Genomic DNA, 144,179 nt, shown 5'->3' on the forward strand with positions numbered 1-144,179 from the left:
TATTGTTGCATAGACTCCCAATCTTCAAATTTCTAGGAGTCGATAAGCTGAATTGTTCATAATAGTCTGTCATTTAACGGACTGTCTTGACTTGAGTCATTAACTGAAGTATTTTTTGATTCCTCACAATCGATTACAAATAGTGAAATCATAATTTTTGGGACCTTATTGCCTTCTTCTTTTTATTTCTCATCTTGTACTTGTTCATCCTGTACATGTTTTCCTTTCAGAATCTTCTTATTCTCGTCTTCAAGATTTTCATTCATGGTTGATTCCATCTTTTACATGCAATTATGAGCTATGTCTCCATATTTATGACATTTGTAACATTCGATGTTATTCATAGAATATTTTGTTTAGTGTCTATCTCATGATCCTACAAATTTGCTTCTAGGGTTTTGCCAATAATAGTTGTACCTATCTATAACTTCACAATCCCTAGCCATATGTCCAAAATTGTTACATTTGTAAAGTTTGACATCATCTCTCAAATGATCAAATTTGTTGATATTATGTTGAGTTCTAGAATATCCATTTCTGAAGGATCTCCTGGAATTATATTCATTCCAAACATACATGCGACATTTTGCAGCTCTATGTCCAAACCCTCCATGTGAATAACAATGACCATAAAGATAGGTTGGTACCTGGGAGGAAATCTTCTTCAAAGAATTGTCTTCCAAGGTTCTTCTTGCGAATCTTGATCTCTTCATTTTGCTTAAACATCTATCTGCTTGGTACATTTTTCATATCCATCTTCTTTAATTGTCATAGAAGGACTCGACTTCTTTTCGAATTTTTATTTGTAGCAAAGACCAGTCTTGTCGTTGTATGATCGTTGGTTGTTGATGAATTCATCCAAAGTCTTTGAACTTTTGGCATAAATTTGAAAACTTTTTCCATTTTTTACTTCCTTTCGTATAGAAACTATTTCAGCTTCCAATGCTTCTCTTTCCTTGTTGTTTTCCTTTAATTCTTTCCTTTGAGATTCTTCAATTCGCTTGTATTCTTCAACCTTGATTTTAAGGTTGAGGACCTATTCTCTTTTTGTCATCAATTCGTCTTCAAGAGTGTTGACATGCTTCTTCTCGACTTTGAGCTCTTTGATAACCCTGATCACTTTGTTTTGAAATTCATCCTCAGTCATTTCTTCTTCTTCATCTCCTTCTTCGTCGAGTGCCTCTTTCTTATTTTGCTTGGCCATAAACAATACTCTTCTGTTGAATTCTTCTTCGCTATCATTGTCTGCTACGAATGAGGAACTATCTTCTTTGGTGAAGAAACTTTTCTTAAACCATTTCTTCTTTCCCTTCTTGTTGAACTTCCTAGGACCTTTCTTTTCATTTGCAATAGCCTCGATTTTGTGAGGAAATTTGGCTGCAAAATGCCCAACCTCACCACAGTCAAAAAAATATTAATTGAAGTTTACCTTTGAATTTTCTAATACATGTTCTCATTTTCCACGTGAAGTAGGCAAATTCTTTATCTGAGAATTATTCTTCATCTTCTTCCTTTTCCTCATCCTTACAATTGTAAGCTTTTGCTTTCAGAGTCTACTTGTCCTTACTATTCTTCTTGGATGCGGAAAATGATGTTTCTAAGTGAGATGTGTCGTCCTTTTCTTCAATCCTCATTTCATATGCCGTAAGAATTCCATGCAATTCATTTATGCTAAGATTAGTCAAATTTGATCTATCTTCCAAAAAAAATACCTTAGGGTTAAATCTTGTTGTCAAGGTTCTAAGGATCTTTCGAACAACAATTTTTGTTTCAATAGGTTCTCCCAAACCTTCCAATGTATTTGTTGTTTCATCAACACACTGAAAGTATGCAACAATATCTTCATCTTCCCTCATTTTGAGTTGCTTAAATTTTGCAATGAAAATTTGAAGCTTTGCTTCTTTCACCTTTGAGTCACCATACTTCTTTAGCAGTTTTGCAACTCAATACCTTAAGATAAACAGATTCGATAAGCCCACTGATAATAAGATCTTTATCCTTTGCATCATATACCATATTTTTCTTACCTTGTTCATCTTGGGTCGCTGTGAAGCCTTTGTCCACAATTTCCCATACTTCATATCCTTGCGCCAAGCAAATGAACCTGCATTCTTCCACTCCAAAGTGCATAGTTATTTCCATTGAACAAAGGAACTCCATTCTTAGTATACTCCATGATCTCCTTCTAGTTGTTAGACCTCTATTGAAGGAACCAGCCTCCGATATCAATTGTTTGAATTACTAAGAGGGGGGTGAATCAGTATTCCTTAGCAATTAGCACTTTTAAATATTTTCAGAGCATCAGTTAATCTTCAATTATTATTAATGTTTATGCAGTAATAAAAGTAAATAAAAGAACGCAATAGGCACAATAATTTTAGGTGGAAAACCCCCTCTAATAAACCACCGAACACTTTTCTAATAAATTCTTTAATCTCCAGCCCCAACTTAAATGAAATGAACAACTTCCTAGAATTCTAGAAAAGCATTCTTCTCTAGCTCCCACTGGAAGAACGCCCCAACGCCCTGGTTTCTTTAATAATCAATTGAATGGATACCCCAACACCCTAGTGAGCCACAACTTGCCCTAGCACCACCCTACCACCCTGAAGTGTTCACAGGCCCCAACCTGTAGGCAACTTCATACACCTGCCTAGCACCTCCCTACCACCCTATAATCACTGAAATAATACAAAACCGTGGATTACCAAACCAAGGACAACAATCCTCGATACAATAACATGTAAAATGATTTTTGTGTACTTGACCAAATACCCAATCACTCTATGACCTACAACCCAACCATGACATCATCCCAACAATGACTCTTATACCTCCCAAAACTGCCTCTTCGACTCTAGGCAGAATGACTCTTTCACAAATGACACCTTTACAATCTTTACAATGATGACTCTTTCACAAATGACTCTTTTACAACTTTATAATGATGACTCTTTTACAAATGACACTTTTACAATGATGACTCTTTCATAAATGACTCTTTTACAACTTTACAATGATGACTCTTAGCCTTAACAATACTTCACGGTATTTGGATGGTTGTCATGTTTTCATGTCTCGCTGCAATGCTTCCTTTGATTTGATACTTCTGCACTTGAATTTTGACTTGATGTTGTACTTGAATCTTCTTCTACCTGCATGCAAAATTTTTCCGACGAAACTAATCCCATAACAAAACAAAAATACCCTTCAACTTACCTATGCCTGCAAAACACATGTAAATGTATAATAATGAATAAATACAAATTAAAACTACAATGTGTACCTAAAGTGTGCTTGTTAATTTTCTTGTTGACTTGTTACAGCAGTAGAAAAGACTCCTACTCTTGATATAGGCCTAGAATCCATGCAAGTCTATATCCAAAACTGATGACAGACCCTAGACTTGTGATGGACCAAGTTTTAAGTACAACAACAGAGACCATTCTATCCACTATGACAAGAAAAGTAAGATGAAATTACAACATCATATAGATTTAGCTAACTTCGTATAGCATCAAGAATATGTAGCATCAAATGTGTAGTATCAAGAATAGGACATCCGGAATGTGGTATCAAAACTAACTGTGACATATAGAGACATAGAGATATAACCGAGACATTGTATATCCTTACATTGTCCTGCAAAAGCATATGTCAGAGATGATACTCAAAATTAAAATGTAAACACTACTCATACATACCTTGTTGTAGGATACTTACCTTTGACTGTTGACGTGTGGTCCTTACTGTAGTGATCCTTGAATGCATGATTTTTCTTGCCTTCTAGGAGCTCGATATTGAATCTGTTGTATCTATGTAATTTCTAATCTCCAGGATCTGAAATGTTGTCCTATGGTATCCCTCTAATTCCTCTTTCCAACCCCATAGGTCTGATCTAGATTGGATTCCTCAAGAAAGAGTTATGCCCAATCTCCCAGGATGGCCTAATTATAGACCGGTGTAGTAAAGCGAACTTGTACGAAGTACCACGTGTCACTATTGTGACCTTCGGCCCTGAAAATGATACCCGACAAATTACAGTCCATCCTCTTTCTATCACTATTTACGAAATTTGCATCCAATACCCAAAGTGAAATTTATGACGATTTTCCCAATGTCACCTGTTTGACATGGAATTCGGGAGCTTGCAAAAACCCTAACTTCCTTATATCATATCTCCAAACATATAGCAAACCAATATCTGAAATTCGGTCACGAGTTTCAGAAATATTTCGGCTCAAATGGCTTTTAATTTCAGCTTCGAAAGCTTCGTAGAAAAATAGTTATAGCGAAAATGTCAAGATGACTTGTTTGAAACCATAAAATCCCTACTAGGGGAGGATATGAGGGTCACTATTTATATGAATGTTTTGAGTGGAGAGGGTCATCAACAAGTGAACATTGGAGGGATTTTAGGAGTAAAAGACATTATTAATTATTGAATATTAAATGACCACAACCAATTATGAGTGCCATGCCACAACCCCGTAGGGTTTTAGCCCACTAAATGGGGTTACTAGCTTCAAACATGAATATCTCTCAAACCATGAAGAATTACGTGTCGTGCCACATATCAATGGAAACATATCGATGAGTAGAATCCATCTAGAAGATCCTTGACTCATAATAGAGTAAGTTTTCAAGTCAAAATTCCCATGCAAGATCGGTGTAGCCCCTGGTACTACTTGGGTTGACATCAATGACAACCATTGATCAACAATCTCCTACTTTGGAATTGATGGCAACACAAGTACTCCCCCTACGATCATAACACCTCTTCCTACTACCTTCTCTCCCCCTTTGTCATCAATGAAAAATGGTAACTCCACCTGACAAACTTTCATCCTGCGGACCTGTACACACCTCCACTCCCCCTTTCTACTTAGTTAGATAAAAGAAAGATTCTAAAGAAAACTTGGGAGAATCCCAAGCTTTTGGAAAAGATACATAAATGCTTCACGAGGTAATGGTTTGGTAAAGATGTCAGCAATTTGTTCCTTTGTGTCAACATATTCAAGATTTATATTCTTTTCGGCGACCTTCTCTCTAACGAAATAATATTCAATCGAAATGTGCTTTGTTTTGGAATGCATCACAAGATTTTTGGAGATACTGATGGCATTGGTGTTATCGTAGAAGATGGGAATATGCTCTCAAACTTAACTTGAAGATCTTGCAAGATTTGCTTCATCCAAAGAACTTTAGTACAATAAGTTTTTGCCGCGATGTATTCTGCTTCCACTGTGGATAACAAGATTGAAGACTGTTTTTTACTTAACCATGAGACAAGGAAACCACCTAGGTAGAACGTTGCTCCACTGGTACTCTTACAATCATCAATACTTCCTGCCTAATCTGCATTTCTATAAGCTTGGATGACCAGATCATTTCTTTTGGGATACCAAAGACCATATTCCGTTGTGCCCTTAAGATATTGAAGAATTCTTTCGACGATAATGATATGAGATTCTTTTTGTGCTGCTTGGGATTGTTCTACTTGTCCAACTGTCTGCGTCACATCTAGCAGTGAGACTATCACACATAGGATACTACCAATCATGGATCTATACAACCTTTGGTCCACATCGGTTGACGAATCTTCTTGTAACCTATTACCATGGGGGTAATGATAGGCTTGCAATCTTCCATCTTGAATTTCTTGAGCATTTCCTTGATGTACTTAATTTGATATATGAGTATTCCTTTATCCTGCTGAGATATCTCGATAATTGTTAGATTGTCTTGATCCACTTTCACATAGAGATTGTTTTAAACGCTTCCTTTCTTGAATCTGTAATACTTCAACTATTCTTCTCCCCCTGAACATGTAATTAAACTGCCATCTTGTTCAAACTACATGTCTGTCAATCGTAGACTTGTGTCATATATTATTGCATAGACTCCTCATCTTAAAATTTCTAGGAGTCGATAAGCTAAATTGTTCAGAATAGTGTGTCATTTAATGGATCATCTTGACTCGAGTCATTAACCGAAGTAGTTTTTTATTCCTCACAGTCTGTTACGAAGCCTAAAAGCATAACTGTTGGGACTGTTAGAGTCGGTCTAGTAGCCCTCCATCAGCGATCAAAGCTCTTTGCATTTGCATAAGTAGGTGTCTCATCAGTGTCATTCTTTGCATTCCGTTAGGCATGCCATAACCCTGATGGAGGAGTTGGTGTCTTTATTCCCCTCTTGGCACTGCTGGATCAAGTTGTTTCAATCATTAAACTTTTTCAAGGTTATTTGTCTTGTCTTGAGGTCAAAATTTCTAGGTCTAGGGTTTAGGTCAAATTTATCTTCAAGGTCATGTCTCTGAAGGTCAATAAGTGCCCAGCAAGCCAGAGGGATGATTTTCAAAGTGTTTCTCCGAAAGATTCTATCTTGTACAATTAATTTTCTCCTTGGATTTAAAAACCCTGTTTTTAAAGCCAAGGTTATTTCTCAAAATTTTGTAAAAACTTGTAAAAATTCAAAGGGCTTCAAAGGACAGCATGTAACCCTGGCTCCCTTGCCAAGATCCCTCAGATGCTATCCCTGCAAAAATTATCAAAGAAAAGCATCAAATCAATCAATTTCAAGACAAAAGGAAACCAAAAAAGTCAAGTTTATAAAGTGTCATGGAAAAACATTATAAAGTGGGTTATGATATGAAATTAATTCAAACAAGGCTATAAAAGCCCTAATCTCCCTCCATCAAGCCTCATTGTGCATTCAAGTGATAGAGCCATTGTTTCCAAGAGAGTTTGAGCGAATTGTGTGAGTTGGGAAGGCGCGGGACCCGTCGAACTAGGCGCGCGACCCGTCAGAGGCGCGTGACCCGTCAGGCACCCTCCGCCAGTGTTAATTTACAACGCGCGCGACCCATCAGCGCTCTCTCTGCAAAACAGCCAGCAAACTTGCCAAGGAACCACGAATTGCCAAATTTTGCAAGGAAGGCCCTCCATCATGAAAAATTATTGCTTGATACAGTTCAAGAAAGACATGATTGTATTTGTAAAAGTCTCCATTTGCAAGTGAAAAACTCCATTGTGCTTTGGTTTGAAGTTGTAAAAATTGCTAGGGTTTATGATGCTGTTTTGAGAAAAAGGAGAAAAAGGCCCGATCCCCTCCACATCTTGACCGAGGCTTCCTTAAATGAGCATGGAACTAAATAGCTCAGCCCCAACACAAATTCCAAGAAATTTTGAGCATTTTGGGTGATTTTTGGTTTTTAAGGCAAAAAACAGGTTTTTCCGCTTGACGGGTCTCACCCCCCGCGCGACCCTTTCACTTGGCAACTCTATTTTCAAAAAACTCAACATTTCTAGATTTGGCATGAAAATTTACACATGCTCACCCATTTCCAAGAGATTTTATGAAGTTTTGGGCCTCCTGAAAGTCAAAAAACAAGCAAAAAATGACTTTCTGCCACATTTTTGACACACAGAAAGCAGTCTTGGGAGATTGCAATTTTGGAGGGGAAAATGACAACCAAATTCAGAAATTCCAGTTGGGTTGGAAAGTAGACTCATAGACCTTTCCAACAAGCCTACTCTTGCCTCATTTGGACACCTGGAAGTGCCCCAAAAGTGCTCTCAAAAGTGCCCGACCTGTCAGGATTTGACGCGCGACCCGTCAGGCAAATTGCTCAGGATTTCAGCCTACAGCTCAGCAAAATGCAGTTTTGACTGTGTTTGACTTTTTGGAGTTGATTTTTATCCTTCTTGTTGTAAATAATGTAAATTTATGACACTTTTACACTTATGTATCTCTTCAAGAAGATTCATTCATGAGATAGGTGAAAATTAAATGAATGAATTGGTTTCCTAGTTTATAGAGGCAAGTTGTTTTGACTCCCTAGTTTTCAGTGCTTAGTTTAGAAGTGGTTGAAACAGCTCCTAGGATAGTGAGCTCGACCCCTAGAGGCAGGGAAAGATGTTAGATGATCTATATTATGCACTCTCTTGCTCATTTTCATGGTTGGACTCTTGAGGGAGAAGCTCTTATTGTATTACTCACTGTATCTCTGCAATTTTTGGCAAAGGAAGAAAGACCAGGGTTTTGCAGTCCTTTTTGGGATTCTTGTGGTCACATGTATTGATGGTGTGTTTCTCTTTGTACTTGTAAGTGTGTTATGTGAATCATTTCCTTACTTTTCCTTCTGCACATTAGGCAAATGAAGTGTTAAAGTAGAACTCATGATTGTCATGCTCTGCTTTTAAGTTTGCTTAATATCAATGTTTTCTACTGTTTAAAGGGAATTCAAGGTTATTGCTTGCTCTCCTTAGATCCTCACTTGTCATTCTCATCCATTCACCTCTATCAAAGGCATCAATATTGTCTCCTACCTCGCCCCAAAGAACCCCCTGCAGAAACTGTGTCCAATCCCCGCACCCAAAATTGCCATTTCCCCAATTTTCCACCAAAAACCCTAAAAATCCCAAATCAACCCTTTTGACCAGTTTACTAGCCTAAAATCAGTGTTACCCTATTGGTTATCTCGCCCATTGAATATTTTGACCGAGATAGACCGGAGAGAGCCCTCTCCTGCCCCGTAGGGCTAGCTACGAGGCTAAGTGGTTTGATGTTGCCTTGAGGTTTACCTTTCTCAGCCTGAGGTGAAATTTCAAGCGCTAACATATTGGCGACCATACTGGGGAGAACAATTTGTTTGCTCACTGATGTGTTTGTTTCATAAGTCTTAGACAGAGTCTGAAGATATGCCAGGTAGCCTTCGAAAACGCTCTTGCTTTGCATCAGCGCAAGTAGATAAACGCTACTTCAGTCGACCTCCGTGAGCTTGTGAATGTAACACTTCATTTGCATTTCACCCCAGTACATGTATCAAGTTCAGATCTGATTGTTGATGGTGGACCACGATCAGACACTTGAAAGGCTGAAATCATTCCCCTGGCGACTCCTTTCACTGAAGAATCCAGCAACCTGTGCTTCATGGTGACTTCACTGCAGAGAGATCAGTAGCTTTGAGATTTCTCAAGATGGATCGGATTGCAAGAAGATATGCTCCCTTGAGCCGAGATCACATTCCAGGTTTTCCGAATAAGATGCCCAAGGTAGATTGGTCAAGGAATCTGCCCACATTTAACGCTGATGGTAAGAAGGATGCTGCTTTACATCTGGTTAGATTTCATATGCATATTCGCAAGTTAAAGATCAATTTTCCTGAGGACTGTTTGATGAAAATGTTTATGGCTACTCTGGAAGATGAAGCTCGATCCTGGTATGAAAGTTTGCCATCTGCTTCAATTTATTGTTTAAGGGATTTTCATACCGTGTTCTTTGAAAAGTATAAAGAATCATATCCATCTTTGATTTTAGTTCAGAATTGTTGTAGCCATGTACATAATTTTATTGAAAGCCTTGAGAAGTATTATGAAGATGATAATTTTATGGATGTTGAGATTATGGAGGCTCTGTATGAGAATCCATTTCAGCAGCACACAGAAATCTTAGAGGATACTTGCCAAGATTAGCAGGCTGAAGATTTCAATATGGTTGAAAATGAGGAAAGAGCAAATGTTGTTTCAGATCTGCCCACAGAAGACAGCAGCATGCAAGTAAGTCCAGTGTTGATTGCAGAATGTGATAATGTTAGGACAACTACTTCAGAAAAACATTTAGATTATGATGACCAGGAATATCTTGTGCTGAAGCCCATCAAAGAGAGCTCTACTGTTGAGATCATAGACAAAGTTTTGGATCCAGATGTTCATGAACAGCAAGGTGAGATCTTTGTGCAAGTAAGAGAAAACTCTTCTTTCAATCATAATTTGGATAGTTTGATTGCCATGTCGTATGAAGATGATCAGCAATGTTTCCAAGTTTCAGAAGATCAGGACTGTCATTCAGATTTTTCATGTTTTGAAATGTTATTTCAAGAAGACAAGACTTGTTTGAGCAAAGGGAAACAGAAAGTCTTATCTCCTTTGTCTGAAGATGAGATAGATCAACTCTTGAAAGGTCATGCTACAACCCAAGCTAAAGCAAATCAGCAGTGTGCACATGGTCACGAAAGTGTTGGTGAAACTTCTTCCTCTTTTGAAAATGATGACAGTCTTGTAATTAGTTTTATAGATCAGCAAACAGATAATATTTTCTTTCATGAAGATGATGACGCTGTCATGTTTGATGATCTTGAGGCGCGCGACCCATCAGCGCTCTCTCTGCAAAACAGCCAGCAAACTTGCCAAGGAACCACGAATTGCCAAATTTTGCAAGGAAGGCCCTCCATCATGAAAAATTATTGCTTGCTACAATTCAAGAAATTCATGATTGTATTTGTAAAAGTCTCCATTTGCAAGTGAAAAACTCCATTGTGCTTTGGTTTGAAGTTGTAAAAATTGCTAGGGTTTATGATGTTGTTTTGAGAAAAAGGAGAAAAAGGCCCGATCCCCTCCACATCTTGACCGAGGCTTCCTTAAATGAGTATGGCACTAAATATCTCAGTCCCAACACAAATTCCAAGAAATTTTGAGCATTTTGGGTGATTTTTGGTTTTTAAGGCAAAAAACAGGTTTTTCCGCTTGACGGGTCTCACCCCCCGCGCGACCCTTTCACTTGGCAACTCTATTTTCAAAAACATCAGCATTTCTAGATTTGGCATGAAAATTTACACATGCTCACCCATTGCCAAGATATTTTATGAAGTTTTGGGCCTCTTGAAAGTCAAAAAACAAGCAAAAAATGACTTTCTGCCACATTTTTGACACACAGAAGGCAGTCTTGGGAGATTGCAATTTTGGAGGGTCAAATGACAACCAAATTCAGAAATTCCAGTTGGGTTGGAAAGTAGACTCACAGACTTTTCCAACAAGCCTACTCTTGCCTCATTTGGACACCTGGAAGTGCCCCAAAAGTGCTCCCAAAAGCGTGCGACCCGTCAGGCAAATTGCTCAGGATTTCAGCCTACAGCTCAGCAAAACGCAGTTTTGACTGTGTTTGACTTTTTGGAGTTGATTTTTATCCTTCTTGTTGTAAATAATGTAAATTTATGACACTTTTACACTTATGTATCTCTTCTAGAAGATTCATTCATGAGATAGGTGAAAATTAAATGAATGAATTGGTTTCCCAGTTTATAGAGGCAAGTTGTTTTGACTCCCTAGTTTTCAGTGCTTAGTTTAGAAGTGGTTGAAACAACTCCTAGGATAGTGAGCTCGACCCCTAGAGGCAGGGAAAGATGTTAGATGATATATATTATGCACTCTCTTGCTCATTTTCATGGTTGGACTCTTGAGGGAGAAGCTCTTATTGTATTACTCACTGTATCTCTGCAATTTTTGGCAAAGGAAGAAAGACCAGGGTTTTGCAGTCTTTTTTGGGATTCTTGTGGTCACATGTATTGATGGTGTGTTTCTCTTTGTACTTGTAAGTGTGTTATGTGAATCATTTCCTTACTTTTCCTTCTGCACATTAGGCAAATGAAGTGTTAAAGTAGAACTCATGACTGTCATGCTCTGCTTTTAAGTTTGCTTAATATCAATGTTTTCTATTGTTTAAGGGGAATTCAAGGTTATTGCTTGCTCTCCTTAGATCCTCACTTGTCATTCTCATCCATTCACCTCTATCGAAGGCATCAATATTGTCTCCTACCTCGCCCCAAAGAACCCCCTGCAGAAACTGTGTCCAATCCCCGCACCCAAAATTGCGATTTCCCCAATTTTCCACCAAAAACCCTAAAAATCCCAAATCAACCCTTTTGATCAGTTTACTAGCCTAAAATCAGTGTTACCCTATTGGTTATCTCGCCCATTGAATATTTTGACCGAGATAGACCGGAGAGAGCCCTCCCTTGCCCCGTAGGGCTAGCTACGAGGCTAAGTGGTTTGATGTTGCCTTGAGGTTTACCTTTCTCAGCCTGAGGTGAAATTTCAAGCGCTAACATATTGGCGACCATACTGGGGAGAACAATTTGTTTGCTCACTGATGTGTTTGTTTCATAAGTCTTAGACGGAGTCTAAAGATATGCCAGGTAGCCTTCGAAAACGATCTTGCTTTGCATCAGCGCAAGTAGATAAACGTTGCTTCAGTCGACCTCCGTGAGCTTGTGAATGTAACACTTCATTTGCATTTCACCCCAGTACATGTATCAAGTTCAGATATGATTGTTGATGGTGGACCACGATCAGACACTGGAAAGGCTGAAATCATTCACCTGGCGACTCCTTTCACTGAAGAATCCAGCAACCTGTGCTTCATGGTGACTTCACTGCAGAGAGATCAGTAGCTTTGAGATTTCTCAAGATGGATCGGATTGCAAGAAGATATGCTCCCTTGAGCCGAGATCACATTCCAGGTTTTCCGAATAAGATGCCCAAGGTAGATTGGTCAAGGAATCTACCCACATTTAACACTGATGGTAAGAAGGATGTTGCTTTACATCTGGTTAGATTTCATATGCATATTCGCAAGTTAAAGATCAATTTTCCTGAGGAATGTTTGATGAAAATGTTTATGGCTACTCTGGAAGATGAAGCCCGATCCTGGTATGAAAGTTTGCCATCTGCTTCAATTTATTGTTTAAGGGATTTTCATACCGCGTTCTTTGAAAAGTATAAAGAATCATATACATCTTTGATTTTAGTTCAGAACTGTTGTAGCCATGTACATAATTTTATTGAAAGCCTTGAGAAGTATTATGAAGATGATAATTTTATGGATGTTGAGATTATGGAGGCTCTGTATGAGAATCCATTTCAGCAGCACACAGAAATTTTAGAGGATACTTGCCAAGATCAACAGGCTGAAGATTTCAATATGGTTGAAAATGAGGAAAGAGCAAATGTTGTTTCAGATCTGCCCACAGAAGACAGCAGCATGCAAGTAAGTCCAGTGTTGATTGCAGAATGTGATAATGTTAGGACAACTACTTCAGAACAACATTTAGATTATGATGACCAGGAATATCTTGTGTTGAAGCCCATCAAAGAGAGCTCTACTGTTGAGATCATAGACAGAGCTTTGGATTCAGATGTTCATGAACAGCAAGGTGAGATCTTTGTGCAAGTAAGAGAAAACTCTTCTTTCAATCATAATTTGGATAGTTTGATTGCCATGTCGTATGAAGATGATCAACAATGTTTCCAAGTTTCAGAAGATCAGGACTGTCATTCAGATTTTTCATGTTTTGAAATGTTATTTCAAGAAGACAAGACTTGTTTGAGCAAAGGGAAACAGAAAGTCTTATCTCCTTTGTCTGAAGATGAGATAGATCAACTCTTGAAAGGTCATGCTACAACCCAAGCTAAAGCAAATCGGCAGTGTGCACATGGTCACGAAAGTGTTGGTGAAACTTCTTCCTCTTTTGAAAATGATGACAGACTTGTAATTAGTTTTATAGATCAGCAAACAGATAATAGTTTCTTTCATGAAGATGATGAGGCTGTCATGTTTGATGATCTTGAGGATTGTTTTCTGTTTAAGAATGACCTAGACCATGAAATTGAGGAATATAAGCTTGAGAGAGACAATATGTCAAAATTTCTCACGGTCAAGGAATTTACAGCCAACACTCATATGGCAGAAGCTTATACTTCTCTGTGCCTTCCTATCAATCAGCAACCCACTGTTCTTTCAGATCATAATAAAGCGAGTACTTATATTTTTGCAGCTGGATCTCCAAACAAGGTAGTGCTTCAGGATTATCAAGATCCCTTTGGCATTCTTCTGCAAGCATTAGAAAAGATAAATGTTGCCTGGTTCATTATCATAAGCTTTGGTTTCAGTGGTTATTTTGAGTTGCCTACAGGTTCATCGTTTCGCCTGCTCGAGATAAGCGAGAGCAGAAATTTGGTATGTAGCCATCTGCTGGATTGGTTACATTGGAAAGCTCATTATACATGATTGTACATATTTCATTAGTATGCAGGTGGTTTTCATCATGATTCCAAATCTTGATGGATTGATGCCGTTTTTGCAAAAGCTTTGTAAATTTTTGTTTTAAGTCGGTCATGAGTCATTTGTGTTTGGTCTGTTGAGTGAGTTTTTTTTAAGTTATTTTAGTTTGCCATTGAGTTAGTTTGTGTCAAAGTTAGTTCAATTTTCAATCAATTGTCAAAGTCCAGTCAATTGTCAAAGTTAATAAAGTTGTCCAAATTTGGGTCACATGTGTAAATAATGACTCCATTGCCCAATGATTATAAAGCACTGGTCTGCTCTCCCAGAGGTCTAAGGTTCTTGGTACCTCCAAGGAGCTACCATCCCCATTGGAGCCAATGTTAGAGTCGGTCTAGTAGCCCTCCATCAGCGATCAAAGCTCTTTGCATTTGCATAAGTAGGTGTCTCATCAGTGTCATTCTTTGCATTCCGTTAGGCATGCCATAACCCTGATGGAGGAGCTGGTGTCTTTATTACCCTCTTGGCACTGCTGGATCAAGTTGTTTCAGTCATTAAACTTTTTCAAGGTTATTTGTCTTGTCTTGAGGTCAAAATTTCTAGGTCTAGGGTTTAGGTCAAATTTATCTTCAAGGTCATGTGTCTGAAGGTCAATAAGTGCCCAGCAAGCCAGAGGGATGATTTTCAAAGTGTTTCTTCAAAAGATTCTATCTTGTACAGTTAATTTTCACCTTGGATTTAAAAACCCTATTTTTAAAGCCAAGGTTATTTCTCAAAATTTTGTAAAAACTTGTAAAAATTCAAAGGGCTTCAAAGGACAGCATGTAACCCTGGCTCCCTTGCCAAGATCCCTCAGATGCTATCCCTGCAAAAATTATCAAAGAAAAGCATCAAATCAATCAATTTCAAGACAAAAGGAAACCAAAAAAGTCAAGTTTATAAAGTGTCATGGAAAAACATTATAAAGTGGGTTATGATATGAAATTAATTCAAACAAGGCTATAAAAGCCCTAATCTCCCTCCATCAAGCCTCATTGTGCATTCAAGTGATAGAGCCATTGTTTCCAAGAGAGTTTGAGCGAATTGTGTGAGTTGGGAAGGTGCGCGACCCGTCGAACCAGGCGCGCAACCCGTCAGAGGCGCGCGACCCATCAGGCACCCTCCGCCAGTGTTAATTTACAACGTGCGCGACCCGTCAGAGGCGCGCGACCCATTAGTGCTCTCTCTGCAAAACAGCCAGCAAACTTGCCAAGGAACCACGAATTGCCAAATTTTGCAAGGAAGGCCCTCCATCATGAAAAATTATTGCTTGCTACAGTTCAAGAAATTCATGATTGTATTTGTAAAAATATCCATTTGCAAGTGAAAAACTCCATTGTGCTTTGGTTTGAAGTCTTAAAAATTGCTAGGGTTTATGATGCTGTTTTGAGAAAAAGGAGAAAAAGGCCCGATCCCCTCCACATCTTGACCGAGGCTTCCTTAAAGGAGCATGGCACTAAATAGCTCAGCCCCAACACAAATTCCAAAAAATTTTGAGCATTTTGGGTGATTTTTGGTTTTTAAGGCAAAAAACAGGTTTTTCCGCTTGACGGGTCTCACCCCCCGCGCGACCCTTTCACTTGGCAACTCTATTTTCAAAAAACTCAGCATTTCTGGATTTGGCATGAAAATTTACACATGCTCACCCATTTCCAAGAGATTTTATGAAGTTTTGGGCCTCCTGAAAGTCAAAAAAACAAGCAAAAAATGACTTTCTGCCACATTTTTGACACACAGAAAGCAGTCTTGGGAGATTGCAATTTTGGAGGGGAAAATGACAACCAAATTTAGAAATTCCAGTTGGTTTGGAAAGTAGACTCACGGACCTTTCCAACAAGCCTACTCTTGCCTCATTTGGACACCTGGAAGTGCCCCAAAAGTGCTCTCAAAGGCGCGCAACCCGTCAGGATTTGGCGCGCGACCCGTCAAGCAAATTGCTCAGGATTTCAGCCTACAGCTCAGCAAAATGCAGTTTTGACTGTGTTTGAATTTTTGGAGTTGATTTTTATCCTTCTTGTTGTAAATTATGTAAATTTATGACACTTTTACACTTATGTATCTCTTCTAGAAGATTCATTCATGAGATAGGTGAAAATTAAATGAATGAATTGGTTTCCTAGTTTATAGAGGCAAGTTGTTTTGACTGCCTAGTTTTCAGTGCTTAGTTTAGAAGTGGTTGAAACAGCTCCTAGGATAGTGAGCTCGACCCCTAGAGGCAGGGAAAGATGTTAGATGATCTATATTATGCACTCTCTTGCTCATTTTCATGGTTGGACTCTTGAGGGAGAAGCTCTTATTGTATTACTCACTGTATCTCTGCAATTTTTGGCAAAGGAAGAAAGACCAGGGTTTTGCAGTCCTTTTTGGGATTCTTGTGGTCACATGTATTGACGGTGTGTTTCTCTTTGTACTTGTAAGTGTGTTATGTGAATCATTTCCTTACTTTTCCTTCTGCACATTAGGCAAATGAAGTGTTAAAGTAGAACTCATGACTGTCATGCTCTGCTTTTAAGTTTGCTTAATATCAATGTTTTCTACTGTTTAAGGGGAATTCAAGGTTATTGCTTGCTCTCCTTAGCTCCTCACCTGTCATTCTCATCCATTCACCTCTATCAAAGGCATCAATACTGTCTCCTACCTCGCCCCAAAGAACCCCCTGCAGAAACTGTGTCCAATCCCCGCACCCAAAATTGCCATTTCCCCAATTTTCCACCAAAAACCCTAAAAATCCCAAATCAACCCTTTTGATCAGTTTACTAGCCTAAAATCAGTGTCACCCTATTGGTTATCTCGCCCATTGAAGATTTTGACCGAGATAGACCGGAGAGAGCCCTCTCCTGCCCCGTAGGGCTAGCTACGAGGCTAAGTGGTTTGATGTTGCCTTGAGGTTTACCTTTCTCAGCCTGAGGTGAAATTTCAAGCGCTAACAGGGACCTTATTGCCTTCTTGCTTTACTTGCTCATCTTGTACTTGTTCATCCTGTACATGTTTTCTTTTCTGAACCTTCTTATTCTCATCATCAAGACTTTTATTCATGGTTGATTCCATCTTGTACTTACAATTACAAGCCATGTGTCCATAGTTATGACATTTGTAACTTTTGATGTTATTGATAGAAGATTCTATTTGGTGTCTATCTCGTGATCCTGCAAATTTGCTTCTATGGTTTTGCCGATAATAGTTGTACATATCTGGAACTTTACAATCCATAGCCATATGTCCAAAATTGTTACATTTTCGACATCATCTCTCAAATGATAAAATTTGCTGATATTATGCTGAGTTCAGGGATATCCATTTCTAAAGGATACCCTGAAATTATATTCATTCCAAACATACATGCGACATTCTGCAGCTCTACTTCCAAACCTTCCACATGAATAAAAACGACCATAAAAGGTAGGTTGGTACCTGGGAGGAAATCCTCTTCGAGGAATTGTCTTCCAAGGTTCTTCCTATGAGTCTTGATCTCTTGATTTAGCTGAGAGATCTATTTTCTTGGTAAATTTTGCATATCCATCTTCTTTAATTGTCATAGAAGAACTAGACTTATTTTCAAATTTTTCTTTGTAACCAAGACCAATCATATCGATGTATGGTCGTTGGTTGTTGATGAGTTCTTCCAAAGTCTTTGAACTGTTGGTGTAGTTTTGAAAAGTTTTTCCATTTTTTACATCCTTTCATAGAGAAACTATTTCAGCTTCCAATGCTTCTCTTTCCTTGTTGTTTTCCTTTAATTCTTTCCTATGAGATTCTTCAATTCACTTGTATTCTTCAACCTTGATTTTAAGTTTGAGGACATGTTCTCTTTCTGTCTTCAATTCGTCTTCATGAGTGTTGACATGCTTCTTCTCGGCTTTCAGCTCTTTGATAACCTTGATCACTTCGTTTTGAAATTCAACCTCAGTAATTTCTTCTTCTTCTTCCCCTTTTTCCTCAAGTGCCTCTTGCTTATTGTGCTTGGCCATAAACAATACTCTTATGTTGAATTCTTCTTTGTTATCACTGTCTTCTCCGGATGAGGAACTATCTTTTGCGGTGAAGAAACTTTTCTTAAACCATTTCTGATTGCCTTGCTCATTTAACTTCCTAGGAACTTTCTTTTCATTCATAACAGCCGCATTTTTGTGAGGACATTTCACTGCAAAATACCCAACCTCACCACAGTCAAAACATATTAATGGAAGTTTACATTTGAATTTTCCTGCACCTGTTCTCATTTTCTGCATGAAGTGGGAAAACTCTTTATCTTGGAATTCTTCTTCATCTTCTTCCTTTTCCTCATCCTTACAATTGCAAGTTTTTGCTTTCGAAGTCTGATTTTCCTTACTATTCTTCTTGGATGCGGAAAATGGTGTTTCTAAGTGAGATGTGCCATCCTCTTCTTCCATCCTCATTTCATATGTTGTAAGAATTCCATGCAATTCATCTATGTTGAGATTGGTCAAATTCGATCTATCTTCCAAGACAGATACCTTAGGGTTAAATCTTGTTGGCATGGTTCTAAGGATCTTTCAGACAACAATTTTTGTTTCAACAAGTTCTCCCAAACCTTCCAACGTATTTGTTGTTTCATCAACATGCTGAAATATGCAGCAATATCTTCATCTTCCCTCATTTTGAGTTTCTCAAATTTTTCCCTGAAAATTTAAAGCTTTGCTTCTTTCACCTTGAGTCATTTGCACATATATTTTCAAGCTTGCCCCATACTTCTTTAGAAGTTTTGCAACTCAATACCTTAAGATAATAAAAAAAATTGATAAGTCCATTGATAATAAGATCTTTAGCCTTTGCATCATATACCATATTTTTCTTACCTTCTTCATCTTGTGTCGGTGTGAAGCCTTTGTCAACGATTTCCCATACTTCGTATCCTTGCTCCAGCAAATGAACTTGCATTCTTCCACTCCAAAGTGCATAGTTATTTCCATTGAAAAAAGGAACTCCATTCTTAGCAAACTCCATGATCTCCTTCCAGTTGTTAGACTGTTATTAAAGGAACCAAGCTCCGATACCAATTTTTGGAAATACTGATGGGGGGGTGAATCAGTATTCCTTAGCAATTAGCACTTTTAAATATTTTCAGAGCATTAGTTAATATTCAATTAATATTAATGTTTATGCAGTAATAATATTAAATGAAAGAAAATAGTAGGCACAAGAATTTTAGGTGGAAAATCCCCTCTAGGTCAAAAACCACTGAATGCTTTTCTAATAGATTCTTTAATCTTCAGCCCCAACTGAAATGAAAGCAACAACTTCCTGGAATTCTAGAAAAACATTCTTCTCTAGCTCTCACTGGAAGGACACCCCAACACCCTAGTTTCTTCAGTTATCAACTGAATGGATGCCCCAACACCCTAGCGAGCCACAACTCGGCCTAGCACCACCCTACCACCCTGAAGTGTTCACAGACCCCAACCTGTAGGGGACTTCATACACCTACTAGCACCTCCCTGCCACCCTATAATGATTGAAATAAGACAAGACTATGGATTCCCAAACCAGGGACAACAATCCACGATACAATAAGATGTACAATGATTTATGTGTACTTGACCAAATACCCAATCACTCTATGACCTGCAACCCAACCATGACATCATCCCAACAATGACTCTTATACCTCCCAACATTGCCTCTTTGACTCTTGGCAGAATGACTCTTTCACAAATGACTCTTTTATAATCTTTACAATGATGACTCTTTTACAACTTTACAATGATTACTCTTTTACAAATGACTCTTTTACAATGATAACTCTTTTATAAATGGCTCTTTTACAACTTTACAATGATGACTCTTGGCCTTAACAATACTTCACGATATTTGGATGGTTGTCATGTCTTCAAGGATGTCTCGTTGCAATACTTCCTTTGATTTGATACTTCTACTCTTGAATTCTTGCTTGATGTTGTAATTGAATCTTCTTCTACCTGCATGCAAAATTATCCTAGCAAAACCAATCCCAAAACAAAACAAAATACCCTTCAACTTACCTCTGCCTGCAAAACACATGTAAGTGCATAACAATGAATAAATACAAATTAAAATTACAATGCATACTTGAAGTGTGCTTTTTATTTTTGTCGTTGACTTGTTGCAGCAATAAACAAAGACTCTCACTCTTAATATAGGTGTGGACTCTATGCAAGACTATATCCAAAACTGACCTAAAGATATCTACACTAAAAATTGATGATAGACCCTAGACTTATGATGGACCAAGTTTTAAGTACAACAACAAATACCATTCTATCAACTATGACAAGTAACATGATCTTAGAACATTATATAGATTTAGCAGACTTTGTGTAGCATCAAGAATATGTAGCATCAAATTCGTAGTATCAAGAATAGGACATCCGAAAAATGGTATCAAAACTAACTGTGACATATAGAGACATAGAGATATAACCGAGACATTGTATTTACTAACGTTGTCCTGCAAAAACATATGTCGGAGATGATACTCAAAATGCAAATGTAAACACTAATCATACATACCTTGTTGTAGGAGACTTATCCTTGACTGTTGATGTGTGGTCCTTACTGCAGTGATCCTTGAATGCATGTTTTTTCTTGTCTTCTAGGAGCTCGATATTGAATATGTTGTATCTATGTAATTTTGGAACTCCAGTGTCTGAAACTTTGTCCTGTGGTAGCCCTCTAAGTCCTCTTTCCAACTCCATAGGGCTAATCAATATTGGGTTCTTCAAGAAATACTTATGCCCAATCTCCCATGATGACCTGATTATAGACTGGTTCAGTAGAGCGAACTTGTATGATGTTACACATGTCACTGTTGCAACCTTCGGACCTGAAAAGGATACCCAACAAACTACAGTCCATCCTCATTCTGTCACTATTTACGAAATTTGAATCCAATGTTCAGAAAGAAAGTATGACAATTTTCCCAACATCACCTGTTTGACATGGAATTCGGGAACCTGCAAAAACCCTAACATCCTCAGATCATATCTCCAAAATTATAGCGAACCAAGATTTGAAATTCGGTCATGAGGTTCATCAAGGTTTCTACTCAAATGGTTTTTAATTTCAACTTCTGAAGCGTCAAAAAAAAAAAAAAGTTATAGCTAAAATGCCACGATGACCCGTTTGCAACCACAAAATCCCTATTAGAGGAGGATATGAGGGTCACTATTTATATGAATGTGTTAAGTTGAGAGGGTCCTCAACAAGTGAATGTTAGATGGATTTTTAGGAGCAGAAAAAACATTATTAATTATTGACTATTCAATGACCACAACCAATTTGTTGAAATTTCTAAGTCTATCCGTTAGAAATTTAATATGTATTCTTCTAATTTATTTCTTCTACTTGTTAATCGCAAACAAGTTATTTAAAACATATGAATAATGAAAGAAACACAATACAATCTCAACCATCTACAGATCAACAGCTAAAAGAAAACAAACGCACGAGTGACACCGTCATTTTTGGACAACTCGTCCCCAGAAAAACCCAATGCAGGAAAACCGGTGCAGCAATTATGAGGGTTTATTATTATGCAGTATATCCTTGAATACAATTAGGTGTCAAACTGACTCACCCGATAGAGAAAAATAATCGCCAGTAATAACTCTCTATTCGGAAGCAAGTATTCAGAAAACCTGCCCCACAAAACCCTCTCTAGCAACATTGAAGCACTGTGTCAACCCTCTTGGCCACTACTTCAGCCCTCTCAGGCACTGTGCAGCCTCTGGGACCCTCTGTGTCACTCTTGCTGCCCTCTGCATGGATAACACAGGCCCTCTAGCCTCTGCGTTGTCTATGTTGGGCTCTGCATGACCTGCTCTAGATTCTGCGTCTACTTTCTGCTTCTTCCATGGTCTCTCGGCACTATCTATGCCTCTTTGTCCAGTACTCACTGCCCCTCGTTGTTTATCACTTATTCGACTTTACTTAGCAACCCCGCTCTAGTAAATCGAATGACTGATCTCTCTGGTGTGTTCTCCAACTGACCCTCAAGCCACCTCTTATATTTTTCTTGTTGGTCCTTCAACGGTCAAGATTACATCTCTAATCAATGGCTAAGATCAGATTTGGCTTGATCCATGACTTTTGGAACCTTCTAACCCAGTTTTATATTAATACCCATTAATATTTTATTTTTTCCAAGTTTAGACTTAGGAACTCCACTAAAAATATTAATTATTTTAATATCTCCCAAATCGGGTACAATCTGCCCAACCCATTTCTGGGTCTTAGATATCTCATGCGATTTATCCTCTCCACCAATTTTCATGGCTAGAGTACATCCGATTCTACCCCAAATCAACACTCCCTCTTAGCGAGCATTGTGCTCCAGTAATACTCCACACTGAACATCACTCTGATTATACGGCACCGGCACTTGTGTTGATGCTAGGCCTCCCCTCCCAACATCCTCTGCACTACTACATCTTGTATTGCTTCCCATGGCCCTGCCACTGCTGCATTCGTACGATAGCTCCCTCTACATCTATGTTGTTACTGGTCCTTTCTCCCACCATTGCATCTACACTGCAACCCCTTCTCATCATGCTGCCTTGTGATACTGCATTGCAACTCAGTTACTGAGAAGTAAGTAACTGATCCACCCAAATACTGACATTTGTGTCAGGCTAGAAACACTCCCGATGTTGAAGCTCCCTCTACCGCTATCAAGTGATCCCTCTACAACCTTTGCGTTGCTGCAACAACTCCCTGCATCTCGAACCACTGCAAACCTCTCTGTGCCATCCTGCACTGTTGCAACACACTCTGTGCCTCTTGCACTGCTGCAGCTTTCTAGCCTCGCGTTGCCCGGATATTTCTGCATTGTAGCTCTCTCTGCCACTTCATCCGCATTTGTTTCTACTGACATCTTCCAGTCCTGCTACTCTCTCTTTGGGGCTCCCGTAGCAAGGTATAATCCAAGAGGTTGGGTACCTCAAGAATCCTACCCCTCATCTCATGTAGTCCTCCTGACTATAGCTCGATGTCCCCACACCTCTTCTCTATAGGTACATGAGCACTCATGGCACAATCGTCATCCTCATCTACCTCCTTTTCTCCTTCGCTGGCGTTTCCTTAGAGTCAGATGCCTCTCCCTTGTTCTTCGTCCCTCGTACACTGGTTCGCATAATGACCCTGTTCCTCACAGTTGAAGCACTTGACCTTAGAGAGTTCCTTTTTCTTCCTCTTCTCCTGCTTTCCCGCAGATGCCAGAGTTGCATCATCTTCCTCTTCCTTCTTGATCCGGACTCCTTTGTTTCTACTTCCCATCTTGTTTAGTCGTCTAATCTCTTCTTGGCGAAGAGTCGCCCACAATTCTTCCCAATCTGGAAGATTCGCTTTGCCCAGTATACTCTGGACAAATGTCTCTCACTCCTCGAAAACTGCATTTAATGCGGTCCTCACCATCAACTCCAGATCTGGCGTGGCCGCTATGGAAGTCAGTTGGTCCTGAATCTCCTTCAACCGAGCGAGGAAGTGATCTATCTACTCCCCCTTCTACATCTGGTATGACCGCAGTTGATTCTCAAGTAACATCTCTACCTCTGCACAAAAGTATACTAGTACAATTTCTTCAAGGCGTCCCACATTTCCATTGTCGTTTCCTTCTCGGAAATATGTTGGACCACATGATCTTGACCCCATCAAGGATGATGCATTTCACCTTGGCCATTGCCTCCTCATACTTCTCATTATCAGTCAGGTCAACTGGGAACGCCATTGTTCTCAAGGCGAAGGCCTTGATCTGATGTTTATCTAGAATGGACAGGATCCTAGCCTTCCAGACCACAAAGTTGGACGCCTCGTCTAGCCTGTCCTGATCCCTCATCCCATTCATGGCCATCTTTCTGCTCTTCTTGTCGACTCCTCCCAGACTCTCTACTTCCCTCTGGAAGTTCTTTCTTCAACTCTTGCTGAGTCTTCTACTTTCCGCTTAGAATTTATCTGTTAGACTCCCTCTGAGTCACGATTTCCTTTCTAGAAATCCTCCTCCCAATCGTCAAGTCGTACCTCTCCAATCTTCTGTGCACCTGCAACATTGATCCAAATTTCTTCGCTAGAAATCTACCTCGGCAACGACTCCCTCTACCTTGGTTTTTCCCTATTAGGTATTGTTATGCCCACAGTACCCCACCAACTTCACTCCCGCAAACTGCCCACAGCTTCCTATGCCCCAGCACCTGAAGGATTGAGCCTCTAGGCTCTGTGCAATCCCAACACTGGAAAAAAGGCTCCCTCAGCCAACTGCGTCAACCCTTTTGGTCTCTGTGTGGCTCTACATGAGCCTTTTTCTGCCCTCCTCAACCTCTGTGCTGGCCTTTCTCTGGCCCAGATTGATGACGCAGTCCCTCTGCGTCAACCCTTCTTCTGTCACTTTCTACAAGGATCAGCTTTTGTCACTCAGGACAGTTGATTCTACTGCAAATGATCTGCTTCAGCTGATGCCTTTAGCTCTCCTGTGATCTGCAACCACGCTATGATACCATGTTGAAATTTCTAAGTATATCAGTTAGAAATTTAATCTGTATTCTTCTAATTTATTTCTTCTACTTTCTAATTACGAACAAGTTATTTAAAACATATAAATAATGAAATAAACAAAATATAGTCTCAACCATCTACAGATCAACAGTTGAAAGAAAACAAACACACAAGTGACAACGTTATTTTTGGACAACTCATCCCCGGAAAAACCCAATGCAGGAAAACCGTTGCACCAATTCTAAGGGTTTATTATTATGCAGTATATCCTTGAGTACAACTAGGTGCCAAATTGGCTCACCCGACAGAGAAAAATAACCGGCAATAATACCTCTCTATTCGGAAGCAGGTATTCAAAAAACCTGCACCACGAAACCCTCTCCAATAACATTGAAGCATTGCATCAGCCCTCTTGGCCTCTGCATTAGCCTCAGAACCCTCTGTGTCAGCCCTCTGAGGCACTGCGCAGCCTTTGGGACCCTCTACATCACTCTTGCTGCCCTCTGCGTGGATGACGCAGGCCCTCTGGCCTCTGCATTGTCTCTACTGGGCTTTGCGTGGCTGCTCTAGCTTCTACGTCTACCTCTCTACTTCTGTGTTGGTCTCTTGGCACCAGGGAAACTTTTAAGGATGAATGTTTATCTTAAAGTTTAGAAACCTTGGCGAATCTTACTAGGCCTTAATATGAAAATTGTAAACTTTTTGTAGAAATATTTATATTTCCAATGATTTTATATTAGTTGATATAATATTTTGGCGATTTTTAAGATAAAATAATGGTGTACTATCAAATTTGGGCAAATCATTTTAGAAAAAAATGTAAATTGGCGAATCTTTTTTTTGGAAAAATCATAGAAAATTAGTCCACCTACGAATATTAACCCCTAAAATTTTCCATGCTTGACACTTTCTCTGCCTCTCTGTCCAGTACTAACTGCCCCTCGCTGCTGATCACTAATTTGAATTTACTTAGCAACCCCGCTCTAGTAAATCGAATGACTGATCACTCTGGTGTGTTCTCCAACTGACCCTCAAGCCTCCTCTTATACTTTTCCTGTTGGTCCTTCGACGGTCAAGATTACATCTCTAATCAATAGCTAAGATTATATTTGGCTCAATCCATGATTTTTGGAACCGTCTAACCCAATTTTATATTAATACCCATTAATATTTTATTTTTCATAAGTTTAGACTTAAGAACTCCATTAAAAATATTAATTATTTTAATATCTCTCAAACCGGGTACAATCTACCCAAACCATTTTTGGGTCTTATATATCTCATGTGCTTTAGCCTTTCCACCAATTTTCATGTCTAGAGCACATCCTATGTGTTAGGGCCTAAATCTACCTCAGACTGAGAAAGGCAAAATCTAGGGTAACATCAAACCACGCTTAACCTGGTAGCTAGCCCTACTAGGTCGGGATAGGGCTCTCTTCTTGTCAATCTCAGGAAAATATGATCAATGAGGTTTGAGATGACTGATTTAAAGACTAATTTTAGGCTAGGTATATGCTCAGAGGAGTTTGATTGAATTTAATGTTGGTTTGCAGGCTCAAATGTGAAAGGCAAATTTGGGTCTGGGGAATGGACTCAATCTTGCAGAGGTTTGTGTGGGGCGAGGTAGGAAAATGGTTTAGTACTTTGAATTGACTGAGATGAAGAGTCTTATGACTAGTGAGGAGTTTAAGAGGGCGTGAAAGTCTCAGGGATCCTCTTCAAACAGTTGAAAACATAAATAACTAAGCAAACCCTAGGTAGCACACTGCAACATCAATGAATTCTACCTTTATCCTTGATTCATTTAGTTAAGATGAAAAGAGAGAGATGATGGCATACATAAACACATGTAAAATTGAATTACAAAAGGAAAAACAATACCAAATCAACTTGCCACAAGAATCCCACAAAATGTTGCAAACCATGGTCTATTTCCTTGCCAAACTGCAGAGATGATGTACAATAATGCTCAAAGCATTGACAAGAGTCCAACCTTTACAAATGACTGAAAAACTACTAGATATAGGCAACAAACAACTTATGTTAGGCTTTAGGGGTCGAATTCATGAGTTTAGAGCTGTTTCAATTACATCTAAACTAAGAACTGAAAAGTAGGCAGTGGAACAACTTGCCTCTAAAACCTAGGAAACTGATTCATTCAGTTCAAAACTACCTTTTCATGATGTATCTACCTCCATGAGTGAATTTTCTACATTTTTACATCAAAGTCCATAAAATTAGATCAAATTACATTAAGATTTTGACCATGAGAGAGAGAAAAGTCAAACTGAGAAAAAACTAGGCGAAAAACAGAGTTTTTTGGCAAAAATGACAATTTTCCATCCTGTGTGCTACGCCACTGTCCCTGTGCGTAGCGCCTTTTTGCAGCTGATATTTGGAGGTCTTCTCGTGCACAAAACTTGCTCCAAGTGGTCTTGTTGGAAAGGACTATTTGTCTACGTTCCAGAATAGGTGGAATTTCTGAATTTGGTGTCCATTTGCTCCTCCAAAAGTGAGTTCTCCCAACACTGCTTCCTGTGTGGCCAAAAAGAGGCAGAAAGGGAATTTTGGAGGTGTTTTTGACCCTTTTGGAAGCTCAAAACTTGGAAAAACTTTAAAGCCATTTCTAGGCATTCATAATTTTGCATTAGGAATCCAGAAATGTTGAGTTTTCCTCCAGAGGAGGTCCCTAGCAAAAGCGAGCGCCAGGTAGAAAATCTGTGTTTTGTTCCAAAATTTTGAAAATTGACAAAAAGTGTGCCAAATTTCTTGAAATTTGGGCCAAATGACCTGCATCAAGTGCTATGTTGGGCTAAGGAAGCCTCAGCCAAAATCTTGAGCATGTCTTGTTCTTTCCTCTTCCTCAAATCCTTCCTCAACTCGGCGTTCAAAGTCCTAATTCTTGCTTTGCAAACTTTGTTTCATGCCAAATATAGATAGGCCATGTGCCTCAACATGTTTTTCTCTTTGTTGGCCTTTTCCAGAAGCTTCTCCAAATGCATGTTTGTCCTTTCAAGCCAAGATTCATGATCAGCTTCAATCTCTTGCTCTAGTGGTGTCAACTTGATTTTCCTCCTCTTGGCTGCTTGCCGGTTTTCTCTTATGTTTTGCAGCTCCATAATATTTTGTTGGTCTTCCAATTGCTTATTCCTTTGCTCTAGATAGTTTATTATCCACTTGGCTCTTTCTAGGTTGAGAGACAAGTCATGAATGTCAACTTGTTTTTCTTGGATGATCTCCTTGAGCTTTGAGCTTTTGGAGCCCAAATCAATGTCATCATCCTGAATGAGAGTGAACTCCCTCTCTTGACCTTCTGAAGGCCCCTCATCATGCAATGGTTGTTTACCTTTGTCCTGTACCTGCTTTGTTGTTGAAGGAAATAAGACCCCTTCCACCTCGGGTAGAGATAGTACTCGTTTTGCTGCTGCAAACAACCTCCTTGTGCCCTTTTGGTAAGTGACAAACACTGGCACACTGGTGGTTTGAGTCTCATACACCTCTTGCTGATGTGAAGGCTCTCCTGCCTCATGAAAAACTGATGGAGGTACTTGAGGGCTTGTGAAGACCTCATGTGAAATGAAATCATCCCATGAAACATTGAGTAAACTCAGCTGATGCAAAACCACAATCTTGATCAATGCAAAGTGATAGATGTTGTTATACTATTGATGAGGAGGTTTCCTTTGTACCAATGTGGTCATTTTATCAATATTCCGGCATATGAAATAGGGGATGTTCATCATCCTCACTCTAGTAAAATGCATCAATAATCTGACATGATAGGTCTATAGACGAGAAAATCTGCCTTCACAGCTGAAATATTTGATTATGAGTTTCATAAGGAGAGCATATGTGTCCTGTAGGTATCTGAAAGGGAAGACCCTACTGATATGCCTCTGAAAGCCAACCTTGATATAAGGCTCATAATGATCTCTATCCACCAGTTGTCCCTTGTTCCATTGTTCACCCACATTCGGAATGCCTGTTGCTTCAGCTATAGTCTCCGATGTCAAAGTGAATGTCACACCTGCCAAATTGACCTAGCCATTGTGAAGATGGAGCACAAAAACTCTGGCAAGCTCATGGTGGTATTTGACTCTTTCCACCATTTCACAAAACTGGTAGCAAGATTGATGTTTGAAGCATGCTACAGCAAGAATACAAGCCAATAGCTCAGTAAGTGTAGTGGTTTCCTCCCAGATGTGTTTTCCTCCCTTGTGAGATTTCCTTGGTGCATGAATTTCTTTTGAGGAATCACTTACTGTTTCCTCATCTCTGTCATAAGATGAATCTGTCTCTATGTTTTCCATTGTTTGGGTTGAAGTGATGAGTATGAAGATATTTTATATGAACAATAGGTGTTTGCTGTTCAATGAAAGGGATTGATGAGTGGGGATTGTGAATGAGGGATTGTGATGCTAGTTGTAGGGTTTTTTGGGAGTGGCAGGGTTTGGGGGATAAGGATTAGGGTTTAGAGTTGCCAATTAGGGTTTGGGAGTAGTGGAATTAGGTATTAGGGTTTATATTTTTGGGGATAAGGGAATGAATGAGTGTGGATGGGGAAGGGGAGGGAAAATAAAATGAGGGGAGTGTAGTGAAGAGGGAAAATGAAAATGGTACAGGGGACAACAGCAAAAATTGCAACTTTGCAAACCCTAGGCAGCTTTTCAATATGACTGTGCAAGGAACTAAGGTTTTGTTTTTTACCTATTGAAACACCATGAAAACTGACTAAAACCCTTGCAATGGCAATATGAGATGCTTGACTTACTTGGAAGGAGGGAGTTTGCAAGTTTGGAGCTTGGAGGAGGAGATTTGAGTGAATTTCGAGCTTAGAAGACCGGTGCGCCGCGCCCTCTAACAAGTGCGTCGCGCCTCTCTGGTGCATCGCGCCCATTACAGTCTCAATGTATTTCTTGCACTGCGTGCGCCGCGCCGACCAGGGGTGCTGCGCCTCAACCCAGGTGCGTCACGCCAGGAACCTGCACAATTTTTGCTGCAGTTTCGCTCCTTCGGCTCAAAAACGTCTTGGCTCTTGTTCTTTTTCACTCTTTGGACACAAATGAGATTCTTCAACATGAAAAAGACTTTATAGATTTTAGTTTTTCACTTATAAAAACCCACTTTCTAATGTCTGTCTTTCACTTGTCTTTTAAAACTCTGTTTTGGCAGTTTGACTTGCTTTTTTGCCTTTGATGGACTAAATGCTTTGAAATTTTTGACTCTTTTGTAGGAGCTAGAGTGCAGGAACTTGGCAAGGTGACCAGGGCTGCATCTCGGAATTATTACAAATAGAAAAAATGAAATTACATGAAATTTTGTACATAAAACATAAAAAACTCTATTTTTCCTCAAAACAGGGTTTTGAGGAAAAATCAATCACTAAGCATGTGATTATTGAAATTTTTGTTGCTGAGACTTTATTTGACCTCCTCATGTGCCTACTAACCATTATTGAGATTTTACAATACTTTATTGACAAAACCCTAGACCTAATGAGACCTAAAACCCTAAAAATGACTTTTGCAGATGTAAAGACAAAAAATGACTGCAAATGACCTAAATGTATGAAAATGGGCCAGCAGGTAAAGACCATGAGGGAGAATTGAGAATATGCCACTACCATCAGATGATCCATGATCCTAATGGAATGCAACTGATCGGATGAGACACCTAAAATGCAATGCAACAAGAGAATTTGATCACTGATGGAGGAATGAAGATACCGACCCTAACATTGGCTCCAATGGGGATGGTAGCTCCTTGGAGGTGCCAAGAACTACAGACCTCTGGAAAGCAGACAGTGTCTTCTTCCATTGGGCTTTGGAATCAATAACTTCGACAAACCAAAACCAATATCTTGACTCAATTTCAACACTGAAATCTGACTCAAAACTGACTCAATTTCAAGACTGAAATCCACTGAAAAATGACTCAAAACAATCCAAACCAAAACTAACATCAAACCTTCAGTTTTATAACCTTCACTTCGGGCCCCAAACTGAATGAATGATGACAGTACACTCTTGCAATGAAGGAAATAAAATGGTATGTACAATGATACATATGACAGCAGAAAACATTTCAAAGATGATATCATTTCAGCACCTAACCATTGACCGGCCCACTTGGACAATATTCTCCATCCATTTCTTTCGGCAGGAAAGCATGTTGACCCTGATATGCAGCAATCTTGAATGGTCCTTTCCACAGATTCTCGAACTTTCCATGCTTGCCTTTGTCTTCGTTTCGAGCATCCCATTTCAGCACTATTTCTTCAATTTGAAACTTGTCCGCCTATCCTTTCCGATCATATATTTTCTTGATTCTCTCTCGTAGCCTAAAGGTATTCTGAAAAACCTCCTCTCTCATCTGTTGTAAATGGATCATTTGATTGATTCTTCGTTGTAAATGATCTTCCTCGCTACCAACTTCCTGCAGAAGTTTAACAACCAGCACTGCGAGAGATGTCGGGAACACCGTGTCAACACCATACACGATCTCGAACGGAGACATGCCTACTGATTTTTTCTGACTTACTCTATCTACCCATAGTGCATTGACCAATTTCTTATGCCAGCTCTTCTTGTTTGTTTCCAACAGCTTTTTGATAATGTTGACCAATGATTTATTTGAAGATTCTGCCAATCCATTACCTTGTGGATAGTATGCAGTTGAGTGCCCCAAGGTAATTTGATATTTATTACAAAAATCAATCATCTTTTTAGATTTAAAATCTACTGCATTATCTGTAATCAACGTGTTAGGATAGCCAAAACGTGACAAAATGTTGTTTTCAAGAAACTGAATTATTACCAAATCAGTGGCTTGCCGAGTGGGAATCACCTCAATCCATTTAGTGAAATAGTCTGTCGCTGTGAGGATCCACTTATGCTGTGCTGAAGAAGTAGGATGGATCTCGCCAATGAAATCTAAACCCCACTGCTGAAACGGAGCACTTACTTCCACCGGCTTGAGTGGCAAAGGCTGTAATTTTCTCCTACCTTGAAAAATCTGACATTCGTGGCAGCTTGTAACAGTTTTGTACACATCAGCAAAGAGGGTTGGCCAATAATATCCCGCTCTCAAAATTTTATTGGTTGTTGTCTTCCAAAATAGATGACCTCCACAATCTCCCTTGTGAAAATCATCCATGACCTGTTTTTCTTCTTCCTCAACCAAACAATTTAACAAGACACCACCGGGATCTTTCCAATAGAGTGCATTATTCATAATACAAAACTTGGCAGCCTTTAATTTCAAAGTCCTACTTTTGTTCCTAGCCATTCTAGGTGGCGGTGAAAGATGTTGGAGCACATAGACAATATTCGAATACCAAGGAGAAAGAAGAAACATTTCTGATCCCTGAACAAGCGAACTTTCTTCATCTTCTTCGGACATAGCAGCCATCAGATTTATGTCCAAGGCATGCAAATTATACTTCGCCATCAGTTTGGCCAGCCCCTAACCCTTGATGAGCTTTCTTGGTTTGATCTCCACATCATATTCTAACAAAGTTGCGATCCATTTGGCTCATCTCCCTTCCAGATCTGTTTGCACTAAGACATATTTAACAGCAGCGTTAGGGACATAAGCAAGGATGTGAAAATGTAGAATATAGACTCGAAAACCTTTCAACGCTTTTACCAAGGCAAGAGATTGCTTTTCAATAATGTACTTTAAGGCTGCATCCCTTATTGTTCTACTGAAAAAAGCAATTGGCTTCTCAAGCTGCTCTCTTTTCTGCATTAAAACCGCTGCCATAGTATGATCCGAAGCAAATGAAAACAAAATAAAATCTTGGGAATAATCTGGGTTGATCAAAATTGGAGCTGAAGAAAGGGCCAACTTTACCAAATTGAAAGACTTGATGGCTTCCTCGGTCCACTTCACTACACTATATTTCTTTAACATGTTTGTGATTTCCCTCAAATGTTCTGCTAGGTTTGGCACAAAACGACGTAAGAAATTCATCTTACCGTTAAATGCTTGGATCTCATTTTTACTTCGTGGAAAATCAATCTTCTGAATGGCTTCCAATCGAGCTGGATCGATGCGGATGCCCTCCTTGGATATGATATGACCGAGAAGCTTGCCTTCATCCATAGAAAACAAGCTTTTCTTTGGATTGAGAGATATACCATACTTTCTACACCGTTGAAATACAATCTTCAAATGATAAAGGTGCTCTTCATCTGAATTAGAAAAAACTGTCAAATCATCAAGATAAACAACTAAAAATACATCTTTCTTATTTGCAAATGCGATATCCATAGCCCACTGAAAGGTCGCACCAGCATTCTTCAATCCGAATGGCATCTTGGCATAATGGAAAGTTCCCCACGGAGTGGTGAATGCTGTTTTGTCTCTGTCATCTTCATGGACCAGAATTTGGTTATAACCGGAATACCCATCGAGCAGCGACATATGAGATGTTCCAACTACTCTTTGAAGTATGTGATCCATCTTTGGCAATGGATAGTTATCTTTCAAAGGCACCTTATTCAGATTTCTGAAATCAATACATAATCGAATCTCACCTGTTTTCTTGCGCACGGGCACCAAGTTGGAAATCCAATATGAAAACCTTATGGGAACGATTATACCAGCTTTGTACAATCAATTCACTTCCTTCTCTATTGAGGGCAGTAGCTTTGGATTTATCCTTCTTAGCTTCTGTCGAAATGGATTTTGATTTGGATTGATCGGAATGATGTACTGAATTATGCTCTTATCATATGCCTTCAAATCTGAATAGTCCCATGCAAATACATCAGTAAATGAAGACAATAAACTAATTTATTTTGCCTTTACCTGTGGAGGCAATGCTTTTGATAGCTTCTTCATTTTTGGATTTCCGCTGATCCAATGTTTACATCCTCAACTCCTTTCTCGGTTGGCATCAAGCTCGGTTTCCGGGCTACATCATCTTGATCAAACAACTCCTCTAAAGGTATTAGACCTTTAGGAATGACATTGTCCTTCAACTACAAAACTTCCACCTGATTTACTTCTATGTCCGCTTCACCATCATCATGCTCTCCATCGATAGAAGTGTCTTTGTATTTGCCTTCATTTTGCCGAAATTCTTCGATCGCTTTATCATCTTGAAACACCTGCCAATATCTTTGATTATCAGGGACATCAGGGCGATGTTTCACATGAATTTCACACTTATTGTTTGAATTCATCGGAATTTTCAAATTACTTGTAGTTGTTGCAAGAGAATCTGCAATAACATTCTGTACATAGGGGACACATGTCAAAGTGTAATCTGGAAACAATCTCAAAATATCTAATACAGCATTACGGTAAGCCCGCATCTGAGAATGTTTAGCTTGGTATTCACCTTTCACTTGCTTAATAACTAACTCGGAGTCGCCATATACTAAAATTCTTTTAGCATTTAACTTCTTAAGGATTTTCAAACCAGCAATTAAAGCCTCATATTCAGCTTTATTATTTGAACAATCAAAAGCCAATTTATACGAACAAACCCTTACATTCCTTGGAACTTTGTTTGGAAGAAATGCAGCGCTGCGTATCCAAATGCCAATTCTAGCACCTTCCCTACCTAATGCGCCATCAAAATCCATGCTCCACAAACCGGCTTCATCCTCCAAATGCTGAAATTCTGTTTGCTCTTCTACTTTTGCTTGTTGTCCATCAATTTTTTGTTGTTGTCGGAAGGCTGATTGCTCAACAGTACTATCAAGCTTTTGTCTTTCGTAATCTAGTACAACTCTGAAATTTTCAATGATCTCTGGAATATCTTCTACTTCAACTACTTGACTATTTACATCATTAAAACTATCAGAATATAAAACAAAATATTCTAAATCAGTATGTACATAATTGTTGAATTAAGGCTTCTGTGATCCATTTCAAATTTTGGAAGATTCTTCGGCAAAAATCACATAGAGAAACATTTGTCGACGCGTTTCGAACCAACCAGTGTGGTTCATCGTCAGGACAAGTTAAATGAGCAGATCTCGTTTTGCACATTATATAGACAGAGCAGAATATCCCATGACCCAATTTTCCAAACAAGATAACGGCTAAAATGACAACAGCTAGATTTGACCGGGAAACGGCTAGTTTGACTTTGATAAGGGGTAAAAACTCTATTTATTTAAAAAGTTAATACGGTTATAAATGTAAGTGGACCGTTATATATAAATTACCAAAAATTAAATTTATTATTATTATTATTATTTTATTCTACTTTTGTAATAGAGTGATCTATAAATAGTTAATTAAATTCTAATTAAAAGGATTTATAAAAAAAAAAACAAAAAATTGTATTAAATTAGAATTGTTAGATATCCAAGTTCTTATATACATATTAGTTAGTTATAAAAATTAGAATAAAATAAATAAATTTTATATTCATAGTCCAAATTTTTTTATTTTTTTTTTAGAAATTAATTAGTGATCTATTTAAATAGTATGTTATTTTTTTAAATAATTATAAAATAGATTAATTTAAATTAGATTCAAAAATTTATTATTATTATTATTTTATTTTTTTTCAAGAAATATTTTAATACTTTTTATCAATTAAAATATAATTAATTTTATATTCAAAGTCAAAGAAATATATATATTTATAGAAAATATCAAGTGTTAAAAATATTATAATATTAGAAATTAATCCATATTTAATTTGAATCATATATTAATTGATTATAGAATAGATTAATTTTAATTTAATTTTATTAATTAGTTGAGTTTAAATTAAATCATCAAGGAGATTTTAAATGAATAAAAAACTAGAGAATTCAAGCGTCAGAGAAAAATATTACCATAAAAGTTAATTAAAAGCTTATTGAAGGGAGGGGGGGAAAAGAAGAGAACTACTAGGAGGATAGGGCTGGTACCCAGCAACTACTGATCTTCCATCCATCTTCTCTATTGAGATTGTTTGGCCTTTTCTCAATCTCAAGGGCTTCTCTAATCTTCCGATGATGGAATTGCGACACTCTAGCAATCACACTAGCTTCCTCAATGCAGACATGATGATTGGTTTTCTCCACATGCTCTGCTAAAGCGGAAGACTTAGTTCTCATATGCTTAAGGTCAGCTACGTGCTCACTAATCCTTTGATTAATGGAACGACCAGTCTCACCAATATAGGGGGTCCCACATGAACAGGGAATAATATAAACCCCTTTCATGTCTTTGGGATCAATAGGATCCTTCACAGATCTGAGGGACGTACGAATGGTGTTAAGAGGTCTAAATGTTGTGGGCACATTATGCTTCTTAAGAATCTTCGCAATCCTGTCTGTGGTCCCTTGAACATAAGGAAGATGAACACCAGGAATCCGTTCTTTAGGTTCTCTTTTGGTTAACGAATTCCTAGCAGCTTTGAGGAAAGCCTTTTGTCCAAGGTGTCTGCTGTAACCGTTCTCCACAAAGACATTAAGGAGGTGGGATTTCTCCTCCTCGAAGCTCTTATCATCAGAGATCCTTAAGGCCCGAGTCGCAAGGGTGTTGAGAACCCCCAACTTCTGGGCTAGGGAAATGGTGAGAACTAGCATGAAGATACTGCTCCGTATGAGTTTTCTTACGAAACACTCGATGGGAGAGGGAACCATCCTTATTCTTAGAGATAAGAATATCGAGGAAAGGGAGACAACCATCGACTTCTTGTTCCTTAGTGAACTTGATGGCCGAGGATTGACTATTGAGATGGTCGAAGAAGAGATCCAACTCCTTTTGGCCGTGAGACCAGATGACATTAGTGTCATCTACATATCTTTTCCAAAGCTTGGGCAGAAGGCGGGCTGAGTTTAGAGCTTTAGATTCAAAATCTTCCATAAAAAGATTTGCAACAACAGGGGATAGGGGTGAGCCCATGGAAACCCCACAGGTTTGCTCAAAGAACTCACCTTCAAAACTGAAAAAGGTCGAAGTGAGGCAGATTTCAACTAATCGAGCGGTATCAGGATCAGTTAGACGCTTGATCACATTCATGGCCTCGTTAATAGGGATGCACGTATAGAGGGAAACAACATCAAAACTAACAAGAATGTCCCCAGAGTCCACCTTAATGTCCTTGAGCTCCTCAATAAAGGAAGCCAAGTCTTTAACAAAGGACCCTGTACGACCAACTAAGGGTTTAAGCTTCAAGGCAAGGAACTTTGCCATAAGATATGTAGGACCTCCAATGGTGTTAACGATGGGCCTAAGGGGAGCTCCTTCCTTGTGAATTTTAGGGAGCCCATAGATTCTAGGCGTGATAGGATTGCTCTCAATGAGTTTATGGTGCAGGGGACCCACTAAGTTACTAGATTTAATGGCAAGGGCCACAATCCTGGAGATCTTCTTTAACGGATTTTTGGGAAGCTTCTTATAACTACCACTATTATGAAGATGATCTAACATTTTATTGCGGTAGTCCTCCTTGTTAAGAATAACAGCAGCCCCACCCTTGTCAGCTTTCAGAACGACAATGTCTTTGTTCTGATTTAAGGATTTGAGGGCTTCAAATTCATCCCTACAATGGTTGCTCTTGGGAGGCTTAGCCTCCCTCAGAATCACAGCACAATCCTGCCTAATAGTGTTCTTAATATTATCAGGTAAACCCCGAATCCCACATTCTATGTCACAAATAATGTCATCAACCGAGATCTTTTTAGAGGCCAGGCAAAGTTTAGACCCTTGCTTAAAACATTAAAGACAGAAGGGGAAAAGGAGAAATTAGATAAATTGATAACCTTATTCTTAATAAGAGAGGAAGGGGAAGGAATAATATCATTTAAATGGCTCTTCCTAGATTTAGAGTTATTGTTAATTATCCTCTTATACCTAGAACGACCATTATTAATATTTTTAATAGTGCTCTCATTCTCGTGATTAACAAAGAAATTAATCTTACTACTATTATTATTATTATTATTATTATTATTAACCTCCTCACCATTATTATTATGGTTGCAAATATTATTAATATTATAATTTATAATACTATTATCCCCATTATTAATAGTATTATTATTATTATTATTACAATTAATATTATTATTAATTCAATTAATATTATTATTATTATAAACACTAAAGTCATTTTTAATATTACTACAAACCATATTATTAAAATTAGTATTATTAACATTATCGTCGTCAACCTTATAAATCAAATCCGCTTCACTTAAAATCAAACCATTATTAAAATTAGTATTATTAAAATTAACGTTGTCAACCGTATAATTCTTATCCACTTCATTTAATATCAAACCATTACGACCATTACTATGAGTAAAATCCCCGAACTTACTTGAGCGATCAATGGCAGCGTCCCGTATACCTGCGCAGAAGCTGTTCATATGATAGCTGCAAGAAATCAGATCGTTGTTCATTTTATGGCCGCAAGAAATCCGATCTGGATGGACCACGAGGGTGCTAGTTCTGGCGGAGGGGACCTGAGGAACAGCGCTAATAGATAAAACCGGGTTGCTCAGAAGAGATGGATCCCGAAAAACCTGTGAGCTCCACTGCGGAAGATTGGATTGCGTCTCAGCTGAAAGAAACTCGGTATTATCCACTCCGCGGGTATGCTGATCGGCCGAAAATGAAGAGGAAAGCGCAGAGCCGATGGCACAAGGAGCAACCCCACTGCAAGATAATGCTATCGGGATCGGATAGGCGCAGGATGCTTCATCTGACTTACAGGATTGCACTGGCGAGCTAGTTTGGCCAGAATTATGAACAACCCAGCTCCGAAGCGCAGATCTCTGATTATCGGAAAGCCGACCAAGGGAGACATAATCTCCTGAAGAGACCGGGTCACTGCAACAGGTAGATTTTTGGGCCAACTTCTGAAACTTAGAAGTCAGTCTTTGCCTCCATCGATCCTCCAAGCGCACGCATTTTAGAGCTAAACAAGCATCAACTCTTGCCCATAGGGAGGCTGTTGTTGGGAAAAGTATCCAATACGGAATGACCCTATCCCACTCTAAGGGTGATAGTTCCTTAGCAACAATCAAAGCAAAGCTATCTAAGATTACTTCTTTATGAGATGTAAAAGGGGGAAGAAAGAGATCCACTAACCGATGTCTTCCGCTAATGGTTGATCCAATCTTCTCTCCTTGCTGCTTGCTCCCAGCTCCTTGCTCTTTCACGGGCCCAGCTACACAGAGATCCTGCAAAATGACAAGAGAGGAAAACTACAAGAAGCATACATTCATAATTGATTCAAGGATTAGAATAAATCAAATACACAAGTACAACAATACATCATTGAAACACATGCATATAGAAGAACCTCAAATGCTTTATTAATGGAAGAAAGTAAGGTTCAGGAAGTGATACAACCATAAGAGGCCCAATCCAGCATCACCTTCCCGACGGAAAGAAATCCCCTCTTCACCTCCTTCAAAGCAATCACCCAATAGTTCTATACATAAACCAACAGCAATTCTTTGCACAAAATTCCAGCCTTCAGATCTCATGGGAAGAGATCCTTATATAGAGTTTTGGAGAGAGCATGAGTCAGCTTGATGTGTGACTAGTGTCCTCTTCAACTCCAGTTCTTCTTCAGTTCTTGAGTCTACTTGGAGATCCTTGCTTCCACTTGGAGTTTTAGAACCTCTTACTCATCACTAGGCGAATTCCTTGATCCAAGTGTCATTTTGGAAGCTTCCTGGGCACTGACACATTGAGGAATGAGACTTCCACTTGTCAAATCTCGCTCAGCGCAGGTGGCCTTTGCTGGAGTTGACATTCAGCGCAGGTAGACCATGGAGCAGTTGACATTCAGCGCAGATGCTCAGTGGAGCAGTTGACATGATCCAGAATTGACTTGTTTTTGAGTAATTTTCAGTGGAGAACTGATTTGAATTGTTGTGGTTTGCTGACCTTGTTCCTCTAGGGGTAGGAACAACATGTTTAGGGACTTTGGATCCCTTAGATTATGGACATTTCATGCTTCATGCTGTAAGGCACAAAAATGTCTATAACAGTTGCCCCCTAAAGTATGAGGTCGTTTATCGGGTGAAATGCTTTATCAGGAGGATCCGAAGTTCATTCAATCGTTGGGAGGTGACCTGTAATAAAATACAATACAATACATTATTTTTCATACTGTTTTCATGATCTAGCTGAGGCGGGCATTTCCCATGCTCAGCTTTATAAATACATTTTCTGTACATAGAACAGACAATCGTCTGAAGGTAGACTGATAATTCTCTGCTGAAATTATCATCCTTTGAGTAGGATGATCATCTGCTGCACATGTCAATGTCTTTATTTCCTGAATATATATCGCAGCCCAGATGGATGAAACTAGATCCGGGGTCTTCAAACTCGTCCGATCTTCACTCTAAGTACAAGTCGATCCATGTGAGAATTTCTTGGAGTCGAACATGGAAAGACAGCGCTTGATTACCAGTCAATGATGTAAACCGTTAACAAACGCGAGAGGAATCACCGATAATGATGATGACCCTCAAGGTACTGCAGTACAATTCACGTGGTGTGAATAGAGGACTTGGCGTCGAACACCACGCAAAATCTTTCGATCGAAGGCCATTGATGTATACCTGTCGCCGAAAGTGAGAAACTTGCCATTGAGGCATGCAAGCTTCAAAGTACTGAGGAGGGTGTTCCTAGATCAACTTCTTGGATAATGAGCTGATGTCGACAAGAAGCGATCTGTCAAAGGAGGGCCTTAATGAATCCCACATTAGTGACACGGAACGGAGCTAATGATTGTGATGAAGGTGAAAACGATCTGTGAAATATGATTCAGGGTGGCGGTCATGAAAGGATGAAAGATGATGTATGGCAGTGGATGGGACACGGTTGACTCTTTCTGAACGACATCTCTTGAACATACAACGACACTGATGTGATGGATCGGTAGCATTACCCCAAATGTGGATGGTATGGCGAGACCATGGTGATGAGACCGGTGAATGAAACAACCCAACCCGATGTGGTACGGAGGCAAAAGTGTCATGTTCAAGAGCGACTTGCTACCATTAAAGCTTTGAGATTCTCCCAATTTTTCCCCAGTCATTTCTGACCAGTACCTCTTTATTTTTGTCAAGCTTGAGGAGGATAACATATGCTTGTTCTATAACCTGCCCTTCGGGCAAGCCCATCGCTATGTTTTAACGAGCCTAGCGATAGGGAAACTCGTTCTCGTCTAAAGACAAGTTTGTCGCTATTTAATTCATTTAACGAGTCTAGCGACAAAGACAAGTCGGTCCTTTTCATTTTTAGAGAGTCTGAAAAGGTACGTAAAGTTAACTCCAAAGGTCCTTTTTCGTCATCTAATCCCTTAAGTCCGAAAAAGTATAAAACAATACAGAAGGGATGAATGTTCGATAGTTTTATCGAGCCGAACTAGACAAGCACTCGATCTTTTTGTGCAATAATCCCTCAGGTCCAAAAAGATTAAAATCTAGAGGAGGGATAGCTCTTCTGGTCGCTTTAACGAGCTGGAAGGCCAAAACTCGGCAAACTTTTCATATTTTACGAGTCAGACGAAAAGAGCTCAAAGAAGACTCGTATTTTGAGGAACGAGTGATAAACAGGGGTAGCAGCAGATTCCAGGTACAGGTTGGAATTTTCCAATCACGGCAGTGTCACAAGGATGGCTAGGTGAAATCACTCTTCGCAGTTGTTCCTCAAAATAGGTAAACAATCAAGTGGAGGTGAATGATCGGCCAAATGAAAAGTGGAGCTGACGGTGCAAACACGACCAAGGCTTTTATGGCTGATGAATTTACGATCTCAAGTGGTTATTTACCGGTTCATTTTTTCTGGATGAGCTTGAACTCTGGGGGAAAGCTTGCTCACAGGGGCATTTATTTTTTAACGAGCATGAATTCCGCGTTAAAACTGCTCGGTTTTGCGTTTATTTTTTAACAAGCATGAACTTTGCCAAAACTGCTCGTTCGATATGGTCAATTTTATGTTTTACCATGACTAGCTTTGCCCTTTTCAGAGATAGTACTGTATCATCAATTGCTGCAACAAACTAGTTAGAAATGAACAACATGAGGTTAAAACTCTAATATTTCACTTTGAACTACGTAAAAAGCAATTAAAAGGTGTTTTTACCTCTCATTTTACCATTTCATTTGCATTTGGTTTGTTGGAGCTCTGAAGGTGCCTCTTCCCTTTGATTTTTCACAAGCTGATTTCGGGAGATTCTGTGGACGATTCTCAGCGCCGTCTGGACCAGGTAGGAGCTAAACCCTAGCTCTTTCTTTTCATGGTTTCCTTCTTCCATTCTGTGCCTGTTTTCCTGTTCCCATGAGCCCCTGGGGTTTCATTAGGGCGTTCTGCCATCAGCGCAGGTGATCCATTCGAAACCTGCACTGAATGTCAATCTGCCTTAGGGCATTTTGACCTTCAGCGCAAGTAGAACACTGGGTAGCTGCGTTGGGCGTAGAAAAGGACTTCTGTTGCACAGTTTTTGATGAAAATTTCGCCAGTTTCTCATCAAATCCGGGATCTTACTCCTCCTCTTGTTTGTTTTGCAGATTTTATTGGAGCAAAATGACCCTTACATGGCGAGAACGAGAACATGAAGAAGAGGACATGATTTCCCTCCATGATCCTGTCACAGTGAACGCGCTGCGGAACTGTGGCCTGCTGAAATTCTTCTGTATCTCTAGTATGAGAGCATAGATATCCTTACTGCAGTACATGCTTGATGCTTGGGATCCTATCAACCAAGTATTCCAGATCAGGGGCAAGTCCATCCCCTTGACCATAGTAGACATTTACTTCTTGACTGGGTTGTAAAGGCGGGGTGCCCCCACTTCTTTGTCTGGTTCGGCCCGAGGGAGTGATTCCGTGAGAGATTATGTCCACCAGTATTGCAGGGAAGGGTCCCAGCCGAGCAGAGACGGTAAGGTTGTTATCCGTGAGATTACTGACAGGTCTCTCAGGTCCATACTGTATACGATTGGTAGGATGGCCGCAGTGCATCCCTTCATGTTGCCAACAGATCTTATGTGCAGCACGCCCTGGAGAGTCTTCAGCTGAAAGTATTCAACTGGTGTGATGCAGTACTTGTTCAGATGAAAAGCCAGTTGACCAAAGTAAAGGACGGGAAGCTGAAGAATTTTGGTTTTGGTTCAGTTTTGACCGCCTTCGCTTTGGAGAAGATACCACTGATACAGCCTCAATATATTGCACTCGACAGGCCTTTTCCTACCGAGCCACGCATGCAGAGATGGGTTGATCACATGTCTAGGCATGCAGGTCAATCTCAGGTTTCTTTTACTGATACCTTCTTCAGGTGGTTCGAGCGTCAGGAGATGGCCTTTTCCGAGTATCCATATGTTGGTATGGATTTCCGAGGCGATCCGGATTTGGCACTACCGGATGGCAAGCAGTGGGGCGCTATTGGTAAAATCTTTGACCATATCATTGTTTACTGTTTTTCATTTATAATGTCCTTGTGCTTTATTCTGTCAAGACTCTAATCAAACTCATGTGTGCGTGTAGATGTTGGTCCTGTCCGTCCAGCAGTTCGCCCGAGATCTCCAGTTGCTGCCCCAGCAGGGGAGACTCCTGGGAGAGTTATTCTTCGCGACCTTGACATGGCCGAGACTCTTGCAGCTGTGCAGGAGCAGGTCGAGGGCCTTACTCTTGGCATTCCGGATGTACGGATTGACGAGTTACCTTTACAGTTGCAGCGGCATACCACTGGTGTACCCAGACGATGGACTCGTCTCTTGCGCATGATTGCACAGGCCGTGACTTGCTATCATGAGCATCACTAGGCTAGGGTGCCCCCCAGCCATTTTGAGTTTTGGAGGTCATATGACCGATTTTGTCTTGGTTACAGAACATTATATGTAAACCGTAAACAGCTATGTATTTTTTATTTTCGGAGTTTATTTCAGTTTTTATGTGATCCATGTGCGAAACATTGATGATGCTTCTCTTTTTATCAATTTTGCAAATGTCTATATAACACATAGTTTGCTAATGAGTCGGTTAATGTGTTTAAGTTTCTGGAAATGTGTTGATATTGAATGAAATCAAACTGTCTTTCCAAGATTTTAACTCTTAGGAACTTGCGATAAATAGCTGGATTTCGGACAGAGTAGGTACCAGTGAGTTGTAGTACTACGAGCTGTGAGTCTAGCCTGACAATTAGTCGGCGTATGCCATGGGTGATGGAATCAGAGAGTAGTTCTATCAACGCGCTATACTCAGCGATGTTATTCGTTGATTGACCAATACATACCCCTCTGAAACTCACTAACTCGCTGCTTGGATCAAAAATGGCCCATGCTGCAGAGGATAGGTTCCTCGAACTACGACTCGCTCCGTCGGCATATCCAACCCACGGTTCCAATGGATTTGACATCTGCAATAAATGTAAAAAGTGGATTACTTAACCGAAATAAGCACTTTAGCGAAAACAAAAATGTAACAAAAGCATACCGGTTACTATTAAGCATAGTAACGCTTGAGGTACAACCCATTGCGGGGTTGCGCCAGTGGAATTCCATCATAATCCATCAACTTGTAGGCTCCTTTTGCTAATACTCTCTTAACAATATAGGGGCCCATCCATAAAGACTTAAATTTCCCAGCTCCCAGTTTATCGGATTCTTGGTCGTAAAGAAAGACCAAATCACCTTCTGAGAAGACACGGGGTTTGACATTTTTGTCGAACTGCGCCTTGACTCGTTTCTTATGGGCTTTGTTAGCCAATGCGGCATCACGACGGGTTTCATCCAATTGGATTAATTCCAAGAAACGAGCCTCTTCTTCTGAAGTTCCGGGGAGGAGATCAATTGCGAGTTTAAGAGACGAAATTTCACACTGGATTGGTAGGATTGCTTCCAGGCCATACACCAGTTGGAACGGTGTGAACCCAGTCGCATTTCTTATCGACGTTCGGTACGCCCACAAAGCCGAGTACAGGATTAAATTCCATCTTCTTTTGTGAACCCCAACCATCCTTTGCAGCATGCGCTTCAGGACTTTGTTGATTGCTTCAACTTGCCCGTTAGCTTGCGGATAGTATGGGGTAGAGCTGTCGTGAGACAACCCTAGTTTGGCAGCTAATTCAACCATCATGTGATTGCGAAAATGCGATCCATGATCTATGACTATGGCCTGTGGTACGCCGAACCTGGTGACTACATGATTGAAAAAGAATAGGGCAGCTGTTTCACCAGTATTATCCAATGTAAGCATCGCCTCGGCCCATTTGGTAAAATAGTCAACTGCGACTATAATATACCCATGCCCCCCGGTCGAGGTGGGGTTACATTGCATGAAATCGATGCCCCATTTGGCGAAAGGCCCCACAGCTACTATTGGCTGTAAAGGAGCAAGGGTTCTTCTGGTTTTGCTATCAAAAATCTGACAAGCATGGCAACTTCTGACTGCGGTTATGCAATCTTTGAACATGGTTGGCCAGAAGTATCCTGCTCGTAAGATTTTTTGTGCTGTAGCATATCCAGATTGATGCCCCCCACAGGCGCCTGAATGACACTCATTCAAGGCTTTTTCGACTTCCTCATGGGTGAGACACCTTCTCAGAACCGTATCGACACCACGACGGTAAAGCGTATCACCGACGATCATGTAGTCTTTTGCTTGGTATCGAATACGTTTTTGTTCCGAGTGGGAGGTGTTTGGCCGAAACCTTTGGGTTTGGAGATAAACTATTATATCTCCATACCACTCATCATTTGCCGATATCAGAAACAAACTTTCGTCTACGATTGATTCTTGGGATGTTTCATCGTTGGACGACGATGGGAGATCGCATAATAATTCTGCGAAAACTAAAGCTTTCTTCGATTTGGATTTCACAAATTCCAGATCAAACTCTTGAAGGATTGCTATCCATTTTGAATATTTGCCCCCAAGCAACTGTCGCGACAGTATATAATTCATGGGGTTGCAATCTGACAATACGGTAGTCTTCCGGAAGAGGACATAATGTCGAAATCTTTGTATCGCTTGAACAGCAGCAAGTGCTAGCTTTTCAACGTGAGAATATTTACTCTCTGTATCATTTAAGTTTTTACTTAAATAATATATAGGGTGTTCAATTCCATCGACTTCTTGAACTAAAACCATCGCAATGGTCGTATCTGTTGCAGCCAGATACAGGTTAAAGTCTCTTTGATAGTCTGGGGCATACATTAATGAAGCTTTTACTAGAGAATCTTTCAGAGCATCAAAGGAAGCTTGCGCAACCTGGTCCCAGACGAAAGGTACATCCTTTTTCAAGAGACGGGTATAACCTTTAGCAAGTTCTGCGTAATTTGGAATGAACCTCCTCAGAAAGTTTTCTTTCCCTTGGAGTTTCTGAATCTGAAGCAAATTCGAAGGTGGAGGCAAATTGATGATTGCCTGAACCTTGCAAGGGTCGAGACGAATCCCATACTTGGAGACTACAAAGCCAAGTAAACGACCAGAACCGACGCAAAACACACATTTGTGTGGATTGAGTCTTATCTTGTAGTGTCGGCAGCGTAGAAATATCGCTCTTAAATGCTGCGGATGATCAGTCCGCTTTCGCGAATGAGCCGGAAGATCGTCGAGATAAGGTTGAACGATGTTCTTGATGTCATGGAAAGCATAATTCATTGCTCTCTGAAACGTCGCCCCTGCGTTCTTTAAACCAAAGGGTAATTTTCGATAAGCGAATGTGCCCCACGGACAAATAAATGCAGTCTTTGACTAGTCCTGTGGGCGGATATTTATCTGATTATCCCCGGAAAATCCATCCATGAATGAAAAGATTTCACATCCGGCGCATTCATCAACTATCTGGTCGATGAAGGGTGTAGGGTAGTTGTCCTTCGGACAAGCTTGATTTACATCCCTATAATCAACGCACACTCTTATTGTTCCTTGTTTTTTCATAACAGGGACAATATTCGATACCCAATCGGTTAGAGGAACCGGGTAGATGAAACCAGCATGGAGAAGCTTCTCAACTTCTGCCTTAATGGCAACGGCTTTCTTGGGGTGCACCTGCCGAAGCCGTTGTCTTACTGGTTTGACATCAGGATACATCTTAATTTCATGTTCAACGATACTCGAGTCAATGCCTGGCATTTCATCATATGACCAAGCAAAGACATCTCTGAATTCGCGGAAAAGAGCGTTATATATTTCCAGTTCTGAAGGGGAACAACCTTTGCCGACATAAATATTCTCTACAACATCTGTTTTGGTCGAGATATTTATGGCTATAGTCTCTTCAATATTGGATAGGTTCCGCTCGGAATCCACCGTATTTACAGTATTTGTTAGGAATTCAAACACTGAAGGGTGATAAAGGTCATCCTGAGTATCTTCCGGAGGAAGGGAACGATGGTGGTTATCGTTCCATGGTGCCCCCTCAATCAACATTGATTGCAGGATTCCTTCGTCACTTCCATGCACTCGTGACCAGGGATCTAAAGGGGTGCCATATTCTCTAGACCTATCTACCCAAACGCTTGATGAGCGTTGGCTTGGGCTCGCCTCTCATGCCTGAAACATTGATTTCTACAATATTTCTATTGGGCTTGGGGGCAAAACCATTGCATGATCCATGTCGACTTTGTCTTTTGCGACCTTCGTGGAAGATATCATGTTGCAGGCTGCTACAAACGGTATATTTCCTATGTAGATAGGATTTGGTAGCGAAAAAGTTCCCATCATTGTGGGGTCCTTCAACAGGCCTACTCCGATATCTTGAATTGAATGGTCGCTCTCATGGATCATGGGAATGCTTCCTGTAACTTGTGAACCATTAGGGAGGAAGTTTTGTTGGTCGACGACCGTAATCCCCCCTTCAAAAGGGAATGCGATCTTCCTAAAATAAGTCGACACAACAGCTGCCATGGCATAAATCCACGGTCTTCCCAGTAGGATGTTGTAATCAAGATTCCCATCGATGACTTCAACATCTATTTCTACTGTTTTTCCACCTAGTTCAACCTTCAAGTTATTTAGGATACCGTAAGGGGTATATGTCCTACCGTCGAACGCTTTCAATGTTGTTGAAGATCTTGACAAGGTTGGCGACCCTAAAGTTTTCCAGCAACTCATCGACATAATACATGTAGATGCCCCCTCATCAATAATTGTTCGGTGAACAGTTTTGTTGAGGGCTTTCACCTGACTAAGGAAAGCTAGTTGAGCTGGTAACTGCGGGTCGTATCCTTTGTGATCAAAGGATACAAGATTGGAATCCTTAGGATCAACCCCACCAATTGCTGATAACAATGCCTGCCTTTGGGAAGGACAATTTTGTAGTACCTCAAGAGTCGACATAGCGGATGGCGATTGGGCCAAATCTTCTACTATGTTATAATGCTGCGTCGCTCTGGCGCGAGGATTAAACGTCGACTTGTGTACTACTCCCTTAGGTGGTTTAATTGTTAATTCAGGAATTATGGGTGGGACAACTTCTGTCGAAGTTGTTGTCGAACTACTTGGTTGATCTTTACCTTTGTCGTTCGACAGTTGCGGATTCCCGTAATCTTTGTTCCTTGTCGAAATCAAAGCATCATTCTGTTGCTTAGAGATTGACAACATTAGCACTTGCGACGGGGAAGCATTTCCACTATCAACCAGATTTTGACCTGGGTTAGGAAATGGGTCAGTTAGGACTGTTGAGGTTTTAGGACTCTTAAAGAATCTTTTAAGCTCAGCTTTGAACGGACATTCCGTTGTTCGATGATCTTCATCATCACATATCTAACATGGCCATTTCTGTTTCCCTTTTCCAGGAGGGTTCGAAGAAGTTTTCCCAGGCGATGAATCACCTTGTTTCTTCTTCTTTCCTTTGTTTTGCTTCTTCTTGCTTCCTGGTTGATTGGTTTCTTTGCCTTTATCTGCTGATATGGCATTTACTTCCGAAGCAAGAATCTCCTCATTTGCATTTTGATCGGAAGTCTTACGGGCTTTCTGAGATGAAGCCTTTTTCGATTTCGCGCTTGCAGTGTCAATCACGCCATCGCCGGCATGAGAGTCAATATTTGATTTAGGAGGGGGAGGAATTGAGAATTCTGGTCTAGGGGCGTCAGGTATCTTGTCGTAGAGCGTGCCAGACTGAGTATATACTAAGTCTAAATATTGAGCACGAGCAATGACTTGCTCCTCTGTTACGACTCCCCCCTTGGCCACATCTTCCGTTATAGCCGGAAGTAACGACTTTATAAACCATTCAGCTAATAGCTGATCGGGAACATACGTTTTCACCATCCTACAACGACGACGCCACTCATGTATATGATCAGATATGTGAGTAGCTGTTGTCTGTTTGAAGTTGGTTAATATTTCGGTTCCTGTTTCATACCTTATTGGTAATTGAAAATGGGTTAAGAAAGTCGTGGCTAAGGAGTTGAAATTGTCGAAAGAGGCTCTTGGCAATTCAATGTACCATTTAGCCACTGGACCTGTCAATGTCCTCTGAAAGAGGCGAAGTCTTATCGAATCGTCGTTTAGAGTGTTCGATGAACACCACAGATGAAAAGTCATCACGTGATTCGACGGGTCTTCACCTGGATTTCCATTGAATTTAGGAATGTCCGAAGGAAGTTTGTGAGGAATCGCTGGCCACCAAGGGGCATAAGCAATCGGATCGTTTGTCAACCGATGTAAATCGGGTAACTCTAGAGTTGCCACGAATGGTAACTGTTGACTCAGATTAGGCGAAGCATACCCAGGATACGATGGAATCGCCTGAGCAGTTGGTCTTTGCATACCAGCATAATGTAATTGATGTTGGTATGATTGATACGGTTGGTGGACTACCCCACTGTAAAGTGGTTGGTTTTGACCGTGTTGGATATACGGTTGTCCACTGTTCGCAAAAATCTGCTGCTCAGAACCTTGGTATACTTGCTGGAATTGCGGTTGTTGGTACTGCACCAGCCATGGTTGTGAAGCCATGTGCTGTTGTGCTATACTAACCGTTGGACCAAGATGTGGGGTAATGGTACCCGTTTGTACTTGTGCCGCCCCGCCAGTTGGCGATTGTGGTTGAGTCACAGGATCAAAGGGTTGTTGCATTACAACCTGAGAAATCTGAGGTTGACACACAACAGGCATCGTTTGAACTTGCGACACGGTTACAATCGCTGGTGTTGTCGGGATGTTCGTCACAGGTACACATTGTTGCATAGAATACACAACTCTCGGTTGCTGGGGTAGCATAGGTACCCAACCACTTGTAGTCATTCCAGTATAACCTGAATACTGTTGTGAACTCCCGTATGGGTAACCTCCCGGAGGGGGTAATGAAAGGGCATACTGCCCCCCATACGGTGGTGATCCGGAACTGAAAGGAATTATTAAACCTTGAGGACCGGATTGCCCAAACTGACCTCCAAAAGGATCAATTTGTTGAGTTCCAACATAAGAGTTACTGGGTATTACCCTGGAAGAACAAACAGGAACAGACAACATTGTTGTTATAGCCCCTGAAGGGGCTCCTTCCAGCTGTTGAGAGCTAGTTGGGACAGATGGTATGCTGGCAAACATTGTTGGAGTGACAGCAGGAGGTTCTGTTGTCGCTGTGTCATTTGACACAATCCTAGATGTCGACGGTTGTTCAGACATTTTGAGTCTATCCAATAGATTGCCTAGCGATTCTACAGGAACTTCCCCTGGTGATAGGCTAGCTTCTGATGTAGAGGGAAATAGAGTGACCCCTACTCCAAAATGGGTTGGAGTAGTTGCTTGCGGATCTTCTACAATTTCCTCTATCGCAATCAGACCAGGTGGAAGGGGAAGACCGTCAGGTCCGTAAAATATTTCTGGTGCCGAAGAAGGGGTTGTTTCGACAGCGACAGTTGTTTGAGGAGCAAGACTCTCTGAACCGGTTACAGATGGAACTGATTCAGTAACGCAAGTATTTGCTCTCAGACTAGGATCAGTGTTACTGTCCCTCTGGGGCTGTTGAACTTCTTCAATAGAGGCAGGGTTCCCAGAAATGTTTGGAGTAACCGGAACCTCAGATGTTGTTGGAACACTTGTTCTAACTTTGATAGGAGATTTTGAACCGGTTAAACGAGTTCGCTTTGTCCGTACTGTTTTCGATTCCGGAGACAAAGACGGTTGACTCGTAAGCCTCCGCGAACGACGGGGTTTCAATTGACTTTCTTCCACGATTGCGGATTACTCGATCAACCAAAATACAAAGGGGGAAATGTGTTTCCGAATTGAATTAATTTTAGACGCTTTTAGACACAACTTGCTTTTTCACTTTTTAAGAGTCGAGAAAAAGCTAAAGATGACTCTAGTGTCCTTCGATGTTTTAACGAGCCTGAAGTGACAAATGCTCGGATGGACTTTTTCAGTTATAGAGTTTGAAAAAGGCCAAAAGAAACTGCTCTGGAGTTCTAGGCAGAGGGTGTGCCAAACTTTTCGCAAAACCACAGAATACGTTTTATGGTACGGGTGGTCGATCTTCGTGAATGTTGTGTTCACTGCATTGCGATCAGTAGGGCGGCCGACACGGCTTCCTATGGATAAAGGCTTTATTCCTATAGGGGTCTCCCAATATATACGCGACGGTACGTGGGAGCACAAGTCCGTATTGATACTTATCGCTTCACCGTGGAGGAATCACCCAACCACTCGACGCTAAGATATCACGTTTAACGACGCCGGAACACGTCTCTAGCTTAGACCTCTATGTGTTTTCGTTATGTTTCAAAGCGTTGTTATGTAAATTCAATTCATTTTAGGTTGATCTTGTTTAGCACTTTGCCTTTATGGATCACCATGTGATGTATGGTACAACTCCTAAATGCAGTCTAAGAATGATAAGCAAGCTTTTTCAATCTTTCAACTTATGAAAATCTTAACTACTGAGGGAAAAGAAAGACATCATCTTTTCACACAGATCATAGAGCACACACTGATGCACTTTTTCCTAAATCAACATGCAAGCTGTCAAAATGCATATGCACAATGCAGGTATTTCTTTTCTCTTTCTTAATGTTGATGTATTACAAAAAGAAAGCTGTTGTATAATTTTGAATTCAATTTCAAGCGAAAGCAAACAAGCTTTTGTCCAAAATCAAAAGACACCTTAAGATTTACTTGTTTCAACACTGGAAATACTTAAATTCAAACCATATGACGAAAGCAAAAGCTCAATCAGCTATGAACAGCAAACAAACTAATTCTTAGGATCAAGACGACACTTTATCACAAGTCTAAATCTAAGAGGCCATAGCAAGACTAGTTCACTTTCGTTATGGGAAACTGTAAATGAAGTAAGAAATACAAAAAGAACAAATACAGTTTCTTTATACAACCGAGGCGGAATAGTGGCAAAGAAAGGTGGTTTCAGATAGGTACATTGGCTGATAACACGCTGCAAAAAACAAGACTGAAAACTGGGCAACAGAAAGCAGAGAACCCCAGTTGCACAAGGCCTAACTGGTTCAGCGCAACCTCAACACTGTCAGTTTGACATTCAGCGCAGGTAGCCTTCACGGGACCTGCGTTGAAATGCAGACTGCCTTCACTGCAGTTGCGCTGAAGAAGAAACTTTCGTTTCTCTCAGGTTCCGGGTCACAGATTGCTCAAAAATCAACAGTTTTAGGCCAAATCAAAGGCTATCAATCAAGTACACACTAGAGGATGATTCAAAGGAAGATGAAGACTATCACTAAGAACTATTCAGAGTCCTTGTGGATCAGCTCTTCAAATCATAAACATGCCCAGAAACTGAGCTAGAGTAGCTGCCCTCTACTTTGCATTTGAAAGATTCAAATGCAGTTCGATTCGGTACTCCCTGTGTTTAGGAAATGAATAGCAAGAAACACAAACATCCAACAAGATACGCTCCCCAGCGGAGTCGCCAGTTTGTTGTTGGGAAAAGTATCCAATACGGAATGACCCTATCCCACTCTAAGGGTGATAGTTCCTTAGCAACAATCAAAGCAAAGCTATCTAAGATTACTTCTTTATGAGATGTAAAAGGGGGAAGAAAGAGATCCACTAACCGATGTCTTCCGCTAATGATTGATCCAATCTTCTCTCCTTGCTGCTTGCTCCCAGCTCCTTGCTCTTTCACGGGCCCAGCTACACAAAGATCCTGCAAAATGACAAGAGAGGGAAACTACAAGAAGCATACATTCATAATTGATTCAAGGATTAGAATAAATCAAATACAAAAAACTCGTACAAAGTCCTTCATTGGTTGAAAATACAACTGGCCCGCTCAAGTGGTCAGCTGAAGCGTCAGTCATTGAAAATGAACCTACTGAATCCAGACCGGACGAAAGTCCAAAGGTCGAAACGGCAGTTGACCCGGTTCTCCCTTCAGAAGTTTCATCTTCAAATGACACAGTCACTGAAGATTCATCTTCAGCTAACACCCTCACTGAAGAGAATAAGGATGACTGTTAGGATATTCCGACACATAGGATATAGTTAAGTTCAACTTGGTCTAGTGTAGAGTTAGGTATAGAGTTAGGTAAAGTGTGTTTCTTTACCGTTGTACATTTTGTAACTTACAATCCGACGGTCACGATATGTAGTGATCCGACGGTTCATTCTCTTCTCGGTATTACCGACACTTGATCCGTGGCTTGACACCCGATTGGTCCATGAGTTCTATTTAAAGCGCATGGAGGGTCATTGTTCGGGTAATCCATGCATGAGAGAAGCTTATGTAAATTTTCATTCTTTGATTAATAAATTGCCTGTAGTACCCACGTTGGGACAGGCCGTGGACTGTTTCCCTCTTTGAGGGTTTTAACCACGTCAAAAATACTGGTGTATTGATCTGTGATCTGGTTGTGAGCGGTGTCCTTTTGGTATTCTTTCTGAGGAACTTACCCTGTAAATTCCTACATGGTATCAGAGCTATTTGAGGGCCGCGTCCGCTGGTGATCCAAATCTGAAGCCGGTAGAACTGCATGCGACTGTCGTTTCCTAGATCTGTTGTTTCTGACTGCTTTCGGGCCGAGAGGACTGCTCTGTTGCGTTCGGAGCATCTGTTCCAGTGAGGAACCCCTTTCGTTTCACGCGAAAAGGTTTCCGGTAGCCCTAGCTGCGTCATTTTTCAGATCGGGAGGTATACAGTGTTTTTTGCAGTTTACTGTTATTTTCTCTCTGCTTATTTCGGTTTCGGTTTATTTAGCCTTTTTTTTAACCGGATCTATACCTTTCATTTCTGCGTATGCTCTTTGCCCTGCGACTCTGTGCGATCTGGGCAAATCAGAAATAGAAAGGAAGGATTTTTCTCATGCGTATGCTCTTTTCCCTGCACCTTAGTGTGATCTCGGAAAATCAGAAACATTGAAAAAAATATTTAGTTTTTCGGCTAAAGCTAACTTTGAGATTTTTTTTAAAATTTCTAGTTTTTTGGCTAAAGCTAACTTCGAGCCGCAAGGTTTGTTTTTCTTTGCATATTCGTGTTGGGTTTTGTGTTTTGTGTTTTGTAGGGAAAAAGAGCTTTCTCAAGGCAAGCACGCAAACCAAGGCCCCCCCCCCTCTCTCTCTCTCTCTCTCTCTCTCAAATTTTTTGTATAGATCAATTGGTTCAAAGCTATTTTAAGAGAGTAGAGGTCTTGGGTTCAAGTCTCCATTTTGTGGGGGCGGATTTTTTCATTCCCGCACATTCGCGCACTTTGCCGGCAACGTCAACAATTTTTTTTCAAAAAACCATAACTTCTTCATCCGGAAGCCTTTTTTAGAGCCGTTTTTTTTAAAACCGCCTATTTTTTCGAGATCTATCCATTGGACCACTTACTTTCAGAATCTTCAGCTTCAGTTTTTTTTTTAAAATGGAAAGTCCATGCCAAGTTATTCTTGACAGCACTAACTACTTCCAATGGGTAGCCTACATAGAAGATTTACTTAGAAGTAAAGGTCTCTTCAGAATAGCCACAGACCAAGAGAAGAAACCAAAAGATGAAGACAAGGCTGCAAAATGGGAAAATAGACAAGATCAAGCACGTGGTTTGATAGGGATGTCTATTTCTCCTGATCTTAGATTCCACATTGCAGAACTTGAAACTCCTCATGAAGCATTAGAAAAACTCGCTAAAGTTTTTGGGATTAAAAATGAAATTAGAGCCCATCAACTTGAAAATGAGTTGCTTACTTTGGATCCTAATAATTTTTCTTGCATTGAAGATTTCTTGTCAAAATTCAAGACCCTTAGATATCTCTTGGAAGGTGTTAAAGTTAAGAAAGAAGATGGTAACCTTATTTATTCCATCCTTACTAAGTTGGGACCAGCCTACTCTGTATTTGTTTCCACTTTCCATTCTACAAGGGAAGCTTTCATTTGTCAAGGAAAAGACTACAAGGCCCCTTCCTTTGACTCCTTTTGTGATTCCTTAATAAGAGAACAAGAAAAACTCTTACACCTTGGTCTTCTTAATCTTGGAAACTCTTCCACGAAAGCGTTAGCCGCCCAGCAGCAACCAAATTCAAAGAATCCTAAGAAGTCATATCCTCAAAAGAATGGTCCTAAACCAACTCAGCCTCAAAATGAAAGATCATTTCAGAAAAATGATAAGACCAATAAAAACAAATGGAAGAAGACTGATAGACATTGTAACTTTTGTAATCGAGATGGCCACTTAGAATCTAAATGCTTTAAGAAGATGGAAGCCTTGGAAGCCGCAATGAAGAAACATAACATCCATGTGGAGCCTACTTCAACTTCAACTTCCGGAATGGCACTTTCTGCATGTCGTTGTCAATCATCTCAGTCTGGTTATGCATTAAATGTATCTTCTTCTTCTTCTCATTCTCATGAGTGGCTCATTGATTCTGGAGCCTCTTATCACATGGCCAAAAACCAAGCCATGTTTTCTTCTTTAAATGATTGTAACACCAAAAATATATATGTTGGTGATGATAGATCTCTTAATGTTGTAGGGACTGGAACTGTTCATCTAGACAATGGTCAGTTTAATGATGTATTATGTGTTCCAACCTTATCCTGCAACCTTCTATCTGTCTATCAGATAACTCATTCAGGTGAAGGTAAAATTGTTGAATTTTCACCTCATGATGTTGTAATCAAGGATCTAAAAGATCCTAAACAGATTCTAGCTACTGGTCTTGCTGATGATTCCACAAGGTTGTATAAGTTTCACAACTTTGGGTCATCAAATCTTCCCTCAGTATTTGTTGTTCATAATGATGAAGTGAGCAAACTTTGGCATGAGCGATTTGGTCACTTAAACTATCGCTCCCTTCAGCATCTATGTAAAGAAAATATGGTGACAGGTCTTCCTATGGTATCTTGCAGAGATGGTGTTTGTTCCGGATGTGTACTCGGAAAACATCATCGGGACAGTTTTGACAAACGTGCCTCTTGGCACGCCTCAGCCCCTTTACAGCTTGTGCACAGTGATTTATGTGGTCCTCTTCCTGTTGCTTCATTCTCTGGCTGCAAGTACTTCTTAACTTTCATTGATGATTTCTCCAGATGCACTTGGGTATACTTCTTAAAACTCAAGAGCGAAGTATTTAACACTTTTTTGGCCTTCAAAGCCTTTGTTGAAAAACAATCTGGACATCAAATTCTTAAGCTAAGAACTGATAATGGTGGAGAATATGTTAAAAACACCTTCATCAACTTTTGCACCGAAAATGGAATTCAAATGCAACATACTGTTCCATACACTCCACAACAAAATGGTGTAGCTGAAAGGAAAAATCGCACCTTAAAGGAAATGGCTAATTGTATGCTGCAATCTAAAGGACTCAGTCTTAGTTTTTGGGCCGAAGCAATTAATTGTGCAAATTATATAATCAATCGCACTCCTACTAAGGTTCTAGAGAATATCACTCCAGAAGAAGCTTGGAGTTCCATTAAACCAGATGTAAGTCACTTTCGTGTGTTTGGAAGTGAAGCATGGGCCCATATTCCAGATGAAAAGCATAAAGCTTTAGAACCTAAGAGTGAGAAATGTACTTTTGTTGGATATTCTGAAGATGTAAAAGGTTATAGACTTATTCCATTTAAGTCCAAAAATGTTATCATTAGAAGAGATGTAAAATTTGATGAAAATAAATCGGCCTGCGAGCCTAGTCCGGCGGATGTGCCACCTCTTCCTATCTCTTCTACTTTTGAAAACATTTCTTCTTCAGATGATGAAAGGGAGGATGATAATCCTCCCCCACCTTCTCAGGATCCTCAACTTCCAAGATGGGTCTGTGCTACTCGGGATGCAGCAGGTGATCTTGCCGGTGATCCTACAGATCAGCGACATACACGTTCTCAGTTTGAAAGAGCCTATTCTTTACTGGCTCAAGCTCCCGTAAATCATGATCCTGACACTTTTGCGGAAGCTTCAGGCCATCCACATTGGGAAGCAGCTATGAATGAAGAATATCATTCATTGATGACAAATGATACATGGGATCTTATTCCTCTACCAAAGGGACGCAAACTTGTTAGATGTAAATGGGTTTACAGAACCAAGTATGGACCAGATGGGAAAGTTGATAAACATAAAGCTCGTCTCGTTGCTAAGGGCTTTTCACAGGTTGAAGGCATTGACTACACTGAAACCTTCTCCCCTGTTGCCAAAATGAACTTTATCCGCCTTGTTCTTTCCCTTGCTGCCTCTTTAAAATGGGAAGTCCATCAGATGGATGTTAAATCTGCCTTCTTGCATGGGGACTTGCAGGAAGAAATCTATATGGAACAACCCATTGGCTTCATACAAACAGACTCCAGCCTTGTTTGTCGACTTAAGAAATCCCTTTATGGCCTCAAGCAAGCTCCTCGGGCTTGGTATGCCAAAATGGATAGCTTTCTTTTAGAATCTGGCTTTTCTAGGTGTCATTCTGACAATACTGTCTACACCAAGAAAGTGGGCAACTCTCTTATCATCCTTGTTCTTTATGTTGATGATCTTATTCTTACTGGTAGTGATCCCAACCTTATAAACCATGTGAAGTCCAGCCTTAAAAAGAAATTTGAAATGACAGACTTAGGACACTTACACTATTTTCTCGGTCTTCAAGTCTTGCAATCCAAGGAGGGTATTTTCCTTTCCCAGTCCAAGTATGCTTGTGATATTCTTCGTCATTTTCACATGGAAGACTGTAAGCCAGCCCCTTCTCCCTTTCAGTCTGGAGTCAAACTTTCAGTCTCTTGTACTTCTCCTGAAGTTGATGCTACCTTATACCGTCAACTTGTAGGAAAACTCTTGTATTTAACCCATACTCGTCCTGATCTTTCCTTTGTTGTTGGCCTTGTTGCTCATTTTATGCAAAACCCCCGTGAAAGTCATTGGAAAGCAGCTAAAAGAATACTTCGTTATGTTCGAGGTACAGTACAGTTTGGGATTCATTACAGTGCCAAAGCAGCTCCTCTGTTAGTTGGTTTCACTGATTCTGATTGGGCTGGTGACCCTGATGATCGGAAGTCTACTGCCGGTTATGTCTTCACTCTTGGTTCAGGACCTATTACATGGGCTTGTAAGAAACAGGCTGCCATTTCTCTTTTGTCAGCAGAAGCAGAGTATCGTGGTGCCGTGGAAGCTAGTAAGGAAGCCTTGTGGCTTCGTCAGATCCTATCAGAGTTTGGCTTTGAGCAGCAGCATCCAACCACACTTTGGTGTGATAATCAAAGTGCCATTCAGCTATGCAAAGATCCAGTCCAGCATCAGCGCAGCAAACACATTGAACTACACATGCACTTCATCAGAAAGCTCATTCATGACCATGTTCTTGAAGTGCAATATTGTTCAACAAATGATCAGGTTGCAGACATCTTGACAAAGGCTCTCACAGAGGCGAAGTTCACTAGCCTTCGATATATGCTTGGAGTTCAGGAAGTTGTCACTAAGGGGGGATAGGCTCTAGTGCCTCCTTCCTTCTCCTATTGTGTCATATTTGTAAATCCTTCAATCCTATCCCAAGTTGTTCTTAAGGGGGATGTTAGGATATTCCGACACATAGGATATAGTTAAGTTCAACTTGGTCTAGTGTAGAGTTAGGTATAGAGTTAGGTAAAGTGTGTTTCTTTACCGTTGTACATTTTGTAACTTACAATCCGACGGTCACGATATGTAGTGATCCGACGGTTCATTCTCTCCTCGGTATTACCGACACTTGATCCGTGGCTTGACACCCGATTGGTCCATGAGTTCTATTTAAAGCGCATGGAGGGTCATTGTTCGGGTAATCCGTGCATAAGAGAAGCTTATGTAAATTTTCATTCTTTGATTAATAAATTGCCTGTAGTACCCACGTTGGGATAGGTCGTGGACTGTTTCCCTCTTTGAGGGTTTTAACCACGTCAAAAATACTGGTGTATTGATCTGTGATCTGGTTGTGAGCGGTGTCCTTTTGGTATTCTTTCTGAGGAACTTACCCTGTAAATTCCTACAATGACACCATCCAGATTCTTTTCATCAACACCGACTCTGATGAGCATCAGGGCAATGCGCCCATTCCTTTATCGCAGGAAGGAACATCGTCAGGGTCATATCCGGCCGTGTATTCGGTCCCACCACCAAGCAACCTGGTTGTGTCCTTTGATTGGAACCAACTAGGCAGACCCCGGTTACCAGACAGTATACCATTCAGAATTATAGTCCAAATATACAGAATGGTAATGGCTGGAACTATCATTGATGAAGGGGCATCTGTGAGTATCCTTTCCTCTATTGCTTGGAAAGCACTGGGTTCCCCGGCGCTTTTACCTGAGATAAGAAATCTCTCGGGTTTCGATAAAGGAACCAGTCGACCATTAGGGATCCTCCCCAATGTGCCCATTACATTGAAAGGGAAGGCCGTTCAAATGAACGTGATGGTCGTTCAAGGACCCTTGGATTATAACCTACTCCTTGGACGAGACTATATATATTGCATGGGAGCAATAGTCTCCTCACTCTTTAGAGTAATGTGTTTTCCACACGAAGGAAGAATGGTCAAGCTCGTAGACCAACTTTCATTTCCGGGATCACGCATCACAAATAGTCACATACCAACCCTGAATGGTCTATTCAATCAAGAAAGGTCTCCACCCCCGGTTCTTCTTCCTGATGAGTGCGAGTGATTTGGGAAAATAGGACCGGAACCCAGGGGGCATGCATCCTGGTCTGCTTTGGGCAGAGAAAACCCTGGGTATAAGGTAGAATTTCCGCGGGAGAATATGACTAGTCCGTACCCCGTCTGAAAGAAGGAAGAGGGGTTGTTCTGGAATAAGATTCTTTTGTCAAAGTTATGTGTTTAAGGCAGCGCCACTCACCTGTGTCCACTTCGGTAGACACCGCCGAGGAATGTTCTGTTTAAATTGTTAATGGAACAATCTTTGGATAACCTGAAAGAGGTATGCTTTTGGTAAAACAAATGTTTTGTCTTTGAGGAGTGTTCTTCTCTTGTCGCAAGTAGTTGTTCTCTTGTCGCAAGTAGCTGTTCTCTTGCGATCTTGCAAAGATTCATCAAAGTTAGACTAGCGAGAAAAACCAAGTAGCTGCTCTCTTGTGATCTCGTATAGTCCCAGTAAAACTAGACTAGCAAGGAGACAAGTAGCTGTGAACACCCAAAGAAAAGCAGATGTGGAACTGGAGGGATAACCTTGAAATTGTACTTTATACCTGGGGGCATGCAAACTGTTAACAAGCGCGAAAGGAGTCACCGATAATGATGATGACCCTCAAGGTACTGCAGTACAATTCACGTGGTGTGAATAGAGGACTTGGCGTCGAACACCACGCAAAATCTTTCGGTCGAAGGTCATTGATGTATACCTGTCGCCGGAAGTGAGAAACTTGCCATTGAGGCATGCAAGCTTCAAAGTACTGAGGGGGGTGTTCCTAGATCAACTTCTTGGATAATGAGCTGATGTCGACAAGAAGCGATCCGTCAAAGGAGGGCCTTAATGAATCCCACATCAGTGACACGGAACGGAGCTAATGATTGTGATGAAGGTGAAAACGATCTGTGAAATATGATTCAAGGTGCGGTCATGAAAGGATGAAAGATGATGTATGGCAGTGGATGGGACACGGTTGACTTCTTTCTGAACGACATCTCTTGAACATATAACGACACTGATGTGATGGATCGGTAGCATTACCCCAAATGTGGATGGTATGGCGAGACCATGGTGATGAGACCGGTGAATGAAACAACCCAACCCGATGTGGTACGGAGGCAAAAGTGTCATGTTCAAGAGTGACTTGCTACCATTAAAGCTTTGAGATTCTCCCAATTTTTCCCCAGTCATTTCTGACCAGTACCTCTTTATTTTTGTCAAGCTTGAGGAGGATAACATATGCTTGTTCTATAACCTGCCCTTCGGGCAAGCCCATCGCTATGTTTTAACGAGCCTAGCGATAGGGAAACTCGTTCTCGCCTAAAGACAAGTTTGTCGCTATTTAATGTATTTAACGAGTCTAGCGACAAAGACAACTCGGTCCTTTTCATTTTTAGAGAGTCTGAAAAGGCACGTAAAGTTAACTCCAAGGGTCCTCTTTCGTCATCTAATCCCTTAAGTCCGAAAAAGTATAAAACAATACAGAAGGGATGAATGTTCGATAGTTTTATCGAGCCGAACTAGACAAGCGCTCGATCTTTTTGTGCAATAATCCCTCAGGTCCAAAAAGATTAAAATCTAGAGGAGGGATAGCTCTTCCGGTCCTTTTAACGAGCTGGAGGCCAAAACTCGGCAAACTTTTCATATTTTACGAGTCAGATGAAAAGAGCTCAAAGAAGACTCGTATTTTGAGGAACGAGTGATAAACAGGAATAGCAGCAGATTCCAGGTACAGGTTGGAATTTTCCAATCACGGCAGTGTCACAAGGATGGCTAGGTGAAATCACTCTTCACATCTGTTCCTAAAAATAGGTAAACAATCAAGTGGAGGTGAATGATCGGCCAAATGAAAAGTGGAGGTGATGGTGCAAACACGACCAAGGCTTTTTATGGCTGATGAATTTACGATCTCAAATGGTTATTTACCGGTTCATTTTTTCTGGATGAGCTTGAACTCCGGGGGAAGCTTGCTCACAGCTTATGTTTATTTTTTAACGAGCATGAATTCCGCGTTAAAACTGCTCAGTTTTGCGTTTATTTTTTAACGAGCATGAACTTTGCCAAAACTGCTCGTTTATACCAGTCATAAGATAAGAATGTCTCCTGGAGATCGCTATTTTTTACGGAGCTTCATCTCTCTACGCTTTGCTCCAAATCCTTTCTTTATGCAAGTTTGGTTACGACTACTCCAAAAAGCAGATAAATAATCGCTCCTTGCTTGCACTCCAAAAGGTTTGCATGCCCCCAGGTATAAAGTACAATTTCAAGGTTATCCCTCGAGTTCCACATCTGCTTTTCTTTGGGTGGTCACATCTACTTGTCTCCTTGCTAGTCTAGTTTTACTGGGACTATACGAGATCACAAGAGAGCAGCTACTTGGTTTTTCTCGCTAGTCTAACTTTGATGAATCTTTGCAAGATCGCAAGAGAACAGCTACTTGCGACAAGAGAACAGCTACTTGCGACAAGAGAAGAACACTCCTCAAAGACAAAACATTTGTTTTACCAAAAGCATACCTCTTTCAGGTTATCCAAAGATTGTTCCATTAACAATTTAAACAGAACATTCCTCGGCGGTGTCTACCGAAGTGGACACAGGTGAGTGGCGCTGCCTTAAACACATAACTTTGACAAAAGAATCTTATTCCAGAACAACCCCTCTTCCTTCTTTCGGACGGGGTACGGACTAGTCATATTCTCCCGCGGAAATTATACCTTATACCCAGGGTTTTCTCTGCCCAAAGCAGACCAGGATGCATGCCCCCTGGGTTCCGGTCCTATTTTCCCGAATCACTCGCACTCATCAGGAAGAAGAACCGGGGGTGGAGACCTTTTTTGATTGAATAGACCATTCAGGGTTGGTATGTGACTATTTGCGATGCGTGATCCCGGAAATGAAAGTTGGTCTATGAGCTTGACCATTCTTCCTTTGTGTGGAAAACACATTACTCTAAAGAGTGAGGAGACTATTGCTCCCATGCAATATATATAGTCTCGTCCAAGGAGTAGGTTATAATCCAAGGGTCCTTGAACAACCATCACGTTCATTTGAACGGCCTTACCTTTCAATGTAATGGGCACATTGGGGAGGATCCCTAATGGTCGACTGGTTCCTTTATCGAAACCCGAGAGATTTCTTATCTCAGGTAAAAGCGTCGGGGAACCCAGTGCTTTCTAAGCAATAGAGGAAAGGATACTCACAGATGCCCCTTCATCAATGATAGTTCCAGCCATTACCATTCTGTATATTTGGACTATAATTCTGAATGGTATACTGGCTGCTAACCGGGGTCTGCCTAGTTGGTTCCAATCAAAGGACACAACCAGGTTGCTTGGTGGCGGGACCGAATACACGGCCGGATATGACCCTGACGATGTTCCTTCCTGCGATAAAGGAATGGGCGCATTGCCCTGATCCTCATCAGAGTCGGTGTTGATGAAAAGAATCTGGATGGTGTCATCCTTATTCTCTTCAGTGAGGGTGTCAGCTGAAGATGAATCTTCAGTGACTGTGTCATTTGAAGATGAAACTTCTGAAGGGAGAACCGGGTCAACTGCCGTTTCGACCTTTGGACTTTCGTCCGATCTATATTCAGCAGGTTCATTTTCAATGACTGACGCTTCAGCTGACCACTTGAGCGGGCCAGCTGTATTTTCAACCAACGAAGGACTTGGCACGAGTTTTTTGTATCCAGGAGGAAGTCGTAACGGTGAAACCGGACGATCTTCCAAAACTCTCTTCGCTTCGTCTAAGAAGGGACAACGGTGGATGGCGTGATCGCCTTCACACAGTCTGCAGGGGGATCTTTCTCCCCCTCTTTGTCTAGAACCTTCACTTTCGCTGGTCGACGGTAAGCATTCAACATGGCTATCAAAAGTTGATGCTCCCGAACTGTGCAAACGAGGGGACCAGTCCCTTAGTATCCGGGGAATACAGGGACAATCTCGGTGGAAGTGGTCTCCTCTACATATGACACATGGCGATTTAGGCCCGGTCTGTACTGTGTGTGGATTTTTGTCAGATGTCTTTTGCTTGCCCCCAGTCGCCTTAGGCTCCTTCTTCTTCTTCTCTTTCTTCTTCTTCTCCTTCTTCCCCATGGGAGCTTGGCTTTTGTCGGCTCTACCTTGCGAAGAGGAAGGATTGGAGGAAGATTTATAAGAAGTAGAAGGCTGGAGGGCAGCTCTAGACTGATCTAACTGTTGACTCGACTGTTTAGGAACCGTGGTGTTCTGAACTACACTGGTTGAGAATAGCCATACTGGCAAGCCAATTGTCAGTCCTGGAAGCGACAATGTGGCCATGTGGGGCGCACCAACTTCTCCCCAAGAGGAGAAAGGACTAGGATTTCCATCATGGGGAATTTCTTGATTGGTGTGTTCCATGTCCTCAACCTAAAGATCCACGCAGGAATAAGAGGTGATTATGTTCCGTTTAAAATAAATTTTATAACGACGCTTTAGACACAACTTGCTTTTTCACTTTTTAAGAGTCGAGAAAAAGCTAAAGATGACTCTAGTCTCCTTCGATGTTTTAACGAGCCCGAAGTGACAAATGCTCGGATGGACTTTTTCAGTTATAGAGTTTGAAAAAGGCCAAAAGAAACTGCTCTGAAGTTCTAGGCAGAGGGTGTGCCAAACTTTTCGCAAAACCACAGAATACGTTTTACGGTACGGGTGGTCGATCTTCGTGAATGTTGTGTTCACTGCATTGCGATCAGTAGGGCGGCCGACACGGCTTCCTCTGGATAAAGGCTTTATTCCTATAGGGGTCTCCCAATATATATGCGACGGTACGTGGGAGCACAAGTCCGTATTGATACTTATCGCTTCACCGTGGAGGAATCACCCAACCACTCGACGCTAAGATATCACGTTTAACGACGCCGGAACACGTCTCTAGCTTAGACCTCTATGTGTTTTCGTTATGTTTCAAAGCGTTGTTATGTAAATTCAATTCATTTTAGGTTGATCTTGTTTAGCAGTTTACCTTTATGGATCACCACGTGATGTATGGTACAACTCCTAAATGCAATCTAAGAATGATAAGCAAACTTTTTCAATCTTTCAACTTATGAAAATCTTAACTACTGAGGGAAAAGAAAGACATCATCTTTTCACACAGATCATAGGGCACACACTGATGCACTTTTTCCTAAATCAACATGCAAGTTGTCAAAATGCACATGCACAATGCAGGTATTTCTTTTCTCTTTCTTAATGTTGATGTATTACAAAAAGAAAGCTGTTGTATAATTTTGAATTCAATTTCAAGCGAAAGCAAACAAGCTTTTGTCCAAAATCAAAAGACACCTTAAGATTTACTTGTTTCAACACTAGAAATACTTAAATTCAAACCATATGACGAAAGCAAAAGCTCAATCAGCTATGAACAGCAAACAAACTAACTCTTAAGATCAAAATGACACTTTATCACAGGTCTAGATCTAAGAGGCCACAGCAAGACTAGTTCACTTTCGTTATGGGAAACTGTAAATGAAGTAAGAAATACAAAAAGAACAAATACAGTTTCTTTATACAACCGAGGCGGAATAGTGGCAAAGAAAGATGGTTTCAGATAGGTACATTGGCTGATAACAGGCTGCAAAAACAAGACTGAAAACTGGGCAATAGAAAGCAGAGAACCCCAGTTGCACAAGGCCTAACTGGTTCAGTGCAACCTCAACACTGTCAGTTTGACATTCAGCGCAGGTAGCCTTCACGGGACCTGCGTTGAAATGCAGACTGCCTTCACTGCAGTTGCGCTGAAGAAGAAACTTTCGTTTCTCTCAGGTTTCGGGTCACAGATTGCTCAAAAATCAACAGTTTTAGGCCAAATCAAAGGCTATCAATCAAGTACACACTAGAGGATGATTCAAAGGAAGATGAAGACTATCACTAAGAGCTATTCAGAGTCCTTGTGGATCAGCTCTTCAAATCATAAACATGCCCAGAAACTGAGCTAGAGTAGCTGCCCTTTACTTTGCATTTGAAAGATTCAAATGCAGTTCGATTCGGTACTCCCTGTGTTTAGGAAATGAATAGCAAGAAACACAAACATCCAACAAGATACGCTCCCCAGCGGAGTCGCCAGTTTGTTGTTGGGAAAAGTATCCAATAGGGAATGACCCTATCCCACTCTAAGGGTGATAGTTCCTTAGCAACAATCAAAGCAAAGCTATCTAAGATTACTTCTTTATGAGATGTAAAAGGGGGAAGAAAGAGATCCACTAACCGATGTCTTCCGCTAATGATTGATCCAATCTTCTCTCCTTGCTACTTGCTCCCAGCTCCTTGCTCTTTCACGGGCCCAGCTACACAGAGATCCTGCAAAATGACAAGAGAGGAAAACTACAAGAAGCATACGTTCATAATTGATTCAAGGATTAGAATAAATCAAATACACAAGTACAACAATACATCATTGAAACACATGCGTATAGAAGAACCTCAAATGCTTTATTAATGGAAGAAAGTAAGGTTCAGGAAGTGATACAACCATAAGAGGCCCAATCCAGCATCACCTTCCCGACGAAAAGAAATCCCCTCTTCACCTCCTTCAAAGCAATCACCCAATAGTTCTATACATAAACCAACAGCAATTCTTTGCACAAAATTCCAGCCTCCAGATCTCATAGGGTAGAGATCCTTATATAGAGCTTTGGAGAGAGCATGAGTCAGCTTGAGGCTGGTATGAAGCTGACTAGTGTCCTCTCCATCTTCAGTTCTTCTTCAGTTCTTGAGTCCACTTGGAGATCCTGGCTTCCACTTGGAGTTTTAGAACCTCTTACTCATCACTAGGAAAATTCCTTGATCCAAGTGCCATTTTGGAAGCTTCCTGGGCACTGACACATTGAGGAATGACACCTCCACATGTCAAAACTCGCTCAGCGCAGGTAGCCTTTGTTGGAGTTGACATTCAACGCAAGTAGACCATGGAGCAGTTGACATTCAGCGCAGATGCTCAGTGGAGCAGTTGACATGATCCAGAATTGACTTGTTTTTGAGTGTTTTTCAGTGGAGAACTGATTTGAATTGTTGTGGTTTGCTGACCTTGTTCCTCTAGGGGTAGGAACAACATGTTTAGGGACATTTGATCCCTTAGATTATGGACATTTCATGCTTCATGCTGTAAGGCACAAAAATGTCTATAACCACATTTTTGTCAACATCCTAGGAAATGTCCATAAACCAGCCTTCATGATCGGAACAGACAAATGTCTATAACAGTTGCCCCCTAAAGTATGAGGTCGTTTATCGGGTGAAATGCTTTATCAGGAGGATCCGAAGTTCATTCAATCGCTGGGAGGTGACCTGTAATAAGATACAATACAATACATTATTTTTCATACTGTTTTCATGATCTAGCTGAGGCGGGCATTCCCATGCTCAGCTTTATAGACATTTTTGTGCCTTACAGCATGAAGCATGAAATGTCCATAATCTAAGGGATCCAAAGTCCCTAAACATGTTGTTCCTACCCCTAGAGGAACAAGGTCAGCAAACCACAGCAATTCAAATCAGTTCTCCACTGAAAAACACTCAAAAACAAGTCAATTCTTTATCATGTCAACTGCTCCACTGAGCATCTACGCTGAATGTCAACTGCTCCATGGTCTACCTGCGCTGAATGTCAACTCCAGCAAAGGCTACCTGCGCTGAGCGAGATTTGACAAGTGGAAGTCTCATTCCTCAATGTGTCAGTGCCCAGGAAGCTTCCAAAATGACACTTGGATCAAGGAATTCGCCTAGTGATGAGTAAGAGGTTCTAAAACTCCAAGTGGAGGCAAGGATCTCCAAGTGGACTCAAGAACTGAAGAAGAACTGGAGTTGAAGAGGACACTAGTCAGCTTCATACCAGCCTCAAGCTGATTCATGCTCTCTCCAAAACTCTATATAAGGATCTCTTCCCTATGAGATCTAGAGGCTGGAATTTTGTGTAAAGAATTGTTGTTGGTTTATGTATAGAACTATTGGGTGATTGCTTTGAAGGAGGTGAAGAGGGGATTTCTTTCCGTCGGGAAGGTGATGCTGGATTGGGCCTCTTATGCTTGTATCACTTCCTAAACCTTACTTTCTTCCATTAATAAAGCATTTGAGGTTCTTCTATACGCATGTGTTTCAATGATGTATTGTTGTACTTGTGTATTTGATTTATTCTAATCCTTGAATCAATTATGAATGTATGCTTCTTGTAGTTTCCCTCTCTTGTCATTTTGCAGGATCTCTGTGTAGCTGGGCCCGTGAAAGAGCAAGGAGCTGGGAGCAAGTAGCAAGGAGAGAAGATTGGATCAACCATTAGCGGAAGACATCGGTTAGTGGATCTCTTTCTTCCCCCTTTTACATCTCATAAAGAAGTAATCTTAGATAGCTTTGCTTTGATTGTTGCTAAGGAACTATCACCCTTAGAGTGGGATAGGGTCATTCCGTATTGGATACTTTTCCCAACAACAAACTGGCGACTCCGCTGGGGAGCATATCTTGTTGGATGTTTGTGTTTCTTGCTATTCATTTCCTAAACACGGGGAGTACCGAATCGAACTGCATTTGAATCTTTCAGATGCAAAGTAGAGGGCAGCTACTCTAGCTCAGTTTCTGGGCATGTTTATGATTTGAAGAGCTGATCCACAAGGACTCTGAATAGCTCTTAGTGATAGTCTTCATCTTCCTTTGAATCATCCTCTAGTGTGTACTTGATTGATAGCCTTTGATTTGGCCTAAAACTGTTGATTTTTGAGCAATCTGTGACCCGGAACCTGAGAGAAACGAAAGTTTCTTCTTCAGCGCAACTGCAGTGAAGGCAGTCTGCATTTCAACGCAGGTCCCGTGAAGGCTACCTCAGCTGAATGTCAAACTGACAGTGTTGAGGTTGCGCTGAACCAGTTAGGCCTTGTGCAACTGGGGTTCTCTGCTTTCTGTTGCCCAGTTTTCAATATTGTTTTTGCAGCCTGTTATCAGCCAATGTACCTATCTGAAACCATCTTTCTTTGCCACTATTCCAACTCGGTTGTATAAAGAAACTGTATTTGTTCTTTTTGTATTTCTTACATCATTTGAAGTTTCCCATAACGAAAGTGAACTAGTCTTGCTGTGGCCTCTTAGATCTAGACCTATGATAAGTGTCGTTTTGATCCTAAGAGTTAGTTTGTTTGCTGTTCATAGCTGATTGAGCTTTCGCTTTCGTCATATGGTTTGAATTTAAGTATTTCTAGTGTTGAAACAAGTAAATCTTAAGGTGTCTTTTGATTTTCGACAAACACTTGTTTGTTTTCACTTGAAATTGAATTCAAAATTATACAACAGCTTTCTTTTTGTAATACATCAACATTAAGAAAGAGAAAAGAAATACCTGCATTGTGCATGTGCATTTTGACAGCTTGCATGTTGATTTAGGAAAAAGTGCATCAGTGTGTGCTCTATGATCTGTGTGAAAAGATGATGTCTTTCTTTTCCCTCAGTAGTTAAGATTTTCATAAGTTGAAAGATTGAAAAAGCTTGCTTATCATTCTTAGACTGCATTTAGGAGTTGTACCATACATCACGTGGTGATCCATAAAGGCAAACTGCTAAACAAGATCAACCTAAAATAAATTGAATTTACATAACAACGCTTTGAAACATAACGAAAACACATAGAGGTCTAAGCTAGAGACGTGTTCCGGCGTCGTTAAACGTGATATCTTAGCGTCAAGTGGTTGGGTGATTCCTCCACGGTGAAGCGATAAGTATCAATACGGACTTGTGCTCCCACGTACCGTCGCGTATATATTGGGAGACCCCTATAGGAATAAAGCCTTTATCCATAGGAAGCCGTGTCGGCCGCCCTACTGATCGCAATGCAGTGAACACAGCATTCACGAAGATCGACCACCCGTACCGTAAAATGTATTCTGTGGTTTTGCGAAAAGTTTGGCACACCCTCTGCCTAGAACTCCAGAGCAGTTTCTTTTGGCCTTTTTCAAACTCTATAATTGAAAAAGTCCATCCGAGCATTTGTCACTTCGGGCTCGTTAAAACATCGAAGGAGACTAGAGTCATCTTTAGCTTTTTCTCGACTCTTAAAAAGTGAAAAAGCAAGTTGTGTCTAAAGCATCGTTATAAAATTTATTTTAAACAGAACATAATCACCTCCCATTCCTGCGTTGATCTTTAGGTTGAGAACATGGAACACACCAACCAAGGAATTCCCCATGATGGAAATCCTAGTCCCTTCTCCTCTTGGGGAGAAGTTGGTGCGCCCCACATGGCCACATTGTCGCTTCCAGCACTGACAATTGGCCTGCCAGTTTGGCTATTCTCAACCATTGTAGTTCAGAACACCACGGTTCCTGAACAGTCGAGTCAACAGTTAGATCAGTCTAGAGCTGCCCTCCAGCCTTCTACTTCTTATAAATCTTCCTCCAATCCTTCCTCTTCGCAAGGTAGAGCCGGCAAAAGCCAAGCTCCCAAGGAGAAGAAGGAGAAGAAGAAGGGAGAGAAGAAGAAGAAGGAGCCTAAGGCGACTGGGGGCAAGCAAAAGACATCTGACAAAAATCCACACACAGCACAGACCGTGCCTAAATCGCCATGTGTCATATGTAGAGGAGACCACTTCCATCGAGATTGTCCCTGTATTCCCCGGATACTAAGGGACTGGTCCCCTCGTTTGCACAGTTCGGGAGCATCAACCTCTGATAGCCATGTTGAATGCTTACCGTCAACCAGCGAAAGTGAAGGTTCTAGACAAAGAGGGGGAGCAAGATCCCCCTGCAGACTGTGTGAAGGCGATCACGCCATCCACCGTTGTCCCTTCTTAGACGAAGCGAAGAGAGTTTTGGAAGATCGTCCGGTTTCACCGTTACGACTCCCTCCTGGATACAAAAAACTCGTGCCAAGTCCTTCGTTGGTTGAAAATACAGCTGGCCCGGTCAAGTTGTCAGCTGAAGCGTCAGTCACTGAAAATGAACCTACTGAATCCAGACCGGACGAAAGTCCAAAGGTCGAAACGGCAATTGACCCGGTTCTCCCTTCAGAAGTTTCATCTTCAAATGACACCGTCACTGAAGATTCATCTTCAAATGACACCCTCACTGAAGAGAATAAGGATGACACCATCCAAATTCTTTTCATCAACACCGACTCTGATGAACACCAGGGCAATGCGCCCACTCCTTTATCGCAGGAAGGAGCATCGTCAGGGTCATATCCGGCCATGTATTCGGTCCCACCACCAAGCAACCTGGTTGTGTCCTTTGATTGGAACCAACTAGGCAGACCCCGGTTACCAGCCAGTATACCATTCAGAATTATAGTCCAAATATACAGAATGGTAATGGCTGGAACTATCATTGATGAAGGGGCATCTGTGAGTATCCTTTCCTTTATTGCTTGGAAAGCGCTGGGTTCCCCGGCGCTTTTGCCTGAGATAAGAAATCTCTCGGGTTTTGATAAAGGAACCAGTCGACCATTAGGGATCCTCCCCAATGTGCCCATTACATTGAAAGGGAAGGCCGTTCAAATGAACGTGATGGTCGTCCAAGGACCCTTGGATTATAACCTACTCCTTGGACGAGACTATATATATTGCATGGGAGCAATAGTCTCCTCACTCTTTAGAGTAATGTGTTTTCCACACGAAGGAAGAATGGTCAAGCTCGTAGACCAACTTTCATTTCCGGGATCACGCATCGCAAATAGTCACATACCAACCCTGAATGGTCTATTCAATCAAGAAATGTCTCCACCCCCGGTTCTTCTTCCTGATGAGTGCGAGTGATTCGGGAAAATAGGACCGAAACCCAAGGGGCATGCATCCTGGTCTGCTTTGGGCAGAGAAAACCCTGGGTATAAGGTAGAATTTCCGCGGAAGAATATGACTAGTCCGTACCGCGTCCGAAAGAAGGAAGAGCGGTTGTTCTGGAATAAGATTCTTTTGTCAAAGTTATGTGTTTAAGGCAGCGCCACTCACCTGTGTCCACTTCGGTAGACACCGCCGAGGAATGTTCTGTTTAAATTGTTAATGGAACAATCTTTGGATAACCTGAAAGAGGTATGCTTTTGGTAAAACAAATGTTTTGTCTTTGAGGAGTGTTCTTCTCTTGTCGCAAGTAGCTGTTCTCTTGTCGCAAGTAGCTGTTCTCTTGCGATCTTGCAAAGATTCATCAAAGTTAGACTAACGAGAAAAACCAAGTAGCTGCTCTCTTGTGATCTTGTATAGTCCCAGTAAAACTAGACTAGCAAGGAGACAAGTAGCTGTGAACACCCAAAGAAAAGCAGATGTAGAAAGAGGGATAACCTTGAAATTATACTTTATACCTGGGGGCATGCAAACCTTTTGGAGTGCAAGCAAGGAGCGATTATTTATCTGCTTTTTGGATTAGTCGTAACCAAACTTGCATAAAGAAAGGATTTGGAGCAAAGCGTAGAGAGATGAAGCTTCGTAAAAAATAGCGATCTCCAGGAGACATTCTTATCTTATGACTGATATAAACGAGCAGTTTTGGCAAAGTTCATGCTCGTTAAAAAATAAACGCAAAATCGAGCAGTTTTAGCAAGAGTTCATGCTCGCTAAAAAATAAATGCACCTGTGAGCAAGCTTCCCCCAGAGTTCAAGCTCATCCAGAAAAAATGAACCGGTAAATAACCACTTGAGATCGTAAATTCATCAGCCATAAAAGCCTTGGTCGTGTTTGCACCGTCACCTCCACTTTTCATTTGGCCGATCATTCACCTCCACTTGATTGTTTACCTATTTTGAGGAACAGCTGCGAAGAGTGATTTCACCTAGCCATCCTTGTGACACTGCCATGATTGGAAAATTCCAACCTGTACCTGGAATCTGCTGCTACTCCTATTTATCACTCGTTCCTCAAAATACGAGTCTTCTTTGAGCTCTTTTCATCTGACTCGTAAAATATGAAAAGTTTGCCGAGTTTTGGCCTTCCAGCTCGTTAAAGTGACCAGAAGAGCTATCCATCCTCTAGATTTTAATCTTTTTGGACCCGAAGGATTATTGCACAAAAAGATCGAGCGCTTGTCTAGTTCGGCTCGATAAAACTATCGAACATTCATCCCTTCTGTATTGTTTTATACTTTTTCGGACTTAAGGGATTAGATGACGAAAAAGGACCTTGGGAGTTATTTTACGTACCTTTTCAGACTCTCTAAAAATGAAAAGGACCGAGTTGTCTTTGTCGCTAGACTCGTTAAATACATTAAATAGCGACAAACTTGTCTTTAGACGAGAACGAGTTTCCCTATCGCTAGGCTCGTTAAAACATAGCGATGGGCTTGCCCGAAGGGCAGGTTATAGAACAAGCATATGTTATCCTCCTCAAGCTTGACAAAAATAAAGAGGTACTGGTCAGAAATGACTGGGGAAAAATTGGGAGAATCTCAAAGCTTTAATGGTAGCAAGTCGCTCTTGAACATGACACTTTTGCCTCCGTACCACATCGGGTTGGGTTGTTTCATTCACCGGTCTCATCACCATGGTCTCGCCATACCATCCACATTTGGGGTAATGCTACCGATACATCACATCAGTGTCGTTGTATGTTCAAGAGATGTCGTTCAGAAAGAGTCAACCGTGTCCCATCCACTGCCATACATCATCTTTCATCCTTTCATGACTGCCACCCTGAATCATATTTCACAGATCGTTTTCACCTTCATCACAATCATTAGCTCCGTTCCGTGTCACTGATGTGGGATTCATTAAGGCCCTCCTTTGACGGATCGCTTCTTGTCGACATCAGCTCATTATCCAAGAAGTTGATCTAGGAACACCCCCCTCAGTACTTTGAAGCTTGCATGCCTCAATGGCAAGTTTCTCACTTCCGGCGACAGGTATACATCAATGACCTTCGACCGAAAGATTTTGCGTGGTGTTCGACGCCAAGTCCTCTATTCACACCACGTGAATTGTACTGCAGTACCTTGAGGGTCATCATCATTATCGGTGATTCCTCTCGCGCTTGTTAACGGTTTACATCATTGACTGGTAATCAAGCGATGTCTTTCCATGTTCGACTCCAAGAAATTCTCACATGGATCGACTTGTACTTAGAGTGACGATCGGACGAGTTTGAAGACCCCGGATCTAGTTTCATCCATCCGGGCTGCGATATATATTCAAGAAATAAAGACATTTGACATGTGCAGCAGATGATCATCCTACTCAAAGGATGATAATTCCAGCAGAGAATTATCAGTCTACCATCAGACGATTGTCTGTTCTATGTACAGAAAATGTATTTATAAAGCTGAGCATGGGAAATGCCCGCCTCAGCTAGATCATGAAAACAGTATGAAAAATAATGTATTGTATTGTATCTTATTACAGGTCACCTCCCAGCAATTGAATGAACTTCGGATCCTCCTGATAAAGCATTTCACCCGATAAATGACCTCATACTTTAGGGGGCAACTGTTATAGACATTTTTGTGCTTTACAGCATGAAGCATGAAATGTCCATAATCTAAGGGATCCAAAGTCCCTAAACATGTTGTTCCTACCCCTAGAGGAACAAGGTCAGCAAACCACAGCAATTCAAATCAGTTCTCCACTGAAAAACACTCAAAAACAAGTCAATTCTGGATCATGTCAACTGCTCCACTGAGCATCTGCGCTGAATGTCAACTGCTCCATGGTCTACCTGCGCTGAATGTCAACTCCAGCAAAGGCTACCTGCGCTGAGCGAGATTTGACAAGTGGAAGTCTCATTCCTCAATGTGTCAGTGCCCAGGAAGCTTCCAAAATGACACTTGGATCAAGGAATTCGCCTAGTGATGAGTAAGAGGTTCTAAAACTCCAAGTGGAGGCAAGGATCTCCAAGTGGACTCAAGAACTGAAGAAGAACTGGAGTTGAAGAGGACACTAGTCAGCTTCATACCAGCCTCAAGCTGACTCATGCTCTCTCCAAAACTCTATATAAGGATCTCTTCCCTATGAGATCTAGAGGCTGGAATTTTGTGTAAAGAATTGTTGTTGGTTTATGTATAGAACTATTGGGCGATTGCTTTGAAGGAGGTGAAGGGGGGATTTCTTTCCGTCGGGAAGGTGATGCTGGATTGGGCCTCTTATGGTTGTATCACTTCCTGAACCTTACTTTCTTCCATTAATAAAGCATTTGAGGTTCTTCTATACGCATGTGTTTCAATGATGTATTGTTGTACTTGTGTATTTGATTTATTCTAATCCTTGAATCAATTATGAATGTATGCTTCTTGTAGTTTCCCTCTCTTGTCATTTTGCAGGATCTCTGTGTAGCTGGGCCCGTGAAAGAGCAAGGAGCTGGGAGCAAGCAGCAAGGAGAGAAGATTGGATCAACCATTAGCGGAAGACATCGGTTAGTGGATCTCTTTCTTCCCCCTTTTACATCTCATAAAGAAGTAATCTTAGATAGCTTTACTTTGATTGTTGCTAAGGAACTATCACCCTTAGAGTGGGATAGGGTCATTCCGTATTGGATACTTTTCCCAATAACAAACTTATCTTCTCTCCTTGCTACTTGCTCCCAGCTCCTTGCTCTTTCACGGGCCTAGCTACACAGAGATCCTGCAAAATGACAAGAGAGGGAAACTACAAGAAGCATACATTCATAATTGATTCAAGGATTAGAATAAATCAAATACACAAGTACAACAATACATCATTGAAACACATGCGTATAGAAGAACCTCAAATGCTTTATTAATGGAAGAAAGTAAGGTTCAGGAAGTGATACAACCATAAGAGGCCCAATCCAGCATCACCTTCCCGACGGAAAGAAATCCCCTCTTCACCTCCTTCAAAGCAATCACCCAATAGTTCTATACATAAACCAACAGCAATTCTTTGCACAAAATTCCAGCCTCCAGATCTCATGGGAAGAGATCCTTATATAGAGTTTTGGAGAGAGCATGAGTCAGCTTGAGGCTGGTATGAAGCTGACTAGTGTCCTCTTCAACTCCAGTTCTTCTTCAGTTCTTGAGTCCACTTGGAGATCCTTGCCTCCACTTGGAGTTTTAGAACCTCTTACTCATCACTAGGCGAATTCCTTGATCCACGGAACGGAGCTAATGATTGTGATGAAGGTGAAAACGATCTGTGAAATATGATTCAGGGTGGCGGTCATGAAAGGATGAAAGATGATGTATGGCAGTGGATGGGACACGGTTGACTTCTTTCTGAACGACATCTCTTGAACATATAACGACACTGATGTGATGGATCGGTAGCATTAATAAAAGATCAAAGATGATGTATGACTATTGTGTCCTTCCTGAACCTTACTTTCTTCCATTAATAAAGCATTTGAGGTTCTTCTATACGCATGTGTTTCAATGATGTATTGTTGTACTTGTGTATTTGATTTATTCTAATCCTTGAATCAATTATGAATGTATGCTTCTTGTAGTTTCCCTCTCTTGTCATTTTGCAGGATCTCTGTGTAGCTGGGCCCGTGAAAGAGCAAGGAGCTGGGAGCAAGTAGCAAGGAGAGAAGATTGGATCAACCATTAGCGGAAGACATCGGTTACGGAATGACCCTATCCCACTCTAGAATTCCGACGGAAAGAAATCCCCTCTTCACCTCTTCACCTTCCGTGTAGTTCTTGTACACGGAACTACGGAAACACGGGGATAGGGTGGCGGTCATGAAAGGATGAAAGATGATGTATGGCAGTGGATGGGACACGGTTGACTTCTTTCTGAACGACATCTCTTGAACATATAACGACACTGATGTGATGGATCGGTAGCATTACCCCAAATGTGGATGATATGGCGAGACCATGGTGATGAGACCAGTGAATGAAACAACCCAACCCGATGTGGTACGGAGGCAAAAGTGTCATGTTCAAGAGCGACTTGCTACCATTAAAGCTTTGAGATTCTCCCAATTTTTCCCCAGTCATTTCTGACCAGTACCTCTTTATTTTTGTCAAGCTTGAGGAGGATAACATATGCTTGTTCTATAACCTGCCCTTCGGGCAAGCCCATCGCTATGTTTTAACGAGCCTAGCGATAGGGAAACTCGTTCTAGTCTAAAGACAAGTTTGTCGCTATTTAATGTTTTTAACGAGTCTAGCGACAAAGACAACTCGGTCCTTTTCATTTTTAGAGAGTCTGAAAAGGTACATAAAGTTAACTCCAAAGGTCCTTTTTCGTCATCTAATCCCTTAAGTCCGAAAAAGTATAAAACAATACAGAAGGGATGAATGTTCGATAGTTTTATCGAGCCGAACTAGACAAGCGCTTGATCTTTTTGTGCAATAATCCCTCAGGTCCAAAAAGATTAAAATCTAGAGGAGGGATAGCTCTTCCGGTCGCTTTAACGAGCTGGAAGGCCAAAACTCGGCAAACTTTTCATATTTTACGAGTCAGATGAAAAGAGCTCAAAGAAGACTCGTATTTTGAGGAACGAGTGATAAACAGGGATAGCAGCAGATTCCAGGTACAGGTTGGAATTTTCCAATCACGGCAATGTCACAAGGATGGCTAGGTGAAATCACTCTTCGCAGCTGTTCCTCAAAATAGGTAAACAATCAAGTGGAGGTGAATGATCGGCCAAATGAAAAGTGGAGGTGACGGTGCAAACACGACCAAGGCTTTTATGGCTTATGAATTTACGATCTCAAATGGTTATTTACCGGTTCATTTTTTCTGGATGAGCTTGAACTCTGGGGGAAGCTTGCTCACAGCTTATGTTTATTTTTTAACGAGCATGAATTCTGCGTTAAAACTGCTCGGTTTTGCGTTTATTTTTTTAACGAGCATGAACTTTGCCAAAACTGCTCGTTTATATCAGTCATAAGATAAGAAATGTCTCCTGGAGATCGCTATTTTTTATGGAGCTTCATCTCTCTACGCTTTGCTCCATATCCTTTCTTTATGTAAGTTTGGTTACGACTAATCCAAAAAGCAAATAAATAATCGCTCCTTGCTTGCACTCCAAAAGGTTTGCATGCCCCCAGGTATAAAGTACAATTTCAAGGTTATCCCTCCAGTTTCCACATCTGTTTTTCTTTGGGTGTTCACAGCTACTTGTCTCCTTGCTAGTCTAGTTTTACTGGCACTATACGAGATCACAAGAGAGCAGCTACTTGGTTTTTCTCGTTAGTCTAACTTTAAAGAATCTTTGCAAGATCGCAAGAGAACAGCTACTTGCGACAAGAGAACAGCTACTTGCGACAAGAGAAGAACACTCCTCAAAGACAAAACATTTGTTTTACCAAAAGCATACCTCTTTCAGGTTACCCGAAGATTGTCTCGTTAATCTTTCAAACAAAACATTTCTTCGTCTATGTCTACCGAAATAGACAATGGTGAGTGACGACCCCCGCCCTCTCACATAACTTTGACAAAAGAATCTTGTTCCAGAACAACCCCTCTTCCTTCTTTCGGACGGGGTACGGACTAGTCATATTCTCCCGCGGAAATTCTACCTTATACCCAGGGTTTTCTCTGCCCAAAGCAGACCAGGATGCATGCCCCCTGGGTTCTAGTCCTATTTTCCTGAATCACTCGTACTCATCAGGAAGAAGAACCGGGGGTGGAGACCTTTCTTGATTGAATAGACCATTCAGGGTTGGTATGTGACTATTTGCGATGCGTGATCCCGGAAATGAAAGTTGGTCTACGAGCTTGACCATTCTTCCTTCGTGTGGAAAACACATTACTCTAAAGAGTGAGGAGACTATTGCTCCCATGCAATATATATAGTCTCGTCCAAGGAGTAGGTTATAATCCAAGGGTCCTTGAACGACCATCACGTTCATTTGAACAGCCATCCCTTTCAATGTAATGGGCACATTGGGGAGGATCCCTAATGGTCGACTGGTTCCTTTATCAAAACCCGAGAGATTTCTTATCTCAGGCAAAAGCGCCAGGGAACCCAGTGCTTTCCAAGCAATAGAGGAAAGGATACTCACAGATGCCACTTCATCAATGATAGTTCCAGCCATTACCATTCTGTATATTTGGACTACAATTCTGAATGGTATACTGGCTGGTAACCGGGGTCTGCCTAGTTGGTTCCAATCAAAGGACACAACCAGGTTGCTTGGTGGTGGGACCGAATACACGGCCGGATATGACCCTGACGATGTTCCTTCCTGCGACAAAGGAATGGGCGCATTGCCCTGATGCTCGTCAGAGTCGGTGCTGATGAAAAGAATCTGGATGGTGTCATCCTTATTCTCTTCAGTGAGGGTGTCATTTGAAGATGAATCTTCAGTGACGGTGTCATTTGAAGATGAAACTTCTGAAGGGAGAACCGGGTCAACTGTCATTTCGACCTTTGGACTTTCGTCCGGTCTGGATTCAGTAGGTTCATTTTCACTGACTGACGCTTCAGCTGACCACTTGAGCGGGCCAGCTGTATTTTCAACCAACGAAGGACTTGGCACGAGTTTTTTGTATCCAGGAGGAAGTCGTAACAGTGAAACCGGGCGATCTTCCAAAACTCTCTTCGCTTCGTCTAAGAAGGGACAACGGTGGATGGCGTGATCGCCTTCACACAGTCTGCAGGGGGATCTTGCTCCCCCTCTTTGTCTAGAACCTTCACTTTCGCTGGTTGACGGTAAGCATTCAACATGGCTATCAGAGGTTGATGCTCCCGAACTGTGCAAACGAGGGGACCAGTCCCTTAGTATCCGGGGAATACAGGGACAATCTCGATGGAAGTGGTCTCCTCTACATATGACACATGGCGATTTAGGCCCGGTCTATGCTGTGTGTGGATTTTTGTCAGATGTCTTTTGCTTGCCCCCAGTCGCCTTAGGCTCCTTCTTCTTCTTCTCTTTCTTCTTCTTCTCCATGGGAGCTTGGCTTTTGCCGCTCTACCTTGCGAAGAGGAAGGATTGGAAGAAGATTTATAAGAAGTAGAAGGCTGGAGGGCAGCTCTAGACTGATCTAACTGTTGACTCGACTGTTCAGGAACCGTGGTGTTCTAAACTACATTGGTTGAGAATAGCCATACTGGCAGGCCAATTGTCAGTCCTGGAAGCGACAATGTGGCCATGTGGGGCGCACCAACTTCTCCCCAAGAGGAGAAAGGACTAGGATTTCCATCATGGGAAATTCCTTGATTGGTGTGTTCCATGTCCTCAACCTAAAGATCAACGCAGGAATGGGAGGTGATTATGTTCCGTTTAAAATAAATTTTATAACGACGCTTTAGACACAACTTGCTTTTTCACTTTTTAAGAGTCAAGAAAAAGCTAAAGATGACTCTAGTCTCCTTCGATGTTTTAACGAGCCCGAAGTGACAAATGCTCGGATGGACTTTTTCAGTTATAGAGTTTGAAAAAGGCCAAAAGAAACTGCTCTGGAGTTCTAGGCAGAGGGTGTGCCAAACTTTTCGCAAAACCACAGAATACGTTTTACGGTACGGGTGGTCGATCTTCGTGAATGTTGTGTTCACTGCATTGCGATCAGTAGGGCGGCCGACACGGCTTCCTATGGATAAAGGCTTTATTCCTATAGGGGTCTCCCAATATATATGCGACGGTACGTGGGAGCACAAGTCCGTATTGATACTTATCGCTTCACCGTGGAGGAATCACCCAACCACTCGACGCTAAGATATCACGTTTAACGACGCCGGAACACGTCTCTAGCTTAGACCTCTATGTGTTTTCGTTATGTTTCAAAGCGTTGTTATGTAAATTCAATTCATTTTAGGTTGATCTTGTTTAGCAGTTTGCCTTTATGGATCACCACGTGATGTATGGTACAACTCCTAAATGCAGTCTAAGAATGATAAGCAAGCTTTTTCAATCTTTCAACTTATGAAAATCTTAACAAATGAGGGAAAAGAAAGACATCATCTTTTCACACAGATCATAGAGCACACACTAATGCACTTTTTCCTAAATCAACATGCAAAGAACTAATCTTAGATAGCTTTGCTTTGATTGTTGCTAAGGAACTATCACCCTTAGAGTGGGATTTGGTCTATCTAAGATTACTTCTTTATGAGATGTAAAAGGGGGAAGAAAGAGATCCACTAACCGATGTCTTCCGCTAATGGTTGATCCAATCTTCTCTCCTTGCTGCTTGCTCCCAGCTCCTTGCTCTTTCACGGGCCCAGCGACATAGAGATCCTGCAAAATGACAAGAGAGGGAAACTACAAGAAGCATACATTCAAATTGATTCAAGGATTAGAATAAATCAAATACACAAGTACAACAATACATCATTGAAACACATGTGTATAGAAGAACCTCAAATGCTTTATTAATGGAAGAAAGTAAGGTTCAGGAAGTGATACAACCATAAGAGGCCCAATCCAGCATCACCTTCCCGACGGAAAGAAATCCCCTCTTCACCTCGTTCAGGAAAGTGATACAACCATAAGAGGCCCAATCCAGCATCACCTTCCCGACGGAAAGAAATCCCCTCTTCACCTCCTTCAAAGCAATCACCCAATAGTTCTATACATAAACCAACAGCAATTCTTTGCACAAAATTCCAGCCTTAAGATCTCATGGGAAGAGATCCTTATATAGAGTTTTGGAGAGAGCATGAGTCAGCTTGATGTGTGACTAGTGTCCTCTTCAACTCCAGTTCTTCTTCAGTTCTTGAGTCCACTTGGAGATCCTTGCTTCCACTTGGAGTTTTAGAACCTCTTACTCATCACTTGGCGAATTCCTTGATCCAAGTGTCATTTTGGAAGCTTCCTGGGCACTGACACATTGAGGAATGAGACTTCCACTTGTCAAATCTCGCTCAGCGCAGGTGGCCTTTGCTGGAGTTGACATTCAGCGCAGGTAGACCATGGAGCAGTTGACATTCAGCGCAGATGCTCAGTGGAGCAGTTGACATGATCCAGAATTGACTTGTTTTTGAGTAATTTTCAGTGGAGAACTGATTTGAATTGTTGTGGTTTGTTGACCTTATTCCTCTAGGGGTAGGAACAACATGTTTAGGGACTTTGGATCCCTTAGATTATGGACATTTCATGCTTCATGCTGTAAGGCACAAAAATGTCTATAACAGAGGTTGAAAACACGCCAGAAAGCTCCAAATGCAAATCAAGCAGATTCCTAGAGAGCCGATCTAGGGTTCTACGAATTCTGCTAATCTCGGACCTTAATAATGCTAAGCTGGCTTTCAGGAAGATATGACGGTTCAGAGAGTAGAGGCGATGCTTAATTTGAGCAAAAACTGGAATAATGGTGGAATCTTTGCACCTTTTAAGAAAAGCGAGATCTGCCTTCAACTTAGAAACCTGCAAGCGTGCCCGTTCAAAACGATGAACTTTAGTTGCCATGGCTTCTCCGTGCAGGGATTTAATTATTGAATTAAGGCTTCTGTGATCCATATCAAATTTTGGAAGATTCTCCGGCGAAAATCACATAGAGAAACATTTGTCGACGCGTTTCGAACCAACCAGTGTGGTTCATCGTCAGGACAAGTTAAATGAGCAGATCTCGTTTTGCACATTAAATAGACAGGGCAGAATATCCCATGACCCAATTTTCCAGACAAGATAGCGGCTAAAATGACAACAGCTAGATTTGACCGGGAAACGGCTAGTTTGATTGGATGATTTAGAGGTTTCTCCTTGCCAATGATCATGTACTTCATCTTTTTCTCCTGGTATAATTTCCTCAACTGACCAAACACGGGAATAGTAGCATAGGAGAAATCAAGCTGCACTGTCCCTTTGAGTTTTGCTCCCCAAGATCTGGAAAGAAGCATACCAAACCTAGGAGGAATATCAGCGACAACCACATCCATCAAAACATTCTTCGCCGGAATCTAATCTAATGTGACTACCAAATCTTTAATAAGCCCAATGCATCTGACCCTACCAGAATCAAAGGAATAAAGATCATGGTACTTGCGAGTGATATCTAAACCCAATTTTTCCATGATTGCTTTTGGCATGAGATTATGAGAGGCTCCTGAATCAAACATGGCGTTGTGCAATACATAGTCATGCAATCTAAGGCTGATGTAAAAAGGAGCTACATCACTATCATCATATTGACCTTCCAATGCCGGACCAAAGATAAGTTCAGGCTGGTCATCCTCCACATTTACTATGTTAGATAATGGATCCAAATTCAAAATCTTTGACACGTGACCTTTATAGCTGCTATTCTTCATTAATTCAGTTAAAGGAATTGACACTTTTAGCTTAGCAATTTCATTTTCTAAGCTAAAAGCTGATGTTTTTTCTACCTCTTTGACTGGCGCATCTTTTTTTTCAGTCTTCTCCTTTGATACAATTGGCTGATTTGATCTTTCATTTGCTGATTGTGTTTTGCTGGTGGTAGGATTAGCTACCTCCTTTCCCTTTTTCTGCACTATTGGAGAATCGTTCTTTGGCGGTGTCACTTCCTTCCTCTTCTGAATTGGATTGATGGGTACCTCTCTACTCCTGAGTGAATATTGTCTTGTTTGGGTTGTCAAAGCATTCATGTATCCCCTCTAATATTCATCAGATTCTTCTTCAAGAATTGTTTCATTTGCTAAGATGAAATCTTCATCCCTTTATACAGCTGAGCTTTCTGAATACTCTTCATCCTCGGTGATATAAATTGGCAGATCATCAGGTGTAAAGAAATGATTCTCCTCACCTATTATGTTCTCATCATCATTTGATTCCGAACCATGTACAAAATTCTACTGTAAGGGTGTCTTTACTTGCTGTTGTGTTGCTTGGTCTTGTGCTCTTTGTTCTCGTTGCTTAATTCTGAATTGTGGTTGCTGTTGACCACGAAAGTTTGGATTTCTGACTTGCGTTTCAAGCTTATCAGCAATTGTGAGTCTATCAAACATCTTCTCGATCTTGCGAAGCAAATGATTTGAGGAAGAAGCTTCCTCCTTTATCGTCACCTTCTTTTCGGCCTTTGCTCTAGCTCTCTTGGCAAGCAGATTTGTCTCAACGCTGACTGTAATTTTCTGCATGTCCTCCAATGTGGCTAGATCTCTTTCTCTCAATTGATATGCCATGTCAGGATCGAAGCAATCAAGAAATTTAATCAAAGCCAGCCCCATAAGCGGCTTTATATCAGCAGAAATTGCATTGTAAACAGTATTGAATCTGACACAATAATCTTGGACACTCTCACCAACATTCCTCTTGATGTTTTCATATTCGGAAAGAATTTGAAGATGGTTTTTCTTTACCTCCCAGCGATCCAAGAATTGTCTCTGAAGAAAAGACAATGTAATGATACTTGCATTCGGCAAATCTCTGAACCACTTCCGCACTTCACCTCCAAAATTTTGCACAAATAGTCTCATAGTCACATTTTCTTCATCAATATCATGAAGATCAAAGAAATCGGGCATCCTATCCACATGCTGCTGAGCTATGATACTTTGGTGGGTGCCATCAAACAATGGAATTTTGCTTTAATAATCAGCGGGCATGGCATCCAAGTTTTGAGGCAACACAAGAGGTGCATATCGGGCAGCCATTGCTCTAGGTGGATTTGAAACTGGTCTTGGGGATGTAGGAGGAGTCGAAACAACGATAGCAGCCGATGATGTAATTGGTGTATGAGGTGTCGAAGGAGGGGAGGAAATATGAGATGTTTGAGGTGTTAAAGTGGTTGATGGGGGAGAAGAGAAAGGAGATCTCTGATCTGATATAGTGGGCTGCACAGGAATGGTGGGAATGAAAAGAGGTTCGGTAGGAATTTCTGAACCAGATGCAATAGCAGATGAACCAAGAGTTGCAGAGGCGGATTCTAAGAACTTGGGAATATTTGTAGCCACAATGGAAGTTTGAAGATGCAAGATGTAATCGTCAATTGATCTATTGGCCTTTTTAGTTTCAAGATCTTTTACAAACTCCGGATTTAGGACAGTAGAACCAACAGCACTTTCAGATTTAGTCTCAAACAATGACAGATCAAAATGTTCATCAAACTCAAGATATTCAAAAACAACTGTACATGACTGAGATCTGAACACGGGAATCACAGAACTTTCTTGTCGGAGAATTCTTGGGATGAGATTTGGGTTTTCATACACAGGAGGAGGATCAAGATCAGGATTGGCCCTGGTGTATCATCTGGAAGTCAGTGTGTTGAATTATTCCCAAAAATCAAATTGACATTATCAACTTGTTCAGCCTATCGAATTCTAAACTCATCATCCAGAGTCTAGAATTGCTTTATGATACTATGGTAATCGTTTAGATCAGATGTTTTAGTTTATAAACTAGACTGGAGATTAACTTAAGCAGCATTCATCTACTTTTGCTAATGCAAAGCAAGAGCATTTTGAAGGCTACCTAGCTAACTTCAGGCTCCGTCTGTAGTCTACAAAGCAAAACAATGATAACAAACTTTTCTTCCCCAGTGAGTCACCAATATGTTAGGGCCTAAATCTACCTCAGGCTGAGAAAGGCAGGACCTAGGGTAACATCAAACCATGCTTAACCTGGTAGCTAGCCCTATCAGGTCGGGAGAGGGCTCTCTCCTTGTCAATCTCAAGAAAATATGATCAATGAGGTTTGAGATGACTGATGTAAAGACTAATTTTAGGCTAGGTATATGCTTAGAGGAGTTTGATTGCATTTAATGTTGGTTTGCTGGCTCAAATGTGAAAAGCAGATTTGGGTCCGAGGAATGGACTCAGTCTTGCAGAGATTTCTGTGGGGCGAGGTAGGCAAATGGTTTAGTACTTTGAATTGAGTGAGATAGAGAGTCTTATGGCTGGTGAAGAGTTGGAAAGGGCATGAAAGTCTCAGGGATCCTCTTCAAATAGTTGAAAACATAAATAACTAAGCAAACCCTAGGTAAAGCACTACAACATCAATGAATTCTACCTTTATCCTTGATTCATTTAGTTAAGCTGAAAAGAGAGAAATGATGGCATATATAAACACATGTAAACTTGAATTGCAGAAGGAAAAACAATACCAAATCAACTTGCCACAAGAATCCGACAAAATGTTGCAAACCCTGGTCTATTTCATTACCAAACTGCAGAGATGATGTACAATAATGCTCAAAGCATTCACAAGAGTCCAACCTTTACAAATGACTGAAAAACTACTAGATATAGGCATCAAACAACTTATGCTAGGCTTTAGGGGTCGAATTCATGAGTTTAGGAGCTGTTTCAACAAGATCTAAACTAAGAACTGAAAAGTAGGCAGTGGAACAGCTTGCCTCTAAAACCTAGGAAACTGATTCATTCAGTTCAAAACTACCTTTTCATGATGTATCTACCTCCATGAGTGAATTTTCAACATTTTTACATCAAATTCCATCAAATTACATCAAGAGTTTGACCATGAGAGAGAGAAAAGTCAAACTGAGAAAAAACTAGGCGAAAAACAAAGTTTTTTGGCAAAAATGACAATTTTCCATCCTGTGCGCCGCACCACTGTCCCTGTGCGTAGCGCCTTTTTGCAGCTGATTTTGGAGGCCTTTCCATGCACCAAATTTGCTCCAAGTGGGCTTGTTGGAAATTTTTGTCTGTCTACTTTCCAGAATAGGTGGAATTTCTGAATTTGGTGTCCATTTTCCCCTCCAAAAGTGAGTTCTCCCAACACTGCTTCCTGTGTGGCCAAAAAGGGGCAAAAATGGCATTTTTAGGGTGTTTTTGACCCTTTTTGGAGCTCAAAACTCAGCAAAACTTTATGGCCATTTCTGGGCATTCATAATTTTGCATGAGGAATCCAAAAATGCTGCGTTTTCCTCCAGAGGAGGTCCCTAGCAAAAGCGAGCGCTAGGTAGAAAAATCTGTGTTTTGCTCCAAAAATTTCAAAATTGACAAAAATTGTGCCAAATTTCTTGAAATTTGGACTGAATGACCTACATCAAGTGCTATGTTGGGCTAAGGAATCCTCAGCCAAAATCTTGAGCTTGACTTGTTCTTTCCTCTTCCTCAAAGCTTTCCTCAACTTGGCCTTTAAAGTCCTAATTCTTGCTTTGCAAACTTTGTTTCTTGCCAAATAGTGATAGGCCATGTGCCTCAACATCTTTTTCTCTTTGTTGGCCTTTTCCAAAAGCTTCTCCAAATTCATGTTTGTCCTTTCAAGCTAAGATTCACGGTCAACTTCAATCTCTTGCTCCAGTGGTGTCAACTTGATTTTCCTCCTCTTGGCTGCTTGCTGGTTTTCTTTTATGTTTTGTAGCTCCATGATAGTTTGTTGGTCTTCCAATTGCTTATTCCTTTGCTCAAGATAGTTTATTATCCACTTGGCTCTTTCTAGGTTGAGAGACAAGTCATGAATGTCAGCTTACTGTTCTTGGATGATCTCCTTGAGCTTTGAGCTTTGGGAGCCCAAATCAATGTCATCATCCTGAATGAGAATGAACTCCCTCTCTTAACCTTCTGAAGGCCCCTCATCATGCAATGGTTGTTTACCTTTGTCCTATACCTACTTTTCTGTTGAAGGAAACGAGACCCCTTCCACCCCAGGTGGAGATAGTACTCGTTTTACTGTTGCAAACAACCTCCTTCTGCGCTTTTGGTAAGTGACAAACACTGGCACACTGGTGGTTTGAGTCTCATGCACCTCTTACTGATGTGAAGGCTCTCCTGCCTCATGAAAAACTGATAGAGGCACTTGAGGGCTTGTGAAGACCTCGTGTGAAATGAAATCATCCCGTGAAACATTCAGTAAACTCAGCTGATGCAAAACCACAATCTTAATCAATGCAAAGTGATAGATGTTGTTATACTGCTGATGAGGAGGTTTCCATTGTACCAATGTGGTCATTTTCTCAATATTCTGGCATATGAAATAGGGGATGTTCATCATCCTCACTCTAGTAAAATGCATCAATAATCTGACATGATAGGTGTATAGGCAAGAAAAATTGCCTTCACAACTGAAATATTTGATTATGAGTTTCATAAGGGGAGCATATGTGTCTTGTAGATATCTGAAAGGGAAGACCCTACTAATATGCCTCTGAAAGCCGGCCTTGATATAAGGCTCATAATGATCTCTGTCCACCAGCTATCCCTTGTTCCACTATTCACCCACATTCGGAATGCCCGTTGCTTCAGCTATAGTCTTCGATGTCAAAGTGAATGTCACACCTGCCAAATTGACCTGGCCATTGTGAAGATGGAGCACAAAAACTCTGGCAAGCTCATGGTGGTATTTGATTCCTTCCACCATCTCACAAAATTGGTAGCAAGATTGATGTTTGAAGCATGCTACAGCAAGAGGACAAGCCAATAGCTCAGGAAGTGTAGTGGGTTCCTCCCGGATGTGTTTTCCTCCCTTGTGAGATTTCCTTGGTGCATGAATTTCTTTGGAGGAATCACTTACTGTTCCTCATCTCTGTCATAAGATGAATCTGTCTCTATGTTTGCCATTGTTTGGGTTGAAGTGATGAGTATGAAAAGATTTTATATGAACAATAGGTGTTTGTTGTTCAATGAAAGGGATTGATGAGTGGGGATTGTAAATGAGGGATTGTGATGTTGGTTGTAGGGTTTTTTGGGAGTGGCAGGGTTTGGGGAATAAGGATTAGGGTTTAGAGTTGCCAATTAGGGTTTGGGAGTAGTGGAATTAGGTATTAGGGTTTATATTTTTGGGGATAAGAGAATGAATGAGTGTGGATGAGGAAGGGGAGGGAAAATAAAATGAGGGGAGTGTAGTGAAGAGGGAAAACGAAAATGGTGCAGGGGACAACAACAAAAATTGCAACTTTGCAAACCCTAGGCAGCTTTTCAATATGACTGTGCAAGGAACTAGGGTTTTGTTTTTTACCTATTGAAACACCATGAAAACTGACTAAAACCCTTGCAATGGCAATATGAGATGCTTGACTTACTTGGAAGGAGGGAGTTTGCAAGCTTGGAGCTTGGAGGAGATTTGAGTGAATTTCGGGCTCAGAAGACAGGTGCGTCGCGCCCGTTACAATCTCAGTGTATTTCCTACACTGCGTGCGCCGCGCCAGGAACCTTCACAATTTTTGCTGCAGTTTCGCTCCTTCGGCTCAAAAACGTCTTGGCTCTTGTTCTCTTTCACTCTTTAGACACAAATGAGCTTCTTCAACATGAAAAATGCTTTATAGATTTTAATTTTTCACTTATAAAAAACCCACTTTCTAATGTTTGTCTTTCACTTGTCTTTTAAAACTCTGTTTTGGCGGTTTGACTTGCTTTTTTGCCTTTGATGGACTAAATGCTTTGAAAATTTTGACTCTTTTGCAGGAGCTTGGCAAGGTGACCAGGGCTACATCTCGGAATTATTACATATAGGAAAAATGAAATTACATGAAATTTTGTACATAAAACATAAAAAACTTTGTTTTTCCTCAAAACAGGGTTTTGAGGAAAAATCAATCACTGAGCATGTGATTATTGAAATTTTTGTTGCTGAAACTTTATTTGACCTCCTCATGTGCCTGCTAACCATTATTGAGCTTTTACAAGACTTTATTGACAAAACCCTAGACCTAATGAGACCTAAAACCCTAAAAATGACTTTTGCAGATGTAAAGACAAAAAATCACTGCAAATGACCTAAATGTATGAAAATGGGCCAGTAGGTAAAGACCATGAGGGAGAATTGAGAATATGCCACTACCATCAGATGATCCATGATCCTAATGGAATGCAGCGGATCGGATGAAACACATAAAATGCAATGCAACAAGAGAATTTTGATCACTAATGGAGGGATGAAGATACCGACCCTAACACTATGCTACCCCAAATCAACACAATTATGAGTGTGATGCCATGACCCCATAGGGTTTTAGCCCACTAACTGGGGTTACTAACTTCAAACACGCAAGAATATCTCTCAAACCGTGAAGAATTACGTGGTGTTCCATATATCAATGGAAACATCTCAACGAGTAGAATCCATCTAGAAGATCCTTAACTCAGAATAGAGTACGTTGTTAAGTCAAAATTCCCACGCAAGATCGAGGTAGCCCCTGGTGCTGCTTGGGTTGACATCAATGACAACCACTGATCAACACCACTCACAACTATAAAGATGGAAGTGTTGTTTCTCCTAGCCTTCCACAACCTACAAGGTTGACACTAAAACAATTGGAAGAAAAATGAGCAAAAGGTCTTTCTTACAATTGTGATAAAAAAACACTAAAGGTCACAAGTGTGCTAAGAAGAAATTAATGTACATAGTTTGGGAAGAGGAGAAAGAAAATGGACAAGAACTATCAAAAGAAGAAGATATACACCATGAACCAACCCCAGAGAAAGAAGAAATGAATCTGGTCATAGCTTGTAATGCATTGACAGGAATTACCACTCCTCAAACTCACAAGATAGAAGTACATATCAAGAAGAAAAAGGTAATAGTGTTGATTGATTTGGGTAGTACCCATAATTTTATTCATTGTAAGGTAGCCAAGGAATTGAATTGCTTCCTATATCTAGCACCAGAGTGTCAAGTGATGGTTTCAAATGAAGAAACCATAAATTTCTCTGTAAAGTGTCATAATATCAAGTTATCCATAGGAGAATATGTATTGAATAGTCCAATGCTTTCCATTCCAATGGGTGGTGTTGATGTTGTACTAGGAGTCCAATGGTTACAATCTTTGGGTATGATAGATTTTAATTTTCAAGAACTTTTCTTGAAATAAAGTTGAATTAAGGGGCATCACAGGGAAACCAGGAAAGATAATCAGCTCTAATGGCATGACAAAGCTTCTAAAAAAAGAACAACGGGACATAATTGCACAATTGTGTTCACTAGAGGTTCAAACAGCAAAATCATCTATTTCTACAGATCTCAAAAAACTCTTGGACAATAGTTAAAGACCACATCAAGCATCAACAAAAAGTTCTCCAACTCTTAAAGTATAATGTCACTTTGGCGCAGAATCGGAGGAAACAACGAGAAGATCAACGTCGCAGCAAAAGTTTTGATGTAGGCGACTAGGTATTTTTACAGCTACAACCATACAAACAAATGTCCCTCAAGCCAGCTAAGAAGGATAATAATTTATCACCAAAGTACTATGGTCCTTACAAGGTGTTGCAAAAGATTGGTACTATGGCATACAAATTGGAGCTTCCTGCATCTTCCCAAGTGCACCCAGTTCTACATGTTTCATGTTTAAAGAGGGTTATAGGTGACAAGCTCCCAATTCACACAATATTGTCGGAACTTTACAAGGAAGGAAAAATCATATTGGAACCTGAAGCAGTCATGGAAACAAGAACCCGACAGCTACAAAATCGATCAATTTCAGAGTATCTCATCAAGTGGAAGAACTTACTCGTTGAAAATTCCACATGGGAGGACGAAAATTTTATACAAAAACATCTAAAACTACTCAAGCGTTGAGGACAACACTTTTTTTGAGAGAGAAGGACATGTTAGGTCTTTATACTACTACTGTAGCACCTTATTGTTATTAGTGCAACTCCCTTATTGTATTGTTGTGCCCATGTAGTCCCCATATTGTTATTGTTGTGCCCCATAGACGCCCACTATTGTTATTGTTGTGCCCTTACAATATTATTATGTAGGTTCTAATTATATTGTGACCCCTTAGACTCCTATATATAGAAAGGAGGTCTTGTCATTTGTATCATCCAAGAATTGTTCATTTGTATAATGTAAAGGAGGTTGCCTCCTCGAAGAGGCTGATTTTGAAGTCGTTGATCTATGTTTTCTTCTATTTTTTGAGTTGGTTTCATAACATTTAAGGTCATCCTCTACCACTTCTAACAATCCCTTGGTCCTTCAAGAGACTTGTTCCTTAGGGATTGAATCAAGCCTATGCAACCCTCCGCAAGTTTCTCTTTACGCTGCTCCAACTCTACCACTTCTAGCAAGCCTAAAGTCCTTAAGTCACTGCACTTAGGCCTCAGATTTGGTCCACTCTCATGTTGCCCTCCAACATTCCACGAACATCCAATACAATGTCCTCTCCTGGGACCTCACAATCACTAGCATCTAACAATCAACAAGAAGACATCTACAACGCACAGTTGTTGCCTCCTTTCCTTTGGATCTATGCTTCCTAGAGCACTAGTTAGGGCACACCAGCAGCCCTAAACCCTACTCCAAACATGTGCAATCCTTCCAGACTTTGTTGCCTTCTTTCGTTGCCCTTACCAACCCTCTATTCGCATTGTTATAGGCCTTGGGCACCTCAACAAGGCTCTCTACAGCTCACGAATCAGCTACAGCTAGAAAATATGCCTTGTAATAAGGGTTAGCACCCATGTTCCTCCTGTGTTATGCTTGGAGAGGTTGTAGCTAAGGTAGAGGAGCCTTCCTATCCCTCTCAGCCCACTCAAACAGACCTCCCAAACTTGTTGTAGCTAGAGATACACATGTGACCCAGAACAAAGAATAAACACACATTAAAATACACACGGAACAATCCCTTACCTTACCTCAGACCTATGGCCTAGCTCTGCAAGAGGATTTGCACCCAAACCTGTCCAAAACTCGTCTTCTAGGCCTGCGTGCTAGCTGCCTCAGACCTTAGACACCTACAGCCTATCTCCACAAAATCCACATCAAAACAGAGAATGGATACTCCATAAAATATTTTCCTTGCTCCCTTGCTAGTTTTCCTCAGATCCACACAATTTCAAAGGTACTTTGATGTTAGATGCACATGGGATGTGACAAATAGCCTCACACAAATCCTCTATTTATATATTCTTCTAGGGCAACGTCTAACCCAACAAAAGGTCTCCTCGAGTCAATGTTGAATTGACTTCTCTAGACAATTAGCCCACACATAACTTCAAAAATTCATATCTCAACTTCTAGACCTTGAATTTCGATAATTTTTGTTGCCCCAGGGTGCTCTAGAGGTCCTCTATCATCTCCATTGGTCAAACCATCAATCCTCATCACGATTTCACACCCACATGCTTGGGTACAAATCTCACAGGCTTGGGTTCTTAGCCCACAAGTCACTTTTGTGTGCCAATTCCTCCAAAAACCACTTCAAAAATCCATATCTCAACTTCTAGACCTCGAATTTCGATGATTTTTGTTGCTCCAGGTTGCTCTAGAGGTCCTCCATCATCTCCATCGGTAAAACCATCAATCCTCATCACGATTTCACACCCACATGCTTGGGTTCTTAGCCCACAAATCACTTTTGTGTGCCAATTCCTCCAAAACCCACTAGCCTAGGGTTTGGAGTACCTCCCAAGCTACAAATCTCAACAAAGTCAAATAGTGTTGATGCAAACACTTTTTTCATAAAGAGGGAGTGTTAGTTTTGGGGGTTACTTCTAAAGTGTTTACATCATGCTTGGGGTGTCTCATGTGATGTGAAGTGTATGATGTATGGATGATCCTTGGTTGTATAATGATGGACATACACATTGGAGTTGGCTTGTTTATCGATTTGTATGCCTTAAATTTATGTTTGTTTGGCATTCTTCCTTCGAGCATTGTAGACATATCATAGCTTGATGATTTCTTCATGTAGTGAACACATAAAGGGTAGTTGCTTGTGAAGATGACTTGCCTTATAAGAACGTTGAGCATCTTCCAAGAGGGAGTTCAACATTGGATGGCATGAGGAGATTTGGTTGCTTCCATTAAGGCTTGTACTTTAATTGAGAACACTTGGGTCAAGGAGTCATGATGTAGGTGGGGTGGACCCAAAGGTTCACATGGCTTAGGAGGTGTCTCAAAGCTTTGGAGGCCTTTGAAGAACTTCCTTGAGGAGATTTTGTGGCACTTGAAAACTTTAGTGATACTTGTCATGCTTACCAAGGAGGAGAGAAGAAAATGTATTGTACACTTGTGGGATGCAAGTATGGGTGCTAAAAAGAACTTTTGGATGGTGATGTTAGTTTGTTGATGATATATGTTGAAGTGACCAACTCTAGTTAAGAGTGATCCCTAACTAGAAAAAAGTAGCTGTTGGCATTTTCTTAACTAAGGTTTGGAGAGCTTGACTTGTATAAACTTCGTGATAAAGTTGTTATATGTACTTGTACTTCATCTCTTCTATATATGTGTGTGTGTGTATGTGTGAAGTTCCCAATAGTCTAAATAGTGTACTTCGTAATTTGATTTTCAAGCATCTTCTTGATTATGTAAATTCTAGCACTTCTTCACATTTATTTGACATCACATATAGTTAAATTGATTAAGTCATTCAACACATTTTGAAGAGAAATTCACAAATCTATTGATGTTATGACATATGCTAATAAAATAATTAAAATCTATTATATCCATAAAAAATGTGCCCCAAGGGCAATAGCTTTGTGGCACTAAAGTACATTTGATTGGTACTTATTTTCTTGCATTGCCTTGTGAAATTGGGTTGAAAGTAAGTGAAATGTTGATATTGTAAACTCGTAGTTTAGATTTGGTCTTTAGGTCAAAAGTTTGCGGGAATATATCGGCAAAACTCAAGGCAAAGGTGAAATCTCTGAAAGTCGCATTTCTCAAAATTCCCATAATGGTAGAAATCACTTAACTATAGCAAGATATCAAAACCTTCCAAGTGAAAAACATGAAAATTAGTTTTAGACAAGTGGTCTCATACCATGAAGAAGGATAAAGAGAGTGGTAAAGATTTACTTTCATATGACAACTGTCTATTACAAATTCATGGATGTCTTCAGCGTAAAAAGTTAATAATCACTAGAACCCTAGCTACAAATATAATCTCCTCAATACTAACTTGGTTGAAAGATTGCAAGTCCCTGCCAAGCATATACAAAGCATAGAGGTCAAGGGTGAGTATGTTAAAATTTTAAAGTTTTGAAGATTACCATGAATATATATGCTTTGTATTCATATTTGTATGCAGTGATATGGAAATGTTGATATTATTGTTGAATATCCATGGATGGACTCATTGGGTACATTAAATAATAATGTGCAAAAAAAAGTATGAAATTTTGGTACCTAAAAAGAAAAGAAAAAATCATAATTCAGCGTATCTATCTCTTACTAAACAACAAATGCCCATGGTGGCACATGTAGCTATTGGGAATCACAATTGTTGTTAAACCAAATCCCGCAGATGTTAGTCAATGATCGCATCGCCAGAGATAAGGATTCATGAGAGGCAGTTAGTCCATGTCATGAAACACACGGGGAGCGTTGGTTTATCCAATGTCCAACAATCTCCCCCCCTCCCCCCAACACGAGCTAGGTGTGTATCAAACTCGTGACCTACGCTCTGATACCACTTGTTGGGAATCACATTTGCCGTTACACCCAAAACCCGCAAGTGTTAGTCAACAATTGCATCGTTAGAGACAAGGATCCACGAGAGGCAATTAGTCCATGTCGCGAAACACACATGGAGCGTTGGTTTATCCAATGTCCAACAGTAACAATGTTTGCAGGAAAACTAATCCAGTACATCGAACATATCAATGAAGAGTTCAACATTGAATCAAAAGAAGGTTTTACAAAAACCCCTGAAAGGGAACCCTAGGTAGCGCATAAAAACACAAAAAAATCTACAAAGCTACATTACTCAAAAGAAGCACATGCTAGAGTTCAAAAGACCCAACAACTAAGGTAGTTGAGTATCACCATGCACGTCAAGATGAGAAACAATGGCCAAAACAAAACAAGACTAAGAGCATGGACCAACATGCCACCAAAAAAAGGCACCTGCTATAGAGGTACATGGAGGAACAAATGTAATGAGTAGAGATATCAAAATAACACAGCAGCAAGGAACCAAATGAGAAATCATAGTCGATATCAAGATGGCAAAGAAGATGCTAAGTCCCATGTCCAAATATCCCAATGAGAAATCATAGTCGATATCGAGATGGCAAAGAAGATGCTAAGTCCCATGTCCAAATATCACTAAAATAGATGGTTGCTCATGCTTGGTATCAATGAACTACACTAGTAAACTATATGACTTACACTGATGTTTCGAAGACAAAACATGTGAAGGGGAATGAAATGTAATGTACTTGAGAATATTTTCTGTAATGTTAAGTATCTAGGGAGGTACCCAAAGAGGATAATTAATACCCCTGAAATAAAGCCCACGAAGATATTGGTATAAACTCATTAAGTAACGCAATCTTGCTTATTCATTCAGAAGGCTCATTAAGCATTTGATGGATAATGAATAGGTACAAAAAGGTAGTTAACATAGACCCCAATGAATACTCATGAGAAAATATGTATACATATGCATATCATTAGATTGAGCATGTAAGATATTATATTGTAATACGCTTGGTTTACGAGGTGATTCCCTCCGCAAAGAATAAATTGATTTTTTTATCCTACGTTGCATATTTTTTCTATATTCTTGGTGTTGATTATTTGTATGCATAAACTTGTTGTCTTAAAGATTACAGGTTTTATCTTTTCTCTACTACAGGTTTTATCTTTTCTCTACTATGGTTCTTTACAACATGAATTGACGGATTATCTTTATTCAAGTTTATGGTCAAATATTATAAATAGCTGATAAATGAATACATGAAACTATTTGGTATAAATGGAAGAGGTATCTACAGACACCTTTCACAACCATGATGCAAGGGGGAATCAAGGAAACATTAAGAAAATCTGCCAATATGTTGTTTCTTTTTTTTTCAGAGAGAAAAATCAGAATATTTATATTAAGATAATATAGAGGTCAAAATACATATCTTATCTGTGTGAAAACAGCAGGAAGACATGCTGTTGTTCCATAAGAGAGAACTGGTGAGGCAGCATATATACATTGTCACTGATTTTATAGAGAGAAACCAGTGTGTAACAATGAGCCCCGCCTAGAGCAAAAGCGCAGCACATAGACATGATGAAAAACCATGAACCAAAAAACACAATTGTCGCTTCAAGACAGAAACAGACCTTCCAAAAAGATTGAGAGAGTCAGTCCAGTAAGAAAATACATGAGTATTGAAGAGAGAGTGCCGAAATATGCTGTATATGAAAAACCAGGACTGTATTGGAGATTAATCTGCAGGAGGCAGATTACCCGTGATTTGGATTAGGATAGAATCAAGGGCCCTCCTGGAGTTCTGAAAAAATGCACTCATTCCTCCATTTCCAAAGATACCAGCAAGTAAGGATAAACAATGTGCGCCAGGAGGGGATCTGAGCGTGCCACCAGTTGAAGCCTTCCTGTACAGATGAAAAAACTTGATGAGGAAAACCATATATCAAAGATAATTCATACCAGATTGTTGAAGATGAGGCACAGCTGAAGAACATGTGCACATTGGATTCAACTTCTGAAAGGCATATTTGACATCTGCCAGGACCCTGCCATCCCTTTCTTTGGAGAACCTGCCAGGTGAGATTCCTGTCCGAGAAGAGGAGCCATGAGAAAAGAATCATCTTGAGAGGACAGGAAGCTTTCCACAATTTGAGGGGGAAGATGGGAGAAGGAGATGACTATTGCGGAAGGAAAGTAGCATAAAGATCTCTGACAATATTAGATTGAGTAGAATTCTTGAGCGACCAGATGAGTTCATCCTTGGATCCCGATCGTGAGAAACCCCTGCTGGAAAAACCGTTGATAGCAGATGACCATGAGGGACGAAGAGAGAGGGGCAGTGATAAATCAGCCGCATCCTTCCACACAGGGGTCTGAGATGACCAAGATTTTATTAATTTGTCCCATGTGAACAGGCCCCTTTGGAAGAAGAAAGAAAGCAAAGCTGGGGGAATCCTTGATTCCAAATCAAACACCGTAGAATCCATGCCAATATAAATGCTGGAACCCGTGAACAGTTTCCATCTTAAATTCATCAGGAAGAGAGTCTGGATCTTTCTAAAACTCTGCCAGATGGGGGAGCCTCTTCTGATGCCCAGAGAGCGTCTTCTGTACCAAAAAACCATAGATTTTCGTTTGAGGTATTTCTGATTTATGATAGTGCTCCATTGACATTTCCCATATATACCTCTGATGAGAGATTTGCATAGCAAGGCTTTCCCGAAAGTCGGCATGTGCAAAAGGCCCCAACCGCCCAGAACCTTTGGCCTTGTGATGGAGTCCAGCTTTACGAGATGGATCTTTGACTGATAAGTTCTGCCGCCCCATAAAAAGGAGGCCGCCAATGAAGCCATTTTCCTTATAATAGATGCAGGAAGCAGGAAGAGGTGGCCCCAATATACCGCCAGTTGAGAGAGAATAGAGCGAACCAATATGTATCTGCCTGCCAAGGATAAGACATGCATCTGTCGGCATGAGATTTTCTTATAAAAACACTCGACTAGCCATTGTCAATCCTTTGCATGATAAGCTTTTGCTTTTAAGTGGAAACCAAGATATTTAAACCCGTCATTAATCAATGCAAGTTTTATGCCAAAAAGAGCAGCGATCCATTATGCTATGACCGGATTGGTTCCATTGTGATACAAAGTGGATTTGTCTTTATTGATAGAGAGCCCCGATGCCGAGTGAAATTTCTGGAAAATCACGTATAAGCAGACCCATGAAGATTTACATAGCATCGCGAGGAGGAGGATGTCATCTACAAAGAGGTTATGTGAGAGAGAAATGTCCTTGCAGATTTTGATCGGCCTGCATCTCCCATCTGCAACTGCCCGATTGATCTGTGTGCTGAGGGCATTCATCACGAGAATAAAAAGTAGTGGGGAAAGAGGGCAGCCTTGGCGAAGGCCCCTCTCCGCAGGAAAGAAGGAGGATGGAATGCCATTGATGAGAACTGAGTAGTTGACGTTTTCGACACACGCCATGATCCATCGAATACCCTGAGCATTTAATCCAATTTTTGCAAGAAGGATTCGAAGGAAGCCCCAGTCTACGCAATCGTAGGCTTTTTTGAGATCTATCTTCAGGACTGCGGCATCTGTATTTTTTGTTGCAATTGAAAATAGGCATTCCTGCGTCATAGCAACAGCGTCCATAATAAGCCTATCTTTTAAAAAGGCATGCTGCTCCTTTGTAATGAAGGAATTAAGAACCGCCTTAAGCCTTTCGGCGATGATTTTAAATAGGGTGTTGCAAAGGGCTATCGGCCTGAAATCGGAGAATGATTCCGATTTATCCTTCTTGGGAATAAGTGCTATAAAGGTGGCAGATAGCGCACTGTTAATGTTCCCAGACATGCGAGAGGCATCCACCATTCCCAGCAGATCCTTTTTGAACAGATCATAGAAATGACTAAAGAACTCTATCGGCCAGCCATCAGGCCCAGGGCTTTTGTCCCTTTTGAACTTTTTATTGGTGTCCAGAAGTTCCTCCTCCATGATAGGCTTAGAAAACTGTTCATTTGCGTTCTCGTCAAACATTACAGGCAGTTGTTCCACGGCCCATAAAGAGTCATATGCATTGTTGTCCTGCGTTTTATAAAGATTTTGAAAAAATCTAGAGGCTTCCGCCGAGATATCCTGTTGAGTGTAGAAAAAACCTCCGTTGCCGTCCTCAATCTTCCAAATGGAGTTTTTGGCCCGACGTGCATTTGCAAAGTTGTGAAAAAATTTTGTATTACGATCACCCTCCCAGAACTTAAATGTCATCATATTCACATTAAATGTGTTCCACAGGTAATGGTTGTTTTGAATATTTTCTAGTCTGATATGCATTAGCCAAATATTTTTTAAACGACTCCACAAAGAAAGTACAACAAAAACAAGATTTTAGCCATCAGGTATTACAAAGACCTTGAACTCCTTCACAGCATCATGTGGGCATGTGCTACAACCAGACACTCAATTTTCAAGGGGCTTATCTATTAAGCCCTTTCCATAGGGTCATAAGGAATCAACACCAACTGACATTTCAGCACCAGAAAGGGGGCAAATTTCAAGAACTATCCAATACAGTTAAACTAATGCTAACATCTGTTAGAGAAAATAAAATTGCCTTAAACTTTCACAAAGAAGGGAAACAGCCATCTAACTAACATGGAATTCTCAACCTAGGAGCCATAAATTCAAAATCCAATTCCACCAAAATATTAATCTTGGCCCAAGGATTCTACTAGGGTTTTTGGTTACAATTGAAATGGTCCTACTACAGTAAAGAAATTGGCCACCCCTCCAAATATTAAATGCTCCTCATCAAATTTTCCCAGAGGTTATTGATCGTGCTTGCAGTCCTTATGGAGTCCTCAAAAGTCTCAAGGCCAGCCAAGGGCTCCATTCCTCGGGAGGTTAATGTTGACCTCTTGTAATGCTGAACTAACTGTTATCTTTCTAAAACCCAGCAACTAATCTAAAATGAAATAACTGAACCTGAACTTTCAAAAGCATTCATCAAATATACTGAGTTTCCTAATTGAATATTGCAGAGGAAAATATATTTGAAGACAAAAGCACATAAAATATTCAACACCAGAAATTTACCCAGGAAACCCCAACTGGGGAAAACCTGCAAACTTGTGTGCTCTTATACTTCAGCGAAATATTCAGAAAATGATTACAAAGAGGAGGGAAGACTTCCCTTCACTGAACAAATCCCTCAACACAAACTGGTCTGTGCCATTCTCTTCCTCTCGGCCTGGTTGCCTGTGCACTGTACGGCAATCGTGCAGGTCCATACAGCCTGAATACAGCCCCTCTGTGCAGCTGAAATCGGGCTGGCTGAAGATGAATGCTGGCTGGAAAATTCTGAGGCTGTTTGACCTCTCTTTCTTGCCCTAGTTGCGCTGAACTGAACACCCTTTTTCCTACTGAGTTGAACACACAAGTTGTCTAGTGCATAATAAGCGAAGTCTGTGCCCTTTTCCTCCTTTGAAGTTGACCTAGGCCCACCATCTCCACAAATGGCTGAGATCACTTCAATTTTTTACTATAGAAAATTAAAATTTTCCTAAGTCAAACTAATGAGATAAAGTGTAAACTGCACGTTTGGCCCACTTGTGGGTCCCCCTACTAAATTTAGTGCACCTATAAATTGAGCTGAACCCTTCCTCCTCTAACTCCATTTAACACGAACTCCATTGACATCTCTATGAATGGAAAACCAAGTCGATTTGGACCATTAGAGTTGCCATCTTCTCCTCGGGATCAGTCTGCTCTACTATATGTGGGGTTAGAAAAAAGTCAATGTAGTGACTGCGAGTTCGAGGCAATGCAGTGTAAAGCATAATCTTCAAGTTCATCTGGACTGCATAAATAACAGAGGCTGTGCAAAAAATTGGGACAAACTCCAAACTTAATTCATTTTGTTTAAATTTCTTATATACTTAGTAAAATTATAGTTTGCCAAGAGCTGCAATTCTCTGCAGTATAATGTTGACCTCTCATAATGCTGAATTGGCTCCAACAATATCCCTATGAATGGAAAACCAAGACGCTTTGGGCAATTGGAGTTGCCACCTTCTCCTTAGGATCAGTCTGCTCTAATACAAGTGGGGTATAAAAATCAATGTAGTGACCAGGAGATTGAGGCAATGGGGTCTAACTGCTAAGCATCATTTTCAATGTCATTTAGGCTGCATAGATACCAAAGGTTATGCAACAAAAATGGGACACTCAATTTGATTCAATGTCTTTTATACCTTATAAAAATTGGCTTTTATAACTCACAAATTTCATGGCAGCACACAAACAACCAAATTCAAAGACAAATATTTCATTCCACAAGGCATGAAAATTTGTTCTATTAATCTTGGCAGGAAAGTATTAGTAGAATATAATTTATAATGGTAATTAGGAGGTTTTATGTTAAGAGTACTTTATGTTTTAATTTAATTGTCTAATAAAGTTAATTTGGGCGGTCTTAACATTAATTAAGTCGCATTTATAATTAGGTGTTGAGAAATTGAAATAAACAGTCACTCTCCTTGAAGCGTTGCAAACATCCCAATTTTATCGCGATTTTTTGGGCTAGCCGATATTTGCTGATTTTTACTAATATTTTGGTGGTATCTTAATTTTCCTGATGTTTGTCGATTTTTACTAATATTTTCCCCATTTTTATGATATTTTGGTTTTCCGGACCCTTGCTGATTTTATCCCCATGCCGATTTTTGCAATATGAATCAATTAGTTCAACATGTTCTTTATTCCAATTCGCTGTTGTGTGAATCTGTAATTGTGTATATAAACAGTGATATGGTATCAGAGCGATGGTGGACCCAAGGAGAAGGAAATCCAGGAGACACGGTTGGAATGGATAGGAGCTAAAGGTTCTTGTAAATGCATAACATCGAACAAGGCCAAGAAGATTGGCACTCATTAGAGCAGATTTCCAGCAAAGGAGAAATTTTGTGATGGAAATATACAAATCTGAAGGCATAAACATGTTTGCATTTGTCTTGTTAATTATGTTTCAAAAGAGACAAGTTTGAGGGGCAGACACGAAATTTGAGGAAATTCCAGTGCAGATTTCGAAGAGACTATAGATTTCAAGGTTCAGCACACAGATTTTGAGGTGCTGTACACAGCTTTTGATGTGAAGCAGATAGCAATAGAGGATAGCATACAGAATTCAAGAATATCACACAAAATTAGTGCATAGACTTCGAAAAGGCAGCACATAGAATTTGAAGTGACAGTGACACATAGGAAGGTATGAATCCCAAGGTTGACATGAACAGAAATTCACACAATTTTTGGTTGACATGTACAGAAGCAGGCATGAAATTAACAACAGGCTGTAAGTTTTGAATGTAAAATTTCAAGACCATTTCTTTGGACAGGTCTGTTTCTCTAGAGTTTGCTAGGTGAACAAAATTTCTGCTACAGACCAACAGGGTAGTTGTGGTGCTACGTTGATTCTGGTGTGGTGTCATGGTGTCATCTAGTTCACCAGTGTGTGCACACAACAGAGTTTTGGAGGTAAATTCTGAATTTTTTTAGGTTTGATGTGTAATATTCCTAGGGAATTTTCTGGCCTTAGGGTTATAAAATTACAAGATTAATTATAATTGATTTTCACAATTTTCCTTCCAATTCCAAACAGATATAGAATACAGTGATATAGTCAAACAGTAGTTTCACAAGACATCAATAGCTCACATCACTTTCAATTAACTGTTCCTAGGGCTATTACACCAGTAGACCTGGTTGTCTAGCATCCATAACAATGACGGTCCCACCAATATCAACCCTAGAAATTTAGATTGCTACAACAGTAAATTCTTTAATCAGCAAATTTGAACCAATAACCACTTACAGGACTGTTTATAACCTAGGAAATAACTTACTGTGACCTATGTTAATTCCGCTGCTCCAGGGATGCCTAGCTGAGCTGTCTGTCTTGCTGTGGCTTCTCTAAACCCTTGACACTGGGTGCCAACTGGAATCCTTGTTCGTTGCTGCTTCCTCCTATGCCCTAGTTCATCCTCTGTTGTCTCCAGAATAGCTCGTCACCCAATTCGAACTCGAGGAGGGATAGGCTGCGGCCTCAGACTTTTCTGCAGTTACAATTTGTGACCCTTGGTTTTAGCATCGTGAGGGATTGGATATTTTCTGGTTTGTGAGCTGAAGCTCTGAGAATTTTAAGACCCCTTTTCCTTGCTTAGTTTCGGTGGGGTGATGATCCCACCCTAGCTAATCCCCTCTTTTATCTCTATTGTTTAGCATAATTTCTCTGAGGAACTTCTCAGCTGGTCTGGCAAGCAAAGAACTTCTCTGGATGAATTGATACTGGAATTCTTATCTGACTGTGGCAAACAAGGGTTTTCTAAGGCAGATACTGTTGCAGTTTGGAGAGTACTCTGCAGTAGCATTGAGGAGAAAATCACAGGAAGTGAGGGTTTATTACAGCCAGCGGCTTCACTAAGAATTGGTTCGTGTACTTCAGACCAATAAGGACCAAACGCTTGTGATAGCGGCCCTGTCCAAACAGCAATCAAAGGCAGAATTGGCAGTAGATTCGTCTCTGAGGTAGCAAGGGTCAGAAATTGTAACTGCGGAAAAATCTAAGGAAGCTGCAGCCTGTCCGTCACTGAGTTCGGGTTGCTTGACAAGCTATTCTGGAGACAACAGAGGACGAAAGAGGGCATAGGCGGAAGCAGTGAAGATCAAGGGTTCCGTTTGGCACCCAGCATCAAGGTTTTAGAGCAGCCACAGCAAGACAGGCAGCTCAGCTAGGCATCCCTAGAGTAGCAGAATTAACATAGGTCACAGTTAGCTGTTTCCTAGGTTATGAACAGTCCTGAAAGTGGTTATTGGTTCGAATTTGCTGATTGAAGTATTGTCTGTTGTGGAAATCTAAATTGCTAGTGTTGATATTGGTGGGTCTGCCATTGTTATGGATGCTATACAACCAGGTCTACTGGTGTAAAAGCCCTAGGAACAATTGTTAATTGAAACTGATGTAACCTATTGATGTCTTGTGAAACTGCTGTTTGACTATATCAGTCTATTATATTCCTGTTAGGAATTCGAAGGAATATTGTGAAAATCAAATATAATTTATCTTGTAATTTAATAATACTAAGGCCAGAAAATTCCCTAGGAATATTACATGCTGAATTGTTCCATTGGTCCTCAGGAGAGAAAATAGTGAGTCTCTTGAATATAATGTTGGTCCCTAATCAAAAGTTCAACAGTCACAATTTCAATATATGGAAACAGCCCATGATTGTCATATTCCAGTATAGGTGATAGTTTGAAGCAGTGTTAGACATATCGCGATAATTATCACAATATTATCGCCGAAACCCAGATTGCAGATATTATTGCCAGATATTATCGTGATAATTTGACCCAATTGAAATTATCACGATAATTTTGAGATATCAATTTGGGTTTTTGAGGGTCACTTTTGTTTTTTCTTGTGCCAAGATTGAGCTCTGAGGGCAGTGTGAGTCTTGTGACCATTTTTCATCAAACAAACAAAGGAAAATCCACAGTTTTCTTTGCCATTAACTGAGCATTTGTGAGGTGGAGATCTTCTCCAACATACCATATCCATATTTCCAGGTATGTAAAAAAAATAAAAAATAAAAAATAAAAAAAAATAAAATCCTTCCTTTACTTTGTTTTTCAAGATTTAGTATAAATTTAGATATGCCTCTTCTTTCCCTTTTTAATGAGAGATTTAATACTTATATTGCTATGACATTTTAATTGCAGCATTCTTCAAGTTTTTGTGGATTTTCATTTTGAAATTCCCCATTTGTTTTGTGTCGTAGGCTCAAAAGATAAACAAAAAAAATTAAAAATTAAAAATTAAAAATTAAAAATAAAAAATCAGAACTCTACAAAATGGCAAAGCCATTGGACCAAATGCGGGAGTATGGTGAACCATGTGAGGGTGATAAGAGAACAAAGAACTTGCAAGCTATGTGGAATGGAAATGTTTGGCAGAATACCTTGCCAAAACCCCAAGGCATGAAGTGGATATTTTCCCTATAGCTACCCTAGACATTGTCCTTATTGCAAAGAAGTTAATTCTTGATACTGCTAGAAAGAGTGATTGAGGGAGGAATTTTGGAATTGCATGGAAACCACAAGCTTCTCAGGGGCGAGGGAAACCTAATCCTTCACCACACCTTTTTAGTGCATTATGATTATCAGATTATCATTATAGTATCTAGAAGCCTCATGATGAGCATCTCATGAGATACATTTATTTTTGTTTTGATGTGATTTTGTATTATCTTGTCAGAACTTATGACTTAGGACAGATATCATATTTTAATATCAATGACTGATGTACCACTTGACATCTTATGCATTTTAGATTGCAGTTTTATTTTCATGTTTGTGTGACGGTGTATTTGTTTGATGCTGATGTGCTTTAAAAGAATAAAACATTGAAAAAAAACAGATTATTTTTGTATTTTTTAAATGTTTTGCCAATAATTTCCGATATTTTCCCCGATATTGCCAATAATTTAAATTTCGGACCCCCAATGACAAATTGGGGATGACAATAAATGTAACATTGGTTGGGGGTGAGATCCAAGGTTCAAATCCCCTAGAGTAACCTAGTCTATAGAGAGGACTGTCGTAGGCCCTAAAGGTATAGTGGTAGTGGCCAAAATCAACCCCGTGTCATGTGAGTACGAGCCCAACCAAGTTGTCGATTCCTCTGGTATGAATAAACCAAAAAAAACATTGGTTGGGAGCATTCATAGGCAAGGACAAGAGAAACCCTCATGATGAGGACAATTAGGAAGTTTTTGACACAAAGAATAGAGATGTTGAGACGCTGATAAAGTTGTCCATAACAAATAATATGCTACTACAATTGCAAGATGCGAGAGATGTTTTATGATGTGGGCAAAGCTAAGGGAAATGCATGAAACTTCCTACAAAGGTAGGACTACTCTACTGTGGGTAGTATGAAACAGTCAACTCCCTCTTGATTCCTATCTTCTTGCAAAAGCCTTTGAACTCTTTGGAGGTATACTCTCCGCCATTGTTCAATCTAAAGACTTTTATCTTCTTCCCTATCTGGTTTTCAACTAGAGCTTTGAACTCCTAAAATTTAATGAAGACCTCATCCTTGGTCTTTAGGAAATAAATTTGTGTCTTGCAAGAGGAGTCATCAATGAAAAAAACATAGTAAATGCTTCTTATAATTGATGTTATCAACATTAGTCCACAAACATCTGAATATACTAGGTCTAGATTCATTTTAGACTTGTTCTTATTGATTGAGAAAGCAACCCTGGCATGCTTTCCAAGCATGCACCTCTACATATACCATGTTGTTCAATATTGAACTCTGGAAGACTTGTAACTATCTCCCTCAAAATATGCAACATCTTGTGATGCAGGTGCCCCATCCTCTTGTGCCACAACTTGTACAAGTTGTCACTCCCATGCACCAAGGCTCGAATTGGTTCACCCTATAACATGTACAAATTACCTTCTCTAAAACCTAATCTATATCTAGGCTAGATTCCTTTGGTCTAATGAGGACTTCTTGGTTCTTGAACTCCATTGCAATGCCCTTATCCTCCATAATCAAAACTCAAAGCAAGTTCTTCCTGAGCCTTGGTACAACAAAACTGTCAGACCAGGCAGTAACTCCTCAAAAACAATTCGTTGATATTCATTCAGGTTGGTCTTTATTATATACATGCGGGAGAGACTGTTCATTTCATCTCCCGATGACTATTCCTATTCTCTATTATTTATTTACATTAATTTCACTTATTCACCCAATCCTGATGATTAGGTGTCAACATTCCCCCCCTTAATCTTTCTGAATCTTCCAAGCGCTTTGGTGAAGATGTATGCAATTTGCTCATTAGTGGAACAATAGCAGAGATGGATTGTTTTGGCCTCAACATGATGTCGAATCAGATGATATTTAGTATTGATGTGCTTCGTTCAATCATGGAACTTTGGATTCTTGGCCAATTTTATTGCCGAGGAATTGTCAATCATGAGTGGAGTTGATTGTACTTGTTTTACCTGCAAATCTTCAAGAATTTTCCTGAGCCACACAATTTCTTTTGTTGCCTCAGCTGCTGCCACATATTCTGCTTCTGTTGTGGAATCTGCTAGAACTGATTGTTTGCGTGATCTCCAGGAGACAGCTCCTGATCCAAGACTCATAGCATAACCTGAAGTAGATACCCCAGTTTCTTTGTCTCCATCGAAGTCTGAATCAGAGTATCCAATCAAGCTGAAGTCATCCACCTATGTATATTTGATTCCAAAGTATTGAGTTCCCTTCAAGTACCTTAGAACTCTTTTTGCAGTAAACCAATGTCTCTGTTGGGCCTCAAAATCGTCCCTATTTTCACTCCATTATTCACTTATATCTTCACATTTTACCTTCATGTCACCTCCATTCCACCTCCATATCATTATGTTTACCTCATTATTGGGTCATAACAATACTTTTCCAAAGTTTATTAATTCTTAACATTTCTAAGTGAATTTATGGCTAAAACTTAGAAAATAATATGCTTAAACTTATACCTAACAATTAGCATGAGTTTGTTGACATGTGTAGGTTGCAAGGAAGCTTCCAAGACACCTTTTTGTGGCCTTGAAAGATCAAATTCGAATTTGATAAGATACACCTCATGGAAAAGATCATGGAGAAGATCATGGACCTCATGGAGGAAATCATGGAGGATAGGATTATGTGTCTAGATGGTTGAGAAATGTATGGAACTAAAAGAGAGATTAATGGATCATCATTATGAGTTTGTTATCTCCTCTCATTGTATAAATAGGAGTACCTCCTCCATTCCAAGGAGAGGACTCTTAGAGCATTGTATCCAATTGATGATGGAATAGAATAAAGCTTCATTTTTCATATATTTCCATTATGTAGATAGGAATTTATGTAGTTTTTAGATATGTTTTCTTAATGTAGTATATGGAATAATTTGTCTTGTTCTTAGGAGAATTGAGCTCACTCTAAAAGGATGAGAGAAACATGTTATTTCATATTAGATCTTATTTCATTTAGTTGCTTAGATGTTTGAGAATTTGTTTGTAGTTGATGAATGAGTTTTGAATTAAAATCTTATCAGCATGTGAGAGAACAACCAAGGGTCTAAGTTAGACTCTCTCTCTATTTGATTTGCATGATAATTAAAATTCATTCTTTTGCTTTTATGTTTCAAGTATCATATGAGGAGATACCAAGAGTCTAAGTTAGGCTCTCTCTCCAATGATTTATATGGTAATTGAAATTCATTCTTTTGCGCTTTTATTTCATTTAGTTTACGCTTATGGATGAATTTTAGTCTAGTCTGGATTAGTACAAGAGAGGACAATCAAGAGACTAAGTTAGTCTTTCTCTCTTTGAATCTAAACAACAATTAAAGTTCATCCTCTCGTTTGCATTTTAAGTTTCTAGTTTTATATGGTTTCTCTATGATACTGTAGGGAAGGACAACCAGGACCTCCTTAGTTAGGAGCCTCTTCCCTTGCATATTATATGGAATCGTAAATGATTAAGTTAGACATAGGTTAGTTGCCTACTCCTGCACATATAGTGCTGGCATCATCACAAGCTTACGAGTTTCCCTGGTCGATATTTAATGCAGCAATTTAAGCACAATAAATTGCCCAACAGTCTCTCACAAGGCTTGTGCATAAACTTGGAGAGGATTCCAACAGCAAACGAAATGTCTAGTCTAGTAGTAATTAGGTAGTTGAGACTTCCTACAAGTTGTCTATACTTTGTTGCATCCTCAAATTCTTTTCCTTCAATGGATGTGAGCTTTAAGTTTTGTTCCATTGGAGTAGTAAGAGGATTGCATTCTGTCATGCCAAACCTGTTCAACAGATCTCCAATGTACTTTTTTTGAGAAAGAAATATGGACTTCGAATGTTGAGTTACTTCAATACCAAGATAGTAATGAACATAGCCCAAATCAGTCATTTCAAAACCTTTCCTCAATTCCTTCTTTATGGATGCAATGTAGCTTTCATTGTTCCCTGTCATCAAAAGATCATCTACATATACCACAAGATATACAACTGTTTTGCCAACTTTCTTGACAAATAAAGTTGCATCATCAAGATCATAATGTTTGAAATTGAGTTTCAGAAGATGCTCAATTAGTTTTTCATACCAGGCTCGTGGTGCTTGTTTGAGGCCATACAAGGATTTCACAAGTTTGCATACTTTATGTTCATGTCCTTTAACAACAAATCCTTCTGGCTGGGACATAAAAACATTCTCTTTTAGATCTCCATTCAAGAAAGCAGTTTTTACATCCATTTGATGGACTTTCCAACCGTTCTGAGCTGCTAGGGCAAAGAGTGTCCGGATGGTAGCCCATTTTGTTGTGGGGGAAAAAGTCTCCTCATAATCGACCCCTTCCTTCTGTGCAAAACCTTTTGCCACAAGCCTGACTTTGTGCTTGTCAAGTGAGCCATATGCTTTATACTTATTCTTGTAGACCCACTTGCAGCCAATTGGTTTGGTTACTAATGGAGGATCAACCAGCTTCCAAGTGCCATTCTTTATCAGGGCATCATAATCCTTTTGCATCGCTTCTTTCCATTCATCATGAGAAGCAGCTTATTTGAAGGAAGTTGGTTCAAAATCTGTAGACAAATTCAATTCACAATCATAAGAAACATCCATAACAACAGGTGAATCAGAGTCATCTACATCACCTCCATTTTGCCGGTTTTAATTTCTAGTTCCTCTCTTTCCAACCTCATCAAGATGAACACTTTCAAGTGTCTTTATCAGCCACTTTGAGGGACCTTTTTCAGATGGTCCAGGTTGCTCCGTTGATTGATTTGGGATTGAATCAAGATTGAGTCTCCCAATTCTATCAATCACATCACTTAAAGCATCATCCGTTGTTGGAGTTTCATGCGGGGGAGAGAGTTCTTCAAAAGAAGATTCCACATGTTGATCTAGTATAGGAATCCCCCCTTCAAGATGTGGAATCTGATTATCAAATTCTTGAAATGATTTTGCATTTGCGAATCTATCCAAGCGATCAAGTTTCTGCTCAACAACATTGTCAGTTTTGGATGATTCAAGAAAGATTACATCTCTAGATACAACAAACTTTTTATTGACTTCATCATAGAGACGGTATGCTTTGAAGGTGTTTGAATACCCCAGGAAGATTCACTTACAACTTCTTGCACCAAGTTTGTTTCTATGTACCTTTGGTATCAAGGCATAACAGGTGGAACCAAAGACCTTGAGATGCTTTACCGAAGGAACGTGCCCATACCACATTTCATATGGAGTCTTGTTTCTAATAGCATTAGATGGGCATCTATTCTTTATATATACAGCACATAGAACTACATCAGCCCAAAACATCAACTTTACATTTTTGAAAAACATCATCAAGCGTACCATATTTAAGATTGTTCTATTCATTCTTTTAGCTACATCGTTCTCTTGGGGATTATAAGGCACAATTGTTTGATGTTTGATGCCATGTTGGCGAAGATAGTTTTCAAATTCATTTGAAGTGTATTCTTTTCCATTATCAGTGCGAATAGAGCCAATATGAGATTGTGCATCATTTTCAATCCATGTATGAAAGTTCTTGAATGTTTGAAAAGCATCAGATTTGTTCTTCAATAAATAAACCCAACACATTCCGGTGTAGTCATCAATAAATGTCATCATATATTTATTTCCATTTGCAGAAGGAATAGGCAATCGACCACATAAATCTGAATGAATGAGTTCAAGTTTTCTATGTGCTCTTGAATGTGAATCATGAAAACACTGTTTGTTATGCTTTCCTAGAATGCAAGCATCACATTGCTTAAGTTTCCTATGAATTGTAAGCAAACCGACAACACCATTTCTCTTCAACAAGCGGAGGTTGTCATAGTTCAAATGTCCAAATCAAGCATGCCATAATAAACTTGATGGAAGTGTACCTTCTTCATAATGAGAATTGTATGAGAAATGTTGTGCACGAGCAGAGGTACCTTACTTGAGAAGCCTTTCTTCTTCTATTCCCCTCATGACAAGTGAGTGATCAGATGCTTTTCTCACCTCAAGCTTGCCATCAAACATATGAATGGAGTGACCTTGCTGGCGTATGTGGACCAAGGACAGCAAGTTTCTCTTCAGCTGAGAGAGATATAGAACATGATGCAGAAGGAAGTCTGGAAGACTAGGCAATTTAAGCCTGATTGTGCCAAGCCCTGATGGCTTGATTTTTGATTGGTCTGCAAAGTATACTGCTCCATCAACATTGTTAGTAAATTCTTCAAAAAAATCTTTTCTATGAGTCATGTGGCAAGTTGCTCCTGAATCAAACAACCAATCATTTTTCCAAGAAGCAAGTGAAGCATTAAATAAATCTTCATTTACTCTGATATTACATTGTGCCACGACATAATGAGCGGATTCAAGTGCTTTACCTTTGTCTGTATCACTAGTTTTACCTTTGGGTTGATTTCTTTGTTGCTCAATTTTGTCCCAAGGTAACTTGCATGTAAAGGCATCATGTGATCCATTTCTTTTGCAGCGTATGCAGTGCAAATCTGACTATTCTCCTTGAGAGTGTCTGCCCCCCTGGCTCTAAAATATCTTCCTCTTCCTCTTCAACCACCTCTTCCTCTGGAAGAATCTTGAGCAGGATTCTTTTCTTTATGAGCAAGGCACACAACCTCTTCAAAAGATTCAGGGGCTGTCTTCTTTCCAAAAGCTTTCTCTCTTTCAGCAAATTTTTTCACAAGAGAGTCAAAGGTAATATCTTTGAGATTTCCATTTGCTTGCAATGACTCAAGATAATTGGAGTAAGTAGGATAAAGTGCCTTGAGAAAAGCGATAAGAGGAATATCCAATTCAACCTTAGTGGCTTTGATATCATGCATTATAGATTTTACTTCGGATGCAAAAGCAAGAGGATCATTATTTTGCAATTCAAGAGTGAAGAGTTTAATCATGAGTTGAACAACTTCAAGTGCAGAATGTGAGTCATCGAGTTCTTTCACCTTTTGTAAGGCTTCGAAAGCAGTTGAAAATGGCGAAAAATGGAGACTCACCTCTTCACTTATAGATGCTGCAATTAATGCATAAGCTTCACTGTTCTTATTTTCCCAAATGGCGAGCTCTTTGTATGAGGTAAGCTGTTCCGGCTCTTTGTCTCCGCCTCCAGTACACACTCCTTTCCACAACTCATTGAAAATGAGGGTGTGTTTTATCATCTGGGACCACTCAGGATAGTTCTCCTTGCCAATGAGAACTATTCCCACAATAGATATGATTGAATGCATACTGTAAAAAAAAACTTTTGTTGCTAAAAAAACGATTCGGATAGAGTATTAGAGCGGATATCAAAATGCGTTTGAATACCCACAGCATTTCATTATAATACTCTATTTCAATATAGTACTGACATACCATGTCATAAAAACCATAAAAACCATGTCAGAGAACTGGTGGTATGTGTAATATTACACCATAATTATATTAAAAATCATTCGTAGCATGGTAATATTATGGACCAATCATTAAAAAAATCCAATGTATTTGAGTTTACCAAATGAATCCCTTCAAAAAATTCCATTGCTTCACGTGAGTGCATAGAGTTCAGAGTGGCGCACCATTTCAACATTGGAGGCCATATGAGTTCATCTCCACAGCTGTTATGAGACCAACAGCACCATACTATCCTCTGTCCACATCCGTTTTAATACATCGGTGTTTTTTTTTTTGAATGAGACAGCGTAGTATTGTGGGACAGCGTAGTGGATAGGTGTGATGTCGCTGGAGGATGGCAGTATATGGGCAGTAGCGCAAGGGCGCACGGTCAAAAGGGAGCACCGTTAAGCTGCAACATACCAGTCAACAGAGTATTGAACATAATGAGCCATCGCTCTCAATTTATCAGCACACCAAGCAACGTGGAATTGAGCACAGTTAGCAGAACTGCGTGCCTGGAGCAATATTAATGGTGTTAAAATTTGGTACCGGAGGACAGGTGGTTCCCTTAGGCTTTGATCTTTGGCCTAGGGAAAAGTGTCCAAAAGAATTTAATTTTTCTCCTAAAGTGACTTTATAATTTTATAAAGTTAAATCTAATTTAAAAGTGACTTTAAGTGATAAAATTACTAAGTCTAATTTTAAAGTGACTTTTATAAAGTCAATGAAAAATTAGAAAGGAAAAGTGACTTTGGAAATAAATGACTAAGTGGGTCTTTATTAAAGTGGGGTGAATTAAAAAATAAAAAGTGAGATTTAAATGAGCATTTAATCTCAGCCATTGATCTAAATCTATTTCAGCCATTGGATTTAGAGATCACCCAAAAGTCACTTGGGTCACCCAAGAGTCACTTGGAGTTATATTAAGGGAGGAAAAGGAGGAAAAGATCACATTTGATTCAATTCTTTCATGAGAAAATTGAGAGAATGAGAGAAAGAAAGCAAGGGAGATTTATGGGCGGTGTATCAGCAACAGTAGCGGTGTATCAGCAACAGAAGCGGTGTATCAGCAACAGCAGTTGTGTATCAGCAACAGTAGCGGTGTATCAGTAGTTTTGTATCAGCAATAGCAGCGGTGTATCAGCAACAGCAGCGGTGTATCAGCAACAGCAGCGGTGTATCAGCAACAGCAGCTGTGTATCAGCAGCTGTGTATCAACAACAGCAGCGGTGTATCAGCAACAGCAGTGGTGAATCAGCAGTTGTGTATCAGCAACAACAGCGGTGTATTAGCAGTTGTGTATCAGCAACAACAGCAGTGTATCAGCAACAGCAGCGGTGTATCAGCAACAGCAGCGGTGTAACAGCTGCGGAGTAACAGCAGGCTGAGTTTCAGCAAGGCTGAGATAAGTTGTAAAAGTCTGTTTGCTGATTTTTTTGCTGAACATTTCTCCTATTGTTAAAAAGGCATTTTCCAGAAATAAAGAAGAGCTCTCAAACTGGTTTTCCCCAAGAGTTGTAGGGGGTTTTTCCAGGGTCACATTGACCAAAAATCTCAGTGTTTAAATGTGTTTTAATGGCTGTTTATTACTGCTGATTTTTATTTCTGCAATTTCCAGCATTCTGTAAAATTTCCAGAATTTGTGTTTTCAGCAAATTTATTTTTTTTCAGCTTGTTAAATGTATGGTTATGGGAAAGGGCATTTAACTATATGGGAGAAATAAGGAGAAACTGAAAACCGGGGTGGGAAATGAGAAATTTCTACATGGTATCAGAACTTGAGTGCTGAAGGGCAGTTTGGGACAGCAAAAGGAAAAATTACAGTTGCTGATTTTTCACTCATAAAATTCCAGCAAGTTGATTTTTTCATAAACAGGAGTTTTATCTTTACTACAGCAGTGCTATTTTTCAGTTTTAGGACAGCAGGATGTCATTGGGATTGAGGGTGGAGGATAGGCTGGATGGGCATATAAATTACAGCGTTTGGAAGGAGAGAATGCAGAGTATCTTTGAGGAGGCAGAAGTCTGGGATATCATGGTGCATACCACACAGAACCCTGTTGTTGTGCCTACTGATGCTACTCAGTTGACAGCTTATAATAAAAAGAACAACAAGGGTAAGAGGCTGATTCTAGACGGAATCAAAGACCATTGCATTCCTCATGTGAGAGGAAAGAGCAATACCCATGAGATGTGGACAGCATTGTCCAATCTCTACCAGAGTACCAATGAGAACCGGAAGATGGTCCTGAAGGAGAAGCTGAAGAACATTAAGATGGGTAATGATAGTGCAGCTGGATATCTCACAAAGATTACTAATGTGAGAGATGAGTTGGCAGCGATTGGAGATGCCATTCCACCCACTGAGTTGGTGCGGATTGCAGTGAATGGCCTCCCCCGTTCATGGTTGAACTTTGCTGATGGGGTTTGTGCACGTGAGACCCTTCCCACATGGGAGAGGTTTTGGGATGATTGCATTCAGACAGAGATCAGGAAATGTCAGCTTGGGGCAGCCAAGCCAGTTGAGCAGGATGAGGATGTAGCACTGGTGGCAGGAGACAAGAAAGGCAAAGGGAAGAAGCAGGCTTCCACAAGCAGTGGTGGGAGCAAAGGCAAAGGTAAAGGTAAACAGGGGAACACACAGAAGGACTATTCCAAGGTGAAGTGTTGGAATTGTCAAAAGATGGGACACTATGCAATTGTGTGTCCGAAGAAGAAGAAGAAGAAGGGGAAGAACCAGGACGTGGCAGCTTCAGCAGAGATTGAGGACTTTGCTGGTCGTTTTGACCGAGAGTTTGCGTTCACTACGTGTGAGTCCTCTAGTGCAAGATCACCTGCCACACAGGTTCAGAGGGAGCATGCTTTTCCCTCGATTAGCGGAGCATCTTCAGGTATCTGGTATGTGGGCAGTGGGGCTTCACGTCATATGACAGGAGTCCGTGAGTACTTCTCAGAGCTTTCAGAGAGTGGAACTGATATTGACGTAGTACTCGGTGATGACAGAGTTGTTAGAGCAGTCGGGGTGGGGGCAGTGACATTTCAGAGGGAGTCCAAACCTCCCTTGAAGGTGTCAGAGGTTCTTTATGTGCCAAAGATGAGGAAGAACCTCATATCCATCTCAGCTTTGGAGGACAGAGGATATGAGGTACTGTTCAGGGGAGGACAGGTGTTGATGTATCCCAGGGGCACTCCAGCTGATTCAGCTAGAGTGATAGGTGTACGCCATGCAAAGGTGTACAAGTTTGCATTCCAGCCCCTTTTGGCATTGAGCAGTAGTACCGACAGCAGAGCTAGCAGTTCTGAGCTGTGTGAGATTTGGCACCGCAGGATGGGACATATGTATCATGGAGCCTTGAGGACATTGCGGGAGATCACTACAGGTGTGCCAGATTTCAGTACTGATCACTTTGATACTTGCAGAGGTTGTGCGATGGGCAAGTTTGCCAAATCCCCTTTTCCCAGCAGTGACAGTAGAGCGACGGGGATACTTGATTTGATTAATTCCGATGTGAGCGGTCGGAATCTCGGATGTCTCATGTTTCCTTGAGTGGATATGAGTACTATGTTTTATTCTTTGATGATCACTCCAGGAGGACCTGGATTTATTTCTTGAAGACCAAGAGTGAGGTCTTCAAGCGGTTTCAGGAGTTCAGAGCTCTTGTGGAGACTCAGACAGGTCGAAAGATCAAGTCCCTGAGGTCGGACAATGGAGGAGAGTACACCCTTGGAGAGTTTGTTGACTATTGTGCGGAGGCGGGCATTAGGAGGGAGTTCACTGTTTTTTACAACCCCCAGCAGAACGGGGTTGCGGAGAGGAAGAACAGATCCATCATAGGGGCTGCCAAAGCCATGTTACATGATCAGGGGTTGCCATTGTTCTTGTGGGCAGAGGCCTGCAACACAGCTGTTTACTTGCAGAACAGGAGTCTGCATCGTGCCTTGGGGCACATGACTCTGGAGGAGGCTTTCTCTGGGAAGAAGCCTGATATTGGTCATCTTCATATCTTTGGATGCATTACATACTCCTATATACCCAAGGAGAAGAGGACCAAACTAGAGCCCACCACAGAGAAGGGTATCTTTGTGGGCTACAGTGAGACCTCAAAGGCCTTTCGGATTTACATTCCTACACAGAGGAGAGTTGTTGTCAGACGGGATGTGAAGTTCGAGGAGGACAAGGCCTTTAGGAGGTCAAGGGAGTTAGAGTATCTAGATCAGCCAGACCCTCAGCAGCAGTTGAGTCAGTCGCAGGGATCCAGTGGGCAGGGATCAGGAGGATCCAGAGGTACATCTATGAAGATGTCAGGTCCGTCAGTGAGCAGTGGCTCGCCGAGCCAGAGGGGTGGTGCTCCGGGCAGCATGCAGAGCAGTTCACAGAGCAGTTCACTAGGGAGTCCATTGATGGACAGTTCACACGGTGCCTCAGCTTCTACATGTTCAGGTGCAGGCAGGAGGACAGCAGACAGACAGTCAGGAGTTCAGGCTACTGATGGTGATGAGGAGGAGGAGTTTCATTCTCCTATGGGAGAAGCATGCTCAGGGAAGAGAAAGCCCAAGTGGCTTCAGGACACCTTGAGAGATGCCTCATCTGTTGTTGAGCTGAAGAGGCCGATCAGAGAGAGTAGACCACCTGAGAGGTTTTGTAGCTATATGGCGATGGTTACCAGCATCCTTGACTCTGAGCCTTCTAGCTATGAGGAGGCAGCTAGCCAGCAGGTCTGGAGAGAGGCCATGCAGGAGGAGTATTCTTCTATCATGAAGAATGATGTTTGGGAGGTGGTGCCGAGGCCTGAGGGCAAATCTGTGGTTACTTCCAGATGGCTTTACAAGGTAAAACATGCTGCAGATGGCAGCATTGAGAAATTCAAAGCGAGGTTTGTGGCTAGAGGGTTCTCCCAGGTAGAGGGAGTTGATTATGAGGAGACCTTCGCTCCCGTGGCTCGATATACTTCGATCCGCTCCATTATATCGATAGCAGCAGAGATGGGTTGGAAGATCCACCAGATGGATGTGAAGACCGCATTTCTCAATGGCTTCATACAGGAGGAGGTGTACATTGAGCAGCCACAGGGCTTTGAGGTGCATGGGAAGGAGTCCCATGTGTGCAGACTGAAGAAGGCCCTTTATGGCCTGAAGCAAGCTCCCAGAGCTTGGTACTCCATGATAGATACATATTTGCAGGGGATGGGTTTCACAAAGAGTGAGGCAGATCCGAACCTTTACTTTATTGTGATTGGCGAGGAGCCTCTCATTCTGGTGTTGTATGTGGATGACTTGATCATTACAGGTGCAGAGAGACTCATAGAGCACTGCAAGAGAGATCTTGCGGCGAAGTTTGAGATGAAGGGCATCGGCTTGATGCATTACTTTTTGGGTTTGGAGGTGTGGCAGGAGGAGGGGCATTTCTTCCTGGGGCAGGGGAAGTATATTGTGGACATCCTTAGCAGATTCCACATGGAGGATTGTAGACCCATGTCGACACCGATGATCACCAACTGGAAGAAGCTTCATGCTTCGGATTCCGAGTTGGTGGATCCCACATTGTACAGGCAGCTGATTGGTTCCTTGATGTATTTGGTCAACAGTAGACCAGATATCTGTTTTGCAGTCAACACGATCAGTCAGTTTATGTGTGAGCCTAGGAAGGTTCACTGGGTGGCTGCAAAACACATTTTGCGGTACTTGCAGGGGACAGTGGATTATGGTCTGGACTACAGGCAGGGAGATGGAGTGAGATTGGCAGGATACACTGATTCTGATTGGGCAGGTTGTGCTTCTGATAGGAAGAGCACTTCAGGGTGCTGTTTTGGGTTGGGTTCAGCAGTAGTGTGTCATGGTTCAGCCGGAAGCAGCAGTCAGTAGCACTGAGTTCAGCGGAAGCAGAATATATGGCAGCCAGTCTAGCTAGTTGTGAGGCTATCTGGCTTCGCAAGATGTTGTTTGGCTTATTTGGTCAGCCGTTGAGACCTTCAGTGATTTACTGTGATAATCAGAGTTGCATTAAACTCACGGAGAATCCAGTATTTCATGACAGGTCAAAGCATATCGGGATCAGATATCATTTCATCATAGACTATGTTCAGAAGGGAGTTGTGAAGCTTGAGTATATTTCCACTGATGAGCAGGTTGCAGATATCCTTACCAAAGCCTTACCACGGGGCAAGCATGTCTACTTCAGAGACAAGATGGGTGTGGTGAGGAACACCTTCCTCGGTAAGAGGGAGTGTTGAAATTTGGTACTGGAGGACAGGTGGTTCCCTTAGGCTTTGATCTTTGGCCTAGGGAAAAGTGTCCAAAAGAATTTAATTTTTCTCCTAAAGTGACTTTATAATTTTATAAAGTTAAATCTAATTTAAAAGTGATTTTAAGTGATAAAGTTACTAAGTCTAATTTTAAAGTGACTTTTATAAAGTCAATGAAAAATTAGAAAGGAAAAGTGACTTTGGAAATAAATGACTAAGTGGGTCTTTATTAAAGTGGGGTGAATTAAAAAATAAAAAGTGAGAATTAAATGAGCATTTAATCTCAGTCATTGATCTAAATCTATTTCAGCCATTGGATTTAGAGATCACCCAAAAGTCACTTGGGTCACCCAAGAGTCACTTGGAGTTATATTAAGGGAGGAAAATGAGGAAAAGATCACATTCGATTCAATTCTTTCATGAGAAAATTGAGAGAAGGAGAGAAAGAGAGCAAGGGAGATTTCTGGGCGGTGTATCAGCAACAGCAGCGGTGAATCAACAGCTGTGTATCAGCAATAGCAGCGGTGTATCAGCAGCTGTGTATCAGCAACAGCAGCGGTGTATCAACAGCTGTGTATCAGCAACAGCAGCGGTGTAACAGCTGCGGAGTAACAGTAGGCTGAGTTTCAGCAAGGCTGAGATAAGTTGTAAAAGTCTGTTTGCTGATTTTTTTGCTAAACATTTCTCCTATTGTAAAAAAGGCATTTTCCAGAAATAAAGAAGAGCTCTCACATTGGTTTTCCCCAAGAGTTGTAGGGGGTTTTTCCAGGGTCACATTGACCAAAAATCTCAGTGTTTAAATGTGTTTTAATGGTTGTTTATTACTGCTGATTTTTATTTCTGCAATTTCCAGCATTCTGTAAAATTTCCAGAATTTGTGTTTTCAGCAAATTTATTTTTTTTCAGCTTGTTAAATGTATGGTTATGGGAAAGGGCATTTAACTATATGGGAGAAATAAGGAGAAACTGAAAACCGGGGTGGGAAATGAGAAATTTCTACAAATGGAGCAGAACTAATATATCAATGGAACGCATATATATACCAAAACTATATATCATGGAGCAGAACTAATATATCAATGGAACGCATATATATACCAGAACTGTATATCAATGGAGCAGAACTGTATATCAATGGAACGCATATACATACCAGAACTGTATATGGAAACTAAGACAGTGAGACAATGTTGTATGGTATATTCAACAGCGTAAGAAACCTAGAACCTAGAGAACTAAGGTTTGAATGATAGACATAGCATGAATATGCAGTTTCAGTCATGCGTGCCAAGGCTCTGGAAGATGAAAGGTTTCACCCTTTTGGTAAGCTTTCACCCAAAGTGACTATTCGAGCGAACAAAGAATGAATACGGTTACCCAAACCTAACCATCTTTTGGTGAGCGCTATGTAAAAACAAACTCAGCGGAGCAAAGAATAATACCATGTCAGAGAATAATGGCAAATCGCAGATGGAGCAGATCTGGAAATGGAGCGTTGTTATACCAACGTGGAGGGAGCAGCAAAAGCTCAAGCGTTACTGAGATTATCAGGTAGAGGGAAGACCCAGATTACTGAAAAATGGCAGAAGGGAGTTATAACAGCAGTTAAAAGCCAAAAATGGCGCTGGCTCTGATACCATGTCAGACCAGGCAGTAACTCCTCAAAAACAATTCGTTGATATTCATTCAGGTTGGTCTTTATTATATACATTAGGGAGAGACTGTTCATTTCATCTCCCGGTGACTTCCTATTCTCTATTATTTATTTACATTAATTTCACTTATTCACCCAATCCTAATGACTAGGCGTCAACAAAAACATTGTCAAAATATAAAGAATCACTTGAGTCAAGCTAGAAGGGAATACACCAACTCCTCCTTGGTACTTAGCATTATCACCAAGATCAACTTATACTCCTACATATGCCTTTTTAGACTAGAAAATAACTATTGCATTGATGTCATATGTCGAAACGCCCCATTGTCCACATACCATGCATCCTTCGTAATCATGTTGGTAGAAAGGCTTGTCGAACTCAAAAATGAACTTGTTCATTTAAATTTCTGCAGAGGCTACAACCTGCTTCTAATGCTACTTCCATTTAACGGTTATGATGCATAATGACCATGCTTATGACAAATGAAGCACTTGATTTTACTCAAGTCCTCCTGTTACCCATCATGTCAGCGAGGGTACATACAAATTTTTGCAACATAATTTCACCACCATTGTAAGCCCAAGGTCACAAGTCAAAAGTATTATAAAAACCATGCGAGGCCCTATATTAGGTTTCCTAGATCTTTCTGTTTGGTAAAACCATGGTCGATACTTTGGGTTCATCTTTAGCACATTTCATCCTGGATAGGATTGGAGGGCCTTATGTGGGGCTTACTTGGGGACTCATGGTTCTAGGGAAGCCTGCTTTTGTACGGGTGAACATCAATGTATGGTCCAATCCAGCCCGAGTCAAGGTGCACCTATGTCGTACCGCATGGTTATGTGTTTATCAAGTCTATATGTGGCCTTAGCTTTGGTGCAATATCCCTTTCTCATACATAACAGTCTATATGCAACATTTTACATTTCTTGAGGTAATTCACATTTCCCAATGCAGGTGGTCCCAAAGTCAAAAAGTTAATTTGGTCTCATATTGTTTAAGCTTGATGAGGGGGTGACATGCCACATAAAAAATTTCCAAATGGTGAAGGCAATGGCAAGTTACAATTGGTTAAAGGCAGTCAAAAGGGTATTATGGGTTTGCAGGTGGCAGAATGTATTACATTAAAAGTGGTCTATAGAAGAAGAGGACCAGAAAAGTCAAGAAAAGTCGATTTTACTAAGCAAGAAAAGTCAAGCGAAGCAACCATTTGGTGAGTCAACTAGTCATTAGAAGGGTCAAGCTAGATGTTGGAGGCACCTTGGACCAAGGAAGTTAAGGAAGGGACAACAAACTAGCCATTGTAAAGTCAAAAATTCATCTCAAATAGCACATCGAACTATTTTCCAAGAAAACAAATTGCCAAGGACCAAGATGAACTTCTAGAGAGATGTTGGATTGCGAGGTTGAGTTTCTAGGCCATACTATTCTTCATAATTTACAATTACCAGCCACAAGCAAAGAGAACGTTGCACCAATTTGGGCATTGTGGACTAATTCCACCCCTTTAGTGGGTAAACTCATGGTTGTAAATTGTAATGTAATATTTTATGAAAATTAGTAAGTCTCCAATATGCAGATGACTAGTTAAAATATATTTTTTAGAGTCCAACAAGCCGTTACCTATTAGAAAAAAAAAAATTATAAAAGGCTAGCTTCCCCTCTAGCAAAGGTTGTTGCTGTCTTGTGAGATCAATTTCATTAATAAAAGAGCTCATTTGTGAACTTGAGTGATTTTCTTACATTTGTGGGTTGGCTCTTATTATCTCTTTTCTTCTTGGTTCTTTGTGGTAATCATTTTAATCTAAGTTATTTTCCAGTTAGTAATATCACACAAAAGCTAGAGGATTGAGCCACTAAGGGGCTACATAGCCACGTGGAGGAGGCAAACTAGAAGAGAAATACTGCTTTGTTTCTTTGTTGCAGGTGAGTCATTCCAATGAAAATTGAACTATTCCAACAGGGAGCTTCAACCGGGAAGGAAGCTTGCATTCCACCACAACCAAACTGAAAGTCGGAGAACGCCCCACTAGGAGCCACTACCAGTTGGGTCCAAAAGTGGAGTACCACGAGTCACAATTGGAGACAATTTCTCTTGCAAACCAATCCTAATTCCTTGGTTAATACAATACTGACTTAGAGAAAAGTGTGTTTCACAACCCAGCTCTTAAGGTAAGTTATTGGGGCACAAGGTAACAATTTCCAAGAACCACCTCATTCAAAACTCAAAAGAGAATTGCTTTCTATTTTAGTTTAGGACATTTTACTTGTTGGTTTTTCAAGTTTTATTTCAAAATAGCATGTTAATTTACCTTGGATTGTTCAAATTGAAGAATATTTCAGCCAAGGTTGTGACACAGTTAATTTGTGCTACTTTTTGCACAATCTTTCACCCTCTGTATCAAGTATTCTCTCGCAGCTGTAAGCATTTTAGTGGTTGTTAACAGAAGAAACCTGCAATATTTTCAATATTCCCTGCACATACCAAGTACTTTTTGGGATCTTGCATTCAAGACTCTAGTATTAATTTACATCATTGTTTTATCAATTTAAAGTCACAATCTAAGTTTTTTCAGCTGTTTCTAATTTAATACCTATTGCTGGAAGCATAGTACCCAGTGGGATTTGATCCCAAGTTCACAGAAATATAATTTCCAGCTTGCTGGACATTGATATTTTCTGTTGTCCAGAGCTTGAAAGTGATCTCTCAAAATCTATTTCACTCTTTCCACCTCACCAACCCCTAAATTTGTGATCTTGGGGTGCTTTGGCACTCATTGGGTGGTCTATTAAAAGGAAACTGGTTTTTTCCCATGCAATTTACTGCAAATTCTGCACTTTGTAGTTACAGGGCAACAAGCAAAGTTGCTCTATAACTCCTCTAACTAGTGACCCAAACTGGAGGAAAACTTTATATCTGGTTGGTACATTTTTTCTATATGAATTTTGTCTACTTATATACCATATTTAATTGGTGGTGTTTTGCTAGTTTTAGTTTTCTACTACAGATTTACATATATAAATCAGCCAGACAGCCCCTTAATTAACTCCACCTCATCTGTGACACCATTTAAGGTACTCGTCTTACTTGGAGTGGTTGGGGTATTGAGAAGGAATCCTTTCTTGGCCTTTTAGAAAGAAGTTGGGCCTAAAAAAAGGTTCAACCTGAGGTGACAGTGGGCCCTTACCTTGTGTGCGCCCATCCTAGAAAGTTGCATAGACCTTTGCAATCCTGCTAATCAGATCAGTAACACCTCCTTTCCTAGCAATAAGGTTGAATCTTTCCTTACTATTGTTGGGTCCTTTATCCTTATTTGACTGACCAAATAGAGCTAGGTCCTTATCACAACCCTTCTTGTCATCCTTTTACTCCATCCAGGTCTCCTCCTTGATACAATTATCCCACAACCTCTCAAAGTTAGGGAGGTTCACTCAAGAACAAATACCTTTGACAAATAAAGTTGGGAATCCATTTAGTGCCATGCTCACTAGCTCTTCATCTGCAACCTTCTCTACAACTGTTGCAAGTTAATCATTAACTTGTGTTGCCTTCATAAGGTAATTGGTGAATAAGTCACGTCTAGTCATCTCTATGAATCTGAGTTTGTTCTGCAAGATCATCTTCTTATTTATGTTCTTACTCTGGTAGAGATTTACAAGGGCATTGAACATCTCCTTTGTTGTCCTCTTCTCAAATATATGACGCCTCAGATGATCCTTTATGGCATTCAAGATCATCCGCTTAACCTTCACTTCTTGTTGTCAGTTGTCAACTGTTGTGAATTTGTAGGTAGAGTCACAAAATCCTTAACAAAATCCCAAAGATCATTCTCTTCTAGAAGTGTAACCCACACATTCTATGATAAGAAATTTGGGCATCATCCAATCTGTCCTCAAATCTTAGGCTAGCCAATGCCAATTCTGAGATCTACTGCACAAACTCCCAAATCTAAAAATTAGTTTTGGAACCCTCTAACTGCTAGTCATTTTTCCCTGCAATTGATTCACTGCTACAAATCCCTAAGAATCTCAATCAGAAAAATAGCTTGATACCATTTTAAAATTCCAAGCTTAGATGACTAATAACCTTAAGATCTCAATTAAACAAATAACTTTCTGAGTTTAATTAAATACAGAAATTAACTTGCTGAGAAATTAAATTTCAAACCATAGCATCAGTCACATGATAGCTGGAAATTAAAAGGTGGAAGCATAAAAAAGTTTCACACATACACAGGAATTTCTCCTTCGAAACAACTTCTCATTCCTTCCAAAAAAAAATTATAAGAAAACCTCCACAATCCAGTAAAAGCAGTAGCTCCATGGTCAAAAATCACCCTCAGCTAAGCTGTACTGCTTGCTGAGAAAATTAAAAATGCTGTACAGACCATATGATCATGTTGTACCGGCTGTATGACTCTGTCCATACAACTTTATGGCCTATCCATATGACTTTATGGACCTATCCAGACGACTGTACAAATGTGTACTGTGCAGCCTCTGCCTACTTCCTGAATCCCTACTCTCTCTCTCTCTCTCCCCCTCCCCCCTAGTCCGTCAACCTACTCAACTGTACCACTATGTCTGAACCCTATATCTTGACCTGTCTTTATACTTTTAGTTTTAACCCTAATCTACCAAAAACCAAATCTAATTTTGAGATTAATTCTAGTCCAAGTCATAAATGCATGAAAACACTTTATTAGATTCAACAGCTAAAAATAAAACTTTTCACTTTTTTACTAAAGTGAATTACAAAATAAAATTTCTTTTCAAAAATAACTCAAACTACTTCCAGCACATCCAGTTTGAACCTGTGTGGGAGTTTTTGTCCGAGCTATACATTTCTCAAAGTCATGTCTATCAAGACTCAAAAGAGGAATGGATGAGAGTAGTCAAGAAGAAGAGCACTTCAACCCTGCAGTCAATGATTACAAGAAATCAACATCAAAACTTATTTTAGACAACAAAGGAGATGTTCAATGCCCTTTACAAGTCCATCTCCTTTATTCGTGTTCTGAGCTATGAAATAAACACTAGGAAAAATGAAACATCGGGAGTTAGTGGAATTCCCAACCTTTTTGAGCTGAGAGTATCTCCCACATTTGGCCATTGCCATTTTTTATTGGATTGCAAAGTTGTCCAGTTCAGCCGCAACTTTTTCTAAATACGAAGCAGACTGTTATCGTGAATTAAACTACAAAGGGCAAAATGGTGGTTGGAATGCTAGATATTCACAAGGAAGAAATATGTGAGACATCTCTTGCAAGCAAACGAGACAAATTGGCCTTTGAAGAGAGAATCTTGAAGAAATAATGGATTTTTAAATTTGATCTATGGTGGTATCTAGGATCCAGTCACAACAGTGTTAGTTTGCTGTGCAGAATATTTTTTTGTTGTTTGTCAACAAGTTTTCCAAGAAAATTAGTATATATTTTCTCAAAAAGAAGTCAGATGCCTTCGTTGAGTTAAAAAAATTTAAAGCAACAATAAAAAGGTGTTTGGGTGCCCGGCCATGTTCTCCAAGTTGGCAGCCGGGTACCCATGTCACCTAGCGTAAATATCTCCTTTGGTTGCCATTTGAATTGCTAAGTGGCCATTATTTTCAGTTTGTAGCAGAACCCATAAACATTACCATGCAAACTAAATGCAAAATTCAAATGAAATGCATCAAAAAAATACAATTTAAAACACACACACCTTCATATATTTATCCCCATGCTCAGCATTTACAAAAAAATGCATAACAAGAACAAATCTACAACAATTATGTGTAAACGTATGCTCAAATCATCCATATACGCAGCATTAGCGCAAAATGCATAAATTACATAATTTCATATATAGATTCACTCTTTAACCATGGGTCATAACAGCTCATGCCCACAACATTCATTCTTAAGAAGATTCATAAACTATTCCATTCACAGAATTAAACACAGCAATACAAAAATAAACATGAACAAAACAGCAACAAAGATGAATACTTATCTCAATAAGCAAATATAAGCAGTAATCAGCCACATAGGAATTATTCACAAGCCAGCCATAGATATCCAACATGGACATCAACCCCAAGACAGATTATGAAACCACATGGGCTAAAATGGACCTGGAGCCTCTATCTCCCAATTCATTCTCTGCCCCAGGCACCTCCATGACCTCTCAATCGGTCACTGTACACCATCCTCCCATCAATTATGCAACCAAGATTTGGGCATTTCCCTTGTGCATATCACCCCCCCAGGAATCCATACCAGCAAGTTTATCAGTATAGCAAGGAAGAATCAATGCCTTGACTTCTCTCTGGGAGACCTGGACAATTAAACACCCATCGGAAATTCTGTCATGCTCTCTAAATCTGTGCTCAACCAGTGAATTTTGCCCCGAGTCAAACACTATCCCATCTGGTTCACAACCAGCCCACACAGCTCTCAGACACACAGAATTCACAGTGAAACTTTGGAGATTTTAGACATGCACAAGTTGTAGGCTTACAAGAACATTAAAATCGCAGCCAACTGTGGCAAAAAATTACAATCTGAGAGAGAGAAAGGACAAAATTCAAAATATTACTTTATATAACCTTTGGTTTGCATGCTTATGCGTGTTTTCTCAAAAGGGTCACAAACTTTATATGGGCATGTGATCAATCGTGGTAATGTATCTCTTGATTAACATATGGAAATTGCTGAGTGTACTCAAGATACAGGAAAGAATTATTTTAATATTTTCCCTTTTCATCCCTCTTTCCACCATCTCCTCTTGTACGCTCACAGCACACCTAACCTATGCAGCCTTGGACTTGTATTATATTCCACATTCATAATGTTTTAAACATAAACTTTTTGTGTACTGCGCTGACATAACCCATGGTCCCTAGGAAATATAAACCAATGTCCAAACTTAACATCATACCCAAGCTTAACATCATAACCAATATCTAGCCAGGACTTTGCCTCGGGCTCCACACTCAGCATATAATATTGAAGTCACAAGCACATAACAGGTAAGCCTACCCAGTTTGACACCCCTCAAAATTATTGTCATTACAATATGTACATAATCTGATTGAATACATAACTAGGGTAATACAAAAGGAGTCTGCTATAAGCATTAAAACTCTCTAGACAGATAATGGAGATGAATTTTTTCCTAATGAGTTTTTTTTTATTTTTGTAAGCAAAAATGCACCCATAGGCAATTTATTGCTCCATATAGTTGATGCAGGGATACCCCTACACCTACTCATAGTATGCATGAATATGCATAAGTACAATTGTCCCAGGTGTTTAACTCCCTAAGGAGTCAAATCTTCAAACTCCAAATGGTTAAGCCCTTTATCACCGTTCCTTGTCATCGGAACTCAATCACCCCGCTTAAAACCCTCTATCGAGACTATTTGTTCCCTCAAAACCTTCATTAACCTTTTTAATGAAGTCCTCCATTTGTTCTTCCCTATCGGGATTTAAATCCGCAACCACAACCTTTAATTAACCCATAATTCATATATATAATACCCTTTCCCTTTAAACCATTGGTTAATATATGAAAACCACACAAAATCATACATCGGCGTTTAATTCCGTTATAGCTAAACTACAAAGGAAATCCCCGCAAAAAACATTGTTTCCGCCTTTTGTACGACTTCCGCACAGATCTCGAGACATCATTTTCGTAATCGGAACCTCACAAGTCCATAGTTATTCCTCGCCCTCTATCGCATCCGATATGCGAACATATTACATAGGACTATGGAAAACTTCGCTTTATTGTATAGCCGGATCTCAAGGGTTATTCATCCGCGAATATAAATTTGTCGGATCTGCGCTTGAGTCGCCCACTCCTCCGATAGGCCCGAACTCCGTTTGGCCCCAATCACCGATCTCAGATTATCGACGATCGTTGTATCGGCGTTCACTTTACACTGTCTATCGGCCCTCCTATCCTGCGATATGCGATCATTCCTTCGTCGTTCGATCAACTCCGATCCAACGGTCTACATTGTATCGCCCTATCGCAATCGGCGTTTGCAAAGGGTTAAGACCCGATCTATCCACGAAGACTTCTGTCGATGTGATCAATCTCGACCGTTGATATTTTAGATCTAACAGTTGCTGAGTCTTCTCGCGACTGTTTCCTTTAGTCTTGATTCCGCTTATCTTCAATGAACTCTGTGTTAAAAACGACTCTCGCCATACTATGTCTGCAATTATGGGTTCTTATATAATTTCTCTGGGAAAGCTTTGGATAATTGACTGAGCATAAAACGCTCAAACACTGCTAAGGAATTAAGGATGATCACGCTATTTCAACCACTGTCATTCCTAAATTCATGCATAAAACAGAGAAGAAGGCTTAGGTTCTTCCGCAGGCATACACACAGAGAAAAGCAAAGGATCCCATACAAATGGCCTATTAACACATGTACTGAAACATTTATTCCATATAACACTATATTCAGAGTCTCGCCTTCGGCTTGACTATGCAATAATAAACCCTGTTACAGTGAAATCCTCGCTTTCTCCTTTTTGCTTCTCTCGCTAAACTTCCAGCCTCTCTCCTCATCTAGCTAACCAACCACTAAATTATACAAGGAAATCACAATTTATACAAAGAATGGATTCATGACCCAATTCTGGGTCAAAACCAGAAATCTCTCAACCTCTCCTAAAATGTCTCTTCAGTTCCACTCTTTTCTAAACACTAAATCAAGCTTTCAGTTTCCTCATTTTCTATTTAAACCAATTAAATCTAACAGTTTGGCCTAATCTCCACACAGGGAGGATCAATCAGCCACTATACCCCTCTTTAATCATTTTTACAATAAATAAACACTCTCATATATTTAAATAAATAAAATCAACTAAACTCTTTGTCTTTCAACCCCTTGCTAGTCACAATATGTGATCATGCTATCACATTGCTGACTAGGCCTGAATGCTCCTGCATCAGACTCCCAAAGTTGAAAGTTTTCATGGACTCCTGTTCATGAGTCTTTCTACTTCCTCTGTTGTAAACTTCATCAGATTTCATTTCCCAACTGGCTACCTGATCCCTTTCATCTACAAGTGTATTTACTACCTCCTTTGTTTCTCTTGGTTGCCAAACTTTGTGTTGTGGATGTCTTTTTGCTCTGCATTCATAAGCATCTCCTTTGCATAATGTTTTGGTGCTGATACCATGTATAAACACCTCCTCAAACAACATAAATCTCTGCTTCTCTATCCACTGTTGTCCTGTCATTATACCAATAGAATTTATCTCCATCTTCATGTATTTTCTCTTGTCCTGTACCTGACTGTTCCTTTTGACTTTTGACTCGATCACCAGCATCTCCTTCTATCTATAAACCAATTTCTTTATGTTGTCCTGTATATCCTTCCATCTCCCCTTGATTCGCTGACTTTGACAATTTCTTATACTCATTATCTTTGTAGTTTTCATCATCCATCTATCAAATAGCTTAAATAGAGTCTTTCCAATCTCAAAAGAAGATTGGGCATTGTTTAATACAAGAACATATAGCCTTTCAACTATATATTGTCCTATGGCTGCAAATATTTTAATTATTGAGCTTGGTTCAATTTCCTCCATTCTCCTATCAAACTTAGTTGAACTGTTCACCCAATTTTCCAATTGCATCCTCAAGATAAACTCTTGACATTTAAGCCTTCTTTGTATTAAGAACAAAATCTGTCTATGGACTGTACTTCCACTTCTCCTGAAATCTTCTTCTTCTTCCACAATAACTTGTTTAAGAGCTATGCCAACTCTCCTTCCTCTATTCCAAGCTTCTAAGTCAACTTGTTGCTCACTCTCATCCTCTTGTTTCCATAAGGAAAACTGACCTTTTGTAGCTCCAGAATTTACACCTTTCCTCAGATTTATTAGCACAAACATATCTCCAAGAGTAGTTTGTCTTTCATCCTGAAAACCACATTCAACAATTAATAATTCAAAGTCAGAAAATATATTACATTTTCTATCTTTGTGTTCGTTAATTCTGCTCCACAAGTTTTTTGATTTGTCATCCTCTTGATGTATATATGACATGTCAAACTTGTCACATTGTGTTGTCTTGAAAAAATCTCCTTTGTCTTCACTTTGTTCTGAATGTTGTCTAAGTTCTGAATTCTGTTCTCTACTCTTCTCCTTGGCCTTCCTTCCTTTCACACTCCATTTCATTCTTCATGTTCCTTCCTTACAAATCTATAGGCCCCTGAGTTGTCTTTTCCATTCCTCCTTAGTTTCAATCAAAATCTGCCAATCTCTGAGTTTAGAACCTAAAGTTCTATTTGTTTCCATACAAGAAACAAAGTCACCATATACCATAGGTTTCCCATTCCATTGTTGAGTCCCTTTCACAATAGTGAAGATTACTGTCAACATCATAAATATCACCTTCCACTGTTCCGATGGGTTGCTCACTACATATGCATTGTTCATAAAAGCATCCTTACCTTCATCCTCTAAGATTGCCTGTCTATTTTCAGTTTGTTGTTTACACTCACCTTTAGTCTTTTGGCAATTTGTACAAATAACATTGTCTTCAATTTCCAGCTATGCATCAATGTCTACCAACCTTTCCTTGAGTGCATGCTTATCCCCTTTTCCTTTCTTCTTCATAAATTGGAATGGATTAACTGTACCTCCCTGGGTTGAATTTTCTTTATAAACCTTGGTTCTATCATTTCCCATAATACACTCTTTAGTAAGATTCCTTTCCATTAATGATCCATTATGTCCTTTCAAGACTATTTCTTGTCCATTAACTATGAATACAAGTTCATAATTTTTTAATAAAAATTGAAGAGACAATTCCATTACCTCAAGTGTTTGTACTGCATCTACACTCTTGGTTGCTCCTTCCATAAGGTTGTCTTCATACCTCTTTTCTACTTCTCCTTTTGCAATTTGCAACTTCCTTTTGTCTTCAGACTGTCTACCATCTTTCTGCCAAGTCTTACTGGATTCATCATCTTCATCCTCCTTAGTAGTCTTCAACATTTGTCCATCTCCAGTGTCCTTGAACACATGGTCAATCAAGAATTGCTCTATTACATCCATTTCTTCTAACAACTTCATTTCTTCAACAACCTGCATAAACATATCCTCTAAGGATTGTTCATCACCTGCATACATACACAAATCATTAGTTTCAAAAATTCTAGGCTCCTTTTTCTTCGATGTTTCAATCATCACATCTCTCTACTGATTCGAACTTGTCCAACAGTTCAAGAAATCATCAATGATTCCTTTCTTAGTAAGGTAAACCTCTTGCTTGTGTCTACAATAGCTATCCTCCATCTCTAACTCAGCTGCTCTGAGTTCTTCTCTTAATTTGATATACTTTCTCCTCTTTACATGTTTCTGCAACAGCGTCCACTTTATCTTCTCTCTTTTCATAGTCCAACCATATCTTCGATTTCCTTCACCTTTTTCTAGCAGCACTTTATGGCATCCATAATTGCCTTCAGTTCTGTAATTTCTCTGTCAAATATCTCTTGACTCATCTTCTCTCCTTTGCCTTGTTCCTTGGCATCGTCCGTTCCTTTGTTGTGGCTTCTCTCTGAACCCCTACTAAGACTATCAGTAGTCATTTCCTCGTTATCTCTATGAGCTTCTCACTCACTATGAGTTGCACTAAGCCTCTGTGACAACAAGTCCTTCCTGCTGTCACTTACCTCACCAATCCCTTCTCTGGACTTGGCCTTTTGTTAAGCACTGGTTCTCTATCTCTGGAACCTCTTGAGCATTCTCTTCCGCTCTCTTTAAGCTTGTATCCTCAACTCACATTCTCTTGAGAACACTTTAACTGTTCTCCCTGTCCAACTTTCAGCTGGAATATTTAAGTTCACTGCCACTAACACAACTCCTCTCTTTCTTTACACAGTCTGCTACTATGTGTTGCTACTACCACTCTCTTCCCTTTATAAAAACAATTCAAATGAACCAATCATCAAAATACAACTCATACATGTTGATCTATCTCTTCCATCTTTCATTGGTTGGACAATACACATGTTGCTTTACCTTTCGTTGTCTGCACTTCAATCCTTCTTTCAACTGAATTTTTTGTTCTTGCTGAGTACATCTATATTCACTCTCTCCTTACAATAGTTTTGCTATAATTTCATTGCCTGCATTCACCTACACATACCATTAAAGCTTTAAAACTTACCAGATCCTTTCCGATCCTAGCTTCCTCAAATCCCTTTTTCCACAATCTCTCTTAAATAACCAACTGAAGTCTTTATTGCCTATAACATGTCAGAATTCCTCCGTGCATGACTCCTTGTGCTCCCACTGTGTCAGATCCATTACAATGCCAGTTATATATGCTGGAAAATAAAATCCAGTTCCTCAATCAATCTCCACAGAGCATTAATCTTGCTCTGATACCAAAAATGATGCAGGGATACCCCCTACACCTACCCACAGTATGCATGAATATGCATAAGTACAATTGTCCCAAGTGTTTAACTCCCTATGGAGTCAAATCTTCAAACTCCAAATGGTTAAGCCCTTTATAATCGTTCCTTGTCATCGGAACTCAATCACCCCGCTTAAAACCCTCTATCGGGACTATTTATTCCCTCAAAACCTTCATTAACCTTTTTAATGAAATCCTCCATTTGTTCTTCCCTATCGGGATTTAAACCGGCAACCACAACCTTTAATTAACCCATAATTCACATATATAATACCCTTTCCTTTTAAACCATTGGTTAATATATGCAAACCACACAAAATCATATATCGGCGTTTAATTCCGTTATAGCTCAACTACAAAGGAAATCCCCGCAAAAAACATTGTTTCTGCCTTTTGTACGACTTCTGCATAGATCTCAAGACATCAACTTCGTAATCGGAACCTCACAAGTCCACAGTTATTCCTCGCCCTATCGCATCCGATATGCGAACATATTATATAGGACTATGGAAAACTCCGCTTTATTGTATCGCCGGATCTCAAGGGTTATTCATCCGCGGATATAAATTTGTCGGGTCTGCACTTGAGTCACCCACTCCTCCAATAAGCCTGAACTTTGCTTGGCCCCGATCGCCAATCTCTGATTATCGACGATCGTTGTATCGACGTTCACTTTACACTGTCTATCAGCCCTCCTATCCTGCGATATGCGATCATTCCTCCGTCGTTCGATCAACTCCAATCCAACAGTCTACCTTGAATCGCCCTATCGCAATCGGTGTTTGCAAAGGGTTAAGACCCGATCTATCCACGAAGACTTCCGCCGATGTGATTAATCTCGACCGTTGATCTTTTAGATCTAACGATTGCTGAGTCTTCTCACGACTGTTTCCTTTAGTCTTGATTCCGCTTATCTTCAATGAACTCTGTGTTAAAAACGACTCTCGCCATACTCTGTCTGCAATTATGGATTCTTATATAATTTCTCTGGGAAGGCTTTGGATAATTGACTGAGCATAAAACGCTCAAACACTGCTAAGGAATTAAGGATGATCACGCTATTTCAGCCACTGTCATTCATAAATTCATGCATAAAACAGAGAAGAAGGCTTAGGTTCTTCCACAGGCATACACACAGAGAAAAGCAAAAGATCCCATACAAATGGCCTATTAACACATGTACTGAAACATTTATTCCATATAACACTATATTCAGAGTCTCGCCTTCAGCTTAACTATGCAATAATAAACCCTGTTACAGTGAAATCCTCGCTTTCTCCTTTTTTCTTCTCTTGCTAAACTTCCAGCCTCTCTCCTCGTCTAGCTAACCAACCACTGAATTATACAAGGAAATCACAATTTATACAAAAAATGGATTCATGACCCAATTCTGGTTTAGAACCAGAAATCTCTCAACCTCTCCTAAAAAGTCTCTTCAGTTCCACTCTTTTCTAAACAACTACTAAATCAAGCTTTCAGTTTCCTCATTTTCTATTTAAACCAATTAAATCTAACAGTTTGGCCTGATCTCCACACAGGAGGATCAATCAGCCACTATACCCCTCTTTAATCATTTTTACAATAAATAAACACTGTCATATATTTAAATAAATAAAATCAACTAAACTCTTTGTCTTTCAACCCCTTGCTAGTCACAACATGTGATCATGCTATCACATCACTGACTAGGCCTGAATGCTCCTGCATCAATAGTCTCCAATGAAATGATGCTACTCAATAGCGAAACAGCGCAGTGATTGAAATGGCCAAAATGTATGTTGGAGTGTAAAGTAAGGCCACGTAAATATTGGAACTTGGAAGGAAGAAATATATATTACTTTCTATTTTGAATTTATGTCCTATAGACCAGTGGAAGAGGCCACTCTGGAAAAGGCCTGGGAGGGAAAGAAAGCTACGGGGTAGGTCAACTTAAATTTTTTGGGTCTGTTGCATATGTTCTAATTCCAGAAGAGAAGAAAATATTTGGATGCTAAATGTATGAAACTGATGTTGGTAGGTTATGGTGACCAAAATAACAACCAACCAGTTGTTAGAAATGGCTACTAACAAGGTAACAATTAGCCATGATGTAATCATGACAAACGTTCAGGGAATTTTCACTCTGATTTGAAATCGGTTAATGGTGGCTGTTTGGGGACAAAATTTCAGCCAAGTTGCATGGCATGAAAGTGCAGGTTGAGAGACAGACATTAGGGGTTAGTGTAAATGAAGAGCACAGCGATGAAGAGGCTGAAAACACTTTAAGGGAAACTGATAGCAAAGCTGATTTGGAGATTGAAACAGAAAACAAAAAATCACAACGCTATTACGACACTTTGGAGGACATGCAGTTGAAGAAGAAACCTTAACCAAGAGAAGAATCACCAAGTGGAATTCAGTTGGTTAGCTGAGAAGAAAAATTGATGTAAAGAGTGATGAAGACTAGCCACAAGAACTGCAGTGGAAAGAGGTTGGTCTATTTAAAGGTCATGGCAATTTCAATTGGGTTTTTTTTAATCCAATCTTTCTACCAAGAGGAGTTTTTTTTTTTTTTTTTTTTTTTTTTTAAATACAACTAGTTTTCCTCATATTTTATTGTCACGATCCTACCCTTAACATATATATATAATTAAAAAAAAATATTTTAATCTTTTTATCCTTTACACACTTAACTTACCATATTCTTTAATTCGCACACACTCTGCCATGTCAACCAGTCCACTCGGACTATTAATCTCATTAAGGAATGTTAAGGAATATTTTACCAACGACAAACCAATCTATTGTCCGTATAAATGTTTTAGTGTGTACGCATCGATTATGATACTTTGGCAACATATAAATGTTTTGGTATGTATGCATCGGATATGACACATGGGCAACCGGATAAAGGCGCTGGCATTTTATGTTGTGACCGGAGCATTAATCCAGCGATGAGTTGTTGAACTGTATTAAGTTTAAGGACAGATGTTTAATGTTCTACAATGCATCTAGCCTGCCCTTCCTGCTTGACCATGTGAAGAGGCAAAGCCCCGTACCCTCATTCCCCGCGCCTCAGGTTCCCGCCTCATTTCAACGGAGGGGATCATCCGATCTAGATCTGAGGGTGGAGGTTTGTCGGAGGGTTTTAGGGTTCGTATTAAGCGGCTTGAGTCTTCACCCAGTTCATTTGGGCCTGGCGCCGCTCCCAGGTTTGGCTTGTCTCCTTCGCGTACAGGGGATGTCTTTCATGAACTCCTCTGCCAAGGTTCATCCGCTACACAGGAGTTACCCCTTCGGCTTCCCGGGATTAAACCTCGCAGGTGATGGCATTTGTTACAGTTAATTTTCTGATTCTCCTATTATGATATTCTTTTATACAGGCTTCTCCTTCGATTTAATATGTGTATTAACAGTTCTATTATTTCTCTGTGCTTGAAGGTGGTTGCTACGGCAATGAAATCTTTCCATATGCAGGACGTTGGGCTCTTGGCAACCAAACCTCTAACGCCGTATAGCGGGTAAGCAATTTCATGCTCGAATTGATTCCTGGGTGCGATGTTTGGGGTTTCCCTTTCGACTGTTGCGGCTACGAAATTTATACATACTCGTTTTCCTCTTTATTGGTTCCAGATTTCCATATCCTGACTGAAGTAACCCAAGACAGGGTCCTTGAGGCTTGCCTCCGAGGCTACTCATGGTTTTTCTTTTGTTTGTATTTATAAACCATTTTACAGTTGTAATTATTTGGTAACGGAGTAGTAAGACTACTAGTTGGACCGGTCGTGGAACATGGAACCTCTCTATTTTTTCTAATGAATAGTATTGTTATAGCTCGAGTTTGTCATTCTCTGGAATGATTTCTCGACTCTGTAATTATCAGTTTATTTCTGGTTTTTTTTTTTTTTGAGAAGTTAATAGCAGACTAAACTCGCCTCTCTGAAATAGTTTATGTGTGTTATAATATCAGTACTGTCATATTTATATACATGTTCTCATTTTACTATGATATTTATAAACATGTTCTCATATTTCCGTGATATTCATATACATGTTCTCATATTTTTGTGATACGGCGGAACCGCCGTTGTCTTAAAGGAAAATAGTTGTTGGTTTTTCCTGTTTCGTTTTCGGCTGTGTGCCTCATCGAACTGTTAGAGCACCATACTATTGATATGTAATGATTATGATAGAAGGTTTTGTTTATTATTGAAAATAAATGTGTGATTGTTTCGACGGTAGAATCCTCACCGCTTGTCGCATTTGCTTTCTTGTCTATGGTGAAATATGCATTTTGCACTTGTGATTTATTAACCAACGAAGGGTCTAATTCATGGCTTTCTCGAACCTTCCCTAAGATTACTCATGCCTTTACCGTCTATCCGTCATCTCTGTCTATGCGTTTTTCTTTTTACTTCTGTTATATATATATACTTGTTCTACAGTTTGTGCAAACTGTCATATATGATGTAATCTCGTCTGGTCTTCTGAATTTCTTTAATGGACGATCACACTACAGCCGTTAAGGTTATTAGTTCCAGAGAGTGTTTCCTACCACAGTTCTGGTAATCCCCGGCTCGGGGCCTGTTATATTACTCTTTGCTAGGTGAACAGACTCATGGTCAACAAAACTTATTTATTTCCTTATATAGGTAAAGTAATTCATCAGTGTTCTATACAGGAATATTTGACCTCTGTTTTTGTGTTTGAAGAACCAATAACCATAGTATTTATTTTGAACAGATAACATTACTGCATGTATAATAAGGATAAAAGAAATGTGAGTTTTCAAATAATTTCACAGCCCTTTCTACTGTACTTAGACTTCTGTAACTTGCAGTTAACGCTAACATCATAGATGTATAATCATCAATAAGATAATTTCTCCAGAAATTTCCACTTACCTGGTCTGCCTGGGTTGTAGATGCGTTACAGAGGTTCACCTGTATCCTTTGTTGCTCTTGACCACCCAACCATGAGATCCATCGCCAAGACTGGAATCTCCCCCCGAGCTATCTTGCAGGCCCAAAGCCCTCAACAAGATTTATGCAACTTGTGCTTGGTTATCTGGTCCTTACCAGACTTAACCAATTTTTCCTCTTTTCTTCTGTCTGTCCTTACAGCACATAATTTTTGTCTCTCCCTTCCCTTTTCCCCGTGGAGGCCTTTCTAGTTAGGGAAGGTAGTTTTTATGCAGTTTTCACAACTGATTTCCTCTTCCAATCCTCCTTTCAGAAGTTGCCAACATTTCAAGAAATGTATATTTCTTTTTAATATGTATTTTAATTCACAATAATAAAATAATATGATTAAAGTTTTTTTTTTTTTTAACAAAACAGTCTTCCAATTCTGTCTTTTAGCACAGTAAAATTCCAATATTTACATTCTCTGGGGTCATCACATTTACAAAATTGGATTGGGCCTTTTTATTTCCAATCTTTCTACAAATAAGAGCTTTTTTATTTTTTTCTAAATACAACTAATCATCGTTAAGATAAACTTTACAAATAAAAAAAAAAGTAATGTACATTTTGATTGCCTGTAATTTGCAATTTAGATAATCATTTTAGTATAAACACTTTTACTCAAATTAACCTAAATACATATTACATTTTTAGTGAAAAAAAATTCACAATTCAGCTTCTTTGCTTCTTGCAAAACAACTCACATTTTCTATGCATCTATTGTTATCACTTGACACCTATCCTTGGCCAAAAAACTATACCATGACAATAAGGGGCTCACATAACATAAGTTGTAAAGTTAAATAAATATATTTATGCTCCGTCATTATCCATTCAATTTATGCTTTGATTAATTTTTTTCAAAACTCATTGAATTGATCTTGAAAAGCTTGACTATGCATAATATCTTGTATGACATATGCAATCACTCTTTTCTATTTTTAGTGTTTGTATTGTTAACTATTTATAAGGATGTTTTTCTTAATGTGGTTAATATTTTGGAACTTTATTGTATTATTTGTTTATGGTATTATAAGATGTTTTTTTTATTAAACAAGTAAACATATCATTCTAACTAAACAAACTAAACCCTATATGCATAATATTCATTTATGCTAAAAATAGTGACATGCCACCATTAGTTTAAAAAATAAAATATCTTAAATAAGATAATTAAACGTTAAAAATTTGCTAATCATTTAAAAATGTATTATTGATAAGTAAGTTTACCTTAATTTAGATTTTATACTTAAGCTAGATTTACTTAATAATATAATTATTTGAGTAGAAAATACAAATCATCTAAATAAAAAAATAATATATATTTTTTTTAAATTAAAATTTTAACCCTTCAAAACATAAAAAAACATCCAAGTTTTATCCAACAAATAATTGTCACATCAAAATACTTAATAAAATATTAGTGCTCATCTTTATGTCAATCATCTCCACAATAAGACAAAAAAGAATCCACTTTTGAAATATGTGATTTCTACTCAATAATCTCTCCACTTTTGAAATATGTGATCTCTACTCAATCCCTGACGGATCAACTAAACGTGATTGGTGGTTAGATGTTTAATGCATTAAGTTCTCATTAAAATAGTATTTTCCTTTACATTTTACTTCCACTTTCTCATAAAATAAGCAGTTGTCTATAACGCGACTTTTTGAAAGCCTTTCCGGCAGGTTTTTCCGGTGAAAATCCGGCAGCAATTTATTGGAATCACAAGTTTGATAGCTAGTTTCTGCACAATCAAAGCGTCCCAGGGTTTTTCAGGGCGCTGAATCCAAATATGCAGTTAAAAAACCATTTTAACTGCAACAAATCATGATTTAATCTCAATTTCTTCTGCCGGATTCCGTCACCGGAATCTCCAAAAAATCGCATTATATACAACTCCATAAAATAATACTTGAGAAAAGACAATAATCGACTTATAACACTCAGAAAATAATTTATCGGGAAGAACTCTATGTGTAAATTATGAAGCGTCTCTATGTCAAAACCATGCCGGTTGTCATCCACGACCAAACCATAGGTCGTGGGTCCTCAACGCGGAAATTGCTGCGCCCATGTCACTTTCATTGTACAATAATAAATTAAAACAATTAAAAGAAAGAGGTGATAAGGTCATAAATTTCGTTCCCTGTTTGCTGAGCGAGGTTGTCATCCACGATATCTTGACTACAAGAAGATCCACACCAAACCATAGGTCATGGGTCCTCAACGCGGAAATTGCTGTGCCCATGTCATTTTCATGGTTCAAATGATAAATTAAAAAAGTTAAAAGAAAGAGCTGAGCCAGATTAGAAGCCTACCAGGTTTTAGAGCGCTTTTGTTCTCAACTTATTGCCAATTATTCAGAGACACAGAACGCAAGAAAAGCCGAGTGAACTAGTCGTACCTTGCGGTCAGCGACTGCCAGTCACAGCGCAAGAAAGACCGAGTGTACGAGTGGTCATCTTCTGGTAGACATTTTGCAGTTGTTCTGAGAGAAACCAGACAATCGTATAATTCTAATCTTGTGGTGATATGGCATCCACTGGACTCTATGATAAAGTCCTGCGCGTGCTCCCGTGGGTTCCCTGCATGCTCTGCATATTTTATTTTAAATTGTTTTTGATATATATTTTATTTTAAAATAATTAATTAATTTAATTAATATTTATTTTTAAATTTTATCATTTTCAAATTTATTCTTAAATAATTATAACTTTATATATACACATAAATTATATTTTATAAAATTTTGTTTTCTTAATAATTTACTGTTTTCATTTTTATTTTTAAGGAATATATTAAAATGTTATAAGTAATCAATATTTTATATTTTAACATAAATTTATAATTTGATGCTTGAAAATACTTTTTTTTAAGTGTATTATATATTATTTTATTTTTTAATACCTAAATAATATATAAATAAATTTAATAGATCTTTATTTTTATATTGATAGTATTGTCTTTTTGGCAAGTAAGTTAGAATTCTCTATGGTTTGTGTTCCAAAATAGATATGACTGTAAATACAGACAAAACTAAATTCATGATAATTAAAGCTCAAAGGAACCATTTATGATATTTTTATTTATGAAAACAATTTTTTGAAGAAAGTTCTTTTATACAAATATTTGGGAATTGGCATTCATCATAAGCTCAATTAGAATTATGACATTTAGAAAATGATAAATGGAGGTTGGAAAGCTTACTATGGGCTTGAAAATAGTTGCAAGTGCCGGGGTCTTTGGATCTAGGATAAAAAAATTCTAATGTTTGAGACTCTTGTCACTCCCCTTACTTTATATGAATGCCAAATTTGGGGTTGCAGTGTATGCAATGAGCCGTGAAGGAAGCTTGAACAAATCCAAATACAGTATATAAGCTACAACCTCAAGATTAAAAGGAATACTCCCTTCCCTATCCTCCTAATTGAAGCAAGCCTTTACCCCATTGAAAATATAGCTATGACTAGATATCATATGTATCAGAGGTTGTACAACATCCGATGTCAAGAAGCTTCTAAAATTTGCTTCTAACACTAGAAAAAACCTCCACTTTCAACTCAAGGGAGGGTGGCTTAAGGATGCCCATCTTGCCTAGAACATTGGGGAATAAAGGAGGAGATCATCTCACAAAATTCAGATAATATTAAAAATATTATTACTTTCTAATTCAAGGAGGAATTATAGGAAAATAAAAAAGGAAATTAGTGTATTATAAGGAGACGATAAACCCAAATCTCCAAAACTAAATTTATCTCTATGTTAGTGTTAAGAAGAAAATGGACTACCAAGATTAGAACTAATTCTCATGAGTTTCATAGTGAAATTGAGTTTGGTCAATTTCCAAAACGCCATGGGATGAAAGAGTTGTCACCTATGTGGTCCTAGGAGGATTGAGGTTGAAAAATATTTTCTCTTAGATTGCATTGAAGATACAAACACTTCCTCTTAAATTGTCCATCTTATACTCACATTAGATCTAATTTTCAAAATATGTGTTAAACAACCAACCTTCATGACCTTTTAACTCAGTAAGACTATGGTGATTTGGGAGGGCTTCCCTCACTTCTATTTTAGCATAGAAATATAATATTAAATAATTTTAATTAATTTCTTACTTTCTTAAGGTCCTATATACCATATAAATATTAGTGGAAGTTAATCATGATCATCATCATTATATATCCTATTTTATATCTTATTGCCTTAGGGGCATTCTACAATCCAATATGACCCTAATGCGTAAGTATGTATGTGCTCAAAGCTAAATTTTAGCTAATGTCAGCCAACATAAAAATAAAAAATTAGAAATCTAAATAATGTTTATGTCCAACCATCGAATAAATAATAATAAAAATAGAAAAAAATTATGTTGGTCCTAAACAAAAATGAAAATAATCATATAGATATTAAAAAAAAAAAAAACTACGATACAATTATTTCATGCGTTTAATAGTTCATTCATTATCATATACATTGAATTTGAATGGATCATAAATTTACCTTCAACAAAAAAATTTACCACATTAAAATTCCAAATTATGTAAAATTTTAAACATCTTTATTGTTTACTAAAGTCACTACCATTTCTTAAATCAAAGTAAAAAGGTTAATTCAACACAAAGAATCCAAAATATTTTAATATTTCTTTTCATTAATTATTTGTAAAATAAATCTTTAAAAGGAAAACTATATCCTATGGATATATTAAAAACTCGATAAGCATAAATATTTGGTAATATTAAAATATTCATTTGATGTAGTTTTATTATAAATTTGGTTATTATGTCATGTAAAAAAATCATTAAATCTAATATTGAAAGATTAATATTCATATTAATATTATTATTAAATCTAATATTAATATTAATATATTATAATATAAATATTATTAAACTTAATAACTTTTAATTAATACAATATTAAATTTAATGTAATATTAAATTTATTATATTATAATATATCATGATATATATTTACTCTAGATATATATGGGAGGGAAGAACAAAGACATAGTGATATAGGTGGAGAGATAGAGGGATTGATAGAAAGGGAGAGAAAGAAAGGATGAGAGAGGGGATTTGAGAGAGAGGAGGAGAGAGGGAGGGATAGAGAGATGGAGTTGGAAGGAGAGAGAAGGAGGGAAGAAAAAAGACAAAGAGAGATAAAAGTGGAGAGATAAAGAGAGAGAGAGGGAGTGACAAGAGAGAGATGTAGAGAGAGTGTGTATGTTTGGGGGTGAGATAGAGAGACAAAGAAGGATAGATGAAGAGAGGGGGGGGGAGAAGAAGAGAGGAGAGAGGGAGGGAGAGAGAGAGAGAGAGAGAGAGAGAGAGAGAGAGAGAGATGAGGGAGAGAGATTGAGGGAGGTGGGAGAGAAAGGGAGAGAGAGGAAGGAAAAGAGTGAGGACGTGAGAGAAAAAAGGAGAGAGGAAGAGAGAGAGAGAGAGGTAAGAAGAAAGACACAACAAGAGAAAGGTCGAGAGAGAGAGAGAGGGGAGTGATAAGGGAGATGGAGAGAGACAAAGAGAGGATATTAGGAGGGAAGAGAGATAGAAAGGGTGAGAGAGGGAGAGAAGGGGAAGAGCGAGAGATAAGGAGAGGAAGAGGGAGGGAGAGATAGATATATATGGAGAAATATTGTGTATGTTCTGGGGATGATATAGAAATACAAAAGAGAGACAGAGGGAGATGGAGATACAAATAGAAGGTGAAGAGAGGAATGCAGAGAGAGATAAAGAAAGGGAGAAATAGATAGATATGGAGGGGGAGAGAGAGAGCATGTGTGTTTGGGAGGGGTGAGATAGAGAGACAAAGAAAGAGCGGTGTAGGGAAATATAGATATAGATGTGGGGGGGGGGAGGGTAGAAGATTTCTTAGATTAGATGCATTGATTTTTGTGTAGATGGTGATTTCTGATCCTACTTGATTTCTTACACTCGAGGAGATAAACTAAATTAGAAGGGAGATGAGGAATGAAGAGAGAGAAGGAGAGGAATGAGAGAAGGAGATAAGGCTAAGAGAGAGAGAGGGAGACACAAATATGGAGGGGGGATAGAAAGAAGGAGAGAGGGAGGGTTAAAGTGATAGGATTAGAGGGTAGAGAGAGAGAGAGAGAGAGAGAGGAGAGAGAGAGATGGGGGGGAAGATAGGGAGGTGGGAGAGAAATGGACAAAGAGGAAGGGCAAGAGAGAGGAGGAGAGTGTGGGATAAAGGGATGGAGTTGGAAGGGGAGAAATGGAGGGAAGAAGAAAGACATAGAGAAAGAAAAGTGGAGAGAGAGGGAGGGAGTGACAAGGGAGAGATGGAGAGAGTGTGTATTTTTGGGGGTGAGATAGAGAGATAGAGATGGAGGGAATATATATATATATATATATATGGAGGGGGGAGAGAGAGAAGAATATTTTTTTCACTATATGGATTGATTTCAGTGTACATGGTGATTTCTTGATCCAAATGGATCCGAGAATGCCCTCTAAGTCTTCATAAATCTTTTAAAAATCGTGCCAAAGATAAAAAAAAATCTTGTAAAAAGATCAAAGTTATCGCAAAGGAAACACCCTTAACAGGGCAGAGAAACACTATCAAGAGGCCCAAAACTCGTGAAAACAAAGAAAAAAAGTATCAGTGGTTTTAAGGCAACGTTGAATCAGAGCCATCGGATCTGGCCGATCAACGGTCCAGATCCGATCAGTGAATCGCAATCGGCGGTGACATTCAGCGAAATCAGCAGGATCCATGCGACGGTGATTAGTGGAGTTAATCTGGACCGTCGATCAAGCACGCAGATCGACGACCCATATTACATCAACGAATCGCTATCAGGGGATTGCAAAAGCGCTTACAATGGAAAAAGGGTTATTGTGATGAGCGATTGTGATATATCACATCGCCGCATCACATCGGAACTATGCAGAGCGGCAGATATCAATACACCATGCGACAACCAAACCTGATCGCATTATAAAGGAAATTTGATATAATTTGAA

This window comes from Pinus tabuliformis, chromosome 6 (genome assembly GCF_031772625.1).
Source record: "Pinus tabuliformis cultivar Carrire ecotype Pingquan chromosome 6, CPIR1, whole genome shotgun sequence".
NCBI classification, from domain to species: Eukaryota; Viridiplantae; Streptophyta; class Pinopsida; order Pinales; family Pinaceae; genus Pinus; species Pinus tabuliformis.